At 40.1% G+C, this 116,459-nt stretch overlaps 1 protein-coding gene and 1 pseudogene across 6 annotated transcripts; one reads left to right on the forward strand and one right to left on the reverse strand.

The window, feature by feature from the left end:
• Nucleotides 1–48,681: 48,681 nt before the first annotated feature.
• Nucleotides 48,682–50,224, forward strand: LOC105711871 (protein C-ets-2-like; annotated as a pseudogene).
• Nucleotides 50,225–51,354: 1,130 nt separating this feature from the next.
• On the reverse strand, nucleotides 51,355–111,349 carry INTS6L (integrator complex subunit 6 like). 6 transcript variants are annotated; one of them, XM_021667183.2, is made up of 18 exons: nucleotides 110,882–111,349; nucleotides 110,668–110,745; nucleotides 87,163–87,312; nucleotides 86,262–86,351; nucleotides 85,846–86,029; nucleotides 85,462–85,590; nucleotides 82,472–82,635; nucleotides 80,148–80,300; nucleotides 75,680–75,812; nucleotides 64,812–64,906; nucleotides 61,244–61,462; nucleotides 60,212–60,335; nucleotides 58,729–58,871; nucleotides 56,700–56,802; nucleotides 53,636–54,010; nucleotides 52,658–52,751; nucleotides 52,248–52,284; nucleotides 51,355–51,571 (listed from the first exon to the last, which is right to left on the reverse strand). In XM_021667183.2, the coding sequence occupies exons 1-18, from the start codon at nucleotides 110,990–110,992 to the stop codon at nucleotides 51,512–51,514; spliced, it is 2,442 nt and encodes an 813-aa protein (XP_021522858.1). In that variant the 5' UTR covers nucleotides 110,993–111,349; the 3' UTR covers nucleotides 51,355–51,511. The 6 variants fall into 6 exon arrangements, with proteins under 6 accessions (XP_021522858.1, XP_021522857.1, XP_012300211.1 ...); XM_021667182.2 differs by having other exon boundaries at nucleotides 56,568–56,802; XM_012444788.2 differs by adding an exon at nucleotides 63,706–63,816 and having other exon boundaries at nucleotides 51,355–52,284.
• Between the last annotated feature and the right edge of the window lie 5,110 nt (nucleotides 111,350–116,459).

Genomic DNA, 116,459 nt, shown 5'->3' on the forward strand with positions numbered 1-116,459 from the left:
ATAAATAAATAAATAAATGAAGAGAATGGGAGAGAGGAATAAGGCCAGCAGGGCTACAGCTTCCATAGCTGACCTCCTAGCTTCCCTGCCAGCCCTTGCATTGCCCAATGCGACCGAGGAGTTTCCTTTTTGATGTCCCTGACAGTGAATGACTGCCACCTGATTAGAATCATGCAAAGCCTCGTAAAGCTGCAGTATTTCCTTTCCATGTTTAATAGGGGAATTCCATGCATTTAGAAGATCTCGCTCTTTTCAGATAGCTGCATGTGGTTGAAGCACCAACAAGGCATTCTTGGAGTCAGTGCGTATGTTAAGTGCCTTTCCTTGACCTAGATCCAGGGCCCTAGGGTGAGGAACCAGGATCCAGGGTGAGGGCAATTAGCTCTGCTTTTTGTGCTGAGGTTTAGGTGGCAGTGTTTGGGCATCTGTTGTTTGGTATAGACTCACCACAGTATATCCTGCTCTTCTTTTTCCATTTTTAAGAAACTTACTTCCATCAGCGAACCATTCATGATCAGGATTCTCAAGAGATGTATCCCTGAGATTTATTCTGTGTAAGTAGACTTGGTCCATGATTTTACTACAGGAATGAGTTAGGTTCTCGGAGGAGTTGACTGGCATGAGCGAAGCTGGATTAAGGGTGCCACAGTTTTTATAGTAACCTTGTGGGAGTCCGGGAGGAGAGCCTGATATTTGATGAGTCTTCCTCTCAAGAGCCAACAGTGGCCCTTTATTTCTAAAATTCCCTGCACTCAGTGGGGAATGAGGACCTCTAAGGTGTGTCTAAAAGTCAGCTTCAGGACTTCCTACACTAGAATGGCAGTGGCCGTGACTACCCTAAGGCAACCAGGCCATCCACAGGCCACGAAGTCCATGTGCTTCTAAACGGAGCCAACTGGATGAGGTGGTTCTTCCAGTTTTTGGCTAGGACTCCTAAGGCGACTCCCTCTTTCTCTGTCACATATAAGGTGCACAGAATTTCCAGGTCAGGAGTCTAAGTAAGGGCCTTTTTTATGTCTTCAGACGTCCTGGTTCGTTCTCCTTCCCGTTGTAAGAGCTCAGTGTCAGGCCCTTTTGGAACCTCAGATAGAGGATGAGCCATTGGTCCAAATCCAGGAATCAGGATTGTACAGAAAGTGGACATTCCAAGAAAAGTTCTGTGTTGTCTCTTGGTTTGGGGACTAGGCAACTCCAGTGGGGCTGGTTTTATTTTCCCGTCGAGCTTCCTTCTTCCAGGGGTTTTGGTGTACCCTTAGTAAGTTACTCTCTGTTTGGTTAACTGTGCCCTTTTATTTGAAACCTTGTATCTGCTTGCTCCAAAGAAATTTAAGACTGTGATGGTATTCTTGTCAGATGTTTCCTCAGTAGGGCTACATATTAAGATGTCATCTACATAGTGTAGGACACTGCCTTCCCTAAGTTGTAACTCTCAAAGATCTTTGCCTAGGGCTAGTGCAAACAGGTGAGGGCTATGGTGAAAGCTCTGGAGCCATAACACCCAGGTGTACTGGTGGGTGTTCCCTGTATTTGGATCTGTCCACTCAAAGGCAAATAGAAACTGAAAGGACAGATGCACTGGGATGCAAAGAGACAGAATATTTAATGTCTAGTACACTAAACCGTTGGCAATACCCTGGAATTTGGGTTAACAAGGTATAAGGGTTTGCTACTAAGGGATGAAGAGGGTTCCTGCCTCGTTTATGATTCTCAAGTCTTGTGTCAGTGGATGTTCACCATCTGGTTTTATGACTGGTGGAATAGAAGTATTACAATGTGATTGGCAGGACACAGGTAAACCATGCTGTCAGAATTTAGAAATTAAGAGCTCCAATCCTTTCTTTGCTTCTAAATTTAGGGGATATTGTCTTTTATTGGGGTACCTATTGGGGTCCTGTAGTTTAATGACCACAGGTTGAGCCCAAAGGGCTCTTGTGAGCACCCTGTCATCCCAGATGCAGGATTTACATTGGGAGGTAATCTGTTGGCACCGTAGTGAGGACCATTTGGGAGGGACTGGTGCCTTTGAGTGATGTGATGGCTCCCGTGATATTTAATAAATCTCTTCCTGAGAGTGAGGTAAGATACTCAGTAATAAGCAAGAAAGAGTGTGCCATAAAGTGATCCTTACAATGACATGTCATTAAGGGAGTAAAATAGTAAGAATGGGGTTGCTCATTGACCCCAGTTATAGTACAACTTTCTGAAGTCAGGGTCGCAACATGAGAAGTTAATACACAGTAGGCGGCCCCAGTATTCATTAAAAGAAAATCAGTATTCTTACCTGCCACATCAAGGGTCAGCCGGAATTCCAGATTGGTAACTGGAGTGTTCTTTTCAGTGGGGGCTGTCTGGATCCCTGGAGCTCCTCAGTCTTGAGTTAGTGCCATCTCGAGGAAGGATGTCCCCTTTCCCCTTTGGGACTGAGGAAAACCCATTCCCCAGTGACTATCTTCTTTACAGACCGGGCATGGCCCGGGTGCAGCTGTGTGCGCCCTCTGGCCTGGTGCTTCAATTGTCTGCATTGAAAGCAGGCTCCTCGATTGTCGTTACCTTGCTGGTGATCGGTTTCCAAGCCTCAAGGTTCCTGGGGGTGACTTGGAGGTTGCAGGTCACTACTGACAGAAAGAGCTGTCGTTTTAGCCCGGGCTTTATCTCACTTGTTCTTGCACTGGACTTTGCCTTTCTCCTCAGCCAGATTCCTATTATGAAATACTCAAAAAGCCCTTTCTATTAATTGAGGCATAGGTGTCTGTGGCCCTAGTTGTAACTTCTGCAGTTTTCTCCTGCTATCTGGGGTAGACTGGCTAGTGAAGTTTAGTCCTGATAACACTTGGCCTTCCGAAGATGTAGGGTTTATGTTGCTGTACTTTCGGGAGGCCTCCATTAAGCACCCGTGAAGGACGGCAGGGTTTTCACCTTAGTTAACAGGCTTTTTAATACATTGTCTGATCCCTGCCAGGAGGCATTGGATCATGAAGTCCATCCCTATTCTTTATTTCTCCACACCTGTTGTAATTCCAATCTGGGTCCTGGGACAGACCAGCAATAGCTGCCACTTCACGGGTGGTAGGCTGGTCAGCTGCCCTGCAGTCCATGCATCCCTGACTGGCTATTCAGATTCTCTGTTGTTCCTGTGGAGTACAGCAAGAAAAAGGGCAACTTGTATACCTTTCCAAGTTAAGTCAAAGGCCAAAATGAGAGCCTTGAATGTGACAGTAAATGCATTGGGTTCCTCTCAGAACCGCCTGAGGTTTTTCTTGCACTGGATTACATCATTTATTGAGAATGGAACATGTACTTAATGGTCCCTTCTCCATTTGGACTTTCTGTAAATGGAGCACTTTCTCTGGCTCTGGACGGTATGAAGTCCCACTGCAGGTTATTCCAGCTGGGTTAGTTCCTACCGTACAAGGCAAAGGAGAATAAAGAGAGGCATAAGCAGGAGTTGAAATGCGAGTAGATTGTACAGAAGCCTCCGATAGGGCTGGGTGTGCTGGGGACTCAGAAGGAGGTATGGGCCCCTGAGAGCCCCTATGTGGAGCTGGCGTTTGACTGTGGGCCCCAGGGTCCCTTCCCCTTAATAACAGGTGATCTTCTAATGCATCTTCATGGTTTTCTGTCTTACTGGCTTTAACTCTACAGGTGCGGCATAGAGTCGGGTTCTGTCATAAGGCCACGAAGGCCTGCACGTGGGGAAATTCAGACCGCTTTCCCCTGAATTGCACAGAAAGGATCTAGCCGTAGGACAGTGTTAAAGATCGTGTTTCAATTATCTGGCCATTTTTCATTCTTAGCTAACTTGTACCAGGCCAAACAGTGTTACAAAACAAGGTAAGTTTTTTTTTTCTTTTTTTTTTTTTAGCTCATCTAACCAAATAGTATCCAAGTTTTTAAAATATACATCCAAGGGGTGTTTCAGTGAGAGTAGAGGAAATGGTTCTCATGGTGCCAAGAGAATCCTGCAATGACATACATATGCCGAGTCCAGAAGGTTGTGGGTGTCCCCATGAGCCAAGCTAGACTATGAAGTGGTACAAGGCATTCGATTGAATTCCCGTATGACTGAGGCCCTAGGAGGTCACAGGTGTTTGCCATGCACCGTGATAGGTCTCACCAGAACTGGACATCTCCAGGCTCAACTGAGGTGGTCCCCACTGCTGGCTGGGGGCCCAGATGTCTCAGTGACAAGACTTTCCCTACCTCACTGGTTTACCATTTGTGATGCCCGATTATAATACATAGAATGCCCGGATGCAGCCCCTGCAACCGGGCATCTACGTGACTGCACATCTTGTTTTCAGCGTAGCAAGTTTTTTCTATGAAAATGCATAAAGCCTGGAGGGATAGGAACTCTTAATGTACCCCTCAAAACAGAAAGTTTTGTAAACAGAAAACCAGATTACAAAATAAATCACGATAGCCACTAAGTGGCAGTCAAGTATTTCCAGAGCAACAACAAATGTGCTGAGTCTGAAATGTGGCCAGAAATATGTGACACTAAGCAGCAAAATGGCTTGAATATTGAGGGCAACCCACGTGGTTGGTATAATCATGAATAGTACAGAAGTAGCAGCCAACAGGAGAGCGGTACTTATAGTCACATAAAGAATAAAAGCGATTTAAAAACTTTTCTCCACAACTTCAATGAAACAACACTGGGAAAAGCAGTGATACGCAAGCAGGTAGTCTGGGACTGGTGAAAGGAAACTAAAGTCAGTGAAGCAGACAAAACTCTATCTGTGTCACGGCACCAGAAATGCTGACAGCTGCTGTGAGAACTCGGTTCTTGTTTTCTTAGTGTAAGAATTTAACTGAGTGACACACAGCAAAGGAGTTGCAGCACAGAGCAATTTATTGCAATGGAAAAATAATATTTTCAAATTTAAGTGTAGAATAGAGAATACACCCTGAGACAGAGAGAATTCAGGGTGGACTGCTTGAAAGCATGAGACAGCACTGATTAATACTGGGGAAATTCCCTTTATGGGACTCTTCTGTGAATATTCATAAGGAGGTGGGAAAAGGTGTAGCTAGCAGGCATGCTCAGGGTGGTCCTCTGGGTGCACATTTGCAGTAGCTGTCCATGCTTGTTCATACATCACAGGTCTCATTAGTATCTTAACTCTCCACCGGGGATGTGTTTTTGACTATTATAATGAGCAAAGGGTCGGCATGAGGACAGGTAAAATCAAAACACAGAGGGAATTCCCGAATGAAGATAGCTTTGCCTGAATGCGCTTAACTCCAGTGGGGATGCTGAGCCTTATTGGTGTTGATTGTATGGTCACCACATGCTGTGTCCCATGGACATGGTCACTTCCTTGACTCCCTATCCTGCCTCAGTGTGATTAAGAATTGACCTCATGAAAGATCACAAGAAATTATTGAAAGTCCAAATGCTTTAAATTTCTGAATCGAGGTGAACTTACAGGTGTGTATAATGTTGTTAGAGCTAACCATAGGCCATCATGAGTCTTACTGGTCTTAAAAATTCAAAACAAATATTTAATGCTTCTGGGAAATCATGTTAAATCTTGTGAGAACCAAACAAGCAAACCGTGTATTCTCACTTCTTGATTGTACACCAGATGTAACCGATTCTGAATAAATGTTTCAGATGATTAAGTATATTTACGTTAACAATAATGTCGTAACAATAGAAGAATTTTTTTAACTTCATTGAAATGAAAAGAGCTGGGTAGAGTCTAGTTTATAAAATGATTAACAAATTAGAGGATACTATTGGCATAAAAGTACTCAGAGCTAGGGATATGATAACAGAGCACTTATGGCAGGTGCATACAAGAGAACATACCTGCCAGAATTTATGCAAAAGTAATTATGCCAAATATGAGACTCACTGGGCTCATTTTTTGCATGATTCAATGACTATAGGGAAATTCTTGTGTCTGTTCCTAATAATACGTGAAAGTATGTCTGGAAAATATATATTTATGTGAAGATATACTGGGCATCAAGATAACTTGCAATCGAGACACTAGAAACCGATTAAAGATGGTTATCAACTATTAAAACACGTAACATGAAATGACATAAAACATTATTCCAAGCCCCAAGTGGCTTGTCACATGTAGATTACAAATTTTTGTGTGACTCTTTTGTTTAATAATATTTTCTGCCAAGTAGAAAAAGTTAATAAAGCTGTATAATTTTTTTAAAAGCATAACGAGGCCAGGTGCAGTGGCTCAAGCCTGTAATCCGAGCGCTTTAGGAGGCTGAAGTGGGCGGATCGCTTGAACCCAGGAGTTCAAGACCAGCCAGGACGACACGGTGAGATGCTGTATCTAACAAAATACATAAACATTAGCTACGTGTGCTGGCGCACACATGTAGTCCCAGCTAGTGGAGTGGATGAGGTGGCAGGATCACTTGAGCCCAAGAGGTCAAGGCTGCAGTGAGCTGTGATTGTGCCATGGCACTCCAACCTGGGCAACAGATCAAGACCCTGTCTCAAAAAAAACCCCAATAACCATACATACAAGAAAGCAAAGCTACCTTTGTTTATAGCAAGTGGAAGAAAGCATCTTTGAAAGTATGTTTTATGGAGGTGAAAGTTTAACAAGATAAATGAATGCATTTCCTTGATTTGAAAATGTCGGGAACAGAAAAGTAGAGAAATTAGAAATGTCCAAATCACCAGCTAAGAATATAAATCTTACTTCAGATTATGTTGGGAAAACTACAATTCAAACAGAAAGTAGGATGTTTATAGATGTCTTAATTTCATATTAATAATGGAGATATGACAAGGTAAACAAAGTGTTTGGAATCTTTACCTGGAGAAATATTACTTCCTATGAATACATCTGATCTACAAAAGAAGCCACTGATGTAGCTTGTAAATATTTGGTTGATAGGTCTTGTAGATCTTCATCTACAATAATTAGTTTGAAGCAGAACATAGCATCAATACTTTGTAACACATCAGCATCAGGTTTGGATCTTGTAAAACTGAGTCACTAACCTCCCTTTGCACAGTCTTATCCAAATTTAGCCCTAAGATTTTTATTAAACAATGCCAGTCACAGTGGCATCCTGCAAAGCAACTTTCAGTAAGCTGAAGTTGAAAAAAAAATCGCTTCAGGTCATCATTTTGTCAAGAGAAATTGTCACACATGGCAATTCTTCTCACTGAAAACGAGATCAACAAAGTAGTATATTTTCAAAGTATGATGAGTTCGCTTCTGTTAGAGCCAGAAAGTAAGATGTTAATAAATTCTATTTGGAGCATAAATAAAAGATTCCAATTTAAAATAATGTTGCAGGTGGGCCCAGTGTCTCACGCCTATAATCTCAGCACTACGAGAGGCCGAGACAGGTGAATCCCTTGAGTCCAGGAATTCAAGACCAGCCCGGGCAATGTGGCAAAACCATCCCTACAAAATATACAAAAAGTAGCCACGCGTGGTGGTGTGCACCTGTAGTCTCAGCTGTTTGGGAAGCTGAAGTAGGAGGATTGTTTGAACCCATGAGCTTGAGGCTGCAGTGAGCCATATTGTGCCACTACACTGCAGCCTGAGTGACAGAGCAAGACCCTGTCTCAGTATATGCATATATATATATGGGGGGGGAGGGAGAGAGAGGGTAAATAACAAAAACAAATAAATAAAATAATAATGTAAGATTTGTTCACCTACTTTCCAAATTTTCAATATCTTTGCGACAACTTTAATGCCCTGGAAACACTAATTGTTTAAAAAATTATGAAAACATGTTTATCGAGGTGCACAGTTCCCCTGTGCCTCGGGCTCCAGTGTGACTCCGCACAGCACTAAGTGGGGGCAGGGGAGTACGGCTCCCCACATCCAGGCATCGTGAGCGACTCTTCCTGGAATATAAAAAGGAGAGAAGTGGAAGAAGGTAGTTTTATTGTATGATCTCAGCTTAGAACAACACAAATATATAAGCAGTTCTGTAGATCAGAAATCCAGGCAGTCTGGATTGGTTTCTCTGCTTAGGATCTCACAAAATCACAGTTAAGGTATCAACCAGGCTGGTGACTAATTGAAGACTCAGAGAGAAACTGTCTTCAAGCTCATTTGGGTTATTGGTAAGTCTAACTTCTTAAAGTTGTAGAACTGAGGTACTCATGTTCTTGCAATCTTGGCTGAGGCCATGCTAAGCTACTTGAACCACCTCCAGACTGCCTTAGGTGCACTCTTCCATCTTCTAAGCAGTAATGGTGCATCATGATTATGGTGGCCGACATAGAGGTTATCCATGGTCTTGGTAACGTGAACTTTCATATACCAGGTCCATGTCGCTACAGCTACTGCTCACTATTCAATCTGCCAGCAGCAGAGACCAACACTGAGTCCCCAACAAGGAACCATGTTCCAGAGTGGTCTGTCAGCTTCCAGATAGCACTGTGATTACTTGAATCTGCTTCCACAATTGAAGGGACATCACTTTGATTTGCTCGAATGGACACTTATTCTGGACATGGATTTTCATTCTCACCCATGGTACTTCAAGAAAACAAACACTGTGGTATTAGGAAAGGCTGTGTCCACCATCGTGGTATCCCACACTGTACCAGTTTTAAACAGGAAACTCACTTTACGGGAAATGAAGTATGGCAATAGGCTCATGCTAGCCAATGAGACTAGTCTTGTGATACAGTTCACCATCCTGAAGCGGCTGGCTCAATAGAACAGTGGAATGATCTTCTAAAGCCTGACTTGTAATTCTAGCTTTGCGGTAGTGCCTTAAGGGTTTTGGCTAACAATATAGGAGGTGGCAATGCTGTATCCCAGAATCAAGTATATGGAACTATTTTTCTATAGCCACGTCTATGTCTTCAAGAATGAAAGAGGCAAGATGAGGGCCTCCTCTCACTATGACTTCTGGGTATCTAGTAGTAAAATTTTGCTTCTTGCAAACATTTGGCTCTGCTGGACTAAAGATCTTAGTTACAAATTGAGAGACTTTTTTTTCAACAGCGGATCCAAAAATCATTCCATTGAAATGAAAGTTGTGTCTGCAAGCTGATCACTTTGGAAAGTTCATTCACAAACAAGAGACAAAGAAGGGGGTCCGCTAGTGGCTGGGGTGATGGAAAATGACGATCAATAGGAGATGGGGTTCCTACTACACCAGAGGCTAAGAAAGAGCATGACTTATATGTCTAGAGAGCTTCTTAGTCCTCCCGTGTTTTGTGATTAGAGTTAATGGAAATTACAGCAAATGAAAGTTGTGTCTGCAAGCTGACCACTTTGAACTCTTCACTCCTCTCAACCAAGAGACAAAGTAGGGGGCCCGCTACTGGCTCGGGTGATGGAAAGAAAATGGATATTGGGTTCCCACTACACCAGGGGCTAAGGGACAGTATGTCTGATATGTCTAGAGAGCTTCTTAGTACTCCTATGTTTTATGATTAGAGTTAATGAAAAATTATACCAACCCCATCTAGGCAGGACACCTAATGGTTCAGACTCTTCAGTAAAGAAGGTTTGAGTCATCCTGCCAGGCCAGGCACCATGACCAGCTGACATGCTTTCCCCAGGGCAAATGGAATGAGAAACGGGTAGTGAAAGAATGCAGTTATAAATACCAGCTACAACAATGTGGGCTGCTGCAGAAACCACGACTGTAACAGTATTTACCTCATGGGTTAATAATATCTGCCAGGACAGGAGGGAAAACAAACCAACCAACAAACAAGTTATCCTTTCAAATGAAATGCTTATGGAAAAAGACCAACTTTTACTAACAGAAATTTCTTAGCTTCTGGGAGGCCATTTTATTCACTAACACATGCTAGGAGGCTTCAGCAATATTCTACTCCATTGTAGGAAACAGCAATCCGATCCTTTTTCTCCTCAATCATTAAAGAGATTCTGCATTTAGGGTGTGATGTTCCTTCTTGGACAAGTAGCCAGAAGTAGTTTTTCCAGTTTCTTCTCAAGGTGTAGAATTAAGTCTCCTCTCATATATCTGAAAAGAAAGAGACGTGTCATTAACCAAAAGAGAGCCAAAGAACCTATGCTGTAGGAAGCACTGTGGGAGATAGAAGGATGAAGTAACAGTCAGCATGGAGACAGAAATGCATCTGCATGGTAAGAGGGAGTCCAGCCAGGCAATAGCAAATGCTGGCGAGGGTGTGGAGAAAAGGGAACCTTCATACACTGTTGGTGGGAATATAAATTACTACAACAACGATGAAGAACAGTTTGGAGGTTCCTCGAAAACCTGAAAATGGAGGTATCATGTGATCCAGAAATCCTCCTGCTGGGTATACTCCCAAGAGAAAGGAAGACAGTAAACCGAAGAGATAACTGCACTCCCGTGTTTGTTGCAGCACCGTCCACAGTAGCCAAGATCTGGAAGCAACCTAAGTGTCCACCAACAGATGAATGGATAAAGAAAATGTGGTACATATACACAATGGAGTGCTGTTCGGCCATAAAAAAGAATGAGATTCAGTCATTTGCAGTAATATGGATGGAACTGAAGGTCATTATGTTAAGTGGAATAAGCCAGGCACAAAAAGACAAACTTTACATGTTCTCACTTATTGGTGGGAGCAAAAATTTTAAACAACTGAACTAACGGAGATAGAGAGTGGAATGGATGGCTGCCAGAGGCTGGGAAGGTTGGTGGGGGTGGGGGCAAGTGCAGATGATTAATACGTACAAAAATGGAATGAGTAAGATGTAGTATTTGATAGCATGACACGGTGACTATAGTCGGTAATAATTTAATTGTACATTAAAAATTACAAGAGTATAATTGGATTATCTGTAACACAAAAGATAAATGCTTGAGGTGATAGATACCCCATTTACCTTGATGTGTTTATTACACACTGTTGTATCACAATATCTCATATACCCCAGAAATATATGCATCTGCTATGTACCTACACAAATTTTTTAAAAAGCGATAATCTAGCAAATATAAAGACTGCCAACTGAGGGACAATGCCCTCCGCAGACTACAGTGAGAATGGAAGTCTCCATAGGCTTGGAAGGATGAGTTAGATTCAGATAACATTAGCCTAAGTAACTGTGGAGACAGACGTAACTATGAGTGAGGGCCACGGTGAGAAACTCAAGGCAGGGGCTGTTTCCCCACGCTCACCGCCAGGACTGTGTTGGGCCCAAGTGCTTAAAGAAATTGGACAGTTCCTATCTCTGCCCACCTTGCTGCTTCCTTGATGATGGATTCAAAAAATTGTTTCTTGACTTCTATAGGTCCTTGCAGTCCATCAAGCAATTTCAAGATTTTTTCATGATCTGAAGATGTTGAAAAAAAAAAAAAACTTCAGTATTATCAAATACAAAGAAGAATAGTAGTGAATCTTGCTTGCTTAACCTATATCTCACTAACCATGCTTCATGGGCTAAAATGTTTTAAATGCTTAAATCAAGATACCTGCACATACAAAATCTAAGAAATAAAAAAAGACACCTGTACCTACCTACGAATGAAAGTCTTGTAAACCATAACCCAGTGAGAAAAGAAAAAAAAAAAAGGGTACTATGTTTTAGTCAAAGAAAAGACCAATTACCATAAATTATGGGTAAACTCAACTCTGGCAAGGAATTAGCCTCAACAGATAACATGGGTATCTTCTGAATTATAGAAAGGGAGACTTCCTCTAGTTTTTTAAAACAGACATTCTTATACTACTTACTTTGTCCAAAGCATTGAATTTCCTTCACTAACTGATATTTTATATCAGCATTAATTTTTTCTTGGCCTTCGGGAGAAAAGAGTATTTCTTTGCATTTTAGGGCATCTGCAGAGAAATTCCTGGTAACAATGACTCCTACAGGTGCATTTCTATCAGGTTTCTGCCCATCTTTGCTGAAGCCAGTGAAGTCATCAATCCGAGAATCCAGTTGGCTGGGTGGAATACCATCTCCTGACTTAAGCTCTGGTGAAACAGATTTTGACAAAGAGCCATCAGTTGGAGTTTCACCACGTTCTTTCCCCTCCACATAGACATCATGAATGACAGATCTGGAAACCAAACTGAGAAGTCGAGCTGTGGGATATGTGTGTTTCATCAGCCCTCTCGGTACATCTATGTGCTTCTCAGTTTCTAGGGAACTATTTATTTCATAAATGGGAGGATATACCAGGGGGAAATCCCAGACCTGATGAATATAGGCGAGGACACATGATACAATAAAACCACCTCTTAATTCTGGCCCTATGAATACCTATGGAAACCAAGTAAGATGGCACAACTCTAACAAACATTCACAGGTCCCTGGTAGTCATCTGTTAGTGTCAGCTTGTTATGCTTTATAAGTTGAAAGCAGCAAGTTTCACCTGATATCATGATTTTTCAAGTTCACGTACAAACCACCATGCTTTACTGAGCTGGAAGCCGGAAAACTTGGATACACCTCAACCTGCCTCCTCTCTATATCAAATATATTCTGAGAAAATATAGGCAGCCATTAATGCTGAAAGTTCTATACCCACTCATCACCTAAAATCCCTTTTAGCATATGATCTTCCTCTTTCTTCTTTTCTGCTTCAGAAAAGTGACTTTCCTTTCACTCCAGGTCTGTCACCTCTTTCATTTCTTCATTATCTGTGGCAGGCAGCATGCCAGGAGCTAGGGATCAGCAGTAAACAGCCCAGAGAGCAACGTTCTCTGCCCTCGTGGAGCTCACACCCTCAAGGGGCCGTCAGACAGGACATACATAATGAGAAAATGAAAGAAAGCAGCGTTGGGCTGGCGTTGTGGAAGCAATCCACAGGCCTGTGGGAGACAGCAGCAGAGCGAGCCCCAGGAGCTGCCGCCGGTTGGGCAGGGCCTTCTGAGGAGGTGCCCTTGGGCAGGGATTGGAGGAAGACATGGGGCTACCTGTGCAGAGGCAGAGGGGGATTTCCAGGCTGCGATGAGTCTAAGTGTATGGGCTGTAGTGAGGATGGACCGGGCACTATGGGGTGAAGGAGATAAGCAGAGAGAGCCAGGAGATGGATGGGACCCGTGTTAGGAGAGGGTGAAGAACGCCAGGCCATGTAGAGCCTCGCAGACCAAAGCTGGTTTACGGTCTGTTCTGAGTGCTTAGGTGAGTTGAGGATGGACTTTCAGGAGTGATGTGGCATGATGTAATTGACATGCCAACACGGTGACCTGGCTGCAGGGTTGGAGGGTGTGTGTTAGATGGGGGCAATAACGGGAGACACGGAGACATCACAGTAGCTCAGTGACTCATCATGGCAGAGTGGGATAGAAGGAGAGAGAAATGCTGGGATTCAGAAAATGTTTACAGTATTCAAAGAAGAGAAGAAAGAGAAAGGTGGAAAAAAAAGAATGATCGGGGCTGGAAGTGGTGGCTCATGCCTGTAATCCCAGCACTTTGGGAGGCCGAGATTGGTGGATCACCTGAGGAGAGGAGTTCGAGACAAGTTTGGCCAACATGGCGAGACCCCATATCTACTAATAATACAAAAATTTTCTGATTATGCTGGCAGGTGCCTGTAATCTCAGTTACTCGGGAGGCTGAGGCAGGAGAATCACTTGAACTGGGAGACAGAGTTTGCAGTGAGCCAAGATTGCACTACTGCACTCCAGCCTTGCTGACAAGAGTGAAACTCTGTCTCAAAAAAAAAAGAAAAAAAAAAAAAGACAGAAAAAGGAAAAGAGGGATTCACTAGTAAGGACAAGAAATTTTAAAAAATACGTGTTGTGGAAAATGGAAATCCTAGAAGATTTCCATGAAGGAGCAAGTGAACGACTGTCAAATGTTGTTGTGAAATTAACGGCAATGCCAGCCGAAACTGTTGACCTTGACAAGGACAGTTTATCTGGAGAGTAAGAGGCAGGAGGCCAGCTGCACTGGATACAGTATGAAGAGGACGTGAGGACAGGCTGACTTACCCTTTTCCATAGATACGGCGGAGTGTCCAATACCACTGTTTCTTGCTCCTTTTGTCCATGCCAACAGGGCCGTCTTCTGCCTTTTCTGATATGAAGGACTGTCAGATTCCCTGGGACGTTTAAACACATTTTCAGGTTCTACAGCCACTTTCTTCTCTCCTTTATCGGTCATGGTTTCCTGAAATACATCAATCAACATATCCCACTCATGACAAAAATCTAACAATCACAAAATGGCAAACAGTCTGCATATGCGTATCCAACCAAGAATGTGAATCATTAATTTGACGTATAATCATGAGCCAAAATTTACCAAGTCCCAACAAACACTCTGTTCTCATGAAAAGAAACCTAATTTTAATGCATGCTAAGTTAAAAAGAAGGAAGATAGTTTAATCAAAATCATTCAGAATGATTGCAGAATAGGCAGCGACCATCAACCAAATGTAGATTAAACTATTATTAACTCTTTGAAGATTATAAACCAATTTGTTTCAACCCTTGTTAGAAACAGTAATTCCTTTTCTTTGTCCTCATTTTAGGAGAATTAATACAAACCTGGTAACAACATCTGACAAGGACTTTAGAAAAAAAACAAATGATAAGATGAAGCCAAAACTACAGGCTAAGATCACCCTGAATTTAAACACAACAATTCTAAACAAAAGTTTAGCAAACAAAATGCAATAGTACTTAAAAACAACGTAAATCAACCATTGTCAAACATATTGCAGAAAGGCAAGATTGATTTCACAGTTCATTGCAGCACATTTTACAGTAGCAAAGACCTGGAACCAACCCAAATGCCCATCGATGATAGACTGGACAGGGAAAATGTGGCACATATACACCATGGAGTATTATGCAGCTATCAAAAATGATGAGTTCACGTCCTTTGTAGGGACATGGATGAACCTGGAAACCATCATTCTCAGCAAACTGACACGAGAACAGAAAATCAAACACCGCAAGTTCTCACTCATAGGTGGGTGTTGAACCATGAGAACACATGGACACAGGGAGGGGAGCACTACACACTGGGGTCTGTTGGGGGGAAATAGGGGAGGGACAGCGGGGGGTGGGGAGTTGGGGAGAGATAGCATGGGGAGAAATGCCAGATATAGGTGAAGGGGTGGAAGGCAGCAAATCACACTGCCACGTATGCACCTATGCAACAATCTTGCACGTTCTTCACACGTACCCCAAAACCTAAAATGCAGTAAAAAAAAAAGAAAATAAATATAATGCACCACATTAACAAAAAGTTAAAAAAAAAAAACAGGGAAACACCACAGGATTATTTTCATAGATGAGTCAATGTGATAAAAAACATCAGTAACTCAGAAAAGAGGCAACTTTCTAATGGTGGTAAGCATATGCACAAAAAAATCATGGTAAATACCATACTTAATAGTGACGTATCAGTATTTTCTCCCTGAGTTTGGAAACATGACAAAAATATCAACTATCCATTCAACAATTTACTGGAGGGCCTCAGAAGTGCAGTGGCGTCAGGAAGACATAACAGGTTTAAAAAATGGAAAGAAATGAAACTGTTATTATTCACATACAACATTGGTCTGTACACAGACAATGTAAAAGAATAAAATCATTAGGGCTAATAAACTCAGTCAAGTTACTAGATATAATAAAAACCACTGGTATTTCTTTATAATTAATAGAAACAAATAATTAGAATATGAAATTTCAAATGTCATTAAAAACAGTACCAGAAACATCAAATACTTAGGAATAAATCTGATGAAGATGTGCTGGAGCACTACGCAATAATTACAAAACATGACTGAGAGAAATTCAAGGCTGCGGTAAATGGAAAAAATATTCTTTACATGGAATGGAAGACATTATTAAGGGATATTACTGTTAATTCTCCCTGAATGATCATGGCAATCTTACTTAAAATTCCACCATGTAAAATAAATTTTCCAAAAACTGACAAGCTGATAGTTTTTTTAAAAGTATATGGGAATCGCCAGCACTGTGGCTCAAGCCTGTAATCCCAGCACTTTGGGAGGCTGAGGCAGGCTGATCACGACATCAAGACATTGAGACCATACTGGCCAACATGGTGAAACCCCGTCTCTACTAAAAACAGGAAAATTAGTTGGGCGTGCTGGCTCACGCCTGTAGTCCCAGCTACTCGGGAGGCTGAGGCAGGAGAAGCACTTGAACTCAGAAGGCAGAGGTTGCAGTGAGCCGCGATCGTGCCACTGCACTCCAGCCTGTGCGACAGAGTGAGACTCTGTCTAAAAAAATTAAAAAAATAGTATATGGGAATTAAAGATTTGGAAAAGCCAAGACAATCTTTAAGAAGAATAACTAATTTGGTAGATATACACTACTAAATATGAGATTTACTGTAAGGGTAGAGTAATTAAAACAGTGTAGTATTGGACCAATGACAGACAAATGCACCAAAGGAAGAGGACACAGAGGCCAGAAAGAATCTGGAAACACAAAGGAGCTAGATTTACCACAGAAGAGACTCTGTAAATCATTGTGGAAAGGGCTGCGCTTTTAATAAACGAACTTTATAAATGCAGGGAAAATATAAACCTTGACTCTTACCTCATCCACTCCAAAAAACATTATTAAAGATAGATAGACGATCTAGTAAAACACTTGAAACATTATCTTCACAACTATAGAACAGGCAAAGATGTTTCTAATGAGGATAAAAAAGCACTAACCATAAAGAACGAATTGTTTAATTTGACATAATTAAATGGAAAATTTCTGTTCCTCCAAAGACACTATTAAGACAGTGAAAAAGCAAAGCATATTTGTAGATTATATATCATAGATTAGATTGTGTAGGTTATATGCAAAAATATATATTAACCACACTCACACAAGCTCACACACATATATATACATATGTATGTATGTATGTATATATGACCAAAAGTGAGTGGAATACATAACATATCCAGACCTACACATCAATTTTTAAGAAACAAACATCCCAATAAAATTTGAGGGGGAAAGCTGAATACACACTTCATAACAGTCATACTCAAATATGACTTTAATAAACACATAAAACACACCCAGACTCTGACTTTACTCCATTCAACGAAAATTTATTTGAGATGAATTTGAGACCTAGAAGAAAGCAGAATATAATCGTCATGGCATTGGGTAAGGCAAAGATTTTTCTTAAAATAATAAAAAGCAATAGCCATAAATAATACACTGAGTAATAAAATTAAGAGAGTCTGTTCATCGAAAACACTTTATCGAGACAGTGTAAAAGCAAAACAGATTTATAGAAGACATTAAAATTACATATGTAATTATATATCTACGTATATGTAGATATATATATATAAAATTATATATCTACATATATGCCTGTGTGTATGTGTGTATAACTGAAATCCAGAATATATGTAAACTACAAATCCATTTTTAAAGTACAAACATCTCAGTAAAACTTGGGGTAGGCCGGGCGCGATGGCTCACGCCTATAATCCCAGCACTTTGGGAGGCCGAGGCGGGTGGATCACGAGGTCAAGAGATCGAGACCATCCTGGTCAACGAGGTGAAACCCCGTCTCTACTAAAAAATACAAAAAATATTAGCTGGGCATGGTGGTGCATGCTTGGAGTCCCAGGTACTCCGGAGGCTGAGGCATGAGAATTTCTCGAGCCCCGGAGGTCGAAGTGCTGCTGTACTCCAGCCTGGGAGACAGAGGGAGTCCCATTTCAAAACACAAACAAGTATCAATAGATAAATAAAGAATAAATAAATAAAAACAATTTTTAAAAAGATGTGCTCAATCTCATTAATCAGCAGAGAAATGCAAGTGTAAACATAAGGAGAGATCACTGCACACCCATCAGAGCAACTGGAATGAAAGACTAACTGTACGGCGAGTGTGTGAATGTGGCACAGCTGGAATCTTCGAATATTTCTGTACGCCGATTCCCACACAGACACCTCAGGCTGTGGCTGAAAGGTCAGATAGTACCCCGGGGAAGAGCTCCTTCAGAACCGAGATCAACCAACGGAGGAAAAGCACCCCAACCCGGGGCGAGACAGAGCTCCCAGGGTCAGGTGGCCTCCCTCATGGCTGACACAGAGCTCCCTGAGTCCCACCGTAGGCTTAGAGAATCCAAGGAACAGCACCCCACTCCCCCACAGCACCGGGAGACAGCACCCACAGATAATTAAAAAACCCAGCACCAAGAGAAAGCATTTGGTAAGCATCCCCATCCGGGACAAGCAGAACCAAAGAAAGGCCAACACATCTTAGCTGAGCGCGAGCAACATCCAAAGACAAATGCACCCCACAGAGGACATCAGCACCCAAAGAAGAGTCCCTCGCGGGCCGAGATAGAGCCCACGACAGTGACCCCACAGAGCGGTGATAGTGCGTCCAGGGCACAGCCACCCCCACCCTGGCCCATGAGCGCAGGCAGAGTCCACAAGGCAGTCTCCCCTCAGGGCTGCGACTGAGTGGGGAAGACACGCCCCCGAACCCGAGGCCAACCCAGGCAACCAAGGCAGGATCCCTACGTCCTGATTCAGGTCATTTCAGCAGGAAAAGTCCCTCACATCACCTAGAGGGAGCCCCCGAAAACCCCCCCCAGTCCCACAACATAGCTGAGACGGGGTTCCCAAGGAAAATGTTCCCCCACGGCCAACACAGCCTCCCACGGCGGTGTCCTCAGAGCGGGAACGCATAGCCCAGTGATCCGTACCAGACACCCGATGGAGAGCACCCCGGAAAAGAGGCTTTCCTAGGACAAAGGACACTTTCCGGGGTGAAATGAAAGCATTCAGGGAAAAACTGCTCCACTCAACAGTCCTGAAGGCCTGACCTTGCCGGAGAAGCAGAAGCATCACAACACAAAATGGCAGTGAAACTGTTGTGGCGCCTCCCCCCGGTTGAACTTTCTAGAAACGTGCCCTCTGGGAGTTGTGGGAAATGTGCCCCCTAGGGCACCTGGGAGTGATGTGCATGTGACGCGTCTCACCGGAAGCACTGATCCCATAGCGCTCGAGGGAGATGGAAGGAAGGGAAGCTGCCGGCCACTGGGAACCTGTTGGGGGCGTCAGAGTCCAGAGGAGAAGCCTCGCAACCAGCGGGACCAAGGGCGCCAGCCCAGAGACACCCAGGAGGAGCAGCGCTCCCCTGAGCTGACTCTGGCACCCTCTAAAGGCGGCCTTGAATATCAACTGCACCGCACACACAGGCAGAGGAATGCAGAATCTTCTCACACTGCGGGATAAAAGGGTGAATTTGGGGCTGACAGGCAAATATATCTTGTGATATATTTGTCTGGCTTTGATAACGGGGTAATACTGGCCTCATAGAATGAAGTAGTGTTTCTTCCTCCGTTATTTTCTTGAAGACATTGCTAAGTGTTGGTATTATTTCTTCCTTAAATGTTTGGTAGAATTTGCACGCGAAGCCACCTTGGCTTGGCTTGTATTTGTGGGGAGATTTTAAATTAGTAACTAAATCCCTTTTCATGCTATAGTCCTATTTCAGTAATTTGCCTTCAAGGAATTTTTCTATTTTATCCAAGTTAATTTTTGGCAGAAAGTTGTTCAGAATGTATTCCTTTTAATTTCTATCAGGTCAGTATTAACATACCCCCTTCTATTCTTGATTTTGATAATCTGTATAGTTTTTTGTTTTTTTCTGGGTCAGTCAAGCTAAAAGGTTGTTAAGCTTTTTTCACCTTTTTAGTGAACCAACTTTTAATTTCATTGTTTTTTCTGTTTTTTATTTTGTTGATGTTCTTCTACTTTAATTTTCATCATTCCCCTCCTTCTGCTTGCTTGTATTAAATATATCAATTTAAAACTTCAGGGATAACAAATGATTTGTTTCATAAAAGAAGATTTGAAATCTTAGATATGTAGAAATGCTTATGCTATTGCAGGTGGTAATTGAGGCCAGGAAAGTTTATACAACACAACCACTTCCTACCCTTTTTGATAGTATGCATGCATATGAAAACCAAGTAGGATAGTAATAGCAATAAACAAAATTACTTGGATCCCTGGTACTCATGGATGAAATACCAGTGGCTGCCATCTTAATAAGCCCTGATGGAAAAGTCAACAACACATTCTCAGGTGCTGGTTGGCCATTTTCTGTCTTCTGTTCACAGACACTGTGAGTGATGGTAGCATCTGGAAACCAAAGGAAGAGGTTGAGCTGTGAGGTAAGTGCGTTATGCCAAACCACAAGTATGTCCCACTGATGCTCAGTTTCTATGAAATTATTTCATAAATCAGGAGGATCTATCAGGTGGTGATCTGAGACCCCTCAGATTTAGGCCAGAAATGATAATACAACAAAACCACGTTACTCCCTTCATGGCACTATGCATGCGTATGAAAACCAAGTAAGAGAGTACAACTTATAAGCAAACATACAAAGATCCCTGGTACTCATGGCCGGAATACCAGCTGCTGCCATACAAATGAGCGCTGTCGGACCAGTTCACGAGACGTGATCAGGTTGCGGTTGGCCATTTTACATTCTCTCTGTACAGATATTGTGAGACATGGTAGCATCTGGAAATTGAATGAGAAGTTTGAGCTGCGAGTTAAATGCATTATGTCAATGCCACAGGTATGTCCCTCTGATGCTCAGCTTCTAGGAAATCATCCCATAAAGTAGGGGGCTACATCAGGTGGTGGTCTGGGGCCCCTCAAATTTAGGACAGAAAAGATAATAAAACAAAACCACCTTCTTTCCTGCATGACACTGCATGCATAGGGAAACCAAGTAGGACAGCATAGTACACGTTCACTGAACCCCGGTACTCATGGATGGAATACCAGCTGCTGCCATATGACCAAGCCTTGGTTGGATAGTTGACAAGTCATTATCAGTTTTGGATTGGCTATTTTGCATCCTCTCTTCACCAAGAGAGGATGTGCTTGATGATTCACGGTAGCATCTGGAAACCAAAGGAAGAGGTTGAGCTGTGAGGTAAGTGCATTTTATGTCAACCCCACTTGTATATCCCACTGATACTCAGTTTCTAGGAAATTATCCCATAAAGCAGGAGAATACACCATATAATGATCTAAATCCCCTCAAATTGGGACCAGGAAAGGCAATTCAACAAAACCACCTTCTTCCCTTCATGATACTACCCATGCATATGGAAACCAAGGAGGACACTGCAACTAATAAACAAACATACATAGATGCCTGGCAATCATCGCTGGAATGCCAGCTCCTGCCGTATTAATAAGCCCTGATAGAACATTCGACACAACGTTATCCATTTGTGTTTGGCCATTCTTCATCTGCTCTTCACGGACATTGTGATTCATGATAGGATCTGGAAACCAAATGAAGAGGTTGAGCTGTGAGGTAAGTGCATTATGTCAGCCCCACAAGTGTATCCCTCTGATGCTCAATTTCTAGGAAAATATCAAAGAAAGCAAGGTTGGATATGCTACGTGGCATCTGATACCCTTTAAATTGAGGGTAGGAAAGTTTGTACAACAAGATTACCTTCTACCATTCATGAAACTATGCCTGCACAGGGAAACCAATAAGACAGTACAACTAATAAGCAGACATACACAGATCTCTGGTCCTCATGGATGAAATTCCAGCTGCTGCCATATTACCAAGCCCTGGTGGAGCAGCTGACAAGACGTTATCAGGTGCCGGTGGGCCGTTATTTATCTTCTCTTCAAGGACGTTATGAGTAACTGCAGCATCTGAAAACCAAATGAAGTGGTTGAGCTGTGAGGTAAGTGCATTACGTCAACCCCACAGGCATATCCCTCTGATGCTCAGTTTCTGTAAAATTATCTAAGAAAGCAGGAGAGGATATGCCAGGCAGCCATTTGATACTCCTCAAATTGAGGCTAGGAAAAAACAGACGACAAACCAGCCTTCTACCGTTCATGAAAATATGCCTTCTTGTGGAAACCAAGTAGGACGGTGCAACTACTAAGCAGACATACACAGATCCCTGGTCCTCGTGGATGAAGGTCCAGCTGCTGCCATATCACCAAGCCGTGGTGGACCAGCTGATAAGACGTTATCATTTTGGGGTTAGCGGGTTTCCATCCTCTGTTCAAAGGAAGAGGTTGAGCTGTGAGGTAAGTGCATTATGACAACCCCACCGGGCCATCCCACTGATGCTCAGTTTCTAGGAAATCATCCCATGAAACTGGAGGATATGCCAGGTGGCCATCTGAGACCCCTCAAATTGAGCTCACAATAGATAATAAAACAAAACTCCTTTTTCCCTTCATTACAGTATGCAGGCATATGGAAACCAAGTAGGAGAGTACAACTAATAAACTAACATACACAAATACCTGGTACTCATGGATGACATACCAGTTTCTGCCCAATTAATAAGTCTTAGTGGAACAATTGACAAGACGTTATCAGGTTGTGGTTGGCCATTTTCCATCTTCTCTTCACGGACATTGTGAATGACACTAGCATCTGGAAACCAAATGAAGAGATTGAGCTGCAACATAGATTTTGTTTCCCATACTTCCCCCAGAGGGACAGCTATACACAGATCAGTTTCTAGGGAATTGTTTATATCATCAAACAGAAGGATATACCACGTGGAAATCCCAGATCTTGCAATCAGAGGTCAAGTGAGATCATACAATAAAACTACCTTTTTACCCTTGGCATAATGAGTACATGCAGTAAACAAGGACGACAGGAGAACAAACATTCACGGGTTTCGTGCACTCATCATTTTGAATCATCTTGCTGCCCTTTACAATTCTCACTTGATATTAAGTTTATAGTTTGCCTATCACTGCCATGCTATACACAGCAGGAAGCCAGACTAAGGGGGTCTTCCTGAACCTGTCTCCTTTCTACCTCAAATATTCTCAGAAAACAGAGGTGGCTATTAGAACTGAACATTCTACCTCCACTCCATCATCAAACATCCCTGTTTTTATACCATTCTACAGATCCTTCCATTTTGTCTAGAAAAAGTGACTTTCTTTTCACTCCAGGTCTGACACCTCTTTCATTTATTCATCATCTGTGGTAGCCTGCAGGCCAGGAGTTGGGGATCAGCAGTAAACAGCCCATAGAACAATGTTCACTGCCCCTGTGGAGCTCACATCTTCATAGGGCAGTCAGACAGCGTGTGCACAATGAGCAAATGAAACAAGCAGCATTGGACTGGTGTTGGGGAAGTAGTCCATAGGCCTGTGGGAGACAGCAGCAGAGGGAGCCCCAGAGGCTGCAGCTGGTTGGCAGGGCTTTCTGAGGAGGTGACGTTGGGCAGGGCTTGGAGGAAGAAGCAGAGCCTCCTGTGCAGAGGCAGAGGGAGAGTTCCAGGCTGTGGTGAAGGCCAAGGGTAGGGGCTGGAGTGGGGATGGACTGGGCACTACAAGGGTGAAGGACAGAGGCAGAGAGAGCCAGGAGGAAATGAATGGGACCCGTGTTAGGAGAGGGTGACAGAGGCCAGGCCGTGCAGAGGCTCGCAGTCCAAACCTGGTTCACGGTCTGTTCTGAGTGCTTAGGAGACTTGAGAATGGGTTTTCAGGAGGGACATGGCATGATGTGATTTACTTGCTCATATAATTAGCTACAGGGTTAGAGAGTATGCTACAGAAGAGGGAAGATTAGAAACACAGAGCTAAGAAGATATTGTACTACCTTGGTCAGTGATCACGGCAGTGTGCACTGGAGGGACAGAGGGAAATGGTGGGATGCAGAGTTTATACTGGGCATCGACTGCTGGACTTGATAAGAGATTGGAAATGAGAGAATAATAAAAGAATCATAAGAGAAATCATAAGTGACTTTAAGTATTTTGAGGTGAAGTACTAAGTAAAAGTACACCAGGGGTGTTCAGGAGGTGTTAGGCAACCGACTATAGGAGCTGAGTGCTGCCAACTCTTCCTGATTCTGGTTCAGTGACCTTATGTCGACAGCTTGAACTAGGCCATGGTGGGATTATTTGTACTGTGGACAGCTGAAAACTCTAAAACCAGGACTTCTGAATCCCCCATACCTGTGAACAGCTGCTTCTTACACCTTTGTGGATGTTTCACCTAATGGATGCCATCTTTAACTGAAATGATGAAGGCTGAAAGTAAAGTAGTTTTGGAGAGAGGGAGGTCAGAAATTTGAACATGTAGAGCCACTTGAATTTTGGATGCCTATCAGACACCTTACAGAGATACCACGCGTGTAGTTGTATTTGAGTCTGGATTTCAGAAATAAGTTGTAGTCTAGAAATATAATGGTGAGAGTTCTTACAGTGTGAATCATTTAAAATTCTAAGACAGCATGGCATCACATAAAAAGATACTATAGTGAAACGAAGAGAGCCTAGGATCAAGCTTTGTCACCCTGAAATACTTCGAAATGGGAAGGAAGAGGAGAAAAACAAAAAGGAGAAGGAAAATGAGTCTCTAGTAACAGGGTAAGAAATCCAGGTGTCTGGGGACCCAAGAAGCTTTCCATGCAGGAGGGCGTAAACAACTGTGCCCCATACTGCTGAGAAATTGATGTCAAAGTGCAGCAAACACAGGTGACCTTGATGATAGTAGTTTCATTGCAGTACATGAAGAAGAAGCCAGACTGCACTGGGTTAGAGAGGAATGTGAGGACAGGCAGAAAGTGAGCAGACTCATCCTCTTGTTGCACCCATCATCTCTTTCTGCCTCAGAAACCTGTTTTATTCATCTCACACTTGCAGAAACTCCAAATTGTTGCACCTAATTAGAGCATTGCCCTTCCACTTGCAAATGCACTCATATCTGTTCATCCCTCAAGGACATGACTACAAATGTCCTTTGACATGGTTAAGGCCCAAAAGATTGGATTCCCCCTCAGCTTCCTGTTGGTGTAACCACAGGGACATACTCTTCCTTCTCTTAGATGATGAGTGTCTCTTGGATTCTCTGGAATGTTTCTTTTTGCTTTGATGCCCTGTTGCAACCTGACTTACGTCATCACTTCTTGGTTGCTGAAAAACATCAGTGAACGTATTCCATTAAAGGCAAATCCAACCACTGCAAACTCACAGTCTTCTTATGCACACACAGCCATGCATTTATATCATTAATATAAGTTTTAGTCACAGGTCAAAGATTTATCCTCACTCAACAGGCATGATGCTCTCAGAAAATGCAAGCTAATTATAATGTAGTCTCAGTGAAACAAGGGAAGTAAAATACAAGGTGTTATCCAAAGTCAAACATGGTACAGTCATGATTAATCAGAATGCTTGGGGAATGAGTAGCTTTCATCAACCAAAGGAATAAACATATGGTTATCTAATGAAGTATGCATGATTTTGTCTCAGTCCTTGTTAGGGAGGAAAAAAAAGAAATATCTTTTTTATATTTTAGTGCCTTAAACTTACTTATTAACAAATACTGATGAATAATTTATTAGATGATACATACAGATAGTGAAGTGTAGGATAGATTGAAAACGTAAATTTTTCCACCTTCAATCTTATAGAGATTCAAAAAAATTGACCTTGAAGTTAGCCAGGTGTACCAGGTGTTTTGCAATCCTGGTGGTAGAAAAAACATGAAATTGAAGGATATAGTAGGTTACCTAAAAGCTATTTTCATCAAAGGATAACCAAAGAATATGCTCCTGCCTACCAGAGGTACAATGAAGAGGTGGCACTATTTCTACTGAAACTATTCCAAAAAACTGAAAAGGAGGGATCCTACCTAACTCATTTTATGAGGCCAGCATCATCTTGATACCAAAACCTGGCAGAGATATAACAAAAAGAAATCTTCAGGCTAATATTCCTGATGAACATTGATGCAAAAATCCTCAATAAAATACTGGCAAACTGAATCTAGCAGCACAACAAAAAGCTTATACCTCATGATCAAGTAGGCTTCATTTCCGGGATGCAAGTTTGTTTCAACATATGCAATCTATAAATGCAATTCATCACATAAACAGAACTAAATACAAAATCCAAATGATTATCTCAATAGATGCAGAAAAGGCCTTTGATAAAATTCAACATTCCCTTATATTAAAAGCTCTCAATAAACCAGGTATTAAAAGAGCATAACTCAAAATAATAAGAGCCATATATAAGAAACTCACAGCCAATATTATACCGAACGAGAAAAAGCTGGAAGCATTCCTCTTGAAACTGGCACAAGTCAAGGATGCCCTCCCTCACCAGTCCTATTCAACATAGTATCAGACATTCTGGCCAGGGCAATCAGGGAAGACAAAGAAATAAAGAGTATTCAAATACGGAAAGAGGATGCAAAATTATCTTTGTTTGCACATGACATGACCCTTTATCTAGAAAATCCCATCGCCTCAGTCCAAAAGCTTCTGAAGATGATAGGCAACTTCAGCAAACTCTCACGATACAAAATCCATGTGCAAAAATTGCTAGCATCCCTATACACCAAAAACAGGCAAGCAGAGAGCCAAATCATGAATGAACTCCCATTCACAATTGCTACAAAAAGAATAAAATACTTATGAATACAGCTAACAAGGGAAGTGAAGGACTTCTTCAGAGAGAACTTCAAACCACTGCTCAAAGAAATCAAAGAGGACACAGACAAATGGAAAAACATTCCATGCTCATGGATAGGAAGAATCAATTTTGTGAAAATGGCCATACTGCCCAAAGTAATTGAGAGATTCAATGCTATTCCCATTAAACTACCATTGACATTCTTCACAGAAGTAGAAGAAACTATTTTAAATTTCATATGGAACCAAAAAAGAGCCAGAATAGACAAGATAATCCTAAGCAAAAAGAACAAAGCTAGAGGCATCACACTACCTAACTTCAAACTATACTATGGGTCTACAATAACCAAAACAGAGTTTTACTGGTACAGAAACAGATACATGGACCAATGGAACAGAATACAGAACTCAGAAATAAGATCACACAGCAATAAACATCTGATCTTCGACAAACCTGACAAAAACAACCAATGGGGACAGGTTTCCCTATTTAATTAATGGTGCTGGGAGAACTGACTAGTCATATGCAAAAATTGAAACTGGACCCCATCCTTACCTCTTATACAAAAATTAACTGAAGATGAATTAAAGACATAAATGTAAAACCCAAAACTATAAAAACCCTAGAAGAAAATATAGGCAATACTATTAAGGACACAGGCACAGACAAAGATTTGAAGAAATGCCAAAAGCAATGGCAATAAAAGCAAAAATTGACAAATGGGATCTAATTAAACTAAAGAGCTTCTGCATAGAAAAATGAACAATAATCCGAGTGTACAGACAACCTACAGAATGGGAGAAAACTTTTGCAATCTCTCCATCTGACAAAGGTCTAATATCCAGAGTCTACAAGAAACTTAAACAAATTTACAAAAGAAAACCAAACAAACCCATTAAAAAGTGGGCAAAGGACATGAACAGACACTTCTCAAAAGAAGTCATTCATGTGGCCAACAAACATATGAAAAAAATTTCAACATCACTGATCGTCATAGAAATGCAAATCAAAACCACAGTGAGATAACATCTCATGCCAGTCAGAATGGCCATTATTAAAACGTCAAGAAACAACAGATGCTGGCAAGGTTGTGGAGAAAAGGAACAGCTTTTACACCGTTGGTGGGAATATAAATTACTTCAACCATGTGGAAGGCAGTATGGTGATAACTCAAAGATCCAGAGGCAAAAATATCATTTGATCCAGCAATCCCATTACCTAGTATATACCCAAAGAAATATAAATCATTCTATTATAAAGATACATGCACGCGTATATTCATTGCAGTACTATTCACAATAGCAAAGACAGGGAATCAACCCAAATGGCCATCAATGATAGATTGGATAAAAAAAATGTAGTACATATACACCATGGAATACTATGCAGCCATAAAAAGCAATGAGATCATGTCTTTGCAGAAATATGGATGGAGCTGGAAGCTTTTATCCTCAGCAAACTAACACAGGAACAGAAAACCAAATAGTGCATGTTCTCACTTATAAGTGGGAGCTGAATGATGAGAACACATGGAAACCTGGTGGGGGTAACACACACTGGGGCCTGTCATGGGGAGGGGTATTGGGTAGGGAGAGCATCAGGAAGAATAGCTAATGGACGCTGGGCTTAATACCAAAGTGATGAACTGATAGGTGCAGCAAACAACCATGACACAAGTTTACCTATGTAACAAACCTGCACGTCATGCATATGTACCCCAGAATATAAGATAAAAGGTGAAGAAAAAAAGAATATGCTCCTGCATATAAAGTATGCAGGAGCATATTTAATAAAATTTATATTTATTTTATTAATAATACATATAGTTATATCTATTATATACTAACTCTAACTTCACCATTAAAACACGTAGACAAAGGAGATATTTAAATTTTATTAAATTTAAATATCTCCTTTGTCTACGTGTTTTAATGGTGAAGTTAGAGTTAGTATGCCTCTCTTGTATACAACACAAAACTCACATTAAGATCTCCATTAGGACAATCCAATTATGGCAACATCGCCTAGTGCTTCATATTCCAAGACGAATACTTAATCATATTTTATTAATATAAATTGTATTAATATTTAATAATATATATTATTAATAAACTATTGATAACAAATATATTTATATTTATTATATAAATTTTATTAAATATATTTAGTAAAATATATTTATATATAATTTTGATTTGAAAATTTTCCAAACCATTTTCATTTCCTATAAGAGCTGAGAATGTGTGAAAACATTTTTACTGAACATTTACTACCCTCCAGGTACTGTTCTAAATGCTTTACATGTATTAACTCAATACTTGGCCAATTCCTATGAGTGAGGTGTAATTCTTATATCTTTCCTTAAGAAAGAGAAAATAAAGGCAGAGAAAATCAAGGAAAAATCTAATTAATTGAGGAATTTGGGGAATGTGGTGGAATAACTTCAGTCTAGTTTTGTTACAGATGAGATTATTGCCTATCTGTGTCCTTATACCAATGGTCTGTTCCATGACTGCAGATACAATCCCCTTTGTCTTCATGTTTTAATGGTGAAGTTAGCATGTCTCTCTCCTAGACAACACAAACATCACATTAATATCACCATTAGGACAACCTAATCATGGCAACATCACCTAGTGCTTCAGATTCCAAGAGGAATACTTAGTCATTTCTTAGATAGAGCACTAGAGACTTGGATAACAGAAACGGAGACAGTAGATTGCAATCTTGATATAAAGGAGTTATTGTGGTGAGTGGGAGAGAATATAGACTCTGGAGTCAGAAAGATATGCATTCAAACCCTGGCTCTATCTCCTATCATGTGTCACATGGGGCAAGCCATTTGACCACTGTCAGCCTTGATTTCTCATTAAAGGGGAGATAGTAATACACATCTGCAGAACAATTACAAGCCTTAAATGTGATAACTAAAAACATCAGCTCCTAGTACAATGAATCCACTCTTGGACCAAAAAGTTTCCATTTTATGTTCACATGAGAATTCCTGTGTCATATTCTTACCTTTTAAATCAAGAGAATTAACACATATAGTTTATATTCATCTTTCCAATGAGAAAATAATTATACTAAGAATGTCACAATTAGAGCAGAAATAGAAAGTTATCTTACCTGGCCATCATTTATAAGCACATAGACAACAGTATGAAGTTTTTCAAGTGGAGTTGGCTGACTTGTTTGAAGTGGAGAAACCAGCATCTGCAGATATGCGTCATAGCTAACCATGTGTGTGTGACTGGAACACTCTCATTAAAAACTGGAACATAACTGGCAAAGAAATCGACACTATTCTCCCCATTGGAAGGGTGTAGGCTTCATGGCATTCTCTTATCATCCAGGGAACGCTGAGTAGTGGGACTAACCCTCTTTGGATGACTTGCTTAAATCTGTAGATATTTTTCCCTGGAAAAGCATACTTACACACAGACTTGGTGTACAATTTCAGAACTGTGACCAGCCTAAGATTTGATTAATTTAGTGAGCAGATGACCCCATTTAAATCACCAAAATGGGGATATAGAGAGTCTGTAAAGTGATGTCAATTATCCTGGATATTATCAGTTTTGTGATTTCCATATAAACAAGGAATTCTCTGCTGAACTCACAGCAGTAAGCAGTGTGATATAGTATTTGTGTGCGCAATCTCTGAAATCTCACAGACCTAGGTTCTGTCACTTTTCCAATTGGTTAAACCTGGGAGAGCTGCTTAAATGTGCACTCTAAATTCTATTTCCATAAAATGAGCATAAAACAGTACCTAACTCGTGGTGCTCTTATAAGGATTACCAGAGATAAAGCACAAAGGGGATAGTGTATGTGCTGGTCAATACATACTTTTAAGCTTGAAAAAAAATGAATTTGTGGGATTCAGTGAAAATGGGCATTCTAAATATTAAAATATTTTTAAAAAACTGCTCATGCAATAAACACCTTCCTACAAACTATGTATTTTTAAAATCAATAAAACGCGGTACAAAAAACTTGTCTGGTTTCAGCATACCAAATTTCCTTCTAGTTAACTGGTCGAAATGACTACTACTTGCAATATCATAAGCATTTCTATATGTGTAAGGTTTCAAATTCTCCTTTACGAAACCAGTCATTTTTTATTCCTGAAGTTTTAAATTGGTGTATTTAATACAAGCAAGCAGAAAGAGGGGAATGATGAAAATTAGAGTAGAAGAAAATGAACGATATAAAAAACAGAAAAATCAATGAAATCAACAGTTGATTCACCAAAAAAGTGAAATAAGCCTAACAATCTTTTAGCTTGATTCACCAAAAAAAAAAGAAAGGACTACACAGATTATCAAAATCAAGAATGAAAGGGGGGGTATTAATACTGACCTTATAGAAATTAAAAGGAATATATTATGAAAAACTTTATGCCAACAAATTAAACAACTTAGATAAAATAGAAAAAATTCCTAAAAGACAAATTACTGACTCAAGAAGAAATAGAAAATCGGAATAGGACTATAGAAAGAAAAGGGATTTAATTAGTAATTTTAAATCTTCTCACAAATACAAGGTAAAAGTGGCTTCGCGTGTAAATTCTATCAAACATTTAAGGAAGAAATAATAGAAATACTTAGCAGTGTCTCCAAAAAAACAACGGAGGAAGGAACACTAGTTCATTCTATGAAGCCAATATTACCCCAATATCAAAGCCAGACAAATATATCACAAGATATATTCGCCTGTCAGCTCCAAATTCACCCTTTTATCCCGCTGTGTGCGGTTCTGCGTTCCTCTGCCTATATGAGCGGTGCAGTTGTTACTGAAGGCCGCCTTTAGAGGGCGCCAGAGTCAGCTAAGTGGAACGCTGCGCTTCCTGGTTCTCTATGCTGGCATCTGCTGAGTGCGTGTTTTCTCCTCGGGATTCTAGCGCCCCACACAGGTCCCAGTGTTCGGCTGGAGCAGGGCACGCGGTGGCTGGCAGCTTCGCTTCCTTCCATCGCCCTTGGGCCGTACCAGATCAGTGCTTCTAGTGAGATGCCTCTCCATGTGCATCACTCTCAGGCGCCCTAGGGGGCAGATTTCCCACAACTTTCAGAGGGCAAGTTTCTGGAAAGTTCCAGGAGCGGTGAGGCACCACCACAACTTTATTACTATTTTGTGAGGTGCCGCCACACTCCTCTGGCAAGATCAGGATTTTTTTTTCATTTTTATGTTTGAGACAGAGTCTTGTTCTGGCTCTCGGGCTGGAGTGTGGTGGCAGTGAGCAGGGCTCACTGCAGCCTCGATTTCCTGGGCTCAGGTGATACTCCTGCCTCAGCCTCCCAAATAGCTGGGACCACAAGCATGCACCACTATACTTGACTATTTTTTGTAGAGATGGGGGTCTCACTATGTTGCCCAGGCTGGTCTGAAATTCCTGGGCTCAAGCAGTCTGCCCATCTTGGCCTTCCAAAGTGCTGGCATTATAGGCGTGAGCAACCACACCCAGCAATGTCGGAATGTCGACCTTGCTGGTAGAATGAATAGGATAGAATTTCAACATGGGGGGAGGTTGGGGGAGGTTATTTGAGTGTTCCATTTAAGCTCTGTAGTGAGGAGCTCTTTCCAAGGCACTGTATCTGAGCAGTGTTTCAGGAGAAACTTTTTTGAGGTTAATCTATCTCAGCTCTGGGTTAAAGGGATTCTTCCCTGGGTACTATACCTCAAATTCCCGACGGTATATTTCCAATGAGTTCTGCCAATGTGGCACCCCAACAAGTTCTCTGCCGTACATTGAGTAACAACTGGACCTACCCGATATGTGGAAATCCTTGGTGGTGGTGGTGTGTCTCCTCATATGCTCTCCTCAAGCCTGCAGAGGAATTTCATGGGTTCCTCTATCTCAGTAAGGGGGTGATAGATCTCCCTTTCGGCTTTAACTTACTCCTGGGAGAAAGCTCTTCTCTTACCTGGGTGCCCTACCCCAACCCTAGAGGAATGCTTCCTTGTGGGCTCTGTCTCATCCTTTTGGATGGGGTTGTTTCTGTGGTGCTGTATCTTAGCCCTGGAAAGGATTGTCCATAATGCTCTATCTCAGTCCAAAGGGTAACTCTTAGGGTCTCTATCTCAGCACTTGGGGAGGAGAAGTTTCCTTGGTTGCCTCATAACTACAGTTGGAAGGCTCTTCCCTGGGTTCTCATCGTAATTATGTTAGGGGATGCCTTCCTTGGTTGCGCTATGTCAGCCATGAAGTGAAGGAGCCTCCTTGGATGCTCTGTTTCCCACCTCAAGTAGGGGAGGACCATTCCTTGGACGCTGTATCTCAGCCCTGAAGGGGACTCTTCCTCATGTGCCCATCACAGCTCTGTGTGTGTGTGTGTGTGTGTGTGTGTGAGAGAGAGAGAGAGAGTGCGTGTGTAGGGGGGCACTTTCCTTTGATATTCGATCTCTTCCTCGGGTGCTGTATATGAGCTGTAGGGTTGAGGTTTTTCCTGGATGCTCTATCTAAAGCCTAGACTGGCACATCCTTAATGCTCTAACTCACCATTGCTGGAATTTTTCTTAACTCTGGGCGTAGAACTTTTCCTTGCATGCTGTATCCTCTAGTCGGGGAGTAATTCTTTGTGGTCTCTTAACTCCACCACCCAGGGGTTCTTACTTGTGTGCTCTGTTTCAACTCTAGGGGAGGGAGAGTACTTGTATTTTAGGTGTTCTATCTCTCCTATGAGAGAACTGAGATCCTTTTTAGGTGCTCTAATTCATTATGGAGAGGACTCTTCTGTGGGCCTGTGTCTCAGCCCTGTGGGGAAGACTCTTCCTAGGAGCTCTAGCTCAGCTCTGCCATGGTGCGGGGGCATGGGGGTGGAGAGGGACACTGTCTTGGATGCTCTATCTCAGCCTAAAGAGGATTTGTCTTTCGGTGTGCGTTCTCAGTTTTGAACAGGAAAATCTTCCTTGTGGGATCAAACTCAATCCTTGGGCGATTCTGCCTCAGGTGTTTTCACAAGGCTAAGGAGGTGGATTGGTATTTTCTTAACGGTTCTATCTCAGCAATGTCTGGGAGGTGGGAGGTGGAGCGGGGAGGACTTCTTTGGGTGCACTATCTCAGTTGACTATACTGACCACTTCTTATATCTGCTCCTTCTGTATTTAGAGTTATCTTCATTTCTTACTAGCCAATTTCTTGTTATTCTGTTCCCCTGTTATAGTTAATAATTCTATATATTCAACTTTTCCTGTTTGAATTATTGTGTGGTTTCTCTCTCTTGATTTGATGAAGTCTGAAACAGAATTGGTACTGTGGATAGTTCCTGGGGTAGGCCCTTTAGATGAGATTAGGGAATTTATCTGGCTGTGCCTTTGAGCTTAAACACAGCACCCTGCTTCTTGCCAAAGGAAAATGATGCAAAAGTATGGCATGCACCAACTTCACAATTTGTCAAGCTATCATGATGGGTGATTGTGATGAAGTGCCAGTTGAAGTGATGGGGAGCCAGTGTATCATCAATCTGGTTCCAACCGCATAGAACTCCTATGCGGTTGCACCGTATCCACACAAACACATGGTATAGACTGTCGTTAGTTTTAGCTATTCTGCTGGGTGTTTAGCCATATCTCATATGGCTTTCATTTGCCCTTCTCTGATGGTTAATGAGCTGGAGCAACTATTTATATATTCAGTGGCCACCCATTTATATATGTCCTTATGAAGTACCTTTTCAGGCCCTTTTGCCCATATTTTATTTGGTTATCTTTTTCTTAGTGATTTGTAGGAGTTCTAAATTCAACTCCTTTAGCAGATATTATATATAATATAGATAATATGTATACATATAATGAATATCTTCTATGAATCTCTGGTTTGCCTTTTCATTCTCTTAATAATGTCTTTTGATTATTCGAAGTTCTCAATTTAATTAATTCCAATTAATCTTTCTTTTTTAAACCATTAAAAATCTTTGCCAACCCCAAAGTCATGAAGATGATGTGTCAGGTTTTCTTCTAGATTTCTAACCCATCTCAAATGAATTTTGGTATATGTAATGAGGTAAATGTCAAGGTTACTTAGTGGACTTATTTAAAAGACTATCATTTCCACCAGATATGCAGTTATATTTTTCTGTAAATATGTATGTCTGTTTTTGCTTTTTAAAATTTTTTTCAACTTTTTAAAAAATCTTTCCCCTTTTTATTTGCTGCAGGGTGGCCATAATGCTCCATGGAACAGAAATGTGAAGACCATCCCTAAACCAGGTCCAAGCATCTTCTCTGCAGGAGGCCCCAGAGACATCACCATTGACTGACCAAGTTTCTAACTACAAGGGAAAGCCAGGGGAAATGACCACTTTCTTTATGCCTCTCCGTTATGATGCCTTTCCGTCTTTCCCAAGCCCTGGCTCTCTGAGGTCTAGCGTTAAAAAATAAGTTAGGCTTCCTTGGAATGGAACAAGCATGACTCTTGTCTGTTTCCTGTGAGTTTCCAGGTACAGGTGGATTCTTCTCCTCTCTCCGATGGGCAGCCAGATTGGATCCAGACCCTAATATTGTTGTCGTCATCATCATCATCATTGTCTGTCATCATTGTCATCAGTCAGGAATTAGTAAGTCCTATAAGTCAGGCTAAGGGATCTGGAGGCTTATGGACAGACTTGGAAGGCATGTGCACCCCCAAAGCAGCTGCAAGTTGCAGTGCACAGACCGGAGGCAGTAGCCAGCACAGAGTCCACTGTCCCCTTCCAGGGAAGAGATGATGGTGGTTTGGGGAAGAAGGATAGGAAGCTCCAGGACTGAGAGCTACTGGGAGCAGCACGGATCGACTGAAATAATGTGAGGAAAACATCCAGCGAGATGCTGGCACATATTAGTTGCTCTGTGAACAGCAGAAGTTTCTTGTTTTTTTTTTTTTTTTTAAATAAACTGTTGCAGCTGTTGAGAAGCCCCTGCTATTTACAGAGGGCCTGGTTTCCTTCATGCACAGACCTGGGCCCCTGGGAGGGATCGAAGAATAGAAGAATTCATCTCCAAATCTGAGGCCTGAGTCACAAACTTTAAAGGAGAAGGGGGAAATCTGCAGAGAATTGGAGGCGGCAGCCTCCCCTGCACGGCTATGTGGGACTCAACACAAGGCACAGTTTGGTTCCCATCCCAGAGCACCAGGTGCTACCATGGCTGGAGCCCTCAGTCTACACATGAATCCAACAAGTAGTATGACAGCTTCTGGTAGATTAATGTGTGTTCATTCTATTCTCCCAGTTGTGCAGGATCAGAAAGTGTTCTAAATGTTGTTTCAAAAAGAGTGAGGTTTTAACTAGATCAGGCCCTGTGACATGTTGTTTTTATTCTTTTAAACACTTTTTATATTGAAGAAATTTTACGTTTACAAAAGAGTTTCTCAGGAATAGCAGGGAGCTCCCATAAATCCTTCACCTGCCATCAGGGGCTCCAGGCAGGGCAGTAACATGATCGGAATTCTGTCCTCCAACGGGTTGCTGGTTAGGGCAACTACAGGCACCAAGACCTGTTAGGAGGTGGATATCAAAGTCCAGGGATGGTTGGCTGAGGTCTGAGCTAAGGCAAGGTGAAGCCTGGTCTCCCTCCTGGGGACCAGCAAGGAAAGTGCCCACATCCTCCAGGACTACACCAGGAAGAAAGAAGCCACCAGCAACAACAGGGTAATGGTTACTGGGAGTCAGCCTGGGAACAAGCACCAACCACCATGTGCCAGTGGGACCCTGGACACATCATGATCTCTCTTTGCCTCAGTTCCTTTATCCGTAAAATGGGGAGATCTCACTGCCCACCTCACAGAGCCATTGCGAGGATTAAATGAGCTAGTCACAAAAATAAAAATAACAAAAATTAAAAAATAAATAAAATTTTAAAAAATAAAAAATAAAAAATAAAAATTAAAAATTAAAAAAAATGAGCTAGTCATGCTTGGAACAGGGTCTTTACATCTATGTGGTGCCAGGTAGTATCAATTCAGCATAAAGGGCTTCAAATGAAGATAATCCTAGCAATCCAAAAGTGGCCAGAATCCACTGGGCACCTCCTGTGTGCCAGCCCTGGCTCAGGGTACAGCATGTGTCATCTCATTTCATGCTCTCAACTACATAAGAGGTGGGGATGTCACCAGCTTCCATGTCCAGGGGAGAGCTTAAAGGCACGCTGAGTCCAGGAACCAGCTGGGAAAGACTCGGCCAGATACTCCAACCCAGATACTCCAAGTCCAAGTCCACATTTTCAAACCCTATGCCATCCTGCCTCCAGGGCTGGCAGGGTGACCTTGGGGAGTGACTTGCACCATCATCTTTCAGCGTGGACACACTCCTCTGGGTGCATAAATGCTGCTCTGCTTGTTTTCTGCGAAGCCACCCAGCTGGTTCATGAGTCCATGCGGGAGGTGGCCCCAGTGCATCCTGCTCCTCCCAGGCTCAGCTGCTGGTGCCTGCACAATGCCGCCGCTACTCTCAACTTTTATTTTATGTTCAGGGGTACATGTGCAGGATGTGGATGTGCAGGTTTGTTACATAGGTAAACGTGTGCCTTGGTGGTTTGCTGCACAGAGCATCCCATTACCTAGATATTAAGCCAAGTGTCCATTAGCTATTCTTCTTGATGTTCTCCCTTCCCCCACACTCCCTCTGACAGGCTCCAGTGTGTGTTGTTCCCCCATCCCCCAACGTGTCCTTGTGTTCTCATCATTCAGCTCCCACTTGTGAGAACATGTGGTGTCTGGTTTTCTGTTCTTGTGTTAGTTTGCTGAGGATAATGGCTTCCAACTCCATCCATGTCCCTGTAAAGGACATAATCTCATTCCTTTTTGGTTGCATAGTATTCCATGGTGTATATGCACCACATTTTCTTTATCCAGTCTATCATTGATGGGCACTTAGGTTGAGTCCGTGTCTTTGCTGTTGTGAGTAGTGCTGCAATGAACATACATGTGCATGTATCTTTATAATAGAATGCTTTATATTCCTTTGGGTATATACCTAGTAATGGGGTAGCTGGGTCAAATGGTATTTCTGCCTCTCGATCTTTGAAATCTCCACACTGTCTTCTTCCACAGTGGTTGAACTAATTTACACTCCCACCAATTGTGTAAAAGCAGTCATTTTTCTGTGCAACCTCACCAGCATCTGTTGTTTTCTGACTTTTTTTTTTTTAGATGGAGTCTCACTCCCATCACGCAGGCTGGAGTGCAGTGATGCGATCTCGGCTCGCTGCAACCTCCACTTCCTGGGTTCAAATGATTCTCCTTCCTTACCCTCTGACTGGCATGAGATGATATCTCATTATGGTTTTGATTTGCATTTCTCTAATGACCAGTGATGTTGAGCTTTTTATCATATGTTTCTTGGCAGCATGTATGTCTTCTTTTGAGAAGTAAATGTGTATTTCATTTAAGTTTTTGAATTTAATATAAAGTTGTTCATAGGAGTTCCCCTTCTCTCTTTAGAATTTTTCTGGATCCATAGTTATGTCATTTTTCATTCCTGTTATGTATTTGTGGATTTTTTTTTTTTTTGATCAATCTTCCTAAAGCTTTGTCTATGCTATAAGTTTTCAAAATACTTTTTGGTTTTGTTTATTTTGCATTTTGCAATTTCTTTTCTATTTCACTAATTTCTGCTTTATGTTTATTAGCATCTTCTTTCTACTTTCTTTGGGTATATTCTACTGTTCTTCATCCAGTTTCTTATGTTAGAGCTCAATCTTCAGGCTTTTTTTCCCTTTTCTAATATAAGCACTTAAGACTATAGTCTTAAGGTGCACTTTCACTGCATCCAAGTTTTCACATGCAATATATTCCTTATCATTCATATCTAAGTACTTATTAGAAGTCTTTTAAAATTTCTGAATACATTTTGTTGTAGTTACTATTGACTTCTAATTCAATTTCGTTTTGTTTAAAGAGTTTGTATGAAACTAGGTATTTGAACGCTGTTGAGACTGTGGCCCATTTTTGCATGCATGCTTGAGAATAGTTTATATTCTGATTTTTGGGTACATGTTTCTATAAATGGCCACAAGTTAACTTTGTTCATTGTATTGTTCACATTTATGTGTTTATTATTTTTTTCTGTTCAACAATAAATGAGATAATTACATTTAAAATCTTCCACAATAATGGTGGATTTGTCAATTTCCCTCAGTAGTTCTACTTATTGTTGCTTTATATATTTTTGAGACTATTTTATTACATGCGTACAACTGTACAATTGTTAAATGTTTCTGGAGAAATGAATTTTGACCTTTACATAGAGACTATTTATGCTCAAATAATGGATTTTATTGGTCTCCTTTATCTGATATCAATATAACTTCCTCATCTTCCTTTCTTTTTTGATATTTGATATTTTAATCCAAACACATTGCTGTTTGCATTAAAATTACAGGATCCACGAACATGTAGAAGGTAGTATGTGGTAAAAATGCTGAGCTTCACACGAGCTCACATCTAGCTCTGGTCTTGCCTGTAACCACTCAAAGAAGCTACGCAATTCATACTTCCTCATCAGAAAAGTGAGGAAATTTGATTGGATGAGTGCCAGACATTTTTTTAACTTTTATTTTAAATTCAAGGTACAAGTACAGGTTTGTTACACAGGTAAACTTGTGTCACAGGATTTTGTTGTACAGATTATTTCATCACCCAGGTGTTAAGCCTAGTATCCATTAGTTATTTTTCCTGACACTTTCCCTCCTGTCACCCTCCATCCCCAGGTAGGTCCCAGTGTCTGTTTCTCCCTTCTTTGTGTCCATGTGTTCTCATAATTTAGCTCCCACTTATGAGCGAGAATATGCAGTATTTGGTTTTCTGTTCCTGTGTTAGTTTGCTAAGGTCAATGGCCTTCGGCTCCATCCATGTTTCTGCAAAGAACATGATCTTATTCTTTTTATGACTGCATAGCATTCCATGGTATATATGTACCACATTTTCTCTATTCAGTGTGCTGTTGATGATCATTTAGGTTAATTCTTTGTCTTTGCTATTGTGAATAGTGCTGCAGTGAACATTTGCATGCATATGTCTTTATGTTAGAATGATTTATGTTCCTCAGGGTATACACCCAGTAATGGCACTGCTGGATTAAATGTCATTTCTGCTTTCAGCTCTTTGAGGAATCACCATGCTGCTTTCCACCATGTTTGAACTATTAGGTTGATGCAAAAGTAATTGCTTGCTATATTTTTGCCATTAAAAGTAATGGCAAAACTGCAATTATTTTTGCACCAACCTAATAATTTGCACTCCCACCAACAGTATAAGTGTTCACTTTTCTCTACAACCTCAACAGCATCTGTTACTTCTTGACTTTTTACTAATAGCCATTTTGACTGGTCTGAGATGGCATCTCATTGTGGTTTCGATTTGCAATTTGCATTTGTCTAATGATCAATGATATTGAACACTCTGCTTTTAAAGGGCTCCTGTGTGTAAGTCAGACCCATTTGGGGAATCTCCCTATAGTAAGATCAAATGACTAGCAAGTTTAATTACATTTGCAAAATTATTTTTTCCTGTAATATAATCATGAGAGTAACACCAGAGGGTAAAGGTCATGGGAACCATCTTAGAGTTCTTCCAAACAAAGAGAGAAGCTAAATATATCAAGAGTTGAATCCATGAATTTTGGGCCACTTTCTCTTGCAAAGTACTTACCACTCTAGGAGCTGTCTGGGTGTGATCTTTATATATCCCTTCTTTTTGATAATATGGTGCTTCTGTACCTACCCATCACTATGATTTGGGGGGTCAGAAAACACCCTGGTTAGGATGGGCAGCTCAGCTGGCATGGTAATGTGATGTCCCATAGTCAGGGGTTCAGTCTCTACTAAAGCCCAGTAGTAAACCAAATGTTTCTTGAAAGTACAAGAATGGCAATTATTTCTCTAGGAAATTAGTGCCAGTAGAGCTGGTATCCTGTAATCATGGAGAAATCTGATTATTTCCCTTTCCCAATGCACCATCACCCTAGTAAAGGGCTTCAGTCACCTTTGGGTAAGAATGGGAGAACGAGTAATAGTATATACAATATCCGCATATAAAGGGTCCTTCTTCAGGAAGACCGCCACTTCATGCATAAATTTTTTGGATCTTTAACCAAGTCAAGTCTGGGATTTGATTGATTTAGGGACCCTTAATGATAATAAGAGTAAGGAGGGATATGTCTGAAATGCAGAAGATTCTACTTCTGTATCCAGTGATGAAAGCCAATGGAAACTACAACAACCTAATTCAATCAGGACTGCTAATGGCCATGAACCATGAACCTCGGGAAAGGAGTTTTGAATCATCCCATCAGGAAAAGGTCTGTCACCAGAGAATATGCTTGCTGAGGACAAAGGGAGTATGAAATGGGTAGTGGAAGGAGTGACCACATGGCCATATGCAGAAACAAGGACTGTAGTAATTATGAGTATTACTTCCTTATCTTGATATGAATGTTTACATACATATGAACCAAATATTTTTGGTTCTCATCCCCTTAGCTGATAATCTAAAATGCATTAACCAAGATTTAACTTTATTTTCAGTATTTAAGATATAGGATATTAAAGGTAGAGTGTGAATCAGGTTGAAGAAAAATGTGCAATATCTAGACACAAAAATTAGACTGTGTCCTCTTTAGGAAAAGTGTTAACATGTTATTTGTAAGCAGGGAAAGTTTTCTCATGTTAGGCAGAAAAATAACTTTGTTGCTCTGTTTATTTAGAGATAGATATGGCTTAAGGAGATGTGCATGGGTACCAGAATGACAAGAGGTACCCTTTGTAATGTGTCAACTTGGCTAGGTGAATTCATTACAGACAATTCTATTTCCTGTATGTTTCCAGTTAGACTGTACGACAGGGAGATACTTTGGAGATTCAAGAATGTGGTGGAGGAGAAACAGCAGTCATTTTGTAGCTCATACCCATTGTTGCTGACCTGCTGATTCACCTTTTGGCATGAAGCAGCAGCTGTGCCTGCAATTCTTCTACCTTCCACTGGATTCTTCTTCAGTTTCTCTATCTTTAGGATAAGGTCTTTGAGTTTAGCTCCATTAGGCGGGGTCCTGGATTATACAGAATACCCTCGTCACCAAGGTCAGAGGCAACAAGAATAAGGTCAGAGACAAGAAGAATGGAGACATATTTGTCTGTCCTTATAGGTTTTCAGATCATGTTTGCAGATTTTAGTAATTGCCTGTTCTTTTTTTCTTATGGAGACTTTGTAACCACATTCCATAATTACATAAGGCGATTTTTTTTGTAACAGCAGCAGCAACCACAAATTTATGTATCACATACTTTTTCTGCTGCTGCTTTTTTTTTCTTTTTTTTGAGATAGGATCTCGCTGTGTTGTCCAGGCTGGAGTGCAGTGGTGCAAAATCTCATTGCAGCCTTGACCTACTGGTCTTAAGAGACCCTCCCACCTCAGCCTCCAGATTAGCTGTAACTACAGGCACCTGCCATCATGCCTGGCTAATTTATTTTTAGTATACATGAGGTCTTGTTATGTTGTCCACACTATTCTCAAACTCCCGGCCTCAATCAATCCTCCTGCCTCTATCTCCCCAAAGTGCTGGGATTACAGGCATGAGCCACCCTGCCTGGGCTTTTCCTGCTTCTTTAGTTGAACTTTGATTGGTGTAGGCAGGAGGATGACTAAACCCTTATTAAGCCTCCTTATACCACTTGCTTCTAATGTTTGGTAGTGTTTTCCTGTGCTGATATATTGTAGATAAACACTTTTTGGAATTCTTTTATAATTTCCTTGTTTGATTCAACATTTTCAAACCAAGTATAAACACAAATACCATTATTAATGGTAAGTGATTTCTTATAAAAAACATGATTACATTTCATGATTTTCTATTCAGGAATTTGAACGGGACTGGGATCGGCAATCATTCTGCTTAACATGGAATCACCTGGCATCACTCAGTGATAGCCAGATGGCAGCTGGGCTGCTCTGGAGAGCTTTGTTGTTGTTATAAAATACACACAACATAAACTTTATCAATTTCACAATTTTAAAGTGTTTAATTCAATGGTATTAAGTACATTCACAATGCTCTGCAACCATCACACAACTATCTAGTTCTAGAACTTTTTTCATCACTATCCCAAAAGGAAACTGTATCCATTAGCAGTCGCTATCCATTTTCCCCTCTCTCCAGCCCCTTGCAACCAGTAATCTACTTTCTGTCTCTGTAGATTTCCCAATTTTTGACATTTCATATAAATCGAATCAATCATAGTATATGTTCTTCTGCCTTCTTTCACTGAGCATAATGTTTCCAATGTTCAGCCACGTTGTAGCATGTATTAGTACTTCATTCTCTTTTATGGAGATTATTACTCTATTGTATGTATATATCACATTCTGTCAATTCACTCATTAATGGACATTTGGGCTGTTTCCACCTTTTGGTTGTTATGAAAAATGCTGCTATGAACAATTGCATACAGGTTTTTGTTTGAACATCTGTTTTATTTTCTATTTTAAACTTTTGTTTTAGGTTTAAGGGTACATGAACAGGTTTGTTATATAGGTAAACTTGTGTAATAGGAATTTGTTGTACAGATTATTTCATCACCTAGGTACTTAGTCTAGTACTCAAAAGTTACTTTTCTGCTCCTTCCCTCCTCTCACCTTCCACCCTCTAATAGGCCCCAGTGTCTGTTGTTCCCCTTCTTGTGTCCATGTTTTCTCATCACTTAGCTTCCATTTATAAGTGAGAACACGCAGTATTTGGCTTCCTGTTCCTGCGTTAGTTTTCTAAGGATAATGGCCTCCGGCTCCATCCATGTTTCTGCAAAGGACATGATCTCATTCTTTTATATGGGTGCCTAGTATTCCATGATGTATATGTACATTTTCTTTATGCAGTCTATCACTGATGGGCATTTAGGTTGATTCTATGTCTTTGCTGTTGGGAATAGTCAACACCTATTTTGTGTTCATCAACTTTTATTTTGAGTTCCATGTTTACATGTGCAGGATGTGCAGGTTTATTACATAGGTGAATGTGTGTCATGTGATTTGCTGCATAGATCAACCCATCACCTGTGAATTAAGCCCAGCATCTATTAGCTATTCTTCTTAATGCTCTCCCTCTGCCCCCCCTCACAAAAGGGCCCAGTATATGTTGTTTCCCTCATGTGTCCATGTGTTCTCATTGTTCAGCTCTCACTTATCAGTGAGAACATGCAGATGAACACCTATTTTTCAGTTCTTTTGAATACATTCATAGGAATGGAATTGCTTAGTCATATGGCAGTCCAATGTTTAACACTTGGAAGAAATGTTTTCCACAATGGCTGTACCTTTTCACTTTCTGAACTGCACTGTATGAAGGTTTCAATTTCTCCACATCCTCAACAATGCTTGTCATTTTCCATTTTAAAAATTATGGCAACCTGGCGCGGTGGCTCAAGCCTGTAATCCCAGCACCTTGGGAGGCTGAGGCAGGTGGATCACGAGGTCAAGAGATGGACACCATCCTGGCCAACATGGTGAAACCCCATCTCTACTAAAAATACAAAAATTAGCTGGGCATGGTGGTGTGCACCTGTAATCCCAGCTACTCAGGAGGTGGAGGCAGGAGAATCACTTGAACCTGGGAGGCGTAGCTTGCAGTGAGCCGAGACTGTGCCACTGCACTCCAGTCTGACAACAGAGCAAAACTCTGTCAAAAAAAAATAAATATATATATATATATATATGTATAGATATATATGGCCATTCTAGTAGGTATGAATTGTGATTTTTATTGTGATTTTGATTTGTGTATTTCTAATAACTAATGACGTTGAGATCTCTTCATGTACTTCTTGGTCAGTTGTATGTGTTTACTGGAGAAAGGTCTACTCAACTCCTCTGTCCATTATTCATTTTTTGTTGTTGAGAGTTCTTTTTATATTATGGATACGAGGTCCTTATCAGATATATGTTTTGCAAGTTATTTTCTCCCATCCTGTGGTTGTCTTTTCACATTCTTTTGTTTTGTTTAGACAGAGTCCCATTCTGTTGCCCAGGCTGGAGTGCAGTGGCACAACCCTGGCTCACTGCAACCCCCATCTCCTGGGTTCAAGCGATTCTCCTGTCTCAGCCTCCCAAGTAGCTGAGATTACAGGTGTGTGCCACCACACCTGGCTAATTTTTGTATTTTTAGTAGAGACGGGTTTTCACTATGTTGGCCAGGCTGGTCTTGAACTCCTGGCCTCAGGTGATCCACCTGCCTCATCCTCCCAAAGTGGTGGGATTACAGGCGTGAGCCACCACACCTGGCCATTTTCACTCTCTTGATACAGTCTTTTGATACACAGTTTTTAACTTTGATAAAATCAAATTACTTATATTTTCTTTTTTGCTTTTACTTTGGTGTCTTCTCTAAGAAGTCATTGCCAAATTCAAGATCGTGAACCTATACTCCAAAGTTCCCTTTTAAGAGTTTTATGATTGAAGTTCTTATATTTTTATGTTGGTCCATTTTGAGTTAATTTTCGTATGTGACGTAAGGGTCCAACTTCTGTTATTAGTTTCTGGTTTGACTCCATTATGGTGTAAGAAAATACTTTATAAGACTTTAGTCTTTTAAAATTTATTGTCATTTGTTTTGCAGCCTAATGTATGGTTGATCTTGGAGAATACTCCATGAGCACTTTAGAAGAATGTGTACTCTGCTACAGTTGATGCAGTGTTCTGTAGGCATCTGTTTTGACTTTTTCTTTAATCCATTAGTTATTTAAGAGTGTGTTGTTTTACTTCCACATATTTATACATTTTCCAATTTTCCTTCTGTTATTGATTTTTAGCTCCATTATATTTTGGTTGGAGGATATACTTTGTGTGATTTCAGTCTTTTAAATTTTATTCAGACTTGTTCTGTAGCTTAACACACCTTCCATCACGGAGACTGTTCCACGTACATTTGACAATAATGTGTAGTCTGGTGTTGTTGGGACAAGTGTTCTATTTATGTCTGTTAGACCTAATTGGTTTATAGTGTTCAAGTCTTCTATTTCCTTATCTATCTTCTGACTAGTACTTCTATCCATTATTGAAGTCTCCAACTATTATTGTAGAACTGCGTATTTTCCCTTCAGTATGTCAATTTTTGCTTCACTTATTTTGGAACTCTCTTGACTGGTGCATACATTTATAATTTTTACAACTTCTTGATGAGTTGGCCAACTTATGAATACATAAGGTCCTTTTTGGCTTCTTTTAACAATTTTTGGTTTCAAGTCTATTTTGTCTGATATTAGTAATAGATACCCATCTCATTTTTGGTTACAATTTGCATGGAATATCTGTTTTCATCCTTTCACTTTCAACCCATTTGTCACTGTGTATTTAAGGTGAATCTCTTATACACAGCATATAGTTGGATCACTTTTGTAAATCATTCTGTCAATGTTTAACAAACAGCCTTATTGAGAGCTTTATTTTACACCACACAATTCACCCATTGAAAATGTATAATTAAATGGCTGTTATACTACATTATTAATTTTTTTAATTATGGTAAAATTTGTATATCATAAAATTTGTTATTTTAACCAACTTTACATGTACAATTCAGTGGTTTAAAAAATATTATTATTATTTTTGTGAGGGTAAAATTTATTATCAGTGGTAATTATCAGTTTCAACCAGCAGCAGTTATTGCTCCCAAGCTTTGTAAATGGGAGCTTTGTTAATGCTGTCTTAAAAATTCCTTCCTGTTTCTTAGCTGGGAGATGAGGGCTGCACAACATAAAGGGTGAGGGGAGGAGCAAGCCAACAGGAAGAGGCACTTGGCCTTAACTCAGAGAAGGGGAAAGATGGTCACTCTATTTTCTTTTGGTGGCAGTAAGATCTTTATCAAGGTACTTAGTGCCATTAGCTCTTGCACTGGGGAACCCAGGGCTCCAGGTCAGCAAGAGACAGGTCCTAAAAGACATTAAATTCTGGGAAGACAGCTGAGGAGGTAGGCCAGCCCCACAAGGGAGAGGACACTGCCTGTAGGGATTGGATGGGGGCACACAAAATGATACTTCCATTCCCTAAACCTTGTAATCTGCAAATGTGATCTTACTTGATAAAAGGGTCTTTGCAAATGTAATGAAATTAAGCATGGCAACATTAGATTAACCTAGATTTCAGGTGGGCCCTACATCCAATGACAGTCCAGTCTCTAACAAGATAAAAACAGAGGGAGATTTGAGACAGGCATAAGGAGAAGGCCATGGGAAGACAGAGGCAGAGATTGGAGTAATGCTGCCACAAGTAATGGAAGGCCTAGAGCTACCATGAGCTGGTAGAAGCAGGAAGGAGCCTCCCACTAGCACTTGTGAAGGGAACATGGCCCTGCCCACACCTTGATCTTTTCTTCTGACCTCTAGAACTGTGAGAGAATAAATTTCTCTTGTTTTAAGCCACTCAGTATGTGTAAATTTGTTACTGCAGTCACAGGAATCTGATACACTGCCCTTCTTGGTGGTGGGTCCTAGGCCCTCAAGAGGTCACCCAAGGTCAAGGTTGGCTTCCTGATATGATTCCGGAGCTGCTGTAGAAGTCGCCATTGACATAGGACTTCTGCATGGTTACCTGAGCTCAGACCACTCACTCTGGGAGGGCCAGCTCAGAAAGGTGGTGACAAGAGGAAATGTGGTGGCGGGGGTGGCAGGGGCAGAGGGGAGGCAGGCAGCGGCCAGGGGTCCTGGGGCACCAGGGTCACCAGCAGGCTGAAGGGCGAGAGCTGCCATGGCAGTGGTGGCAGTGGCTGTGGGGGCTATTATTTTTCAATAAAGATGGAGTCTCACTGCATTGCCCACGCTGTCTCAACTCATGGCCTCAAGTGATCTTCCTGCCTTGGTCTCCCACAATGCTGGGATTAAAGATATGAGCCACCACACCTGGCCTTTTTAAAAGGAATTCAATTCAGTGGCTTTAATTACATCCAAAACTATGCAACCATTACCACTACCTATTTCCAAACTTTTTCATCACTCAAACAGAAACTCTGTAACCATTCAGCAGTAACTCCACATTATCCCATCCCCCAAGCCCTAACTTAAAAGCTAAAAGTAACCTATGTGGTTATCTTGACTGGTACTTTATGTTTCTTCCTAGGATTTCTAAGTACTCTCTTGTGTCCTTTCATTTCAGCCTGAAGAACTCTTTGTAGGCACTACTAGTGGCAAACTCCTTCAAGTTTTGTTTATCTAAGAATGTCTTAATTTCTCCTTCATTTGTGAAGGTTAGTTTGACCAGATATAGAATTCTTAGTTGACAGTTTTTTATTTTTATTTTTTATTTTTTTTCTGGTAGCACTTTAAACATGGCCTTCTGGCTTTCATTGCTTCTAATGAGAAATTAGTTATTAATCTTAGGAAGGATCTTTTCTAACTGGCAGGTCATTTCTCTCTCACTGCTTTCCAGATTCTTTGTCTTTGAACAGTTTGTCATTGTAAGGCCGGTCGCCTCACCGGGAGCTCGGACATAACCCCCCCCTTGCCGGGAGCCTGGAAAAGAAGTCCCGCCAGGACCTCCCCGCCTAGCATTTTGTTCCATCTGGGCCCCACTCCCCACCTAGCATTTTGTCCCATCCGGGCCCCACTCCCCACCTAGCATTTTATCCCATCCGGGCCCCACTCCCCGCCTAGCCCCACTTGCCTTGGGCTCAAACAATCAAACGCCTCCACTCCCTACAAAACCCCACGTCTGAGAGAAGTCCATGTGACTTCTCTGGCCCCTCCTTTCTGACCACAGAACCTAGCCCAGGAGCCGAATAAATTTGCATTGGATCTTCTTGTGCTGGCCTCAGTTTCTTCTTTTTAAACTTGGCAAGAACCTAAAAACCCTTACAGTCATAATGTTTTTCAATGTGGATCTGTTTGAGTTTATCTCCCTTAGAATTCCTTGAGCTTGTTGCATGTGTAGATTCATGTCTATTATTAAATTTGGGAGTTTGGGGCCAATGTTTCTTTAAATATTCTTTATGCTACTTTCCCTCCTCTCATGGGTATCCTATTGTGTATATATTGTTATGCTTGATGATGTCCCATAAGACTCTTAAGTTACATTCATTCTTCTTAATTCTCCTTTCTTTCTACTCCTCAGACTGGATAATTTCAATTGTCTTATCTTCAAGTTCACTGATTGTTTCTTTTGCCCAATCAAAACTGCTGTTGACCCCTCGTCCTGCCTTCCTCCCTTCTCCTCTTCTCCCTCTCTCCTTCCCTCTTCCTTCCTCTCCCTCCTTCTCTTTTCCCTTATCCATCCCTCCTCCCTCCTTACCCCACTCCTGAAGAGCATGCTACATGGAAGACGGACTAGTTACTTGCTCCAGTGGCAGATGAGCATGGTGTCACCCCAGCCCTGAGTGCCGGGAGCCACCTGGCCTGCATCCAGCCTCCCTGATTGTCTCTTGTCCAGCCCCGCACCTTCATCTGTGTGCCCTAACACATTGCACACTGAGCAGCCATGGGCCCTGAGCAGCCACCAGCCCGATCATGCACTGGCCCTCCTAGCAGCAGCACAATGAATGATTTTAGAACCAAGAATATGGACCACATAGCCCCTGTGGCTAACAGTTACAGAGGGACCCTCAGGCACCAGCCAGCCTCTGACACTTTTTATGGGTCTGTTTGCTGTTTTTCACCCTCTAAATAAAGAGCAAACAGTGTAAGAAATGCCAGCAGTCTTACATTCAATTTCTCATGACTTGCCAACTGTGTATTGCCCTTGTTAACTCTGTGTAGCAAGACTGTGATGAATTCAAGCTTTAAAAGCTACCTTCAGTGGCTTCAAAAAGGAGAAACAGTGCCTTGGCATTCCAAAGAAACCCTGGCTGTGGAGTGAGCAGCAAGTATGCCAGTGGCTTCTCTGCACTACCAACAAGTTCAGTCTGGCAAGGAGTACTTCTGGAGCTTGCATTTGACTTTGTGGATGACATTTTCTGGGAACATCTGGACCAGATGACTGAAGAAAAACACAAAAAGACAAAAGATCAATATAAAGAAAATTCATGCCTCAACTCAATTCCTCATTGGATTAAAAGCAATACATTAGCTTTTGACATACAGCAGGTACCATATTGAATGCAGACACATAATTACCCCAAAGGCAGCCACCCAGACAGCATGTGTCCAGCTTCTGCACCCAGCGTGCTCAGCTCTGAACAGGAGTTTCAGATGTCCTCCAAGTTTCATCTCAGCTCTGTCAGCCTCAACTATGCTCCATTAGTCAGGACTTTTTAGGCAACTTGAATTTGTTCACCAACAATTCTGGGAAGCCTAAAGACCACAAATCACCTGATAATGGTGCAGATATGTAAAGTTGTCTGCTTTTTTAACATTTAAATCACGAAGCAGACAGCTTTGAGAGCTCAGGCTCACAGCACCAGTCCTGGAACAACCAGTCATCCTTGCTGGATGTGCAGCGGGTTCCTTTCTTCGAGAGCTTCAAAGACAACTGCAGCCAGTCTCTCTGCCTGAAAAAGTTGACCATGCCTTTCAAGGATTACATCCAAGGGAGTAGCAACCCGGGGCAGCAAGGCAAATCAGTTACACTTGTGGCTGTGCTGTCCAGCTTCACAGAAAGTGGACCTATTCACCTGTGGCAGTTTCTTCTGAAATTTTTGTCAGACAAATCTTGCCAGTCATTTCTTCAGCTGGAATATGGACAGTGGGAGTTTAAGCTTGCCAACCCTGACAAGGTGGCCTGCCAGTGGGGAAATCAGGAAAAATAGGCCCAAGATGAACTACAAGAAGCTGCGCCTGGGTTTACACTACTATTATGACAAGAACATCATCCATAAGCTGTTTGGAAAGTGCTATATGTGCCGCTTTTTATGTGACCTCCAGAACTTGCTGGGGTTCCCACCTGAGGAACTGTACACCATTCTGAGCTTCCAGCCCAACACAGAGGTCTGAAGCCTCTGGAACCACCATGAATCAGCCCCAGGCCCGTGAACTGAGTGGGAAGCCCATTCTGACCAACTACTGTAAGCAGCCATGATTGAATATGTCCAGGAATGGCTCCAAGAAGCAGTGGCTTTATTACATCTAAACAACATACCTCTTGACTAGGCTTTCTCTCGTGTGGCAGAGAAGGCACACCTAATACTACTCACAGTGCTTTTAAGTAAAAATGGTCGAGAAACAGGCACTCGGTAGCCATCCTGGCTCCTAGCAGGCTATGGGAAAGGATGGTGCTGGCTGTTTGAGATTCTCAAAGGAGCGAGCATATCATGGATGCATACAAATTATTTTTCCATTTTCTTTCGTGTTTTGCAACCAGGAAGAGAAAATGCAAAAACTGCCTCGAAAGTAAACAGCCATGCCATTTAAGAAGTCAGTTTGTTTATATTATTATTTGAGACAGGGTCTTGCTCTGTTGCCCAGGCTGGAATGCAGTGGTGTGATCACAGTTCACTGCAGCCTCCATCTCCTGGGCTGAAGCAGTCCTCCCACCTCAGCCTCCTGAGTAGCTGGGTCCACAGGTGCGTGCAACCATGCCCAGCTAATTAAAACAATATATTTTGGAGAGATAGGGTCTCATCATGTTGCCCAAGCTGGTCTTGAACTCCTGGGCTCAAGTGATCCTCTAACCTTGACCTTCCAAAGTGCTCGGATTACAGATGTGGGCCACTGCACTTGGCCTCAAATTTCTTTTTTACTCAGCCATTCCAAGGGTGGGTTGAAATGCTACAAAGCTCTCCTACCACATTTCAATGACTTTTCTCTTAATTCAGCATTGGCTTGGCTGCTGTAAACCTTTTACTATATTTTAGAGTTCCAGTAAACTTGATTCTGACAGTTTCCCCCCCCCCAGTGTTTTCCATGTTTCTTGAAAGTGACCACCCCCACTACTCTGCCATTTTCACTAACATCACTCAATTCTGTGATTGTTTTGAACTTTAAATCCTTATGTTAACATCTTAACAGCATACACTTTTTTCTGAAATAACAAATTACAAGAAACATGTAACTAGAAATTTATCCAGCATTAATGAACTTGTAGAAATCAATAAAATGATTTATTTTATATATGCAAAGTCAAAATCTCTTTGTACACTTTAATTTTTGCAAATTCTTACAAACATAGCAATACTGCTCCATATAAACTTTTATATAAACATTAAAGGAAATATATACATTTATTTGTTCTTGTGCTTCTGAAGCACAGAATGTATAAGTCCATCTGAAGACTTTTTATCATCACATGCAAGAACAAATGTCAGAGTTTGGGGGCAGCCTCAAGTGCACTTTGTAATGTCTCTAGACAAAAGAGAAGAGAGTTGGAGGTAGATTGTTTGGTGACTCTCCCTGCCCCTTCCCACAGAGAAATAAGTTACCCAAATAGCAGCTTCTTACTTCTTTGATTCAAACTATCCTGAATATTGCATGATTTAAAAGGCACAATTAGGAATTGTTGAAAACTTTGTTCAGCATACATAAGATTGCCATTTCTTTTCGGTACACCTGTGCTTTCTGAAGGACACAGTAAGAGCACCAAGCTGTGTTCCACTTGGAGGTGGCTCCTAGACACTCTAAGAATGCACAGAATGGCAAAGTTCAAATGAGTAACCTCTCGTTACCTGTGGTAGGGGCAGTGGTGTTTACTGAATTTAGCCTGCCGAATTAATAATGTCATCTTCCTCAATTGAGGAAAACAAAACAAAACAATCCAAACTTTAAAAAATTATTAAGGCAAAAACCCAGCTTTCACTGCCAGATAATCATAAAATTCAAAAACCCCATTGCTTTTTCTTAGCATCTTGAAGGCAATTCCCTTGACTCAAACATTCCAGGAGGCTTCAACAATATCATGTTCCATCCTACAGCATAGAAAACTTGTCATTTTTTCTCATTGGTCTTTGCACTAACATGATGATCTGCTGTTGATGTGATTAATGTTGTTGAGAAGGTGGTGGGAATCTATTTTTTCTAGTACCTTCTCAAGGTACTGAATTAGGACTCGTCTTTTAAACCTGAAAATAAAGAGAAATTTTACTAATCAAAAGATATCTAAAGTATGCATGACATTCAAGGCACTGTGTGGGATACAAAGTGCAGCTTAAAATCTACATGAAAATATAAAGATTATCCTCATGGAAAGACATGGTTTAGAGCAAGTACCAATAGTAGCAATTGAGGGCCCAAGCCTACCTCAGACTATGATAAAACTAGAAGGATGAATGAGTTGAGTTCAGATAATATAAATCCAAATACTTCTGGAGACAGCCTTAACTATGAGTGAGGACCAGAAACGCAAGGCAAAGCCTATTCCTCTCTTTGTCCTGCATTGGGCCCTATTGCTCTAAAAACAAAAACAAAAAACAAAGAGTTCCTGTTTATACCCACCTTGCGGCTTCCTTGATGGTAAATTCAACAAACTGTTTCTTCATCTCCAGAGGTCCTTGCACTTCTTCAAGCAAAATGAAAATTCTTTCATATTCTAAAGAAATAAAAAAATCAGTATTTTTATAAAAATGAATGAGAAATAAAATTGTTGTACATCCTTAGTAATTGTTCTTTGTGAGTGGCAAGTTAGATGTAGTTTGTATTTTAAACATTTAGATCAAAATATCTACATGCATTTACTAGGGAAACTCATGTTAACACTAACCATATGTAGCAGACTGAATAGTAGCTGCTTAAAATTGTCCACATTTTAATCCCTGGAACCTGCGATTATGTTACCTTATACGGCAAAAAAGACTTTGCTTTGCAGGTGCAATTAAGTTAAGGATCCTGAGACGGGGAGATTATCCAGGTTTATGCATGTGGTCCCAATGTAAGCACAGGTGTCCTTACAAGATGAAACAGTAGAGGTAAGGTCAGAGAGAAAACATGTAAAGACAGGAGCATAGGTCAGAGAGGAGAAAAAGTGCTAAGGCTGTTTTCATGAAGATGGAGGAAGGGGCCATGGGCCAAGGAATACAGATGGCCCTTAGAAGCTCAAAAAGGCAAAGAAAGAAATTCTCTCTAGAGCTAGCAGAAGGAATGCTGGCCTGCCAACACTATTTTGGCGCAGCAAAAACAATTTCAAAATTCTGACTTCCAGAACTGTAAGATAATAAATTTGTATTGTTTTAAGCTAGGAATCTTTTGATAACTTGTTACGGCAGCAAAAGGAAACCATTACAACAAATAAGGGGGGGAAAAAGAGAAAAAAGTGTACTGTATCTTTTTAGTTAAAACAAGAGGAATTGCCTTAAATTACATGAAAGTCCAGCATCGCCCCCAATGCACCTCAAGGGGTAGCTTGAATCTACAGTGAATCATAGAATGAGAGGGACCTCCTGGTGTATTGTTGATAGATGTTCTTTCGCTACTTACTTCGTCCAAACTTTCGAACTTCTTTCATTAATTGATGTTTTATATCAGCATTGATTCCTTGTGCCATAGCAGGAGTGATTTGCAATGTATTCGGCATAGTTTCCAATGTAGATGCTTCTGTCTCTTTTTGGTCATCTACAGAGAGATTGCAGTTTTTGGCTCCTCCTACAAATGTGTTACTACCAGGTTTTTGAATCAGCCCATCTTTGCTGAGACTCGTGAAGTCGTCAGAAAGAGAATCCAATTGGTTGGGTGGCATACCATCTCCTGTCATATTTATAAGCTCTGATGGAGCAGATTTTGACAGGAAGCCATCAGGTGGGGTCTGACCATTTTCCATCTTCTCCTCATGGCCATCATGAATGATGGTAGCATCTGGAAACCAAATGAAGAGTTTGAGCTGTGAAGTAAGTTTATTACGTCAACCTCACAGGTACATCCCTCTGATGATCAATTTCTAGTAAATTATCTCATAAAGCAGGAGGATATACTAGGTGGTGATCTGAGACCCCTCAAATTGAGGCCAGGACACATAATACAGTAAAACTGCCTCTTATTTTCTGGCCCGATGAATACATATGGAAACCAAATAAGACAGTAAAACTCTAAACACACATTCACAGGTCCCTGGTACTCATGGGTTAGTGTCAGCTTGTTATGCTTTACTAGTTGAAAACAGCAAGTCTCAGTTGACATCATGACTTCTCAAATTCATATACAACCCACCATGCTTTACTGAGCTGGAAGCCAGACAACTTGGATACACCTCAACCTGCCTCTTCTCTACATCAAATATATTCTGAGAAAATGGAGGCGGCCACTACTGCTGAAAGTTCTATATGCACTCCATCACCAAAAATCCCTTTTAGTGTATAAGCTTCCTCAGCCTTCTTTTCTGTGTCAGAAAAGTGACTTTCCTTTCACTACAGATCTGACACCTTTTTCATTTATTCATCATCTGTGGCAGGCAACATGCCGGGAGCTGGGGATCAGCAGTAAACAGCCCAGAGAGCAACGTTCCCTGCCCCTGTGGAGGTCAATCCTCATGGGACAGTCAGACAGTACATGCACAATGAGCAAATGGAACAAGTAGCACTGGGCTGGTGTTGGGGAAGCAGTCCTGTGGGAGACAGCAGCAGAGGGAGCCCCAGGGGCTCTGGCTGGTCAGGCAGGGTCTTCTGAAGAGGTGCCCTTGGGCAGGACTTAGAGGAAGAAGCAGAGTCTCCCATGCAGAGGCAGAGGGAGAGTTCCAGGCTGTGGTGAGGCCAAGGGTAGGGACTGGAGTGGGGATGGACCAGACAGTACAGGATGGGACAGAAGCAGAGAGAGCCAGGAGATGAATGGGACTCGTGTTAGGAGAAGGTGACAGAGGCCAGCCAGTGCAGTCTCACAGACCAAAGCGGGTTCAGGGTCCCTTCTGAGTGCTTAGGAGAGTTGAGGATGGGTTTTCAAGAGCGACATGGCATAATGTAATATACATGCTGACATAACTATCAGGCCACAGGGATAGAGAGTATGTGATAGACGGGGGCAAGATAAGAAACATGAAGCTGGGATAAGAAGGTATTATAGTAGCGTGGTGAGAGGTCACAGCAGTGTACACTGGAAGGATAGAGAGAAATAGTGGGATTTAGGAATTATGCTGAACATCAAGTTTCCTGGACTTGTGAAAGGGATCAAAGTGAGGGAAGAATAAGAGAAAAATCATAATGACTCTACGGTTTGTCACTTGAACCACTGGGTAAACAGTGCTGGGGTGTGGCAGGAGCCAGGGCACAACTGCCCTCCAGAGCATTCTTCCTGACTTTGGTTCAATGACTTCCAGTTGATAGCTTGACATTGATAAATATTAGCATTATTTGCATGAAGGAAATCTAAAAACACGACAATCTAGAGCTTCTCTAACCTCCTCAACCCTGACAGACGTTAAAGCTTTACCAGCACATATCTGGATGGTGTTATTATCTGCAATGTGGAAGGCTGTAAGTAGAGCTGATTTGGAGACGGGTAAGTTCAAGAGTTCAGCTGAAACTCATGAAACCTACGGAGTTTTATTTGTCTATTAGACACCTAAGTGGAGATGCATGTCCACAATTAAATCTGAGTCTGAAGCCGAGAAGCAAGTTATAGTCTACAGGTATAAATATCGGAGCTATTAAAATATAAATCAAATTTAGAGCCCCAAGACTCCATGGGATCACCTAGGAAGAGAGTGCAGTGAAGAACAGGAGAGGTCCCAGAATGGAGCTTTGAGGCCCTATGATATTTAGAGGTGGAAAGAAAAGACAAAACCAGAAAAAGAGGATGAAAGAGAGTTGCTATTAGAGGGAAAAGAAAGCTATGAGCTTATGGTGTCTGAGAACCCAACGTACCCACGGGAGGATGGAGTGAACAACTGTGTCAAATGCTGCGGAGAAGGAATGGCAATGTGCTGCAGACACTAGTGACCTTGATGAGAATGTTTCAGTGGGGTTGAGGAGGCAGATACCAGACTGCACTGGGATAGAGCGTGAATAGAGTTGAGAACACATAGAGCAAGTACAGATCCACTCCTGCTGAGTCCACTTGCTCCTACTGCCAGGGAAACCTGGTTTATCCTCCTCATCCTTGCAGCAAACATGCTTACCTCTCTCCATTTCTCCATTAATTACTGTGGTATTTACTTCCTAAGCAATGTATTCATTACTGTTAATTACTATGTGTTAATTACTATATAATTATAAAGTTTTTCACCTCATGTAGAATGAGATCCTTGAAACAGGGTCTCTGTTCCTTGTGGGGCTTATTGTACCTACCACATAGATGATTTAGTAATGGCTTATTTAATTAACACAAACTGAACACAAAGGAAGGAATACAAAACAGAAAATAAAATTATTTAGCGTCTTAGTCCTCTAGGAGCCATAAGGAAATCACAACCACTACTCTATACCTGTATGTACAAGGGTGGGTTTTATGAGGTTTGGATAAGATGGGAACCACAAGGCTGAGGGTGGTCCCTTTCCGCCCACATGGTTAGTTACAGTAGGTGGTGTTTGTGGTTTCCTCAACAGCAGGGACATACTCCGCCTTCTCTTAGATGACATAGGACTGTTGGGTTCTCCTGGACGTTTCACTTTGTTTTGTGGCCCTGCTACAAACTCATCTGCTTCATCAATCATCATTCCCTAAAAAACACATCAATGAACGGATTTAATTAAAGACCAGAATTCAACTATTATAAAACTGCAAGCACTCTTAATATGCATACATAATCAGTCTTGCATTACATCACTCATATGTCTTTTTCCCTTTCATTTTTTAAATCCCATGCCAGATTAACTAACACCAATCTCAATCATGGGCCAAAGATCTACCTTGCCCCACCTCAACTTTGTTCTTAGAAAGATGCAAAGCAATTTTAATACAATTTAAATGGAACAAGAGGAAACTAACATACAAGATGTTGTCCCAAGCAAAGCATCCTACAATAATGATTAATCAGAAAGCTATCCTATAAGCAGCATTATTCAACCAAAATGAGAGAAGTACAAACCATTTTTCATCAACCCTTCATAAGAGAAATAATTTCCTTCTTTTGTGCTTTAAACTCATCATTAAACAACATTAATTACCACTGTACAGAATGCTACATGTAGATGTTGAAAGGCAGGCAGGTGGAAAATGGAACTCCCCAGTCTGCAACCTCACAAGGATTCAAATATGCCCACCTCGATGTTGGGCAGGCAGTGAGGAGGCTTTTCACTCTTGGGGGTAGATAAAAGATGAGAGGCAGCAGTAGAGAAGCTTAATCAAGAGCTGTTCTTGTCCAAGAATAATACAAGAATATTTGCCCTCATTATTTGAATAAAATCATAATAAATGACTTTTCCAAAGGATTTTTTACACATAAACAATACAAAAATGGGAAAACATTCACTGAGAATTTACTACATTGCCTGTTCATGTTGCAAACAGCACATATGTACTCATTTAATATTATGCAGAGTTCTATTAGTTAGGTGTAATTTTTTTTTTTGAGATGGAGTCTTGCTCTGTCACCCAGGCTTGAGTGCAGTGGCATGATCTTAGTTCACTGTAATCTCTGCCTCCCGGGTTCAAGTGATTCTCCTGCCTAAGCCTCCAGAGTAGCTGGGATTACAGGCACTCACCACCACGCCTGGCTAATTTTTGTATTTTCAGTGGAGACAAAGTTTTGCCATATTGGCCAGGCTTGTCTCGAACTTCTGGCCTCAAGTGACTTGCGAACCTTGGTTTCTAAAGTGCTGGGATTACAGATGTCTGGCCTAGTTAGGTGTAATTATTATTCCCAGTGCTACAAAATGAGGAAAGCAAGGCATAGAAAGATAAAATGAGGATTGAGGTGAGGTGGAATACCTTTGAACCTAGTCTTGTCACAAAAGACATTATTGTGTGGTCTGAGCCTTAATACCTATGGTCTCCACGAGTACAGCGATAATCCCATTTGCTTTCATGCTTAAATGGGCATGTCAGTGTATCTCTCTCTCTCACACACCCACCCCCGACACACACACCCCACATTTAGATCTTTAGTACGACCATTCAAATAAAATAACATCACTTACTACTTCATATTTCAAGGGACACATTCATCATTTTCTAAATCAAGCACTACAGATATGAATCATGGAAACAGGAAATAAACTGTGATTTCAATATTAAAGAAATTAGTGTGTGGTGGAATGAACATAGACTCTGGAGTGAGGAAGAAGTGGATTAAAATCCTTGCTCTTACGTGATATGTCACAGGTAAGGTGTTTGACCACTGTGGCCCTTGATTTCTCCCTTTTAAAGGGCAAACAGTAACATTCATCTTACAGAAGAGTTGTGAGCATTAAATAAGATCATTTAAAACACCAGCTCCTACTATGTACTCAATACATGGCAGCTCTGACTTTATTCAACCAACACACTCTTGCAACAGGAGGCTCCCACTAAGAGCCTTGGTGTCATATTTTATTGTTTAAACAAACAAATGGAGAACCTCTGATTTGTATTCATCTTGCCAAAAAGAAAACAATTCTATAGCAAGAATATCCCAACTTAGGCAAACATAGGCATAGGTATCCTACCTTCTTATCCTGTTTAAATGGATTGCCAAAAGTATGCAGTCTTTTGGGTTGGTCTGGATCGATCTCTCGTAGTGGAGAAGCCAACATCTTCAGATATTCCTGATAGTTACCCATTTGTGCAACTGGAACACTATGAAGGGAATCTGCAAAGTCACAGGAAAAGGCATTGATGCTTATAGCTGAAGTGTATGGTCCTTTTGAGAAGTCATGATAATATAGTTTGGTTTAGCAGTGTGTGTCTTGGCATCAAATAGTGTTTAAAGTCTCAAATCTAGCATTCTAGGATCTAGAAGCATCTCTCTTCATCTCAATCATAACTTAGCCTACCATTACTACTGCCTACAGGCTCACATTGCTAGGATTGGAACAACTCCCTTACCTTCAAACCAGGTTTGAGAATGGGCCGACCTCCCCTACACCACCATCCCAACTCAAATCACCAGATATCTTTTGCATTTCAAGGAGTCTAGGCTCTGCAGCATTCTCTGATCATCCAGAAAATCTTGGTTAGTGGGTATTAATCACTGATAATTTGATTAAATCCATAGGTTCTCTTCCTAGAAAAGCCCTTTTACACACAAAACTTAGTGTATAATTTCAGGGGATTGGCCAGGATAAGATTTGCTCATTTTAGTGAACAGGTGACCCTGTTTAAAATTAACATAATGGAGTAAATGGGAATTTGTAAATAGTCACAATTATCCTGGATAGCATTAGGTTGATTACTTTCATGCAAATGAGGTATTCTCTACTGAATTTATCATAGTAATCTGGGTGGTATAGTGTTTGGGTGTGCAGATTGAGAAATATGACAGACCAAGGTTCTGCCACTTTCCAACCGGCTAAGCTTGGGCAAACTACTAAAATGCTCACTTTCAGTTTCCATGTCCATAAAGTGAGCATAAAAACAGTATCTATGGCCGGGCATGGTGGCTCACGCCTGTAATCCCAGCACTTTGGGAGGCCAAGGTGGGCAGATCATGAGGTCAAGACATTGAGACCATCCTGGCCAACATGATAAAACTCGTCTCTACTAAAGATACAAAATTAGCTGGGTGTGGTGGTGCACGCCTGTAGTCCCAGCTACTGGGGAGGCTGAGGCAGGAGAATCACTTGAACCCGGGAGGAAGAGGTTGCAGTGAGCCGAGATTGCACTACTGCACTCCGGCCTGGGCAATAGAACAAGACTCCGTATCAAAAAACAACAACAAAACAGTTTCTATTTCCTGAGGTTGTTTGAAGCTTTCAATAGCTAAAGCATGGCAAGTGTAGTGTACGTGCTGATTAAGCACACTTGCCCTTAAACTTGGAAAAAAAAAACAAACTTGTGCTGGTTAAATAGACATAGGGATTCAGTGAAAATGGGCATTTTAAACATTAAAATGCTATAAAGTAACCTACTCGTTATGCAATAAACACCTTCCTGTAAGTCACGCCTGCCATTTTCCTAAAAAAAAAAAAAAGTATTTCACAGTTCTTTTACCTTCATCTTGTCCAACAATAAACTTGTGCGTTTTCAGCAGATTGGATCTCATTCTGGTCAGCTGGTCTAAAAGACCTCTACGGGGAATATCATAAGCATTTCTATATGTCTGAGGTTTCAAATCCTATTTGAAATGAAACAAATAATTTCAGTTATTCTTGAGGCTTTTAATATAGAAATATAATAGTTATCCCTCTTAAAATGTTATTGAAGAGTGTTATGTCAATGCAACTGACTATAGTGGAATTTTCCCAGTGGCAAAATTCCACTTGCTAGCCTTGTTCTGCGTTCTAACACACCTACAGAGTATTAAAGCCACTGGGACTATCCGTTTTCAAGTATGTCACTTAAAACCCCAAATCCTGAGATTGATACCTGTGGCCACCTAGCAGGACCACTGCTGATACTCTAGACGTATTCCTCTGGCAGCCACGGAGGGGAGGTGAACTGCTGGATCTGCCTTTAGGAAAGCCATGGCTGATCCTGCAAGGAGTGCAGTTAGCAGAGAGCCTCCCGCTGCCGTGGTGCCATAGGGATCCGCTGCAGCACTGAGCTGAGGCCATGCCCTTCCCAGGCTGCCCACGGCCAGTGACAGAGAATGGCAGGGTGTTAGGGCCTGGTCAGCTCTGCCCAGCGTGGCCCTCCTCTATGGGAAATCTTGGTGCCAGAGGTCCCCATCGGGCTGGCTAAGACTTTCTCCAAGCTACACCAGTGTCTGAGCTTCTTCACAACCAATCCTCTTTCATTCTTCCCTCCTCTCAGAAGTGCTAGGTCAGCTTTGTGGCCTGGAGGCTCTCCCTGCCTACTGAGGCTCTCCCTGCCTACTCTAGCTCCCTCTCCCCTTTATCTTTCATGGGCATTACCCCCAAAACATTTCTTGTCCATTTAATTCCATACTGATATCTGCTGACAATTCCTAAACTGGTCCATTAGCTACTAACTTCAAAATAGGATTGTCCATTATTTCAAAACTAAAGGAATATGAAAGACCTAAATGTATCAGACAAGTTCAAACAAATAGAAACTATTTACCTTGTTTAAGAGCCCAACTTGGAAGCCAGCAAATTCTTTGGTATTCAATTCTGTCAGTCTAAGCGCAGTTTCCCCTGTGATTTCTTTCAATAGTTTTCTAAAATTTTTATTGTGAGTCAAGGACATGCCACCTCCGGAATGATTTTTCACTTTAATTCCAGTTTCCTGGGGAGGTTTCTTCCCCACTGATGCTAGTATTCGTTCTGACTCTAGTTTGGTCTAAAATGAAAGTACATAGTATGTTATAAAAACATCTATATTACCACTGTCATTTTTACTACTTAAGAAAGATAATACTTTCAGAACCCCACAGAAAAATTTTCAGTTACAAATCACAGAAAAATAGATAATTAAACATTTTCCTGTGCTTCTCTGCACTACCACAGCAAACAGATAGGGGGCGGGAAAGACAAAAAAAATACGTTTTTTGTCTTTTCTTTGTCTAGTGTCAAGATTATAATTAAATGATGGAGAGAATAAAAACCATGAATAAGAATTTCATTCATAGACATTTGAAAGCAAATTTTGGTACTATAAAATCTAGTCTAAGTGAACAGGTTCATTTCAGACCCAGACATAAATAAAGGTTTAAGACTTTGTATTTATACATGTAAACTAGTGCTAAAATTCAGATCATATTGATTGGAATTATATCTGAAAAAATTAATCTGTTTATCTCTAATATTGGACTATCCAAAAAGGTCTTAGATGATAATGCTTAATTTAACAGATGTTACCAAGTAAATAATTTATGAAAAGCCTCTTAATAGGCATTATGATACCACATTGATTAAAATTGTTTGAATGTATTATAGCAATATATATTTGGCATATTTTGTGTTTTACATACATCTGAAATGGTTCAAGAAACACTGGTGACCTAGTTATTAAATTAGTAATTTGAGCTATTATAAATTAGCTATGATCTTCTCTTTTTCTGTAAAAGATGGAATTCTACCAATGTTCTGTAAACCAAAATAATTTTGGATTTCTTGTGGTTTGGTCAGAGATATTTATTAATTTTCCCTAATTATTGGAATTAAGTCTATTTTATTATCTTTAAAAAATTCTTAAGACATGAAATATGAGATAAGAGCAAATTAAGGGTCTGTTTCCTTAAATGTTCTTAAAAGTTCATTCATAAAATGATACATGTGCCCCAAAAGGTCCCAGAACTTGCATTAATTAAGACCTCTGTGCACTATTCTCCCTTGTGGCATATCTTGCTGATACAGCCTTAAAGGCTTAGGTAAACATCAAATTAAAAAAGAAATCGATAGATCAATAGATAAATAAATAACTGAACCAAAACATTTACAACAACAACAAAAAATCTATTAGCAGAGAGGAAAGGGGGTTAGGGGGACACTTGGTAGATCAGAAATCTGGGGTTGCCTTTACTTTCTTTTGCACTTATAAGCACACTGGACTGGTAGGAGCTGGTAAGCTCCAGACCATACTTAAGGTGTTGTCAGTTCCTAGCAAGGTGTGTCGGCATCCCAATTGTGGAGCCACTTTGGTTCTTTAGTGAAATCTGATGTTACACTCACTACTCCCCATCTTCTAAAGGCCAAACTTCCAAACACATCCACCTTGAAGCATTATCACCACTGCAAATGCTACTACTGTCCCCTACCTGGGAATACCTTTGCGCATAAGGTAAGTAAAACTGCTGCATTAATTTGTCATATAATGTAACACATTCATATGGTAGTAAAGCACTAACTCAGTAGTTCTCAAATATTTCCATCCTACAAGAATGGGCTAAGTAGAGGTGAGAAGTATGATAAGGAACGGTGAGTGGAGGATGAGGTACTAATAGAGAGGGGCAGGCAAGGGACAAGGTGAATAATGGCAAATGAGGAACAGGTGGAGGGTGAGAAGAGGGGAAACTGAGCTCCACTCTTCAGGTCCCCTTGGGGTCTATCACCCTCCAGTGTGAGGAACACTGGTCTCATCTCCCCACTCTCCAGGGAAAAGCATATAGCTATTTATCCAAGGGCTAGCATGTGAGTATAAGTCCTTCACATTAATGACTAGTTAAATGACTTGCCTGAAAACTTATCTTAGGCAAGTCATTTAACACATCATGCCTCAGTGTGCTGACCTAAACAGGAGGGATGCTCTAGCCCAGAGTGATCTGAGGAGGAACTAGGTTGAAGATAGACAAAATGTGACCCATGAGAGAAGTCTATTAAGCCTCTGCCCCATATCAACCAGCTTGTGGGTAGGACAAACTGGCAGGCAAAAGGAGAAATGGCACAGCATCAAATGATACTGACAGACCCTTAACTGTAGCTTAATGGTGAAGCTAGAAGCCATAGAGAATCACATTATTACTAATCCATAAAGTGTAGAGATATATACACATTTAATTGGAAAAATTACAGTTACACTAAAGAATAAGGAAATGCACTTCTGAGGGCAAAGGATTTTTGTTTGTTTGTTTTTACCAATACTACCTGTTGGCTGAGTTTTTTAAGGTAAGAGATAACACTGTAACTAAGTCCACAATCTAAATTATCTGATATCAGATTTGGAGCTCCCATCATCCTTAGTGCTTTCTTTAATGGCTATAAGGAAACAAAATACACAACAGTAAGAATAGAATAAATCTTAAAATACTCAAAGTTCAGTTATAAGGGGCAAGGGGACATGATTCATTTCTTAGAAGTCAAGGTGCTGCACATAAAACCAAACATGGAACATTAAAAAGTGGCAATGAAAATAGCAGAGAAGTAAGGAGCAGAAAGTAAAAAAATCAGAAGAGAGTGGGATAAGAAGAGCAAGTAACAGCAAATTCAAACAAGTAAATTGCTTTCAGTCTTATTTCCCAAATCATCAAATCGTTTCACACTGCATTTTACTGTTCGCCCCATTCCTGCCATGGTAAATAGTAACACACCCCAATTTCTCCTCCCAATGAAACCAATGGTACCATTTAAGATCCTGCCTTTTCACCTCTAGAAACTTGGCTTAAAATTTACCACATCAACCTCTGAAATGATTTTGGTAATCTTAATTTAGATTATATTACCAGTTCAAAGTCATGAATACTTCACGTTATAAAAACCAAAATGAGGCCAAATCATTTCTTAATCTTGTTGGATTCTGCCTCCCACCACCAGTGCCCCAACTTCATGCTGTGTCCAGGACACATTTAAGAGGCAACAGGCAACTGTAATGTCTTCAGATTTGCTTTTTCCAGAGGGAAACCCCATGCTGAGAATTTCTAGAGTTAAAAAGGGAAGTTGATCTAATATATGAATCCAGATCTATTTATTCTTAAATTCCAATATTACAATTTCATAAGGTTACTTTTCATAAGAGAAACATAGATGTGTTTTATAAAAACAACCATGGCAGTTAAAGGAATAAAATAGAGAAAACAATTTTCTTTTGTGCCGCCATGACATCTCCAAACTCTTACACATGATTTGAGAAGACAGTGACGACACAAATATCTGTAAAATAAAAAGATAACTCTCTTATTGCAAAAGTAAAGATTTTGATCATGACAAGAATCATCACTGATACAGTTAATACATATATACACACAAATACATACTAATAGGTAGTATGGAGGCAGAGTTTTTAAGTAGCTGTCAAAAGCCTGTCGCCACTTCAGATTTGGCTTAAGCTTGTGAACTTTAAACAAGTCATCTGCAAATACAAAAATAAAATATTACATCATTGTAGTCCTGAGTTCTAAGGATCTAATCAAGCAACCTACATCTAGAAACTTCAATTTTAATGTAGATAAAAATTTCACTTGTGTTTATTTGATTATCTTTTTTAGTGGTTGTATTATTTACCAAAATTATATACAATATTTTTTCTAGAAAATGAAATAAATACTCAAGTTACATATTCCTCTTCCATCCACAATGCTACATAAAATACAATATTGAAACAATGATTGTGATCCACTTGAAATATTTTCCCAACCTCTTACATATTAGTAACTCTAGTAATTTTCACCTCAGGGGCAATCCATGGTCACTGGTTGATGGAATAACATTTATTTCTTTATTTCATTTAAACATAGAGGGTTGTTACACATTTTGCTGAAAGGTCCAGGTAAGAGACTTTACAAAGTATGTAAGAAGAAAAGCTAAGCCTATAATTTCTAGGCAGTGATGAGCAAGCTCTAAAACTATATTTTGGACCAGGCACAGGGGCTTACACCTGTAATTCTCACACTTTGGGAGGTTCAGGCAGATGGATCACTTGAGCCCAGAAATTTCAGACTAGCCTGAGCGACAGAGTAAGACTCCTGTCTCTATAAAAAATAAACAAATTTAGCCAGGTATGGTGGCATACGCCTGTAGCTGGGGAGGCTGAGGCAGGATTGTTTGAGCCTGGGAGGTTCATGCTGCAGTGAGCTGTGATCATACCACTGCACTCCAGCCTGGGTGACAGAGCAAGACCCTGTCTCAAAAAACATAGTAAAATTAAATAAAATATAAACATTTGGATTCTCTTTAATCAGTCTATGTTTTGTTTAGCCATATTTCACTGCCTCTTCATTTTTTTTTTTATTTCCATGATCACACATTTTGAGCCAAACTTTAGGTCACTCATTGACCTAAAGTCATCAGGTGATAGTAAAAGCACTAGTAGAAGTAAGTACAGATGTTAGGTTGAGGTTTAAAATTCTGTACAACTAAACATGCTTCTTGAATACCATGTACTAAAAATATTTGAACTAAAAATATTTACCTAAAATAAGTAGGCATTCTCTATCTTTTCACACTTAAATTTAATTATTTTAATAATCTAAATACATTTATATATACTGCATGAAAACTTCCTTCACATCTCATTACTTCCTTCCAAATGTAAGAAAAAAATATTTTTTCTAATATAAAAATGAAAAATAGGAATTCCCCAGACATCAACACGAATCTACCACACATACTATAGGTACCAAAGACACTATAAATTCATCCTTTATTTTGTGTCTTAAGGTTTTATTAGTTCTTATTTGAAAAAAAAAATTTACTTACAGAGACAAAACCATCCTTATCCCATATGCATAATTTCTTTACAAATAGGGCTATTCTTTGAAATTCTGAATAAATTTAGTTAAGAAAAGTGACTACCTATTTCCTTCCTTTTACTGCTATAATAAATTATTCACTCCTGCTGAAACAAATTTAAATCAATTTACAGAGCCATAAAATGTAGGTCTTTTGTTAAAGATCTAAAGATATTTCTGGTTCATTGCAGCAAGTGGGGCCTTTAAAGACCATTCATATTTTGACAGAAAGGAATGAGAAACCATGGATATATCCTGTTATACCACGTCTTTATGTGGAGTCTGTTGGGAATTAGCCAGATTTTGGAAACTAACGGAGAAATGTAAATACTGAAGAAACTTTTAGATATAAATAGATTAGATAATCGAGTGAATAATACTCTTTGTATTTCTAACAAGGCCAATTGCAATGATTCCACCAAGGAGCTCCTTTAGGCTAATTATTTTCTGCCAGAGTTTTAAAACGGGAGTCAGGAGAAGAAAATCTTCTGCAGTGTAGATTAAGGGTACAGAGCTCCTAGGGTGACACTGCCTTAGTCACTACCTCTGTAGCTCAGCAAATGATTTCCATGGCATTGAATATCCATTCACATGGACTCTCTAGGAAAGTTCAGTAAAGGTGTCATACAAACAATTAGCTGATCAACATTTGAAAGAAATGGTGATGAGAGTGTAGAATGAAAGTAAAATGATACTGCCAACACCTCAAAAATGACTGGTATTTTCTCTTCCAATTCCTTTCTCCCCCATTTCTTTCTTCAAAGAGACAGAAGACCTGAGTTTGAGTTCAAACTCAGCCACTTCCTTAGCTCAGTGAGTTTGAAGAAATCACCTTTGTAAGCCTCCATTTCATCTATAAAATGGGTTAGATGATCATTGCCTTACCGCAAGACTATTCTAAGGAACTACATAATGTATGTGTAAAAGCCCTGTACAAAATGAAAAACAAAAAAACAAACCAGTGTAAGCTGTGAAGTACCGGAAACACAGTGACTGATACACATCAATTATCCTGCTTCTATTCTCTATTTTCATACCTCTCCCTTTCTTCCTCCTGATAACTGGTTTTAATATGGAACTAAATTTTATTTTTTACACAAGTCCTCAGTTCTTAATTTAAAAGAACAGGTGGATTGAATGTGGTGCATTTAAGAAAAGGAAAAAATGTTGTTATGAATGCTCTAATTTTTGCAGTTATTGGGTCTCATTAGAAAAACTAATTTCCTAATTGAGAGAGAGTCCTTTGCTAACTATGACAATCTGGTGACCTCTTTCTTGACATGATTCTTCTGATAGCTCATTGATACAATTAAGCCTAATTTATCTATTACAGAAAATGAGATACTTTATATTTTCTGGTAAGTTAAGTAATTAAACTTTTGTGACCTTCATTTGATTGAAATCTAGTATTAATAAAAACAAAACAAGGGACACTATTATGACAATTACTGTACTATGCAGTAATATAGTGATGCTTCTGGACTTATGAAGTCTGTGTAACTTACTGTCCATGTCCACAAAAATTGCAAAATTATACAATAGCCTTACAGTAAGTATATTTTTAGTATAATATAGCAGTGTCTTCGAGAGCTACTAAATTAAGGTAGATATTAATAATGACAATAATAATAACAGCATTTATTGAGCACTTATTATTTGCCAGGCAAATATATATATATATATATATATATACATTTCAGGAATGAAGGAAAGAATCAAGATATTCTCAGATGAACAGAAACGAAGAGAATTTGTCACTAGTAGACCTACCCTTAAAAAAAACAGCTAAAAGATGTTCTTTAAACAGAAATTAAACATGAACACACCTTGAAATATCAGGAAGAAAGAACAGGATATGCCAAAATATGGTTTAAAACAATACACTTCGATCTGGAGTATTCTAAATTATGTTTGACAGTTGAAGCAAAAGTTATAACACTGCCTCATGTATTTCTAAATGTACATAAAATAGTTCAGATAACTTTATTATAAATGGAGAAGGGTAAGGGAATATGAAGAGATAAAGTTTCTATATTTCACTCAAATTCGTAAAATAATGAGAACGAGTAGACTGTGCTAAGTTATATATACTTAACATTTGGAGCAACACTGAAAAAGCTATCCAATCAGATATACTTGAAAGTAACTACAGGTAAAAGAAAATGGAATTCTAAAAAATGTTTCAATAACCCAAAATATGCCAGAAAAATGAAAATAGAGAAAATAAAAATAGATAGAACAAAGAGAAAGCGATAATATAAGATGGCATACTTAAGTCCTAACATAACAATAATCACATTAAATGCAGATATCTAAACACACCAATTAGAAAACAATGATTGGCAGAGTGGATTAAAAAACGTGATCCAAAAATGTGCTATCCGTAAGAAACTCACTTAAACATAACAGTTATAGGCAAGTTCAAAGTAAAATGATGGTAAAAGATATATCATGTAAATGTCAAAGAAAAACAGTGGATACATTAGTATCAGATAAAGCAGACTTAAGAGCAACGAAAATTAGCAAAGGCACATTACATAATGATCAATCAAGGAAGAATACACAGTGATTCTAAATGTGTATGAACCAAGTAAAAGCTGCAAAATAGGTAAAGCAAAAATTGATGGAACTGAAAAAGAAACAGACAAATCCACAATTATAGTTGGAGACTTCAACACTCCTCTCTCAAAACTGATAGAGCAAATAGACAGAAAATCAACAAGGATATAGCAGAACACCATCAACCAACAGGAACAATTTAACACTTGTAGAATATCCTACCAAACAACATGAGACCCTACATTATTCTTAAGCACTGCAGGAATACACATTAAGACAGAAAATATTCTTTGCCATAAAGCAAATAGCAGCATATTTGTAAGAGTAGGTATCATATACAGATGTGTCCTCTGACCACAATGGAATTCAATCTAGCAATTAGTAACAGAAAGATAATAGGTACGTTTCAAAATACTTGGAAACCAAACAATACACTTCTTCTTTTTTTTTTTTTCTTTTTGTTTTGAGATGGAGTTTCGCTCTTGTTACCCAGGCTGGAGTGCAATGGCGCAATCTCGGCTCACTGCAACCTCCGCCTTCTGGGTTCAGGCAATTCTCCTGCCTCAGCCTCCTGAGTAGCTGGGATTATAGGCACGCGCCACCGTGCCCAGCTAATTTTTTGTATTTTTAGTAGAGACGGGGTTTCACCATGTTGACCAGGATGGTCTCGATCTCTTGACCTTGTGATTCACCGGCCTTGGCCTCCCAAAGTGCTGGGATTACAGGCGTGAGCCACCACGCCCGGCCCTCAAACAATACACTTCTAAATAATCTATGGGTCAAAGAAGTCTCAGGAGAAATTAAAAGACAAAGTAAAGTGAATGAAAATGAAAGACAACATATAAAATTTGTGGAAAGCAGCTAAATTAGTGCTGAGAGAAATTTAAGGGACTAAGTATTACTTACAATAGAAAAGAGGAAAAGCATGAAACCAATAATTTAAGATCACATACCAAGAATTTAAAAAAAAAAAAAGCAAAACAAACTTAAAATAAGAAAGGAAATAAAGAAATCAATGAAATTTTAAAAAGAAAAAAGATAAAATTAATAAAACAGCTGGTTCTTTGATGAGATTAATAAAAGTGACAAACACCTAGCAAGGCTCACAAAGACAAAGAAGACACAAGATCCATATTATCAATACCAGGAATAATATAGGTGATATCACTAAAGACTATACACATCAAAAGGACAATCAGAAATTGCTAAGAATGACTCTACACACACAAATTTCACAATGTAAATGAAATGAACAAACGGACTGATTCTTCAAAAGGACACATAAACACATTTCACTCAATGAAATATATAATCCCTCAATGAAATATATAATTTGAATAACCGTATAACCATGAAGGAAACTGAATTAATAATTTTAAAACTCCCAACAGGAATGTTTAGAAGCAGACAATTTTACTCAGGAATTCTATCAAATGTTTACAGAATAATTAATAATTTTAAAACTCCCAACAGGAATGTTTAGAACCAGATAGTTTCACTCAGGAATTCTATCAAATGTTCACAGAATAATTAATACCAATCATACACAATCTTTTCCAGAAAACAGAATAGGAGAAGCACTTCCCAATTCATTATATAAAGAGCTGGTATTACCTTGACACCGAAACCAAAGATAACAAAAAAAGAAAACTACAGGCCAATATCTTTCATGAATATAGACACAAAATTACTCAACAAAATATTAGCACATAGAACTCAGTAATCTATATGAAAAGAATTATATGCCATGACCAAGTAAGACTTATTTCAGGGATGGAAAGGTGGTTCAATATTTGAAAATCAGTCAGTGTAATCCGTCATAGTAACAGACCAAAGAAGCAAAATCATATAGTCATATCAAATTATGCAGAACGAACATTGAGGGTGGGCCCAGTGGCTCGTGCCTGTAATCCCAGCACTTTGGGAAACCGAGGCAGATGGATCGCCTGAGGTCAGGAGTTCAAGACCAGCTTGGCCAACATGGTGAAACCCCAACTCTGACTAAAAATACAGAAATTAGCCACGTGTGGTGGTGCATTTGTGTAATCCAGCTACCTGGGAGTCTGAGGCAGGAGAATCACTTGAACCTGGGAGACAGAGGTTGCAGTGAGCTGAGATCATGCCACTGGACTCTAGCCTGGGCAACACAGCAAGACAAAAGAAAGAGAAAAAGAGAGAGAGAAGGAGAGAAGGAAAAGAAGGAGGGAAGGAAGGAAGGATGGGAGGGAGGGAAAGAAAGGGCAGTTGAGAAGATGTAACACCTATTTATGATTTTTAAAAACTCAGAAAAACAGAAATAGAAGTGGAACTCTTCAACTCTTTTTTTTTTTTTTTGAGACAGTGTTGCACCGTCTCCCAGGCTGGAGTGCAGTGGCGTGATCTCGGCTCACTGCAACCTTCGCCTCCTGCATTCAAGCGATTCTCTCGCCTCAGTCTCTCAAGTAGCTGGGACTATAGGTGCATGCCACCATGCCTGGCTAATTTTTGTATTTTTTTAGTAGAGACGGGGTTTTGCCATGTTGATCAGGCTGGTCTTGAACTCCTGACCTCAGGTGATCCAACCGCCTCAGCATCCCAAAGTGCTGAGATTACAGGCATGAGCCACCGCACCCAGCCAGAACTCTTCAACTTGATAAAGAAAATCTACAAAAGACTTATGCTTAACGAAAGAATGAATACCTCCCCTCCCCAACACATAACACTGGGAACAAGGCATAGTTGTCAAGCACTGAAGGAACATACATCTTACCACTGCCATTCAACACAGTGCTGGAAGTTCTCTACAGTACAGTAAGGCAAGAAAAGAAAATAAAAAGCATACAGATAAGAAAGGAAAAGGTAAAATTGTCTCTATTTGCAGATGACATAATTGCCTATATTGAAAATTTCAGGGAATCTACAAAACTCTCCTACAACTAATAAGTGAGTTCAGTAAAGTTGCAGGATACAATATTAACATAAAAATCAATTGTATTTGTACATTCTAGCAGTGAATATACAGATACCAACATCGAAAATAGAATACCATTTGCAATCACCTAAAACACGAAATAGGTGTAAATATAACAAAATATGCACTGTATTTGCATGCAGAAAACTGCATAACACTGATGAAAGATCAAAAAAGATCTAAATAACTATTCACAAGCCACCTGTCAGAGGACTAGTATCTACGATATATAAGGAAGTCTCAAAACTCAACAGTAACAAAAGCAAACCATCTAATTAAAATATAGGGAAAAGTCAGTTTGCCAAAGAACATATACAATGGTACATGAGCACATAGAAACCACAGTGCTGTATCACCATGCACCTACTGAAATGGCTAAAATTTAAAAAATACTAACACCAAAGACTGGTGAAGATGCAGAGAAACTGATTCACTCATACACTGATGGTGAGAATGTAAAATGGTATAGCTACTCTGGAAAACACTTAAGCTGTTTCTTAAATAACTAAACATGCAACTACCATAGGATCCAGCAATTGCACTCCTGGGCATTTATCTCACAGAAGTGAAGACTTATGTTCACAACCCGTATGTAAATGTTTACAGTAGCTTTATTCACAATAGCCAAAAAGCATAAATGACACAGATGTCTTTCAATAGGTAAATAGGTGGAGAAACTGTGGTATATTCATGTTATAGTATGTAAACTCAGCAGTGAAGAGGAACAAACTATTGATACCTGCAACAACCTGGAGGAATCTCTAGAGAATTACACTGAGTGAAAAAAGCCAATCTGAAAACATTACATACCGAATGGTTCCATTTATATAATATTCTTGATATAATAAAATTGTAGAATGTAGAACAGATTAATGGTTGCCAGTGGTTAAGGAGCGGGTGGGTACAGGAGGGAGGTAGATGTGGCTGTAATAAGGGCCATATAAGGGACCTTTGTGGTGAGGAAAATGTTCTGTATCTTCACTGCATCAATGTTAATATCACAATTGTGATACTGTACCATAGTTTTGCAAGACTTTCATTTGGGAAAACTGATTAAAGAGTACATAGGATATTTCAATATTATTTCTTTTTTAAAAATGTTATTAAAAATTGTGTTTAGGCTGGGCACAGTGGCTCATGCCTGCAATCCCAGCACTTTGCGAGGCCGAGTTGGGCAGATCACTTGAGGTCAGGAGTTCAAGACCAGCCTGGCCAACATGGTGAAACCCCAACGCTATTAAAAACACAAAAATTAACCGGGCATGGTGGTGTACACCTGTAATGCTAGCTACTCAGGAGGCTGAGGCAGGAGAATAACTTGAATCCAGGAGGCGGAGGTTGCAGTGAGAGTGCAGTGATCATGCCACTGCACTCTGGCCTGGGCAACAAAGAGAGACTCTGTCTCAAAAAAGAAATTGTGTTTAAAAACACGTAATACTTACCATCTTAACCATTTTTCACTGTACAGTCCAATTAACTGTATGCATATTGCTGTGCCACAGATCACTAGAGGTTTTTCCACGTACAAAACTGAAACTCTATTACCCACTGAAGAACAAGTCCTCATCTGCCCCTCACTCAGCCCCTGTTTCTGAGTTTGACTACTTTAATACCTCATATAAATGGAATCATACAGTATTTGTCATTTTGAGATTGGCTTATTTCACTTAGCATAAGTCCACTAGGTTCATCCATATTGTAGCATGTCACAAAATTTCCTAAGGTTGAATAACATTCCATTGCATGTATATACAACACATTTTCTTTATCCATTCATCTATCAATGGACTTTTTTTTTTTTTTTTTGCTAATGTGAATAATGCTGCAGTGAACATGGGTGTGCAAATATATCTTCAAGATCCTGGATTCAATTCTTCTGGATATATACTCAGAAATGGAATTGCTGGATCACATGGTAATTCTATTTTTAATTTTCTGTGGTACTTCTATCTGTTTTCCATAGTGGTTGCACCATTTTATGTTCCCAAGAGTGCACAAGAATTCCAATTTCTCCATATCCTTACCAACACTTGTCATCTTCTATTTTTGTGATAGTGACCATCTTGAGGGGTGTAATGTAATGCCTTACTGTAGTTTTGATTTGCATTTCTCTAATGATTGGTGATGTTGAGCATCTTTTGATATGATTGTTGGCCATTTGTACATCTTCCTTGGAGAAATATCTATTCAAGTCCTTTGCCCATTTTTTAACCAGGCCATTTAGGGTTTTGTTTTTGTTTTGTTATTGAAATGTAAGACTTCCTTACGTTTTTTAGAAATTAAGCCCTTATAAGATATATTATTTGCAAATATTTTCTCTTATTCCTTAGGCTGCCTTTTCACTCTATTGATTGTGCTCCTTGATGCACAAGTTTTTAAATTTCATACAGTCCCATGTGTCTAGTTTTGTTTTTGTAGCCTCTGCTTTTGAGGTCATCTCTTTCTATACTCTACATTTTCTATATTATTTCTTCCAACTGCATGTGAATCTACAAGTATCTCAAAATAAAAAGTGTATAAGTGGTATCATGTAGTAACTGTTCTTCTGTGTCTGGCTTATTTCAGTCAGCATAATGTTTTCTAGAATAGTACCTAAAGTAAAGAATACTGTATTGTGTACTTAAAAGACCAGTAAGAAGGTAGATCTTATCAGGGCAGGAGGAAACTTCTGGAGGCGACTGATAGGTTTATGGCATAGATTGAGGTGATGGTTTAATGGGTATATACTTATCTCCAAACTCATCAAGTTCTATACATTAAATATGTACAGCTTTTTGTATTTCAATAATAACTCAATAAAGTAGATCCAAAAAGTGTACTTAAAAAACAGAAAAATAATACCATTAACAGTTTAAGTGAAAATTACATAGTCTAATCTCTTCACTTTACAGTTGTAGAAATGGAAGTCATAAAGATGTATTTAAGAAAAGGGATAAATAAATTTGCAAAATGCAGACTTTTTTTTACTGGCAGTCTTATTAATATGAAAGATATAACCTATATCTTATGTTAATGACAATCAGCTCCTAGAGAACATTCCTCTTAGGTTAGACTGAGAAGTAAAGTAGATAGGTTATATAAAATAATCATACTAATATATTTATGATGACTCATTCTTAAACTTCTTAATTCAACATTTAAATATTTCAATTTCAGTATATTCATTGCATGTTGCATTTATAGCACTAAAAGTCTTACAGTTTTAATGATCACATGAAAACTTAGTAAAGGTTTGATGGTTTTTGCAAAAATTAAGGAACTCCACCAAATGTTACAATTAGAAGGATACTGTGCAGCATTACATTACTCTAAACACATCTAAACAGATGTGGCTCTTCAAATAAGGGGAAAAAAATCTCCATACACATTTTCATTAGTATCTGAGAAACAGCTTCTTGAGTTGTTCCTTTTAGAATCTTGCTATGGAAACCACAGTTCTACAACCACAGTCATTGCAGAATTTACTCTGGTACCTATTTCCTTAACTCACTACTCAGCCTAAAACAGATACCTCAAGAGCATTTATCTTATGAGGAGAAACAAGTACAAGCCAGTACTCGCACCCCATGGTAGCTCTGTTTTGGTATTTTTTGGCCCAAACTAGTCTACAAAAAAGCCAAGTGCACTTCAAACTGGGGGTTGGGGGTGGGGTGTGCATTGGAAGTTGCAACCTGAAGAACAGTGTAAGTATCCCGCAGTGAAGGTCAAGAGTCTCTTCCGTCTGAAGTAAAAACAACGAAAGAAAACAAAACAGAAAACAATATGCAAATTCTCTCCTTTCAAATCAGTTTTTTACTTTCATCTACATTTAAAATGCTTAGTCCATTATTGATTTTTCATTTCTGTTGTCTTTTATAGATAATTCAATGGCACGTGTTTCACTTACCTAAAAGAGGAAGTAAAACTGGGTAGTTATAAGGCATCACAAAGAGGTTTACACAAGTTAAAGTTGTACTGGCTTTTAAATAACCAAATGGATATCCAAGTTCATTGTACTTTCCACTGCTAGTAACAAATACCTAAGAGGAACATGAAGTAATGCACAGTGATGAAAATAAGGATTTTATGTCAAACCAAACCCACAGTAACATTCCATAGCAGCATCTATGGCACAATTCTATTGTAGTTTAAAAATAGCAATAGTGGTTTTAGCCTATGGTTATGTCAAAATGTATTATAGTAGGCCAGGCTTATGTACTAGGATTATAGGTGGCTCACAGTTGTAATCCTAGCACTTTGGGAGACTGAGGTGGAAGGATTGCTTGAGGTCAGGAGTTTGAGACCAGGCTGGGCAACACAGGGAGACCTCATCTCTACAACAAATTTAAAAAATTAGCCAAGTGTGGTGGCATGCGCCTACGGTCCCAGATCCTTGGGAGGCTGAGGCAGGAGGATGGCTTGAGCCCAGGAGGTCGAGGCTGCAGTGAGCCATGACTATGCCACTACACTCTACCCTGGATGACAGAGCGAGACCCTGTCTCAAAAAAAAAATCATATTAAATACGAGTATTCAGATTGCAACTCTTCTATAAATTATATTAAGAAATGAAACTATACCACAGGCCACATCAACAGTACCCAAATATTTACTTCCTTAGCACAATGAAAAATAAAGCTGAAATATTGCTAAGAGGAAATCAGGCACTAAAACAAATAAACTTCTCAAAAGAACAAGTGGTAACCAGAGTGCAGACTGTGATGAAAATAGAACATGGTCCCATGCCTGAAGCATGAAATTACAGAAACAAATCCTACTTAAAGGATTATGTAAACAGTCTTCATTGTACTATTATTAAGTCTTTGCTCTATTCCTCTTTCTGCCCCCTTCCCCTACCCCTTTATTCATTTTTCATTCGATAAATATTTACTGAGTAGCCTATTACAGTAAACCAGGCATTGGTGCTAATTATTTTGAGGCAGCAAGGAGATACTTTGGGTCAATCTGGAAGGCATTTTCTCTTATAAGTTATGCCGACAATGGCCAAGTGCAGTGGTTCACACCTGTAATCCTAGCACTTTGGGAGGCCAAGGAGGGAGGATCACCTGAGGTCAGGAGTTTGAGACCAGACTGACCAACATGGTGAAACCCTGTCTCTACTAAAAAATACAAAAATTAACCAGGTGTGGTGGTGTGCCTTTAATCCCAAGTACTCGAGAGGCTGAGCACGACAATCACTTGAACCTGGGAGGTAGAGAGGTTGCAGTGAGCTGATATTGTGCCACTGCACTCCAGCCTGGGCGACAGAGCAGGACTCTGTCTCAAAAATAATAATAAATAAATAAATAAATAAAAATTAAAACGTTATGCTGGTAAATATTCAATGAAGATTAAAACATTGATCTTGATTCCATACGACTATCTTCTTACTCCTTATTGATTACCTGATGTGATTCCTGTATCATCAGCCCCCATACAGTTGATACGTTGTGCTTGGGTCCCCTAGCTGCCATGTTTTCTCTGTTCCATGTTCAGAGTCTTTGCTCCAACTATCAATATATACCTTTAGAGACCTGGACCTTTACTTTTCCAAAGTCCTTTGGCAGGATCGTTTACAACAAAAGTCGAACCCTGACATTTAACAGAATCCATTTGCCTTGCTAGTTCTTGGTACCAGCAATATCACCTACCAATTCACTACCTTCTTATAATATTAAGTTATCACCAAGAATAAATTGATATAATTTATGTAATGTAATTTATGTAATTTAGGACCCCACAGAACATGAGTTGTACTAAAACATGAATCTACTAGATTTTGTGTCATAATTTGAACCATAATAGAAACGGATAACTGCAATAAAGCATGCTGGATTTTATTTCCTAAGTGTGTATATTAGAAGAGAGGAAAAATTCATCAAAGAAAGATTAAAAAAAAAAATCACATGCACAAGGCAGTCAAGGGTCAGATCTATGATTCCTATGAAAGGAAAAGCAGTGTATTTTGTTTCTTTCTTTCTCTTCCCTATCTTCTTTGGCCCCTTGAGTTTTTCCTCCTTATCAGCCAAAGATTCATAGATTTTTAGGGCTCTAAAGGATCTTCAGAGCTAGTTCAGAGAAAGTAAGTGCCTAGTGCAAGGCCACACATTTGGTGACAGAACTAGGGTTAGGCTCCACTCTCCACTGTGGTTTCGTCAAATTTCCTGGCTCCTGGTTCATTTTATTCTTTTTCACTCCCACTAATTCATCACATTAAGAATACTCTAAGCCAGGCACAGTGGCTCACACCTGTAATCCCAGCACTTTGGGAGGCTGAAGTGGGCAGATCACCTGAGGTCGAGACCAACCTGACTAACATGGAGAAACCCCCATCTCTATTAAAAATACAAAAATTGGCCGGGCGTAGTAGTGTATACCTATAATCCCAGCTACTTGGGAGGCTGAGGCAGGAGAATTGCTTGAACCTAGGAGGTGGAGGTTGCAGTGAGCCAAGATCACTCCATTGCACTCCAGCCTAGGCAACAAGAGCGAGACTCTGTCTCAAAAAAAAAAAAAAAAAAAGAATACTCTAAAACAAAGTAACGTAAGGTACAGAAAAAAGGCATATGACATATTTAAGGGGTTCTACAGGCACGAGGACAGCATTTCTTGTTTCTCTAAAGAAGGTTTCCAAGAAATCTACATAGCAAAGAGGGGCTATTTGAGGGAAAAGCTATAATTTGTAATTGTATTTGTTTTCATTGTAAAAAATTTTTTCAACCCATAAATTCAAATGTCATATCTTTATTTTAAATTAGCAATCTGTTACCCATATAGCTACACTTCTAGCATTGTGGGCAAACTATAAGTATATAGCTCAATAAATGCTCACAAAGTGAATGTACATGTGTAAAAAGCACGTGAGTCAAAAAATAGAACATGGCTGGGCACAGTGGTCGATGCCATAACCCCAGCACTCTGGGAAGCTGAAGTGAGAGGATCACTTGAGCCCAGGAGTTTGAGACCAGCCTGGGCAATACAGTGAGGCTCCATCTCTATAAAACAATAAAAATAAAAAATTAGCCAGGAATTGTGGTATGTGCCTATATTCTTAGCTCCTCTCAGGGGCTGAGGTGGTAGGATCCCTTTGCTTGAGACAAGGAGGTCGAGGCTACAGTGAGCTGTGTGATTGCCTTACTGCACTCCAGCCTGGGCAACAGGTTGAACTCTCTCCAAAAAAAAAAGAAAGAAAGAAAGGAAGAAAGGAAGAAAGGAAGAAAGGAAGGAAGGAAGGAAGGAAGGAAAGAAAAGAAAGAAACAGAACAAAACCAAACATCCCCTCATGTCTTCTTCTGTCCACTACCTTGCATCCCCCCAAGATAAACCACTATCCTGACTTCTAACAGAGTAAGTTAGCTTTACCTCTCTCTGAAAGTATATAATATGGAATTACACAATATGTGATCTTTTCTGTCTAGCTTCTTTGCTCAGTATTATGTTTATGAGATTATTCTGTTTCTTGTGCTTTTACATTCTTGCTTTAAGCCTGCTCCTTTTTTCTAACTAGTTGTGACATCTTTGGAGAATTTAAGTAGCTTACAGACAACTTGTAGCGATAATCTCACATTTTAGGATAAAACAGATGGCAGTCTGAAAGTGTTCCTTGCATAAATAGAGCCTAACAGTTACTGATTGCTATATAGTCCTATATAGCAATAGAAATAGAGCATACATCTTTACAGTTTAGAAATAGAACACACATCTTTACAGTGTAGAACTTTTTTGTTCTATCCACATAAAAAGGCTGTGACTGCCATCTCAGAATTTTTACAAATTAAACTCCACAGGTGACTCTATTAACCAATCAGCAAGTCCTTCGGGCTTAAGGGTAACACTTGGAAGAACCAGTGTATGATATCTCTATGCATTTGTCTCATCTAAGTTGCAAAATCGACACTACACACATTAGTGTGATTTGTACTACGGGAGTTTTATTACATCACAGTAATACAGAAATTAGTTTCAGGGCTTATGGTTTTCTGCCTAAACTATCCTGTACTTCCAATCTGTCAAGTTCAAAGTAAGGGCTGAACAACTTGCTTCAGCTGCAGATGCCATATCTGAAGTGAATTACATCCTTTAAATTAGGGATTGTTAAGCTGGGTTCCATGGATAAACTTCAAGGGGTCCTCCAAATACTCAAATATATAGGTTTCATCAGACTCTATTCCTTTAAATGGCAATATACAGTAGACTAATGATTCATATTAGTCTGAAATTATTTGCCTGGCCCTGTTGCTTATTTGACAGCATTCGTGAGAAACATTATTAACAGAGTCAGTCCAATTATTTTCAGATTAACCTTTGAAGCCTCTTAAAATAATTCCCAGATCCTACAGTGGTTAGAGGTATTTGGCTAATACATAAGGATAAGTACCTGCCAGCAGGTATGGGGAGACTTTCGTTCCAAGATATACTGAGTTAAGGGCGAAGGTTCAAGTTCATATTTGTCAAAAGGAAGTTTGTCTATTACCATTGGCTCACAATCTACACAGGAGAACCTCACAACAGGATGAGATGTTCGTGGAGGCTAAAACAAAGCAGAAAAAAGTGGTTAGGTCTCAAAGCAAGCTTGTATTTCTGACAATTCTGCAAGTCCTTTTATATCTTATACTATCACTGAGATACAAACTAGCATTTTGAGAAAGAGGATTACTGGATCTCTAAGAACCATCATCAATGGCTCCCATGGGAGAGGGGGATCGGATTCTTTACTATCTACTTGATATCAGGAAGAGGAAAGGTAAATTACAACACTCATAACTAGAATTTCAATGAATTGAAAAAAAAACTGTTTTGAATATGTTTAAGAAGTTATTATGATTCACAGGATGAACGTTGAATTTCAGGTCTATTTTGTGACCTCCAAGAACTGCCTGCACTTCATTCCTTTTTACCATGAGGTTACAGATAGTCCAGATACTGCTGAAGATGAAGAAATCCATACAACTTTCTAGTAAGGTAAGGAGAGGGCTAAAGCTGTGAACAAGCAAGATGAAAAATAGTAGAGGCATAGAAAGGGCAAGACAGAGACTGATAATGAGCCAGTCGTAACGCCAGGGCCCAGATGGAGTTTTGCAGCATTGCTAACACCAACGTGTTTGCCTTGAATAGCTGGAGCTGGGGATGCTTTGCACTGGGCTGCAAACGCCTGTGTACCTGGGGTACTGGAGCAGATTAATGGAGAAGCCATTTAATTAACAGGTTTAGCTTGTGTGATTGGAGAGCACCAGAGAAAGAAAGGGCAACAGCAAGGGCAGTATGGAGGGAGAAGGACACAGGACAAATCCCAGAGACAAGGCAGGAAGTGGGTCAGCCTATTCTTGTTGAGAAATCTGTAAGGCTAATATGAATATGATAAAATATCTCTGCTTCCTTTATAAAAAAGAAAAACACATTCATTTGACTTTCTAATTTACAATTATAAGATGTCTGGGGGTTGAGAAAAGTAGCTCTCAAATGAACTTTTAAAGATAGAAGAATGGTAACATGAGCTATATATGAATTACCTGGAATGTCTTTTAGTCTATTTTTTCCCCCCAACTTCATTTTAATTAACCTTGTGAAAGGTTTCTGACTCCTTAGATTTGAACAGGTAAAAATGCAATAAAGACATAAATGAAGCTTTGTTGCTAGCAAAAATTAAGTAAATTTGTCATAAAGCCTGTACTCTGGAGTGTGGAAGGGCTGAGGTTTGACAGGTGTAACACCGTGAAGCCCTGAGGAGAGGAGTGGGACATGTCCTCTCACCCACAGCAGGGGCTGAAAGGGCTCTTCAGTCTTACATTCGGGTCTTTCATGGCTACTTCTGAAAAAAATGCAGAAGCCTAAAAATAGTAATCCAGGAGAAAATGCAGTTCACTGTCAGAAATTTCTAAAACTGAGACAGAATATAGATGAACTGAACTAGGAAGATGTTAAATAGAAGAAGTCATGATTTGTCTGTGTCCCCTCCCAAGCCCACACAAGGGAGATTACTCAGGCCTTCTTACAATTTGCGGGAGGGGAGAAAAGAGAGAGTGGGTTTCATATCATCTCCCTTATTACTAGACAATGCCCTCCATACAAAAAAAAAGCCAATTGATCTGGCACTAGGACCAACTATAATAGCAAAGCCTCTCCTACCAAATGCAGTGATCAAAAAGACAAGTCCTTGCTTAGAGATCCTTTTTTAAATATTGCTTAATTACCTACCATTAAAAGATATATTGCTACAAAAGTCCATTGATCACAAAAAGATGAAAAGTGGGAAGAAGTAGAATTTTGAATAATGTTTTCAATATGTTCCCAGAACCTATCCAAGGTGTAAACTATGTTCAGCCTTCCTGAGGCTATGTATGAAAACCAAGGCCAGTACTTTTTAGATGTTGTGTTTGCCATGTACATCAAGTCAGCTGCTCTGAAATGAAAACCTAGTCACAGACTACAACGGCATCAAAAACAGCAACGTTTTAACATCCAAAAAGGGCAGCTCAAGTGGCAAAGGCAACTGAAGAATGACAAGTGTCAGAAAATAAAGGAAGTCCTCCCTTGCTTTTAGGCACAAAGCTAGACTTCCAGTAAGAGACAGAAGGCAAAGCAGGGAAGACTTACTTGCCTGTGGCATGGATTAAAGGCCTATAAGCCATTTTTAAAGGTTCACTGTAATCAGAAAATTGAAAATCCAGAATGATGTTTACCTTTTTGTTTTATGACACTTACTAGTGAAGGTAAATTCTGATCTGGCCAAAAAGATTCTGGAATTGGCCAATGTCCAACAGGAACACCAGTTTTAGAGTTAGGTCGTACATAAATGAGTTTATGACAACTATGCCATGGCTGGGCAGCAAATGAATTGCTTGGCCTAGATGAATCCATAAGTCCATCTAAAAGTTAAACAAAAGACAAACTAAGGCGTGAATTTCTTTTTACAGCTGCTGATCTTCTTGTACAAATTTTCCAGCTGAAAGCAAAGTCCAAAATAAAACAAGAACAATGATTCATGAAAAATGGAAGAAGAAAAAAAAAATGACTCTACTAGGATTTCTAAATGTTCTCTCTGGCAACTTTTTTCATCTAATTTATCCCTTCTAACCCAACACCCCCCACCATTCTTCACCTAGTAAGAAAATATGTAGTTATGCAGAAAACTATTGCAAAACTAGTTCTAAATTTTCTGAGACTCAGACACATAAATTAAATACATCAAAACACTACAGTTATTTTTCAAGAATTCAATTACTAAATTAGGCAGATGAAATTGTTCACTCCCTGGTATAGTTCTTACATTTCTGGAATCTGACAAAAATAGATCATAAATTCCATTTACATATTCTTTCTATTTCCAAATACATGAAAAAGTGTTCTTTACCAAACAATTAGACCCAATGACCACAAAGGCAAAATAAAAACTAGCCAAATTCACTTAAAGATAGAAGAAATGCTGACAAATGTGTATACAGTTGAGGGGAGCACAAAGCAAACACATCAAGTTTATTGTGGGCAAATTCACTATGGTTTCTCCATCCACCATCAAAATTCCATGGACACCGGGCATTGTATAATACTGAATCATGTATCCTGAATGCATTTTAATGATTTAAACTAGCATATTTCATTTCCTGCCCCCCCGCCCCCGCCAAAATCAGGGCAAAGCAGAGTTATATAACCTTTTAATAATAATATTTGTAAAAGATATGTTTTAGTGATTTGAGTCTCATTTTTCTTAAATTACCAGTCATTTGAATAACTTATTTAAGCATTACTTTAAACAAGCAATTTCTTTTCCTCTTTCCAATTTCTTTTTTTTTTTTTTTTTTTTTTTGTGAGACGGAGTTTCGCTCTTGTTACCCAGGCTGGAGTGCAATGGCGTGATCTTGGCTCACCACAACTTCCGCCTCATGGGTTCAAGCAATTCTCCTGCCTCAGCCTCCCAAGTAGCTGGGACTACAGGCGTGAGCCACCATGCCCAGCTAATTTTTGTATTTTTAGTAGAGACGGGGTTTCACCATGTTGACCAGGATGGTCTCAATCTCTTGACTTCGTGATCTACCCGCCTCGGCCTCCCAAAGTGCTGGGATTATAGGCGTGAGCCACTGTGCCCAGCCTCTAATTTCTTAACATCCAAAAAGGGCAGCTCAAGTGGCAAAGACAACTGAAGAATGACAAGTGTCAGAAAATAAAGGAAGTCCTCCCTTGGTTTTATTCCAGTAAGAGATAGAAGGCAAAACTAGACTTCTGGTAAGAGATAGAAGGCAAAGGAGGGAAGACTTAGTTGCCTGTGGCATGGCTTAAAGGCCTCAAAGCTAAGAGATTTAATGGGTCTACTGTGCACTAGGGAAGGAAATGTATAATGGCTTTCGAGGACCTCCCTGAAGTTGAGTTCACAATTCTGACAATGTGTATTTTTCTGAGGAAAGGGTTCGTTCATCAGAACCTGAAAGGTTGAGAACTCTGGACAAAGGAGAACTGGAAGTAGAAAAAAAATCTGAGCCATTTACATGACACCAAATCCCACTAGGATTTCAATATGTAAGCTCCCAGTTAATGCTAAGGTAGTGAGCATGAAATTTTGGATAGCTAGCAGTGTAACATGCCCTTCCTACATAGTTAATTTACAATAGGCTGCGGGGCCTCAGTCTTTTGTGGCAGGTGTTCTTAACTTGGAAGTCCCAAAGAATCCTGAGATTATATACAAAATTGTGGGTGTGTTACCTATGTGTATATTTATAGGGAGAAGGGTCTATATTTTTTCCAACAGTTTCTCAAAAGGATGGGGAACTAAAGAGCTAAATAGTAACAACAACAACAAAAGATCAGGGGCCACAGGATCCACTGCTTCAGATAGAAATGTGTAGCTTTCCGTCCTTGCATTTGGCTTCTTTGTTCTTGGTGAAGGCAATTAAAACATATAAATCAGGCTAGACAAGCACTGTGGTAATAATAATGGACTCTACACACACACACACACACACACACACACACACACACACACACACACTTCCTAGGAGCTCTGTTTTTGCAATGCATTACCATGGTGCTTTGAAATCCATTTGCATTCAAGTAATCACAAACATCCATTCACAAACTATCTGGAGATTCACTATGATTTTACTTCCTCTATGTAAAAGTCAGTCTATTTTCATCAATTTTGGGATGTCGAACTTTCTGTGAAATCTCATTTGGAAAAAAGTTTGCTCAACCCTTAACTTCAAAGTGAAAAAGTGACCAGGAAAATACTAGTGTATAGGATCTTAGAGAAGATGAGCAATTCCTGGACAAACATTCACAATCTCTTGCTGAAGTGCAGAAACTAACAACACAGATTTCATAAAGATGCCTCAGCATATTTGGCACTCAAAAAACCAAAACCAGGTTATTTCTTAAGTGCATACCATAGTGAATCTCCAGACATTTTGTGAATAGAGAGGTAAATGAGTCAGTGTCATCCAAAGACTGAGACCAGGGAATTTAAAATGCACTGGGAAAAGGAAACATGTTTTTAGGAACATTCAACATGAAATTAAAGTTGTTAGAATTTGGCCACCTGACACATAGACATCAGCAGTGAACGTATGGTAGTTGTTTGGATGGATGCTTGTAACCACTCAAATGCATGTGGATAGTGAAGACTGTGTCTATACAATTTATTTAATATCTTCTCATTCTCCTATATAACACTTTAGGGTTAAAAAAAAAGTTATCTACTATACCTTCTCCAATAGGAAGTGGATCTGGTCCCGTTTTTTCAAAATTAATAACTACACCACTCTGAACTTTTTGAACTAGAGATTCTAAACATTGATTCAACATTCTTTGTGTTCTCACACAGTAGGAGCGACCTATCCCAGAAGGAAAAATAAATAGCATAAGTTTGATCAAATAAAATATGATTTCATAATACAAGCATTTTAAAATCCTAAAATATAACTTGAAATAATCATAACTACCTTAGCAGCCAATATCATACCAATGATGACCTTAAGCAACAGTTAAAAGACTTTGAAGGAAAACAAGTAAAGACTGGATACAACATTTAATGAAAAATATACTCTGTGCTCTGAACTCTTCTCGGAAACATTAAATATTGCCAATACCTCCTGTGACTTCACACATCTGTGTGATGGCAGATTCATCAGTTGGTACACTCCCTAATTGCTCTGGTTCGGTAGAAGCCACTCCAGGCAAACGCAACACCAGGGCAAATAACCTTTGATCCCAACGAAAAGGTTCTTTGGTTAGTTCACTTCCAGGCAGAGGGGAATTCAAAGGAAGATGGAGCTGATAAGGAAAAAATGTGAAAAATGTTCATCATAATCATAACGACCCATGTAAAAATGAAGAATTAAAGGGTTCACTTTTATTTCATGCAACTCAATAAAACTAAGCAATCTTTCAAGGATTACCAAGATGGGTGATCTGACCAAACTTATTCATAACTGGAAATGCCTCCCACAGAAATAGCTGCATGTTCCCTGCCATTTAAACAAAATTAAGAAAAAAAAAATCTCACCTCTTCTTGAACACCAGCAGTACTTGTTAACTTGTTTCCATCTGTGATGGTAATTAAAATAGATGGTTCTAAAAAAAATGGATTTCTTCCCTAAAATACATTTAAAAAGCATTAGAGCCATGTAAAGTAATAAAAGTTTATTTAAACTTTTACATTTGCCCTGCCAATGATCTCTTAAGTAAATGATAACATTTGTCTGGATAAATAAGGAGGAAATGATCAGGGAACGAAATGGGTGCGTATCAAAATAACAACCTCTGAAGAGGTAACATTCAGCATAACCTGAGGAATTCTTATAATTCAGGAACTCCCCAAACCATTAACTTTCAAATACCTCTCTCACTCTGCTTTCCAAGTAATCATGAAATAATATTACAAGATTATACTGGCATTACCATCCACCCTCATGAATCCATTCACTTGAGTCAAAATCCTGGCACAGATAGGACACTAGTAATTTACACGCTGCAACCTGGAGAGTGACTTTGGTTACTGTGAGCACAGACTTTAGAGGAGGAAAGGACAATGCGAGCAACAGCAAATGCTACTCTGCCTTCTTATCCTAGAGTTTTTTCATCAAAATGGGAGGGACAGAGGAGTTAAGGACATTAAAAGCTTCTTTCCAATTGTCTTGTTCCGGTATTTCTCAGCAGTTTATTCACACCATTCTCAAATATCTGATTATCTCATGGTAGACAATTTTAGCTATTCTATTATCAAGCCATACACGAGAAGCAAAAAAAAGAGGGATTTTTTTTAAAGTATATATTTAAAAGGTAATATGAATCTCATTTGGGGGGGTTATTAAAAGTAGCAGAAAACTTAGTAACTATGCTCAATTTTAAATTCTTACCCCAAGCCACGAAAATAAATTAGCTGTACTCACTCAAATTTTTTTTACCTGTCCATAATTGTCTATTCCAGATATTAATCTATTGAGGTTTAACAAATCAAATGAGGATCTTAGAGCCTGACCAAGAGTAGTCAGTCCAGAAGCCTGAAGATTTTTTAGTTCGCTCATGAATGTTGCATGATTTTCCTTCCAACCAACCTGCAAACCAAACATTTACAAAGAATTTCTTGATTACGCAATGAACAATATATAAAATGCAAACAACCACTAAACAGAAAGTATCACAAGTCTAAGAAATTAACCGCTCTTTAACCTAATTCTATTCTACATCTTCACTGATCAGGTATAACTAAAGCAAGCAGTTTTGGAAAGACCTGCTAGGTTTAATAATCAAAAGCAAAGAACTAAAGCAAAAAATACTTCGTCCATTATGGCTGAAGGACTGTGGCTCAAGAGGTCCAGTTCTCTGTTCAGGCTCAACCAACCTGCCAACACACCTGTCACCCTAGCTTGATGACAGTGATGATGAGAGTAAGGGGCAGAGGAAGGAGTAGTTATTTTTTAAATACATTGTCCTTGATAGAGACAAACAATTAGCTATATTGATTGTCTGAGCTACATTAATTCTTCTAACCAAGATTCTTCCACCCAAGCAGTATTCTCATTTTTAAGCAATAGTAAAGGGGGAATAACAGGAAAAGAGCCATACTTATTTGGATATAACCCTTCTGGCATCTTCAAGTATTCAGAAAGCTCAAGATCTACAATAAGGGGAGAAAGAAAAACAAAAAGTTTTGGCAAAGAAGCAGCATCCCCTAGCCACTCCAAGCAGCTATGAACAGCAGCAAAGAACCAAAGATCCAAGGTCAACAGCCAACATGCTGTGATTGATTGGTTTGTAGAATAGAAGGAAGGAAAGGATCATGCTGACTGGCCTGCAATAGCTATAAAAACAAAACAGCAAAAAATGCTGAGAAGAGAAGCTAAAAGAAGAAGGTGGCAGCTAACAGGAAGTCACAGGGGAATGGGCCAGCAAGGGAGAGAGCAGACAGCACAGCTTGGCCACGGAGTGGAACAGCCACTTGAGCCTCAGTGAGCCAGAGAGCAGCAGTGTGTATACTGAATGCTTAAGTTATGCCAAACAGGCCAGTACAGCTGGAGATGGAAAGCAAGAGCAAATGATACTGAGATAAACCAAACCATTTGAATTTCACATTTAGCTGAAGGCATATAGTCCATTATCCATACAACTACATCACTCTTTTCTAGTTTCATGGTCTTTCAAAGCAATCTGGATTAGTAGAATGACTGAGAGGCAAGAAAGGGGGCAGGTTATTGCCTATGGACCCTGTTATGAAATATCTGTGTGACCTTGAGCAAACCAGTTGGCTTGGAGGAAGATGTGATAAGCAGGGACACTGTGTAAGGCTGAGAATGATACCAACTTGCAAAGAATCATTCATATCATAATCTGTCAGAATGGTGCCTCCTAGGGTTAAACAGAACACAACCTGCATAACCATACAAGGTCAAGGTGATCTTGGTTAAGATTCACTCCAGGGGCCAGGCACGGTGGCTCACGCCTGTAATCTCAGCACTTTGGGAGGACGAAGCGGGCAGATAACGAGGTCAGGAGTTCTAGACCAGCCTGGCTGATATGGTAAAACCCCATCTCTACTAGAAAAAAAAAAAAAAATAGCCAATAGCCAATACAGGTGCATGCCTGTAGTCCTAGCTACTTAGGAGGCTGAGGCAGGAGAATCGCTTGAACCCGGGAGGCAGAGGTTGCAGTGAGTCGAGATCGTACCACTGCACTCTAGCCTCTAGCCTGGGCAACAAGAGCAAGACTTCATCTCAAAAAAAAGCTTTCCAGGTGCTCCTATGGCCAAATTCTATATATGACTTTTAGTACGGAGAATATAGGGGATGAGAATAACACTTTATGGCCCAAGGAAAATCTTATTGAACTAGACAAACTAAACTTTAGCGAAAAGGATGCATTATGATTTAAAGTATCTTTTCAAGTATCTGGAACTATCAGTAGTTAATTATAAATCACACTGAATTAGGAAATGAGATTTCTTCTTTGGGGTAGAAGAGAAAGGTATACATTTGGGTGGAGGATAGGATCAATTCTTTCTTTTATTTTTAATTTTTTTTGGAGACTGAGTCTCACTCTATCGCCCAGGCTGGAGTGCAATGGTGTGATCTCGGCTCACTGCAACCTCTGCCTCCCAGGTTCAAGCAATTCTCCTGCCTCAGCCTCCAGAGTAGCTGGAATTACAGGCGCACGCCACCACGCCTGGCTAATTTTTGTATTTTTAGTAGAGGCGGGGTTTCACCATGTTGGCCAGGCTGGTCTCAAACTCCTGACCTCAGGTGTTCTGCCCACCTTGGCCTCCCAAAGTGCTGGGATTACAGGTGTGAGCCACCACGCCTGGCCCTTTCTTGTATTTATTTATCAAATTTTTACTATCTATGCTATACTTGGCAGAATGCTATGTGCTGGGGAGATAGAGAGGAATTAGCTCTTGAGGGGTTCCTGCCACAAAGGAATAAGAGATGCACTTATGGAGACTGGAAGAACAAGTGACCAGAGAGTGAGGGAAGACTTCTCACTGAAAATGGGACATTTGAGAAAGCCTGATGGGATGAAGCAAAGATCATGAGACTCATTGATGTGAGGGGTAGTGGGGACTGTCCAAAGGAAAAGAACAGATCTCATAAAAGGATAGGACTCACTGGAGAACCACCAGTAATCTGAATATCATTGCTCTGGGCACATGGCAGGAGGTAAGCCTGATTAAAGATAATTTGGGCTCTGGCTATAAAGTGCTTTGTACACCATGCTCAGCAGTTTGGATTTTATCTGCTGGCCCTGGAAAGAACTCAAGGTTTTAAATCCAGGGAGTGGTATGATCAGACCTGTATTTTAATAAGATCTCTGCTGGTAGCTGGAGAATAAATTGTGGGGTGGAGGAGAGGCTGAAGCTTGAGGCAGGGAAACTGGTTTGGAGACTGCTGAAAGAGCTTATGAGAAAAGTGATGAAAGCCTGAGTTAGGGCGGTGGGGATGGAGAGGAGGCTGCAGATTAAATAAGTATTTCAGAGGTAGAGTCCTAAGGATTTAGTAGCTAATTAGAGGGACAGGTAAGATAAAAAGGGTCATGCATTTTGTTGAAGATTTTGGCTTTGGCAAACTTGTAAATGGTGGGTGGGGATCCTTTACCCTGAAGCCACTATAAAAATTGATTCTTGTTTTTGGAGTTACTTCATTTAGTAATCTTATTTCCACACTGGAAACAATAGTTATATATTAAATTTGAATTCCTGAAGGGCCATGTGGTAGTTCAAGGTGTAATTAAAGAAAAAAGTGGACTATCTGATTTGGTAAAGGGCTAGGATAAAATTTGGGTACCACTTTATGACTCATCAGTATTTAAAATAATGTGTCCTGATTGTTAGCTGTGTTATTCATCAATCTGTCAGAATATTACTACTCTTCAAATTTTCCTTTAGAATATGGAATGAAAGCACTTTACAAATATTAACAGTTTACTTCTTCCTCTCTCTCTCTTTTTTTTTTTTTTGAGATGCAGTCTCACTCTGTAGCCCAAGTTGGAGTGCAGTGGCATGATCTCGGCTCACTGCAACCTCTGCCTCCCAGGCTCAAGCGATTCTGGTGCCTCAGCCTCCTGAGTAGCTGGGACTATAGGAGTGCGTCACCACGCCTGGCTAACTTTCTGTATTGTAGTAGATTCAGGTTTTCCCCATGTTGCCCAAGGTGGTCTCGAACTCCTGAGCTCAGATGATCCACTTGCCTTGGCTTCCCAAAGTGCTGTGATTACAGGTATGAGCCACCACACTCGGCCTAAATATTAATAGTTTCTATGTCTAAATCTCTGACATTCTGTTTTTAGGTTAATTGCTATTCTTTGCAATGAATTGGATGATACGGGAATTTTTAATGCCATTTCTACCTAGTACTACAAAGTATGTGGGCTACATTTACTATCAAGAGCGATGAACTCCTTGGTGGGGGTCCAGCTCCCTATATCAAGAGAAGAACCAAATATCCCTATGTCCATTGCTCAACATGCTGAAGAAAATAAGGTCCACAGATTTACTGAAGTATTTAGAGAATCTCATCAATGTGACAAATTTCTTCCAAAAAGATAATTATAAAGAGATAGTGAGTATATCTTTATACTGTGCATTCATTGCTTAGAGTTATTTTTTTTCCACAAATGAAGTCAGGACAGCTAATTTGCCTCCTTAATGTGTTTTTTCTTTCAAATTACTGTACTCCAAAGATATTCTATTCTTATGTTAGCAAAAAACCTTTACTCCTGATAATAACTTACGTACATTCTTCCAGAACTTTACTGCTTACAAAGCACTTTCACACTTCACGTTGGCTTTTTATAGGGCAACCCTATAAAATAGGCATGGCATCACCATCCCTATTTTAACAAACAAGGAAGAAGTGAAACATAGGTATGTCTTGTTTATGTGGTGGAGAGTCACATTCTACAGCTGCACTATCTGATACAGTAGCTTTTAGCTACATGTGGTTATTGAGAACTTGAAATGTGACTAGTCTGGATGGAGATGTAATGTAAGCATAGAATACATTTGGCATTTCGAGGATGCAGAACAAAAAAATGCCAAAAATCTCATTATTTTTATATTGATTACACGTTGAAATGATGTCTTGGATATTTTTGGTTAGATAAAATATTTTAGTATAATTAGTTTTACCTGTTTTTCCTTTTTAATGTGGCTACTCGGAAATTTTAGATTATGTGTATGACTGACATTATTATTTCTATTGAACACTGATGTTCCTCAGAGACCTGAAGGTCAAGTATGAGAGCTTGGCCTTAGAGCAGCAGACAGTAGACACACTACAGAATTCAAGGCAGGAGGAAACAAGAAAATCAGTCTGACAGTGACATACAGGACAGCCTGGAGGAAAGTGAAGCTGTAGTCAGAAGAAGCTAGGAGGCTTGAGGCCAGGTACAATGGCTCACGCCTGTAATTCCAACACTTTGGGAGTCCATGAACCATACCCATATAAGATGGCAGTGAACTTTTTCGATACATATTGTATGTGTTCTAACTGCTCCACCGACCAGCTGTTCCCTGTCTCTCTCCCTCTCCTCAGGCCTTACTATTCCTTGAGACAGAACAATACTGAAATCAGGCCAGTTAGTAACCCTACAGTGGCCTCTTAAGTGTTCGAGTGAAAGGAACAGTTGCACTTCTTAAATCGAAAGCTAGAAATGATTAAACTTAGTGAGGAAGCCATGCTGAAAGCTGAGATAGGTAGGCTAATAGGCGTCTTGCACCAAACAGTTACCCACATTGTAAATACAAAGGAAGCTCTTGAATAAAATTTAAAATGCTACTTCGGGAAACACAGGAGTAAGAAGAGAAACAGCCACATTGCTGATATGGAGAAAGTTTTAGTGATCTGGATAGAAGATCAAACCAGTTACAACATTCCCTTAAACCAAAGCCTAATCCAGAGCAAGGTCCTAACTCTTCCTAGAGTTGATGAAATGAATCTTCAACTCTGTGAAGACTGAGAGAGGTGAAGAAGCTGCAGAAGAAAACTTTGAAGCTAGAAGCAGCAGCCACTTCCATATCATAAAAGTGCAAGGTGAAGCAGCAGGTGCTGATATAGAAGCTATAGCAAGTTATCCAGAAGATCTAGCTAAGATCACTGATGAGGGTGGCTACATTAAACAACAGATTTTCAATGTAGATGAAGCAGACTTCTATAGGAAGAAGATGCCATCTAGAACTTTCATAACTTGGAAGGAGAAGTCAATGCCTGACTTCAAAGCCTCAAAGGGCAGGCTGACTTTTTGTTAGGGGCTAATACAGCTGGTGACTTTAAGCTGAAGCCAGTGTTCATTTGCCACCCTGAAAATCCAAGAGCCCTTAAGAATTATGCTACATCTACTCGGCCCGTGCTTTCGCAATGGAACAACAAAGCCTAGATGACAGCACATCTGTTTACAGCATGGCTTACTGAATATGTTAAGCCCACTCTTGAGACCTAATGCTCAGAAAAAATATTCCTTTCAAAATACTATTGATCATCGACAATGCACCTGGCCACCCAAGAGCCCTGATGTAGATATACAAGGAGATCAATGTTGTTGTCATGCCTGTTAACACAACATCCATTCTGTAGATCATGGGTAAAGGAGTCATTTTGACTTTCAAGTCTTATTATTTAAAAAACACATTTTGTAAGGCTACTAAGAAGTACATTTTCTAGAGCTATAGCTGCATAGATACTGATTCCTGTGATGCATCTGGGCAAAGTTGAAACCCTTCTGAGAAGGATTCAACATTCCAGATGGCATTAAGAACATTCGTGATTCATGGGAGGAGGTCAAAATAACAACATCAGCAGGAGTTCCAAAGAAGGTGATTCCAACTTTCATAGATGACTTTAAGGGGTTCAAAACTCCAGTGGAGGAAGTAACTGCAGAAGTAGCAGAAAGAGCATGAGAACTAGAATTAGAAGTGAAACCTAAGGATGTGACTGAATTGCTGCAATCTCATGATCAAACTTTAATGACTGAGTTGTTTCTTATGAATAAGCAAAGATAATGGTTTCCTGTGATGGAATCTACTCATGGTGAAGATGTTGTGAACATTGTTGAAATGACAACAATAACTTTAGAATATTATATAAACTGAGTTTATATATCAGTGGCAGAGTTTGAGAGGATGGACTCCAATTTTGAAAGTTCTACTGTGGATAAAATTTTATTGAAAAGCACTGCATGCTACAGAGAAAACTTTCATGAAAGGAAGTGTCCACCAATGCGGCAAAGTTCATAGTTGTCTTATTTTAAGAAATTGCCACAGCCAACCCATCCTTCAGCAACAACTACCCTGATAACTCAGCAGCCATCAACATCGAAGAAAGACCCTCCACCAGCAAAAAGATTATGACTGGCTGAAGGCTTAGGTGATCATTAACTTTTTTTTAAGCAATAAAGTATTTTAAATTAAGGTGTATACATTGTTTTTTAGGCATAATGCTATTGCACACTTAATAGGCTACAGTATGGTGTAAACATAACTTTCCTATGAACTGCGAAAGCAAATAATTCTTGTGACTCATTTCATTGTGGTGGTCTGGTAATTGAACCCGCACTATCTTCATGGTAAGCTTGTATTTACTTCACAGATATGTCTTGTTAGAGTAGTTTACAAGTTTAATAAAATTTTCAAATTTCATTTTCATTTAGGCCTACTTTCTCTGATACCTAAGTACAGAACAATTAGGTGTGGGGAACAGTGAATTAGGAGTTAGAAGGGCCTGGTCTATTCCTAGCTGTCACTAACTCGCTTGGCAAGTGGTCCAGAGTAAGTCACTTAATCCTACTGGAGCTGTTTCCTCACCCAAGGAATGAAAGCACTGAAAAACCAACTCTAAGGACCCTTGCAGTTTTTTATATCCTATAATTCTATATGTTCCTTTAATATAAATCGGACTTATGTATCTTAGAATTCTATGCTCTGTAACAATCCCTTATGTAAATCTGATTTACAGAAAGAGAACACCTCCTGTCTCAGTAAATATGTTAATTCAGGCTGGGTTTAAATTTCCATAGTCAACTAAAAATGTCTTTTCATGCCAACAGAAAAACATAGGCCTTTCTATCTATCAATGTGACCTGGGTTCTTGTCCCAGCTAGATCTGACTAGCCACTAGCTATTTATTCTCCACTTACATCACCGCAGGAAGGAGAGAATTTGCACTTTTCTCCTCAGAAGGGCAAAGCCTAAAAGCAATATTTTCTATTACCCTCTGCACCCACATTTCCAACTTCTCATCTGACTGGTTGGTTTGCAAACAGGAAACTGGCATGCTCTCTGCAGGCCTGTTGCTGAAGCTCTTTTGAATATTCTGGTATGTTCTCTGACATGTGGTGCTTAAGGGGCAGGTTCTGCCCCTACAACATACCCACAGGGGAGGTGTGTCAATATGTCAACTACTTGGAAGCCTTTCACGAACACACATCTAGGCTACAGCCTATCGTCTAGTTTTGATCAGGAATAAAGCTGTTATTTGGAACTCTGGCTGGCTTCTGTGTCTTATTTCTCAATAGATTTCAAGTGGAGGAGGGAAAGGAAGGGGTGTTAATTAGCGGCTCCCCTAAACCTATCCCTCAGTATCCTAGTACTTGTCCCTCCTGAACTTCATCCCATTTTAGCCAGGCCATTTCCCTGATTTATTTATTTTCATTGAGTTTTATTTTTTAAAAACAGAGAAGCCTTTTCCTCCATTTTAATCTTGCCAGGAAATAAAAACAAGTAAAAGAGATAAAAGCAGATCAACTGTCCTCAAAGGGGATGTGGGAGTGGTGTTAGAGGTCTTTCCGAAAACTCCTGTTCTATCTCTAAAGGTCACTTGCAATCTACTTTTCCAAAATGTTAGCAACCTTGCCAAACATTTGGAAAATGATATAATGTTATAACACAGTATAATGTAAAAGTTTAATAAACATGCTGTTAATTTCCCCAGCCAAGGTAACCGATAGAGATATTTAGGGCAGCTGTAACCTAACTTACCACAAGAAAAGTAACCCTTACAAACTGTATGTGAATTGACTATTTATAAATCAAAAATAGTTGAATGATTAAGATTCTCTAGAGTGGTAGCTATTTAAAGGGACTGGCAGTGAATTTTTCCAAAGAGCAAAAAGAATCCTTGTACATTATGAATTTTCACAAGCCAGGCTCCTTCACACAGCAGTGACAGAACTTACTGCTGGGAGGGTCCATTTGCAGTGTCCCCCGACTCGGTTCTGAGCCACTGCACTGACCAGTTTTAGGCACATACATCCCGCAGCCTATCTGGACATTCCCCTAAGGAGCAGTGCAGTCCAATTCAAATCTTCCTTGCTTGTTAGGAAGTCCTTCACAATGAATGAACGAAAAACCTTGCTGACATCCGGAAAGCCAATGCATGTTGCTTTCCTCTCCTTGACAAAACTTTTTATCTTTTATTAAAGGAAATTAAATCAGCCTGGTAATATTCGCCATTCGTAAGCCCATGTTAGAGGTTTATCCTGGACGTTGGGCTCTTCTAGGTAGTTATACAAACTAGATGATTAACAGATTTGAGTATTTTCCCAGATGTCGCAAGTTAAAGCCAAGGAGTCTAAATTTAGCAGGGCCATCATTTCTCTTGTTGAAAGATAAACTATTTTCCTTTTTCCATCTGCTCTCCATAAGTTTGGGGAAAACTTGCTCTGTAACAACCCAGAAAATTTGCATAAATCAATTCCAAAAGTATTTTTCAACCAACTTACTTTCTTCTTCAATTTAGCATTCTGTCATCTTTGTCATCACAAACTGTTCCCACATTGGCAAACTCACCAGTGGGATGGAATGACATGAAAAATACGATGCCCTGCTTTTCCAATCAACTCTGTCTCCTGAGGAGACAAATGACTTTTTTCTTGGTCTTTGCCCTGAATATTTGGGCAAGTTAAAACTTCTCAACTTCAAGAATTTTCTCCTCACAATTAAAATGGACTCCAATTCTGATAACAAAGACAAGGTTTACTTGCTCTCTTAGGAAACAGAACACTGTGACAGCTGAATCACCTTAAACTGTAAATATCTTTGTAAAATGATTTTTACAGCTACACACTTATAAAGGAGGTTGTTACAATTATGAAGTACACACTAAAAATGCATTATACCATTACAAGAATGAAACTGTTTGCCTTCTTGTACCTCCTCTGAAAACTTCCTTTTTGTTTATATTTTCTGACCCTGACAAAATTTTTTCCCTGATACTCTGATAGCAATTTGTGATTTCACTTTTTTTTGTGCTTTTCTCACTTGACTCAAGGTACTAATATACTTCAATGCTCAAAGGAGGAATTTTACTGTTCTGTGTTTTAAATGTACTAGTGTAGCTTTAAAATAACTTTTTAAAGAATATCCAGGCTGGGTGCAGTGGCTCACACCTGTAATCCCAACACTTGGGAGGCTGAGGAGTGAAGATCACTTGAGCCCAGGAGTTTAAGATCAGCCTGGGCAACATAGTGAGACCCCTGTGTCTACAAAAAAATTAACATACAAATTAGCCAACCATAGTGGCATGTGTTTGTAGTCCCAAGTGGCAATCGCTTGAGCCCAGGAGTTTGAGGCTGCAGTGAACTATGATCACGCCACTACACACCAGCCTGGGTGACAGAACAAGACCCTATCTTTAAATAATAATAATAACCAGTTCTCTTGGATTCTGTTTCGTAAAAGTTGCTTCTGCAAGGGCTTTTCTTAGTGTCTTGAACGTGCCAAAATGTGCAAAGTCCATTTTATCTGATTAAATCAGTTCTCTCCCTGAGAACTCTGAATGCTATCATTCTGTGGTTCGATCTACCAATTTTCCTCCATATGCTTCAGGAGATACTACCAGCCAAGACAACATAAAACAAATCTATCTTATTTGAGTCTTCTACTTTTTAACAAAGTTCTTAAGAAATTGACCTCTCCCAATATATTGCAGAAAGGTATTTAACAGTCTGTGGCCTGCTGCACTGATCTTCAGCAGACAGTTAAAGACTTGCATGATCACATCATTTAACAAAATTGGATAAAAAAATGATTCACAGTTTGATTCCACTGACACACAGTTTACCATTTTGTGTTACTGATCTCTTTAAAGTAATACCTAGGTATGAGGTTTTCTAGGCATAAAAACAATCATAACGATCTGGAAAATTTGCAAAACACATTTATGTTTTCGATTCTTACCCCAGGGAATTATGATAAAATCGTGAAGCAGCATACTTCTCAAAGTTTACTGGAAAACATGATAAGATCAAAAGAAACCTGACCTTCACCAGTGGACAGTAACATGTAGAAACCAATAATTTTAGAAGCTTTTCTCCTCCCTCCAAAAGTCAATTGCACTGCTACTGAAGCAGAAACATTTTAGAACTTACTAAACTTGGTCATATGTAAATATGAAAAGTTTCCTTTCCCAGTCTCAGACTACTTCAACTGCAGCTATCAACAAATACTTATTATCAGAAAAAAAAAACTGCTATTGTGAAAATCATACGTTCAGTTGGTTACATTTTGGGTCATTTTATGGACAAATACATAAAATAATAAAAAATTTTGGTCTTGGAAAAGACATACATGGACAGGAATGAGACTAAGTCATATAAGCATTGCAGAAAGTGTTGCACATATGAGAGAGCAGAATGGCCATGTATTACTTTCTGAAGATTACACAGCATCTCTTTCCCCAGGACTAATTCTTTTAGGAAAAATTCTTTCATGAGAACACATGGACACATGGGGGAAATAACACACACTGGGGTCTGTGGAGGAGGCTGGGAGAAGGGAGAACGTCAGGAAGAATGGCTAATGGAGGCTGGGCTTAACACCTAGGTGAGGGGATGATCTATGCAGCAAACCACCATGGCACATGTTTACCTCTGCAACAAACCTGCACATCTTGCATATGTACCCCAGAACTCAATAAAAGTTGATGAAAAAAAAAATAATTTCAAAAAAATTGTTATGAGCTACTTTTTATCTCGTAAACGTAACATGCATTCATTGTTTAACATCCCAACAAAATACAAAGTCAGTCTGTCTGTTCACCAAACCCTCACTCTCACTCGTCCAAAGTAACTATTGATAGGACTCTGTCATGAACATGATTAAATTGTTCGCAGCAAACAGAATCAATAAGATGGAGAGACATTTACCAATGTAACCACTAAATGTGTGATATAGCACATTAAACATATCCAGGACCTGTTTTCTAAAATTAAAAGTTTTTTTTTTTTTTTGAGACAGGATCTTGCTCTGTGGCCCAGGCTGGAGTGCAGTGGTGTGATCATAGCTCACTGCAGTCTTGTACTCCTGGGCTCAGGTGATCTTCTCACCTGAGCCTCCTGAGTAGCTGAGACTGCAGGTATGTGCCACTATGCCAGGCTAATATTTTTTAAATTATTTTTTGTAGATACATGTTTCCCAGGTTGGTCTCAAACTCCTAGGCTCAAGAGGTCCTCCCACCTCAGCCTCCCAAAGTGCTGGGATTACAGGTGTGAGCCACCACGTCTTGCCTAAAGTAATTTTTAAGTCGCTCTGAATTCCAAGCCTCAATTATTCCACTTCCTGCCTTTCAGTTATACAACTCTCTCCTGTACTTTTTCGGAAGGAGCCCTGGAAATAATCTAGTCTAATCCCTTCATTTAACAGATGAGGAAACTGACACCATAAAAGGTTAAGTGACTTGCCCGGGGACCTGTGTGTAATTAGTAACAGATTCAGGCTAAGAACACGGATCTCTTGCCTTCCAGTCCAGCACTCTTGACAGAGCTACTGAAGTGACAATGACACAGTTTGCCATATTACATGACAGTGGATGGTGTAATCTAGACAGGATGTACTATGTCTACTTTTAAAAATCTGATTTTATAAAAGTACCTAGCAATAGCCTAAATCTACTTCTAATACAAAACTCAAAGGCATCACTATGAAATGGAGTTTACAATGTCTATGCACCTATGTAAGCTATTAAGAAAAGTGGAGAGATTTGCTCTACATATCATCAAATCCTCCTTCAAGAAATAAAACAGAAGGGGTCTCCACTTTTCAATGTCATGGCTATATTAAAGGCTAGATATTCTCCCTGTCATCGTATTGTCCACTGTCTAGTTATGTGGGCTGTGTTTGGCAGAGGCAAAAATTCCAAGAGGGACTGGCCCTTCTGATTAAGCTGCAGTGCCTCCAGGCAACTTCAGGCCAATTTAAATCAAACCATCTTGGTCTAGAGTTCAGGGTAATCAAACACTAAAGGTCATACTCCAGCTCCCAGCCCCCCTTCCTTCTGCAACTTCTCATCATTATAATAGCATTTTAAAGCATGTTCTGTCATGTCCTCACCCTTAAGTGACACCCTTAATGGAATGCTTTCAGTTCACTTCCTCTCCTCCCCCAGGCCTTCAGCTCTCCTAGCTCTGTATCTCTTCTTCCTTTGGTTAACTGATGTTCTAAGGTCTGGCATCAGGAATGGGGAGATACACTCGGAGGGTAGAAGAGACAGTGCAGGGCTTCTGTGGGAAATAAGTTTATACCGACAAGTGGAACAGATCCTAGAGATCTCAGAATGGCGGGCTGGGAAATTTAGACTTGACCTCATAGGCATGGAGAGACTGAAGGCTGTTGGGGAGGGTGATATGATAAAATCAACTTTTTTAGAAACTTAGCAGTTGATGTGAGTGGAGATGGGAATTTTGGAGGCACCTGGGAGTCCAGTTAGAAGGTTGGTACAGTGGTCAAAGCATAAAAACATGAGACCTAGATTAAAGTGATGGCAGCAGAAATTGAGTCGAAGGAACACATGTAAGAAAAATTTCAAAGGGATGGCAGATAGGCCAGAGAAGATGGAATGTAAAACAAACAAACAAACAAACAAACAAAAACAAAGCTGAATAATGACAGAGGAGGTCTGACTGTGTGCTGATACCAGGATAGACAGTGGAGATGTGTGGAGATGTCCTGCAGTCAGTTGAGATGCCTGAGTGAGAAGATGAAGACGGTGAAGCATCAGTGTGCACTGGAATATTTGGAACCATGAATGAAGCAGGATACACTAACCAAGGGAAAGACTTTGGAAGACAGAGAAAGAATTATCAGAGAGGGGTTGGAGCAACAGAATAAAGGAAGTGATAAGTTTCTGGAAGGGAGAGGCAGTTAGTTTCAAATGTAGTCAAGGACAAACAGGATAAATATTAGTAACTTTGCTCGAGTAGCTCAATAGTAAATCTTAGGACCTTAATAAATCATTTACTTTTCTTAACAGTACCATTTTTCAGTTGCACAAACAGAAATGTTTCAAGTCTTTTGTTCAATTGCATTCAAATCCTGTGTTTGGCTCCTGGTACTAAGTTCACTGAAGTATCTGAGCTACAGGGCAGGATATAGATAATAAAGGAGCAGCTGGCATTAAAGAGTAGTATAACCAGGGGAAAATGGCTTAAGATATAGAATTCTACTTTTTCTATAAACATCTGGCACATCACCCAAAAGTCTTCATGCAATGTTTCTCTGGTTAAGACCCCACTGACTGACATCTCTATTTCTTCTCTAAAATCCACTCTTCTACTCCAGGCCATCTTTCCTTCTACCCCAGGAGGAAAAAAAAAAATCAATGACCTAGCTATGATAGGGGTGTGGCTTGAGGAGAATGGGAGAAGTGGTTGAAATGAGGACCACACCAGCAGATAAGGCTCAGGCTGACACACAAAACTCTGCAAAGGAATAATGGTAATCTAGGCCTTTTAAAAAACCATGTCTACCTCCACCAGAGGCTGTGGATTAGAAAAGACAAATGGCTACTGTGGAGTACACTGAATATCTTTCTTTTCCCCATAAGAAAAGCATTTATCAGGAGACTGGTAAAGTGAAGAAGGCGTATCAGTTTCTAGCGGCTATTATTAATAGATAGCCAACGACTACCCTGCTGATTTTACAAACCTACCACTATTCCTATAGGGTCCAGTCAGCCTAGACTCCCAGTTCACATCCTCCAGTCCTCAACTATCTCACACTCCATCAACTGAGAGTCTCAACAACTCTACATCTGTCACTAGTAGGGGCATAACTGTGGGACATCAAAGGCCAAAGTGTCACATAAACAAATGCATCACAATATTCACCTAGCAATACTCAGAGAAATATTAAAAATAATAGCACTAGCAGTAATAATTTTCATTCATTGAATGCTTGCTACAATACCAAGCAATTAAAAGCAGCTATAAATAACAGCACGATAATTATGTTTAAAAGATGATGGCTCTAGGACATGCATCATAATGAGAAAATACCAATTAGAAGTTATCAAAAAGAATGTCTGTCACAGTTGATAGGAAAAGTGAAGCGGTTAATCACTGAATAGACTGGAATAGAGACAGACTTGGGTTACTATTGGCTGTGTAATTAACCTCTCTGGGCCCTGGTTCCCTTACCTATAAAATGAGGATAATAATAGTACCTAGTAATACCAGTACCCAGGTTGACTAGGAAGAGAAACTAAATAAACATTTTACATTCATTGGCACATTGCCCTGTACATAAGCATTACTCAATAAATGTCAGCTGCTATTATTTGAAAGCCATTTTGAGATTGTTCATTATTACAAGGAAGCAGATATACGTCAAATCATATCTGAAATACAGGGATATGCTATATAAGCTAGATAACACCTTTGACTATAAGATGGGATTTAGGAGGATCCAAAACTATGGCTATAAAATGGTCCTACCTCTTACAGACACTATTCATCAGCATATCTATAAATCCACCCAGCCTCAGAATTAGACATTGGCGCTTATTCCTTAAATGGGAGCCACTATAGTTACCAAAGAAATAACAATCAATCACTCCTGTAACCTCCACTAGGAGGATTAAGTTTTGAGAAAGTTAACGACTGTCAGAAATAAGAATCCTAGGAACCCTCCAGTCCTCTCCTTCCTTTTAATGCCACTGATGACTTGCCATGATATAAGACAAGGGCTCTGCTGGGCAACATCAAGAAAGCCTTCAAAAATATCAGTGATACAAATTCCCCTTTGTTAAGTTTTCCACTATGCCAAACTAGAGAATTTATTCTTTATCCTCCACTTCCTAAAGAAAACTGTTCCTGAGAATTCTTGGGCAAAGTAGCTATGTAAATCTAACAAGGGACATGTTACATATTTCTAATAACACTGAAAGCACGAAACATTTAGTGCCACTGGTGAGCATATATTATAAACAGAATTCTGAATTACTGCAGTTACATTCGTTCACATACATATTCCACTATACTTAGCCCAGGAAAAGACTTCCTAACCCAACCAGTTGGATCACCAACTGCATCCAAAAGACTAAGCAACCAAACTGGCTTTCAATACAAACAAGAATGGGATGCTTTCATATTTTGCCCCACGGGCAAGGGTTATCAAGCCATCAACTCTAAACTGTATGATAACCTTTCATGCACAAATGAGTCCTTTATGGGAGGGATGTTCATTTTAAACAAAACTTCTAGAGAAAGGATCGTCCTTCAGAAACAATTCCTAGGATATGAACATCATAAAATATCTTAAGAAGAAATATAGATGAACACTGCTGTCTAACAGAAATATAGTACAAGTCACATATGGGATTTTAAATTTTCAAGTCACCACATTAAAAAAATAAAAAGAAACAAGTTAGATTAATAATTTACTTAATATTTCCAAAATATTATATTTTACACTGTCTGTTGCAGCACCCACTGACAGACTAAACACCTTTCAAGTGCTCAATAACTGTACACAGCTAAGTGGATGCTGCACTGAACCGTGTAAATGTAGCCAATCTATGAATAGGAATAGTTGACATCCGTGAAGAGCCATGCCTACCTCAACCGTCACCTCAGCCCCTCACCCTCTCTGCTGGAGCCCTTACTGTGTGGAACCGTAGTCCACACCAAGTTGTGAGGAAGAATGGGGAAGGAATATGCTTTCAACAAATCAAGTTGGAAACTCAAACCCATTTCCCATTAGAAACAATGATAAACACAATAGGTCTATGGCTAAGTGACATTAAGGATTAAAAAGGCTTTCCTGGGGAGGAAGCTCTGGGAACCTAATCACCACTTCCAACATTGTATCCAGGAGATACTGTGTTCCAAGCTCCCAATACATAGTTACAAAGGGACTGCCTGGGTCTCTCATTTGCACTCTTTTTGTAAAAGAGAACCAGGAGGAGGCCATGTTTACAAAGAGTTTTTCATTTAAGGACTTAAATGAAATGGGTAGTTTCCTTTCTTCACCGCCCTTCTCACTCCCATAAGGAGGGTCCTTCAATCCTGCCCTTCCCTAGAAAACACATTTCTTCCTGAGATGTGGAAACGCTGCCATATTTTTTCACTCTGTGAAACTGAGAACCCTGTATGCTAAATTGTAATTATCTTCCCAAAGCAAAGGCAAACTGAAAAGGAAAATATCTGCCCTTTCCTTACCTGTGCCCAACCCCACCCCCCAATCCCAACTCTAAGGCCAAAAGCTCTCAAATAGCAAGCACTATTACAAAACGAGGCAATTTCAACTACAACCTCCGGGTTTCCCTAGCCTTTTATTCTCCTTTCCCTTTAGCTCGCTTAAAAGGTAATTATAATCAAACAAGCATACAGACAAGCTTTGTCCTATTTCTCTTCAGTTCCACCTAAGAGCTCTGCATCCCAGAAGAAATGTACAAACTCTAGCTTGTAGGTTTCAAAGCTTTTCTGTGCCCAGTCTTAACTAGTTATAGTCTTGAGACACATCAGATTCTCAGTCCTGTGCATCCTCCTCCCTTGCCTCCAGGTCTTCGGTTAAGAGTCCACTGCTCTTGACATTTCCCATATCCTAAGCCACCTTCTCTAGTCAGCTTTTTCCAGTGTCTATCCTCAAGACCTTCAATGACGAGGACCATGTCTTTTATTATTCTGGTCCCCCCTTAGGCCAGGTCTTTCTGGTTTCACCTTAGACCCCTATAACAGAGCCTGGTGCAGAGGAGATACTCAAGAAGCATATGGTAAATGAATGCCTAGACTGCTGTAATGTCGATCCACTATTAGACTTGTCTTTTGATAATACCATTTTGATCATATCACTACAATGGTAATAAAAGTCAGATCAGCAATTACATGCCGGGGAGAGATGGGTTGCAAAAAGATGCAAGAGGCATTTTCCTGGTTGATGGAAACGTTATATATCTTGGGTTGGGATGGTGGTTACAATGGATGTATAAATATAAAAATGCATCATATCATTAGGATTCATGTATTTTACTGTATATAAATTATACTTTGATAAAAAAGGAAAAAAGGGAAATATATACACTTATCTTGTAAAAAATACATTAAGATCCTACCATATTATAAACTTGAACCTATATGAAAATGCTAGGGGCAATAAACATTAAATATATCAAATTGTTAATAGTGATTACTCTCTGGGGAAGAGTACTGGGAATGAGGTAAGCTTAGACATGAGGGGAATGAGTAGCTTTGACACTTAAATATTGCTTGAAATCTTTTTCCATTTGTTGAGTACCTATTAAAATCTAAACACTCCCTTAGGTACTAGGGATACAAATACCTAGAAGTTCAAATATTTGCCCTTAAAGAGCTCACATTAGGGAAGTCAACATAAACACTAATAGTCACCATATAACATGCTAAATGCTATATAGTTAAGGTGTGGACAACATGCTAAAGGATCGCAGAGGGAGTTGTTATACTGCTTGGAGTAGGGAAAATGCAGAGGGACAAGATGACTTTTGAGAACACAGAATAAAGACCTGAGGTATGTCAGGCCAACCAATATGTCCCAGGCAGAGGGAACAACATTTACAAATGGCACAGAAGAAAGTAGCATCGTATGTTGGAGAGGAGGACCTATTTTCTCATTGTGGCTGAAGCCTCGGGTCCCTGAGAAGAGAAGAGAGGGCAGAGACATGATAAGATAGGGCCAGATCATGAAGGGCCTTGGAGGCCAGGCCAAGAAATTTACTTTTATTGGGAAATGTAATGCAGTGCCACTGAAAGATTTTTTCATAGGGGAATGACTTTATTTTACTTAAAGAATGATCAGTCTGCGGGCAATGAGGGGAAGGAATCAGTGGAGAGCAGGACTGGAAGTAGGGAGAACAATTGAGTGTCTGCTTGCAAGTGAGAAATGGTGAAGGTTGAAAAGTGGAGCAAATAAGAATGAATGGATACAAGAGAGGTTGAGGATACAGAAGACACAGGCCTCCACAATTTTGTCAAGTCATTGTCCCTAGTCATCTTTCACCTGATCCCTAGTCTCAAGGTTGTATTGCCCAGAGATCTAGTCTTCTACCATTAACTCTCCCCTTCTCTTATTTCAAAATAATTATTGCTGCATGCCTCAAATGGCCAGTAAAGGAAGGTGGATAAGAAAGCAAGATCATGGGAGAAGCAATCCATCGTAAAAGTTAATGCACTGCCTGCATGGCATTTTGAATTTTAAAAGCATCTTTCATTGTCTAAGATTGCTCTCACAGGCCATGTTGCTACCATTTCACCGTTAAGCTTTTCCATAGTTTCTTAACTACAATGAAAGGCTCCCCTAAAAGTCACTCCTTTTGCAAATAAGGCCTATAAAATACATTCATGGGCATATGAAAAAGTTACGTCTTAGTTAAAATTCCAAAAAATGCCTCTAACACGTATCATTTTAAAAGCTTAAATTTACTTCCTAAATCTGTAAGCTAAAATGTCTCTATTTTCTGATACATGTTGGCAAAGGCATGCAAACACCAGTAAGTAAAGCTAGCTACAGGATGTGAAAAGGCAACACTCCAGAGAAAATTTTATTTTCAAATGTATGTTTTCAAATTACAGATTTAGGGTATTTCTTTGAAACATTATCTTTTCCTATTTATAAAAAAATTCTGGCCAGTATTTTATACATGTGTTTCAACTATTTCTAGAAAAGTGACTCCATTTTATGTTTAGAAAAATAATTTCCTTCAACAAAAAATAAATAATTTTAACAAAGTAGCTTCCAACATAAAACTATTTTGAATACTTTTGTTAGTATATACCCTACTCTAATGGCTTACTTTCTTCCAAAGTGACAGTAGTAACAAGCCTACGTCTTCTATTCACTGAATAAAAGGAAATAATGATTCATAGCAAAACAAAACATACAAGACAGCAGAACCGCAGCCAAGACTAATAAGAACTATTATACCCCCAAAAAAATCCCAAAACATAACGCTTTAAAAAACCACAGATTAGTTTTATAAGGATACATCAGACATTTCAAAATGTTAAACAGCATTTCATGCTAGCTGTGTACACTGAAGATACCACGGCATAAATGTAGGGTGAACACTTGTAACACTGTGCATAAAACTTGTCTAGAAAGCAACATAACAGATGTAGCACACGATGCTTGCATTTCATATACTTTTTATATGGTACACAAGTCAAACTTAATTCCATCCATGCAAACCTGGACTGCAAGTAACAGATATGGCTAATTTTAAAAGAACACACAGCTATATAGTAAGGGATATGCGGTAAAAAGTTCCAAAGTCTTTGGTGAAATACTATATTCACATATTCAACAGTATACATTAGTGAAAAATTCCAGTCACAGTAACTTTTCACAAGATTTATAGTCAGAGCTTGTAAGTGGATATACTGGGAAGAGTTACATGCCTATTAAGAAAAAATCTTCCAACCAAATGCACAACTCATGCCTGTTATGAACACCAATAGGAACAAACCTTCCAGTCGAAAATAAAGTTCATTTTACAATGTTTAGACTTGGAGACAACCAAGACCCAGAAGTAAGCAGTTATTGTGAGAAAAGAGAAACAATGGCCTTTAACCTTAGAGAAATAAAAATATATATATATACTCACATTCTGCAAAAGAATAAGCTACCAATAAAATCCTAGCCAACATCACTTTGCTGAAAAGACCTCAGGCTCCTAATGAGAGTGAGGTTTTTAAGTAGGAACTAAGATGCCTGCTGACAATCAAAGAAAGACCTATTTGATAATCAGTGTGACAGAAAACAGACATTTATGGCTCCCAGCTATTAGCAAGTGAAAGACTAGACTAAATTTTCAGAAAAAAAAAAATCACCAGATGTTCTAAAATTTCAGACCTTCCAAGCTGGTTAGATCCTAAAAGCAAAAGAACAAATAGTTACCACATGCTGAGAGGGTTGGAGGCAGGCTGGAAGAGAGTGATTGAAAAGAGACTCAGAAAAAGAAAATGCTACCAAAATATGGCATATTATTAATAATTCAGGTATAGAGAGCAAAATGACAAGAACATCATTAAGATCATTAACCTTTTCCTAGAACATGTAGTTACCATCTAAGCATACAATGAAAAACTTTGGAAGACAGACGAAGAAGATAACCAATGACTAATAATTAAACATGTAACAAAACATATCTTCCCATACATCTGACCTACATAGTGAAAAAAAACCCATCAAACTCAACTTGGGAACGTGCTTTTTGCTTTAGGAAAAAAATGTAGTATATAAAATGACAGGATAAAAAGAGCTATCTGATGAAATTTCCACTAAAAACAAAATCCAACTTTTCCCGTCTGTTCTATAGAACTATCTGGAGCCTTTAAAAGAGCATGGATGAATTACACAGCTATTAAAATTTTTAAGTACGAAGACTATGTGGCGACCTGGAATAATTCATGGGACAAAAATAGGTGGAAAAAGCAGAATACAAAGTAATATGTGCACTGTAATTACAATGCTAGGCTAAAAGATGTAATGACGGTTGTTAAGAATGAGCTTTATTTCCTTTCCCAACTTTCTGTAAATACTGATTTGATAAGTTTTATAGATGGAAAACTATCTTTAAATGATCCTTCTTGGCATATGGAAAAATGATAAATAAGTTGTTCCTTTTTTTTTTTTTCTGAGACAGAGTTTCACTTTGTTGTCCAGGCTGGAGTGCAGTACGGTCTCAGCTCACTGCAACCTCCGCCTCCCAGGTTCAAGCAATTCTAGTGCCTCAGCCTCCCACGTAGGTGAGATTACAGGCGCCCGCCACCACGCCTGGCTGACTTTTTTTTTTTTTTTTTTTTTAAGTAGAGACGGGGTTTCACTATGTTGCATAGGCTGGTCTCGAACTCTTGAGCTCAGGCAATCCGCCCAACTCGGCTTCCCAAAGTAATAGGATTACAGCACTGCACCCGGCCAATAAGGCAGACTGCTTTGTAGTTTATCTTTTTTATTACTTCGAAATAAGGAGCATGGCTTCAAATCCATACTACAAATGGTGGATTCTTATCTGTATTAGCAGTCAAAGGGTATAGACATTCAGACCTAGGACGTTTAAACATCTGCTTTTCTATGTGGAAAAAAATAATCACATCCTTTTGGGAAAACAGACATTTTTAAAAAGCTTATGGCATTTTGAAAGATGTCTACTCAATTTTTCTAAATGGCTAAAATAACAAACTGAAAACAAAGCATCGAAACCAGAGCAGTTTTAAGGGGAACCTGCTAATTAAACTGTTAACCGGAGTTACAAAATTAGTTTCTCTTTGGTTTCCTTCTGCCTGAAGGAACACTCTCTTTGGCCGACTATTCAGTTTGCTAGGTTCCATTCATTAATAACACCTCACTCTACAGAAACGGATCACAACACATCCAGACTGCGTCTCCCTAGCACTATTAAGATTATTCTGAGGAAGACAGAAAAAGCCTAACAAAAGACGTCAAGGATTGTAGAAATACTTTTTAAATTTCTATATGCAAGCAGGACTCCTATGCAGGTTGATTTAACAGCTTAAATTCTATTTTATCTGGCCACTGCAGGCAAAACAGCAGTTCTTTATCTCTTCACCATAGGAACATAAATTACCCCACAGAGGCTGTCCTCCCTACTTTTCTCCTGTAGGTCAGAATCAAATCATCGAAGTTCACTATTATAAATGCTCACATTTGAGTCCTCCCCTTCCTTTCTTTCTTGCCCCTGGATAAATTCCTACGTGGCTAGCACAAACCTAATTTATGATATAAATAGGTAGATCGGGTCCCCAAAAAGCTCTGCCCCTGTGGGTTCGCGTTCGGCACGTCCCCCTACGTGTCGTTGCTTCGCTGGAATTTCCAATGAAACAGTAACAGTAGCTAAGGTAACTGAGAGCGGGGCTGAACCTGGCCAATTCCGGAGCAGAAACGCAGTGACTTGCTCCGGGTCTGGGGGTGGGGAGGCTGGCGGCGCGGACAGATTTCCGATTGGGCGGGGGTGGTGAGAGGCCATCGAGTGCAAAGACGGTTGTCTGGTCTTTGAAGGCCGGCGGCTGGCTCTGCCACGCTCTCAGCAGGAAGGGGAGGGGAGCGGGAGGAAGAGGGGGAGAAGGAGGAGAAGCCGCGAAGAGCCCGAGGAGGGGGAGGAAGACCAGGGGAGGAAGGAGGGACCGGAGGAGGAGCCCAGGCTCCGGGAAAGCCCGCGCGCCCAGCCCGCAGGACCTCGGGGCGGAGTCGCAGGCTCCGCCCGGACCCTGGGCCGCGGCCGCCGCCGCAGCCTCGCGCGGTGCGCCTCGAAGGGGCGGGCCCGCCTCGCAGCCTCCCTCCGGGTTTCGGGCCCTCCTTCTCCGCTCCTCCCTCCCCTCCCTCCTTTCCATCTCAGCAGCGCCCTCAGTCTCCCTCTCGCAGGCTCATACAAAAGCAAAATGTCCGCCATGTTCCTAGGCGGCTGCGGTTGTAGCGCCACGAGCTCGGCCCTCCTGCGGTTTCTCCCCGGGGCTGCTCGTCGCCGGTCCCCTCTCCCCGACCCCAGGCGCGACAGCTACTCCGAAGCCGCCGACGGCACCACTCCGCCCGCCCTCTGCGCCCCCCCGCCGCCCGCCCCGCCGGGCGACGCAGGACCGTCTCGGGCGGGGGCAGGGGTGTAAGCAGCCCCCGCCGACTTGCTCCCGCTTCCCGCCCGTCCCCCCACCCGTGGCCCTTTTACCTTGATGCAGTACGGGGGTTCGTCGTAGGTGACCAGCATGTACCTGTCTCCACGGCTGGCCGGGTCCCGGGCGCGCAGCTGCGGGGCGAGGGATGACGGAGGGGGTCGCGTAGGAAAGGAGGGGGGAGGGCGATACAAACGTTACAGAAGCACCTCAATCCACACCCCGAAATCCCTCGGGAGCTCTCCCATTTCTCCCCTCCCCTCCCTTTACCTTCAAGAATAACTCCACAGCGCCTTTGGCAATGTCTAAATAGGAGGTGCCCAGGTCAGTGCGCTGGTTCATAGAGGCGGACGTGTCTACGAGGAACAGCAGGATGGGCATCTTCCCCCGCACCCCTGCCTCCGCTTCCCACTCTCCTGGCCCTCTTGCCTCACTGCCACGTACGGCCACCCGAACCCTCAACTCTCGCAGAGCCAGGGGGCAAGGAGCAAGAGGAAGAGGGGGAGACGGGACGGGACGGATGGGACCGCTCCTGGCCTCCTCTTTCTGCAGCCCCACCTCCTCTCCCTCCAAGGGAACTTGAAAGTGTGAGCGTGTGTAGCCCTCGGGGCCCTCCCCCTTCCTCTCTTCTGCTGCCACCACTACTGCCGCCGCCGCCGCTGCCAGGACTACTGCCTAAGCATCCGTCCGCGCTCACTAGAGCGCTCGCCCCAGACTGAGCGCCGTCTCTGTTCACTGACAACTTCTGTCTGCTCACCTACCATCGGTACCATGTGACCAGAACCCATGCCATTGGCTGCCAATTATGTGTTATTTGCATATTCATTAGATGACAGGACTGGGGGAGGGACTTGGGCGAACCCTGGGAGTTGAAGTTTGAACCCAGGCAGAGGGTAAGGGGAAGTATTAAGGACCCTCGCTAGGATTTTCCTTTAAAAGACTTGGAAACAGTTCGGACGATTAGTTCGGGTGGTTTAGATGGATTTTTCTATCGCTCTACAAAGAGGGTCATTCGAAAGGAAAAGTGAATTTGAGCAACAGTTGCACAGAACTACAGAAGCAGTTGCTTGTACAGTCTGCACAGAAAACGCTTTGCTAACTGCAATCGATCAATCCTGCCAGTGGAGAAGACGAAAATATTTCAGAAGCAGCAAACTTCTTTCCTGGCAGGACATACTCGCATTCCTTTAGATCCCTCCCACTTCTTCATCAGTATTTGTGAGTCGGTTGCTGGCCTTGCATTCCACATATATCTACTTAGAAAAGAAACTAAAGTTTAAACATAGTTACCTAAACTGGCCTTTTGTATGCACAGGCTTCTTCAGTTTCACTAACCTCTTTGAAACATTGGCCTGCCTGTGATACTTCCACCACTGTTCTCTCTGCGCAGCCTTTACACTTGGGAGGTTTGCAAACCTAGATTCTGAATCAACTCACACATTTATTTATTGATTGATTGATTCATTCCTGTATTTATTTTTATAAATAAATAAAGAGGATCTCGCTTGATGACCTAGGCTGGAGTTCAGTGGCCCCATCATAGCTGCCTGCAGTGTCCAGCTCCTGGGCTCAAGCGATCCTCCCACCTCAGCCTCCTAAGTAGCTGGGACTACAGGGGCATGCTCTTAACTCACGTTTATTGAGCATCTATGAAGTGCCAGGCACCCATGGTAGCCTTGTTTAATCTTTGAATTAATTATGGCAGATGGCATTATATTCAATTTTCAGTAGAGGAAACTGCAGCTCCCTGAGATTAGGGTAACAATGGTGGATGCTCTCAGGTCTGGCTCTGTGAAGAGACTCAATAAGTGGCCAACCACACTTGATTGACTACTTCATATGACACAATTTTTAAATTTGGACATGTGTATTCCTGGCAAGTACTATGCACAATGTGGAATCCGGGGCTTCAGTGAGTTTGCAATTTCATTGAGGAGAGATGATGACATATACATGTATAATATTTTATATATTCTGGCTGGGTGCAGTGGCTCATGCCTGTAATTCCAGTATGTTGAGAGGCCGAGGTGGGTGGATCATTTGAGGTCAGGAGTTTGAGACCAGCCTGGCCAACATGGTGAAACCCTGTTTCATCTAGACTAAAAATAAAAAAATTAGCCAGGCATGGTGGCGGGCACCTGTAGTCCCAGCTACTTGGGAGGCTGAAGCAGGAGAATTGCTTGAACCCAGGAGGCAGAGGTTGTAGTGAGCTGAGATCACACCACTACACTCCAACCTAGGCGACAGAGCAAGATTCTGTCTCAAAAAAAAAAGGTATTTTGCATATTCTTTATGTACACATTATATATATATGTGTGTATATATATATAAGTTCTGTGAATTGTATGTTTATATTTGATATATACACATTCAATAATATTCTCAGAGAAATAAGATTTTAAAAGAAGTCACATGGCAGTATGTGAATCAGGGACAAACAAGGATGCAAATTAAAAAGGGCTATGGAAACAAAGGTCTAGTGGTCTAGAAATTTAGGGGATTTTATGAACAAGGCACAAAGGAGGAAGAGAGGGAGTATGGATTGGAAGGAATGGTATGAACAAAGATTTAGCCAAAGATAGTACTATGTATGGTACATTTAAGACCATTCTGGTGGAATGTAGGAAATTAATGAAGAAGTAAGGATGAAAAAGATACTAGAAGCCTCCATTTCCATTCTGATACAAATATCAATGTAGAAGGGCAATGCCTACATGGGCTAGGGTACAAAAAATATAGGAGTGTTGAGGGCAGTGTGTTAGTTTTCTACTTCTGTGACAAATTTAGCAGCTTAAAACAACACAAGCATTTACTGTCTCACAGTTTCTATGAGTCAGGCGTCTGGGTTTAACTGGGTTCTCTACTTAATATCGTACGGCTGCAGTCAAATTGTCACCCAGGCTGTTTTGATCTGGAGATTCAACTGGGAAAAAATTGGCTTCCAGTCTCATAAGATTTCTGGCAGAATTCATTTCCTTGGGGCAGTATGCTGGTGACCAGAAGCCACCTTCAGGTCCACCTGCTGTGCAGGTCTCTGCCACATGACTTTTCTCCACTGGCTGTTCACAACATAGCTGCTTCTTCAGGGCCAGCAGAGAAATCTCTCACTCCAAGATGGAACCTTATATAATATAGATAATCTCAAGAGTGGCATCCATTACTTTGCCATATTCTATTGACTAGAAGCAAGTCACAGGTCCCACCCACACTCAAGGAAAGGATATTACACAGGATGTAACACCAAGGGGTGGAGAACATGGGACCACATTAGAATTCTCCCTAACAATAGATAGGGATGGGATCTTAAGATGGGGATGGGATTATTACCTGGAAACAAACTTTGCCTAGTTCACAGTTTTTGTGAGATGGAGTCTTGCTCTGTCACTCAAACTGCAATATAGCGGCGTGATCTCAGCTCACTGCAACCTCTGCCTTCCAGGTTCAAGCGATTCTCCTGCCTCAGCCTCCTGAGTAGCTGGGACCATAGGCATGCGCCACCATGTTCGGCTAATTTTTGAATTTTGAGTAGAAACAGAGTTTCACCATGTTGGCCAGGCTGGTCTCGAATTCCTGACTTCAAGTGATCCGCCCGCTTCAGCCTCCCAAATTGCTGGGATTACAGGTGTGAGTCACCATGCCCAGCCTGTTAAAGTCAATTCTGAGTAATACTATACAAACTTTCAGCCTACCAAATAAATGCATTGGGTTGATTGGTTGCTTAAACTATCCTTTGGTTAAAGAATTACAAGATTTCCTATTAGGAGTTTACATTTTATTTTGTGAATATCTATATGTGTATGTGTTTATGAGACAGGAGAATAAGGACTGCTGAGTCATGATATCCCCCAGTTTACAAATGGTATTTTAAGATGACATTTTAAAATCTCCTTTAGACTTTCCTCCCAACTTTTCAATGAGTGTGCCTTACTTTTATAATCAGAAAAGGGAATATGTTTAAAATTACATTAAAAGAATTGTAAAAAGTTCTTCCAACTTGAATATTACTGAGACAATTTTCAAAAATGACTTACCAGCATTAGTGAAGCACAAATAGTCTCAGTCACACAATGCTCCTGTGGTTGAGGATACGCACGGTCCCACAGAGTGACCCTCTAAGGACAAGATATTCTCCCCATGCAGGTGAATGCCTTTTAATGTATTTATTTTTTTCTAACAGGACATATTATTGATTCTTTTTGGCATAATCAAATGGAATTAAAATGATGTTAACATGGAATCTGAAAAACACTTGTGTCTCAGTATAAACTACAAAAATGGCAATATACAAAAAAAACCATGTAACGGATTTATGGGCTTATTCAGATTAAACCAAACCTCAAGCTGTCACCAAGAAGCTTCTCTTTGTCACTTCCTGGAGGAAAGTAAGCTCCTTATTATGCTAGAAAGTGTGTAGACTTCTCCACTGTGTTTCTTTGGCACACATCAACACTAAACCATACAGAGCCCTTTCTACATCTTTCTCTGCTACAGAACATCAGCCTCTTCATGTAATAGGTTCTTTCTGCCTCGGGTTTGTTTCTTGTACTAGAATGTTAACTACTTGAGAGCGGCTAGAGCCTATAACCAATGCCTGGTGCAAAGTACTTGCTCCGTAAATGGTTATTAAAAGAACTTGTCAAATGTGCTGTGTTTTTCATTCTTTCATCCTTTCCAGGTGCTTGGATATTATCCTGTAGCTCTTTTCCTAGGGTTACCCAGCCCTCCCATGTTGCACCCTGCCTGCCATCTCTCACAGGAGCAGGGTGGTAGGCCCAGCTGCCTCTTCCCTATGGATCCAGGGCCTTTTAGATTTGGGCTCCGGGAGGCCCCTTCAGACCAAGGTATTGAACTGACAGTCTTCACTGCCTGTCCAAAACTCTGCTAACTTCCCTTTTGTTCTACTCATGCTTCCTTATGAAATGGCTGTTTTTTGGGCCACTGCTCACTGTTCATCTCCTTCAGTCAAATCCTCTTCCCAACTGCTCCCAAATTTCAGACCCTATGGCCTACATTAAGCATCCTGTCTTCTTTTCAATTTTTTCACATTTTTTGAACTTGTGAGCTCTTGAAACAAGTTTCCTATTTCCTCTTCAAGTTCTTGCTCTTCATCTGCCTTTCATTCACTAGTAACCCCTAAATAAATTCATTTTACTACTACACCATACTCCCCCATGTCTGGAGTTACCAGATATCTCTCAGGAAGGAATTCCTACCAAATACTCCTCTCCTGGCCTTCATTCCCCTCATACAAATGTTCACAGACTTTGCCCCATGTTTACATTTAATATTGTGGTATGGTCCATTACCATACAGCTGATGCTTTGTTTCGGTAAGAGTTAGTTTGATTTTTTACTCTCCAAAGATTTGTCACCTCTTGTCTTTAAGCAGTTCCTAATCACTATATATATATTTTTTTTTTTTTTTTGAGACAGGGTCACACTCTGTCACCCAGGCTGGAGTGCAGTGGTGTGATCACAACTCACCAGAACCTCAACCTCCCCAGCTCAGGTGATCCTCCCACCTCAGCAACCTGAGTAAGTGGAACTACAGGTGCTTGCCACCATACCTGGCTAGTGTTTGATTTTTTTTTTTAATAAAGATGGGGTCTCACTATGTTGCCCAAGCTGGTCTTGAACTCCTGGACACAACCGATCATCCCAATTCAGCCTCCCTAAGTGCTGGGATTATAGGCGTAAGCCACCATGCCTGACCCTGATCACTACATCTTGACAAAAAGACCTTACTTACCCTTGTTACTACTCTCTCCCAAAGCCCGCCTTTCATGGTTTAGAAGGGAGTGAAATCTCCCCGTCTGGTTTCTCCACCACCTTTTCTCTCCTCAAGCCCA

This window comes from Aotus nancymaae, unplaced genomic scaffold (assembly GCF_030222135.1).
Source record: "Aotus nancymaae isolate 86718 unplaced genomic scaffold, 86718_ANA_hifiasm-v0.15.2.pri h1tg000004l, whole genome shotgun sequence".
Lineage (NCBI taxonomy): Eukaryota > Metazoa > Chordata > Mammalia > Primates > Aotidae > Aotus > Aotus nancymaae.

Excerpts from the sequence above, each read along its gene's own strand:
- INTS6L (XM_012444786.3), bottom strand. The coding sequence starts at position 110,992 with ATGCCCATCCTGCTGTTCCTCGTAGACACGTCCGCCTCTATGAACCAG. Across the intron at positions 110,746-110,881 it reads CTGTGGAGTTATTCTTGAAG|CTGCGCGCCCGGGACCCGGC; the intron begins GTAAAGGGAGGG and ends CTCGCCCCGCAG. Across the intron at positions 80,301-82,471 it reads ATCAGAATTTACCTTCACTA|CCTCCACGAACATCTCATCC; the intron begins GTAAGTGTCATA and ends GCTTTGTTTTAG.